This window comes from Anabrus simplex, chromosome 2 (genome assembly GCF_040414725.1).
Source record: "Anabrus simplex isolate iqAnaSimp1 chromosome 2, ASM4041472v1, whole genome shotgun sequence".
NCBI lineage: Eukaryota > Metazoa > Arthropoda > Insecta > Orthoptera > Tettigoniidae > Anabrus > Anabrus simplex.
Window position 1 is genome coordinate 966,297,881 of NC_090266.1, and position 144,179 is coordinate 966,442,059.

Consider the following 144,179-nt stretch of genomic DNA (forward strand, 5'->3'; position numbering starts at 1 on the left):
ACCAACTGTGGCAAATGGTTGACAGAGAATGGAGAACCATCCCTCAGGACACCATCCGCACTCTTATTGACTCTGTACCTCGACGTGTTTCTGCGTGCATCGCCGCTCGCGGTGGTCCTACATCCTACTGAGTCGATGCCGTGCGCATTGTGTAACCTGCATATCGGTTTGAAATAAACATCAATTATTCGTCCGTGCCGTCTCTGTTTTTTCCCCAACTTTCATCCCTTTCGAACCACTCTTTCTTGGTGTTGCATTTGCTCTGTCAGTCAGTGTAAATACGGGAGTGAACAGTACGATTTATAAAGCGTTACGCGGCGATATGCCAAAGTGCGGTTTTTGCACGGGGCTATTAACTGAATAAGACAGTATATGTTATCGGTATTACAAAGCCCGTGGACTCAGTTTGCATTCGCGTAATGCAAGAAATATAATCGGTACGCGTTCCGTGTTCGCGAAGACTGAGTGCCTTTCGTTATTTACTGATCTGTATAATTCAATATTTGGGATTCGAACCCTGAATTGATGGTGTGTGCACGGGAGCACCACATTTCAAAGACGGCGATGGCAGTAGCCAGGACCAGCAGTGTATTTTGCAACGCCATGCAGTGTGTTACAATGATGGCGTAAACTACGAGACGTAGCAGTCTGGGGACCGTTATGGAAGCTGAGATCGACACCAGATAAGTTCATCATAAATTATAAGCATAGAAGAATTAGTCAAGTTCGATCCTAACATAAAATTAATTGTAAATGTCAGTCTTGTTGTGGCTGAGCTGTGTTATTATTTAATGTAAATAATGTTTGCTGCCAGGGGATTTGCATGTTCGAACCCTGGATTTTTCTTCTTACTATTTTTCCGTTTTATTTGATGGGAAAGAGGGAAATTATTAGATATTGATGGGAGTGTGTGTGTTATGATATTACTGTGTATTCCAATATGTGCTATGAGATGAAGGATAGAGTCTTTATTGAGGAGGCATTGCAGCCTTAAGATTGAATGGGAACATATTTCTATAGTGAGTAGATTATGTTTACTTTAGTACACGAAGCATATTTTACAGGTGAATTGCATGGCAGATGTGTCTAGCATGAAAATGCATCGTTGTTGAGTTAGTGTTTTAGTTAGGCAGAGAGGACCAGCTAATTGGGGATATGGTGTGTTAGAAATTGTGAGAAAGGCAAGAATAGCCTGATAAACTGAGATTTATTACAGATGTGTTATAACAGTACTGAGTTGCCTGCAAAGTATAATAATGGAGAAATGTATTTGTGATAGTTGCGTAAATAGAGAAGGGCTTGATTTGCCTTAATTGATCATTGGTACCGCAAGAGTTGAACTCTTGTACCACGAGGTGTTGCCCGGATGTGCCGTGTGTCCTATAATGTATCTGTGTTGAATTGGAATGTGTGATTGAGGCCTTAATAATGCATAATGAAGAGCATTGAGTTGAGCAGAGCCCTAGTTATTTTACAATGAACAGAGCAGTGATTTGCGGCGTTAAATGTGTCCCCCAATATGTTAGAAAATCTCAGGCAAGCAATAAGAATCCCATTAGCTGATATCTCTTGCTAGGCCTACCTTCTTACACCTGGAGCAATTAGAAGTATTAGCAGAAATATGCCATGACGTGCAAGGTGATGTAATCTACACACGACGTGTATGTTACTAGGTCAACATTTCCCAATGGTTTCCAATTAGAAGAAGTATATCATCTCAAGTAAATGTATTTTCAGGTATGCGGATATATAGTGAGTTTCTGCTTGTTTGATTTTCTTTGCATGTAATTTACACGTTTTATATGAGTGACTTGTTTATATTTAATGGTGTCAAATTTATTTTATTGATGTTCATGTGTTATTGTCAACGTTGTTTAAATAATTGTATGTTAAATATCAGCCCGAAGCTCACTTTGATGGGATGTCGGCTTTCTAGCTGTCCAATTTGGGACAGAACGGTCTGTCTGTAAATTCAGTGTAGCTGGATTAACGTGATTTATTGATAGTTGTTGTATATATAAGTATTTATGGATCTGATTTAGAATAATTCTCTTCTATCGTGGTATGTCTTATTAAACGTTTATCAGAAATGATACCCGTGCGGGATGATATGATGAGCTTAACTGCGTCGACTCAAAGCGAAGTGTAGTAGTTTTTCCCAAGATTCTATTGTAAATATTTTGTCATTAATACGGGACATTGCCCGATTTTCTATGTAATGTGTAATTAATTTATTAACGATGTGCTCGGCACATACTTGTGTTTTTGGCACTTATTTGACCCCATTTTAAGCGCTTTGATTTGAATAATTTGTTTGTAGTATGAATAATCCATAATGTTCTTAGCTAATAAATCCATCTTGCCCCCTATTTTGCATCTTTTCACGGAATTATGTTGCTGTTTCCCGTTCATATACCTATGGTATTTATGTCCTGAGATGTTGATTTATATTTTCGCCCTGATTTTATTTTATGAACCGAGCACGCAGCTCTTAGACGGAGCCGGTAGACTTTTCTAGGACGGGAATTGTACAGTACTTCTGTCTAGTTTCCTCGACCTAAAGATTTTTTTTACCTTTATCCGTCTGCAAATTGACTTCATTTTCTCTGTCCTAGGCGCAGTGATTCTTAGTTCCGCAGATCGGATAGTGAACTGTGTCAGTGAAATGTTCCATAAATACCTTTACATTTCTAATAGGTTTTCTAAACTCAATGTCAGTTATGTTAATTTCTATTATGAATTTGGTGCACAAACAATTCTGTGCGTACTGGCGATTAGCCTTATACGTGAAGAACGAATTAGTAATTAAAAATCCTGTACTAGCTCAGAAGTCCAGCAGATGCTTACGTATGTTCCTAACATTAACCATCATCTTCTTATGAACTTCAGTTCTCGCATTCCATTTCTCATATAAAAATCTCCCATGAGCGCTTTCCTATCCTTGCTGTTGATTGCAGAATACGAAGTCACTTAGTGCGGCATAAAACATGTAAAATTAATCCTCATCTGTACCCTCACATGGTGAATACACTAAGGCAATCAACTGAGGTCGAAATTCTCCCAACCGCTAGATCACTTCTCATCATTCGCTTCTTTATGTGCCTAAAAGACAATGTGTTGCGTGCTATGGTATTTCACATGCAGAGCCCTATACCAAACTCTTCCCTCTCCATTTTACGCTTGTTAAGAACAACTTATAATCTCCTATGTTTTTCTCATTATCATCATCATCGACTCCTAACACATGCAAACGCATTCTTTCTGCTGACAGGCCAGTTCTGTTTTCTTTCTTCCATAACGCCCATTACAGGACGAGTTGGCCAAGCGGTTAGGGGCACGTGGGTTCGAGCCCCACTGTCGGCATCCCTGAAGATGGTTTTCCGTGGTTTCCCATTTTCACACCAAGCAAATGCTGAGGCTGTACCTTAATTAACGCCACGGCAGCTTCCTTCCCACTCCTAGGCCTTTCCCGTCCCATCGTCGCCATAAGACCTATCTGTGCCGGCGCGACGTAAAGCAAATTGCATAAGGGCCATTAATACGTTTAGCTCCCTACAAAATTCCATTTCGTCCACCATGTTGTAATAGTGTAATTATACGTAATTATTTAATAACACTACTGTTTTTACGTCCCACAAACTACTTATGACAGTTTTCGGAGGCACCTAGGTGACGGAATTTTGTCTCGCAGGAGTTCTTTTACGTGCCAGTAAATCTACAGACACAAGGCTGTTGTATTTGACCACCTTCAAATACCACCGGACTGAGCCAGGATTGAACCTACCAATTTTGGTCAGAAAGCCAGAGCCTCATCCGTCTGAGCCACGCAGCCCGGCAATACTCTGATGATTAAAATAATAATAATAGTACATAAAGAACATCCTTTGTTGTGCGTGAAAATGATATACGAAAATAAATACTATTACGCCTGTTTTATTAATTCTCTTCTTCTTATTATTATTCAAATTATTCTTATTTCAGGAATAACTAAAAGCGAGTCATCATCTCATATGCATTGATTTCTAATACATAATTACTTAATAATAAGAACACACGCTATTTTTTATGTAATGTAAATCATAACTCCCTGCCGTCTTACAACTGACGTGGCGAGAGGATTGATCCTCTGCCTGTGAGCACGGCTTGTGGCAATTAATGAATTTCTGCGTTACACGTCATGACGCATATCTACGTCAAAATGCTTCCTGAAATGTTCACGGCTCCACGTGCTGATGTTCGTAAAATGATTTGGACCATGTGTGCCCTTACGTGAACGATGTAGCATTATATAGAGCGTGATATATGGGTTCATTATGACTTCGAGGCATTGTAGATGAGAACATTACGTCGAATATAGGAACCACCCTATACCTCGCAGTATTTGTAGCAGTCAAACAGAGGAAGATTAATCAAATTGGAGTTGCACCCTATGATTTGTACAATATTCTGTCCTATCTGCTATCAATTCAATTACACTCCATCGTGCTGGTGTGGTAGCTCTTCAGTTGATATTTTAAACAAGTTCCAAGAAGACAGCATGATTGGATTTTTGATGGGGGCCGCTGACTTTCCTAGGAGACAGTTCGTGGGACAAAATGATGAGCTGGGCCTTAAGGAATGCAACGGAGCACATCTAAAAAGCTAAGCAGTAAGCCAAGTATGTCGTTACGCTGACCATGTACCACTCCAATATCTGCAGACTATCTGGCTGACCAGCAACTATCTTGGCAGTGAAAACACTTAATAGGCTATATTTGCCATGAGTCTGTCTTCTTCTTCTCCTCCTCCTTATTGTTGTTCTTCTGCTTCTCTTCCTCCTATTACTAGTATTCTCCTGCTTTAAGTCGCTTCTGTTTTCAGAAAGGGAATCTGCCACCTGAGCGACTGCCCTAAATGCAGATCAGTAGTGTTTGAAGATAGGAATAGTCCTAGTTAAGAATGACGGTAGGGATCTGATTTCACGATCAGAATTTCTAGGTGTCTGACTTGCCTTTTTCAGGTTTACTAAACTTGCTAGCAGGTGAAAATATTACTTCTTTTAAGTCTATATCTGAAGTTTTTTTTAATTGCAAGTTGCTTTACGTCGCACCGACACAGATAGGTTTTATGGCGACGATGGGACAGGAAAGGGCTAGGAATGGGGAAGAAGTGGCTGTGGCATTAATTAAGGTACAGCCCCAGCATTTGCCTGGTGTGAAAATGGGTAACCACGGAAAACCATCATCAGGGCTGCCGACAGTGGGGTTCGAACCCACTATCTCCCAAATACAATTTTTAGTATGTAAGCTAGTGTAGTTTATATTACTGGTAACTAGAATGAAAATAAACAAGATATGTTGAAAGAGGTTTCCACCGTTGGGACCAATTAGATTAAATGAAACACCCTCAGTAGGTTTATGAAACAGTATTTTGTGTTAATGACCTGTTTATCACAGATTAGACAAGCAGTTGGCAGTGTATACGGCAGGAACTGGGGGGAAGGGAAGTGTTGACACGGCAATTAAGGATTAACTATCATCAGCGTAGCTCACGTACTTCCAGGAAAGTGAATTACTTACTGGAAGTGAGAGAAAGCCATATGTTTCGTCCGGTGCTTAAGTTGGCAGTCAGTACAGAGCATATAATACTTCCTGAGCTGCAATGACTACTGATACACTGACCACACTGCCACGCAGCGTGCCAATAGTCTGATGATAATAATAATACTAATAATGAAATGAAATGTCGTATGGCTTTTAGTGCCGGGATATCCCAGGACGGGTTCGGCTCGCCAGGTGCAGGTCTTTCTATTTGACACCCGTAGGCGACCTGCGCGTCGTGATGAGGATGAAATGATGATGACGACAACACATACACCCAGCCCCCGTGTCATTGCTATCAACCAACTAAGGTTAAAATCACCGACCCGGCCGGGAATCGAACCCGGGACCCTCTGAACCGAAGGCCAGTACGCTGACCGTTTAGCCAATGAGTCGGACATACTAATAATAATAGAAAACGTAAACAGCATACTCTGCTGCGCGTGAAATTGATAAACAAAAATAAATATTATAACGTCTTCTTGATAATTACTGTTCTTATTTCTCTGCTTATTACGATATTGTTATTATTATTAATATTACAGGAATAGAAAAAGCGACCAACGGCTGAGTTGTCCGTGCGGTTGGGGGCGCGCAGCTGTGAGCTTGGGTTCGAACCCCTAAGACCTATCTGTGTCGATGCGACGTAAAACCAATTCTAAAACAGAGAGTCTTCATCTCATTCATCTCATATCACATTGATTTCTTCTATTTTCTATTTATTAATAACCAGGGTTAGGATTTTAGGTGCGCACCTTTTTTGTTAGGGTAAATTGAAACTGTTCGGAAAGATGTCACAGTGTGCAATTTTGTTACTAGTTGAGAAAAGAGGCATTTTTCACGCACCTTTTTCCATTTTTTTTACCTTTATCCATTTTTCCTCCAACTATGCCCATAATCAACTTCCCCTTTTTTCTTTTAAGTTTAATTCCAATTTGTTCTATAAGATTTCTAATGAATATAAAATATTTAACTTTCAATTAACATCTCCTCAGCTTGCTGTGTACTTGTAAATAGTTTCAGGAAACACCGCGCTGGAGTTGAAAGCACACCTACAACAATGGAAAATATTTGTGTGTTCGACAAAACCCCTTTTCTGCTATAATGTAGCCCGCAATAATGCAATTGACAATGAATGATTCTATCCCACAAGAATCAGTAGCCTGCTGTTCGTGAATGAGAGTTTGTAACTGTGGGAGGCGTCATATGTTCGCATGGAGGCGGAGGCTCGTGACGCAGAGATGTCAGCAACCGCACCCGCGTATTTCCGAGAACTGAGACTGGGTTCAGCTCGAAGCTACTAGAAATCGCTGAGAATGCAGTTCCAGCATGAATGAGAACATTCTGGTAACTGTCGCGGTGTTATAAGAGAGTGTGGACAGCAAGTGAGCGAGTGAGCGCAAGAGTGAGTTGTGTGATATTCGCATTGAGTTAGCAAGTGAACTGGTGTCAGCACTTTGTTACATTACTAAACGAGTGTACTACTAAATTTTACCTCGCCAATAAATAACGAAGTTGATCAAAAACGGGAGCTACCGAGAAAAAAGTGTGAATATAAATTGATCATCAAACTGCGAGTACGTTCATGTAAAGCATGAAACACCGGTAACTCGAAGAAATGGCTGATCGACGTAAAGGGAACTGGGAACTGTACTAGGTATGAGCGAAACTGGAATCCAATAGCGCACGTTAACAGAAGGTTGGATGCTGAAGCAGCATGATGACGCGTAGTTTACGACTCACCGCAATACCACACCCGCCATAGATGCTACTGTCATTATGTTGACAGAAGCAGGATTCGTCATAAAATATGATATCATGTCATTTGTACGTCGGTCTGTTCGTTTCGTTGCTGTTAGGCCTACCATTGTTAACATAGACGTCTGGGGCATGCAATCAGATATAAACAAAGGAATGGATACTTAGAGAAAGTGCTCTGATGTTGATGAAGATGTAGCTTCGTACGCTTGGAGATTGGTTCCTGTTCAACGGAGAGGAATTCACGAGATAAAATTATTGACGTGATAGTGTGATTCGTACTAACCATGTTCCCAAGATGCTTATCGTAAAATCAGTGGTTTATGGGGTTGTTCGGAGCTCAGCGATATCATTCATCTCCTTCCAAACTATTTCATACGAGCATCACTGTGGCTGCATTCCTTCCAAAAGGAGCAACAATATCTCGGAGGATCGTTCGAAGTTTCGACATGCCCCAATTCTTCCGCAAGACGCCTTCTGATACGACCCCTGTGATCTTCGTTGAGGCATACTTATGACGTCTTTGCACCTTACATATTCTTTATGATGGGTATTCAAAATTTTATCAGCCTAATATTCGCTTATCTAGCATTAAGTGATAGAGTTCACGAATATTTTCTTCTTTCGGCATGTTTGATTCTTTACTATTGGAAAAAGTTTGAAACTGTATTCCAGCAATGGAGTACACGTACACAATTTTATGGCTCCAAAATCCATTGTAATGGTTTTTTGGAAGTTAACGATAGAGCTATAAGGTACTGTAAATGCGTCGTATCATACAAATTCAAAATCACTGTCACGCTCCAGCGATATGGTTGTAGCCTACCCTCCTCTTCTGCAATCCTGGTCGTTAGATTTCCGGATTTTGCTTTTGATATTGTTCTGTTCCGTTTAATAATCTTAGGACATATTGGTCAGTATACGCGAGCACTTTGTACGTGTATGTGTGTGTGTGAAGTCTATTTGATGAAGTTGTGTTTTAGGGAATCCCATATCGGTGTTTGCGTTTATAATTGACTTGTGTTAGAAACAGAAGGCAATGGCCATGATATTGGTCTGAAAATGAACATGCTAAATAACGAATTACTTCTAAGATGACAAAGTAGGATTTTCACCCATTTCCGTTCATGCAACACTACGGTGAGTCCACCTCGTTCTAGTTCCTTAGACTGGTGTTAAATTTGTAGTTGGGGCGGGAAACTGAAGTGGACCAACCGGGCGGTAACTATCCCGCCTCTAAGTCATGGGAGTGGACACTGGTACGCATTCACGGCATAAGCGATATAATATGCAATGGGGGTTCGCACGTAGTGTAGGAGGTGTTCATTGACTGGATCCGTGAGGAATTATCTTCCTGTATACAGGGCGTTTTCTGAGGAATATTAAATGGTTGAGGAGGAAGTAGTATGGATTATTTCGAGTTGCGATTTGCAGTGTGTGTGAAATTTGAGCTGTTTGTATGGTACTCATAAGAACAGCCTTTCAATAATATTGAGGACAGTTATATGACACTTGATGCCACTTTTGAAGCTGTCGTGGCCCCTAGATCATACTGCATTAGATTTTTGTCTTTGGGGATAGATGAAAATCGGAATCTACATAGATAAATTAAGCAAATAGACGAATTGCTCCCTCGCATTATGCACAGTCCTGCAGTCATAAACTAACGTTACGTCGACCACCAATGAGCTGCACATACTACTATCAAGTGAGGTGGAGGAGAAGAAGAAGGTAACAGCAGCTCCACAGTCATGTATGACATAGCCTAACAGGGCTCACATTAGTGAAACAGATATGAATTGGCCGTAAGAAATACAATCGTAATACTATTATTTTTTATTATGTATTATTATAATCATTATTTCCCTCCAGATCTACAGTATTTCCTACCTTAGTGATCCTTAATGGAGGGAAATAACATTGCCCAACCTAGGCGAATATATTCAGCTATACTGTATATAAAATAATAATGTGATAATAATAAGCATAATAATAGATAAGAGTACTAGAATAACCAAAACAACCGTTTAGTTAACTAAAAGGTAGGTTAATGGCATAGCGGGCCCTCCCCATAGTGATCACTGAGCGGAGGGTCGTGGTATTCACCCGATATTCGATTCACAAGGCTACTCGCGAGTATGGTAGGGGTTTGGTATAGAGAGGTAATTGCTCCCCCCTGCAGCGCAAACTGCTGGCTGGAGCCTGAAGAATTGCCAAATGTTCGCAAAGCTACTCACGAAGGTAGTAGTAAATTGGCATAAAGGGATAATTGCTCCCCCTGGCAGTGCTGACTGCTGGCTGGGGCCTGAAGATTAACAACAGGATAACTGTAGAATGACTAGTAGGACCTCCCCGCCGTGATCACTGCGCGGTGGAGATTAGTCACTACCATATGCTTGGCTGTTGCCATGGAATCGCGAGGCTACTCACGACAATCGTAATACTAACACACTGTTGTAGAAAAGAATGAAGTAAAATACAGTATGGACTCGGTAATTCCTGGTGGGCGGTAGAAATACTACCTCGAATAGAAAAACGCGGACTTAGAAAACTACACGAAAAAGCATGTGTACATGAAAACATTACTTGTGTTAAATATTACAGCATATTAGCGTAGAAAAATAAAAGCACACGGATTGCCTTAACCTAAAAGGCATTTCCAATTGTCTTCTGTAAATCAAAACTACACTACCTACTTAAGTTAAACATTGTCGTGCCCATTTCAATAGTGATGAACACAAAAACACATGTTTCATTTTTAAAATGTGATGATGATATTGATGATGATATTGATGATGATTTTGATGATGATGATGATTTTGATGATGATTGTGACTGCTATCTTTAAGGTCATCGGCCCTTAAAATTTTGAAGTGAAGCATGAACTGCTGAAACAAGGTAGAACTGATGATCTACCGAAATCCGTTCAAGGTCAATGTCTAGCGTTATAACAAGCACGTTTACGGTTTGCAGTGCTGCGGGAATTGCAGAAGAGTTGTCGGCGGATGAACTGTTAGTCATGAACGGGGCACACAGGTCTTCCAAAATGACTACGATCTTTTTGCCAGGTGGCAACCGGCTTGAAAACTGGATCACTGTTATCTACGATATAAAAGAATGGCGCCTTATGATAGGGGAAGCTGATCACATTTAACAAAGACAAAGTTAGAAGGAAGAAAATTGGAATCTGTCTGCAGAGGAAGGCGTAGGTGCTTGTAACATCTGATTTATGCTCCCCCGGGACATACCATTCTGCTGTGCCTCCAAGCGTAATTCGTCTGAACTAAAACTTCTGAGACAAATTTCATGTTCGAGGATGGCAACACTCTCAAAAGAAACAGGATAGCATCTACAGCGCCGATCATAAAACCTGGAAAGCCAGCTACATGGTGTTTGTCAGTCAGTTCGAGTGACTCGACGTGATGTTCCATGACTCCTGGGCTATGAAGTTAGGATATACCGGTACTGAAAATGACTATGTAAGAAATGAGTTCATGATTTCACCTCCTTAGTGAGGGAGATATTTCTGACAAAGTGTAATTTTAAGCTCGAGATTTGTATTTAAGGTTAAATAATGTAGGATAAATTTTTCTTCCCTCCAGCTGGTACTAAGTGTATTTTTTTCAAATTTCGCCTTTACATTACATTTTCATGTGAGGCTACCTTGAGTATTAGGCTTTTATTTCTCTAAATGTCACTAGGATGTTCGATTGTGTTTCCCTCGCAATACTCATTTCAATAGTACGAGTAATTTCATTCGCTGTGGCTCTGTTTTTTCGAAACTTAAACTTGTCGTTCACTTTCGGAATTAAGCTTTCCTTCCCACCCGTCGAACTTCAGATTAGGCTTGTCTACGTTGAATTAGGCAATCGTAGCCCAATGGGACGTTGTATATTTACATATTTTTATGTTTTTTTGGCACTTCTATTTGTTGTACTTTATTCCTTTTTTATAATTATGCTACAGAATATGGACTTTTGCATATTGCATGTAACAAAAATAAGAAAACTTTACAATAAACATTATCCTCTCCGACCGTCTCCGAGATTATGGGAGATTGGTATTAACTTATCTTATTTCATCTTATTTTGCATTATGGTTATAGGATTTCCTATGATGTTGAATATCTTACTTCTTGCTATTTCGACCTTTTCTAAATTTGTCTGTGCCACTTTTGAATACATTTTCTGTTGCCCATGATCTGTCTCTGTCTTATCCTTGGCTTTGACAATATGAAAGTGACTGAGGTATGAGCGATGCTAGTAATGCCAATCCTTATGCAGCCAGTCCCTGCTATGAATGGTGTGAAAATGTTGCTCATAGGGTCGGTTGGTGTATGCATTTCAGTGGGCTTGGCAGACTGATATGTAATAGCAACTCTGGCTTGGTGAGGAAAGCAACGGGAAACTACCTCACTCCTCATTTCCCTAGTACGGCTTTTCAGTGATGCCTAGGCCATCTGTGACAGCTGATGGCAGAGCTGTTGAGGATCCCACCAGCGGCATCGCTGACTGACTGAACATACTCGTACATACATACATACATTTATGTTGAATGAGGTTATCTAACGTATTTTCTGGTGTATGAATGTCTGCTATCAGGTCCAGGATTCAATACCCGGATCTCTTAACGATACGTCCTCCCATTCTTGCCGCGAGTGGATTTAACAGTTTGGACAAGCGAATTCGAAGTTCTCGACTGTTTCCGTTTTCTGCAGTCACTCCGTGTGAACAGAATATAGACGCGGATCAGATATTGCAGTATCTTATCGTAGAAAACAAAGACTTTATATGAACTGATGTATCGTTTACCCACACTTCAAATGTCCAAGTTATATTGCCCTGTAATGAACGCACGATTTGTGATATGTTTGCTCTCGCCAAGCGTTCGATACCATCAGCAATTGAAATAAAACTAGCTTTCAAATAATTGTCAGCCTAACCGTTTGTAAATAATTCATCACTTTAACATCGTCATACATCCCTACATTGCCCTATTACATGGCTGCATCAGTTAATAACAGTGGAATAAATTCATTACTCTGCTCTGGTGATGCATTCTCTTTTGCAAGGCACATTTTTTGTAGTAAATACACGGTAGATTCATTAACATTTACATATTGCTGGAGTGTGGTATGAGAGTACACAGTGTAGAACACTTCTGACTACTTAACTGTTTGGAAAACTGTGTTGTCATTAGCACAGAGGACAGTTTTCAGGTTTAGGTGGAATTTACACATGTATAAATACACGCGGCAATTGAACAAGATGATTTTAGGTAATGCATTTTTCTGTTTTGATAATTATAATGGCTTGCGAGGTCCTAAGTGGCCTTGTGCAGGTTTCTCGAGTTGACACCCATAGCCGAGCTGAGCGTTTGTGTGAATGAAGCTGTGGATAGGAAGATGTCTTTTGTTAAAGACTACACAAACACTCAGGTCCCGAACCAGAGGAAATAAGCAATGAAGGTTAAAATCTCCGAACCGGAAGGGAATCTAACCCACAACCCTTTGGACGAAAGGTCAACATACTAATCAATTAGCAAAATAGCCGCACTCAGTTTTGATATTATGCAGCCCTTAGTGTTGACGAATTTTAACCCAACAGGGAGGAACGTCATAAAAATAATAAATGAGTATCTAGAAATTGAAATGTAGTCCGTCGAGTGAGTGGCTGCTCTGTTTGAGTCACGTAGCTGTCAACTTGAATTCGTGAGATAGTGGGTTAGATACAGATATAAAAATTCTACACATCGAAAATGGTAGGAAATCTTTGAATATTGAATAACTTGAATTTATTGCAAAAAAGCTTATCAAATGATCACGCACATTTAAAACATTCACTGCCCCACTGTCGGCAGCCCTGAAGATGGTTTTCCATTGTTTCCTATGTTCACACCAGGCATTGAAGTAATGTACTTACAAACATATTGTAAACACTGTAAGATCAACTTGTCACGTTAGTAAATGGGGAATATTAACTTGTATTGTCTGTTACATCGTCACAAACATTCTTCATTATTGTGTTGTCTGTTTTAATACAGAATGGGCTAAGAGAGCGTCATTTACTATATCTTGGTTAAGCGAGCTCTTCTTGGCATTAACAAAGTTACCAGTTTTCTTCTCCTTTCTCTACCGCTTTTCCCACACCTGTGGGGTCGCGGGTGCAAACTGCGTCGCACATGTGGATTTGGCCCTGTTTTACGGCCGGATGCCCTTCCTGACGCCAACACTATATGGAGGGATGTAATCGCTATTGCGTGTTTCTTTGGTGGTTGGTAGTCTCGTATGTTGTATGAAGAGGAAACTGTTGGGAAAACACAAACAACCAGTCCCCGGGCCACGAGAATTAATCAGAGGCGATTAAAATCCCCAACCGGGTCGGGAATCGAACCCGAGTCCCTCTGAACCGAAGGCCTGAACGCTGACCATTGAGCCGATGAGTCGGACCATTAATAAAGTTACCAGCTCAACTGAAATTTATTTCACTTGCAGCATTGGAGGTTGGAAGAGAAAAAAATTTATTTGCTAGTAGAGCAAATGTCAGATATTCTGTACTGTTATATTTCCAATATGCAAGGGAATGGTGATCAGGAAGGCTATCTTCTGTTAATAAATAAATAGTTGTAGTAAGAATATTGGCAACGTTTATTCGTTCATAGTTTGTGCCAACATTAACTCGTATTTTACATAAATCTAGAAATCTATTTCCGAAACAATCGTAAAGGAACGGAGATCTGTCTCATTTTGACGCACTTCTGTGTAAGATTTTTTGTTTGATATCATGTGGTTCTGTGTTTGATGGACGCACTTTTTTTTTGCTATTTTGCTTTACGTCGCACCGACACAGATAGGTCTTATGGCGACAATGGGATAGGAAAGGCCTAGGAAGTGGAAGGAAGCGGCCGTGGCCTTAATTAAGGTATAGCCCCGGCATTTGCCTGGTGTGAAAATGGGAAACCAAGGAAAACCATCTTCAGGGCTGCCAACAGGACGCACTTTAAACATATCTGCATTCATATGTGAGATAGTAGATGCAAACGTCAATAAGGAAGCACAACATTTACAGGGCACATACCAAGCGAGTTGGTCGGGCGGTCACGGGTGAAGTGCTGTGAGCATGCATTGGGGAAATAGTGGGTTTGTATCCCACTGTCGGAGCTCTGAAGATGGTATCCGGGATTTCCCATTTTCACACCAGGCAAAAGCTGGGGCTGTAGCTTAAGGAAGTCCAAGGTCGTTTCCTCCCCATTCTTAGCCCTATCGCTTCCTAGGTTGACCTAAGACCGCTCTGTGCAAAACAACTTGTAAATAAAAAATATATATACATGCATATATCCTGATTGTTGACCATACGCAGTTGTCACTGGCAAGAAGTATTCCCATACCTCTCTCTTCATCGCCAACGGCCGTAGCCGTGTTCAAACACCGGATCCCGTGAGATCTCCGAAGTTAAGCAACATTGGGCGTGGTCAGGAGTTGGATGGGTTGCCACGCGCTCTTGGTGGGAGGTAAGGGAATGGAGGAGCGGAAAGGAACTGGCCACCCTACCGCACGTAAACTCCGGCTCAGGAACACCTCTGCGGAGGTTCGGACCTGCCTTCGGGCAGAATAACCCTTACCTACTCTCTTCATCCTTTCTTACTTTAGTAACCAATATTGCTTCCTCTCAGGTTTTATTTTCACCCTGTGTTTGGACTCCCGTTCCATGTTCGCAACGAATGTCGTAGTGATTGCGAATGTGAATCATGGATGATGATACGGACTTACCGTACCAACATTCACTGTAATCCCTTACCTAGCTAAGTAGTCGATACTTCTATACCTTCTCGCTACATTCCGTCTATTGATAGCATATTTGCCCATTAAACATGTCACCGTCAAAAAAATATTTAAAGAACGTTGTGTGTTCAACCTGTGTGAAATGATGGCAGAAAATTTTGATTTGTTTTCAAAACATGTACATACGAAAGTTCTATACTTCTTTGAGAACGTCTTACAAACATGTCATTCCTAAATTCAAATTATTAATGGGTCAATTACTCTAAAATTCGACTTATTGCAGGATCCACGCTTCCTGGTCTGTCAGGAGTTATTTTCCTAACTTCAGTATTCCGAAGGATGCTGACAGGTGATCTGGGATATAGCAGATTCATGAGGGCGTAATATGTACTCATTCGATAAGCGTGCATTCGATTCGTGTAATAGAAGGCAGTGGCTGTTGGCTTCCAGTGTTCATTTTATTTTTGGAAATTAGGTAATTATTTCTTGTCAAAATCTTTATTTCACTCAGAACAGCAATGCTGAGTAGTGTGTTCAGGAAAGTAAAACAAAAATACAGATTTCAGAATAACAGCGTTGTGATCGCTGAGCGAAGCAACTTGGTCAGTATGCTAGTGCAAAGTTTGTGGGAAGGAAGAAAATTCCAAAAAGGCTTATCCACTGTGCTTAACTTATTTTGAATATGTGTACTAAATTTCGTTTGTCTGTGTGAAATATTATAAAAGCTATGCCTATTTAAATGTTTTACAGTCATTCGTTTATCTTCCCCACTTAAGATAATATCAGTGTGTGAGAGCTTGGTCTTCGAAAGTTCCTTTTATCGTGCCAGTAAATATACAGACATAAGTTTCTCACATGTATGCACTTCTTAATGAAAATAGACTGTAGCCGGATTCAATAGAATTACCTTGAGCATGGTCCGGCTGCATGGCTAAATGGTTAGTGTGCCTTTGATCACAGGAGACCCGGGTTCGATTCCTGGCAGCGTCGGGAATTTTGACCAACATTGGTTAATTTCGCTGACACGGGGATTGAATGTATATGTTATCTTCATCATCATTTCATCCTCATCACGACGAGCAGGTCGCCTAAGGGAGTGAAATCAAAAGACCTGCACCTGGCGAGCCGAACATGTCCTTGGACACTCCCGGCACTAAAAGCCATACGCCATCATTTCATTTACCTTGAGCATAGTATGTGAGCTTCTAAACAGCTACGATGTACAGGCAGATTACACACTGATCAGTGTATTGGCTGCATGTTTAATACTAAATGGCACGTATTGCAAATGGCTACAGCAATGCTTATGTAACACATTTTTCACACATTGTGGGTTACGTGCAATAGACGTACATGTCAACAATGATTCAACTAACTTTCATACACAATCATTTATTGCAGTGAGCACATCATCTGAAGACAACGCGACTGAAGTTATTCATGGGATATACTTTTTAAGTGGTATTCCGCTTCTACTGTAGATTTGCTTATAGTTGTAGATCGGTACTTGATACTCTGCTTAAGATACAGTGCATGTGACAGATTTCTTCTGTAGACATAGACAAAGCTCCAAACAACGGTACGACGTAACCAAACGAGTTGGGAGCACTGTTCGACTAGTGTAACTATAGACCTATGCTTGCATTCGGGAGGTAGTAGATTCGAGCCCCAGTATAGACAGCCCTGAAGAGGGTTTTCCGCGATTTACCTATCTCTTGTGGCGGGTAGGTATTGGTTTAAAAAATTAAGGTGACCGCAGAAGTGATATATTTGCAAATACTGGGAAACGAAATGTTAACCTGAATGGTACGAAGGGGAACAATAATATATAGAATGGGCACGTGTAGGGAAGAAATAATAAAGCGAGACAGGAGGATAAAACAAGAATGCCTACATCGGTTTTCCAAAAAGAAATATTCATACACAAAACACGACGAGTTACCAACAGCAAAATAGAAGATCACAACTCATATCATGACAGACAAAAGAAGAATTTTACAAAGGTTCGTGACAGATAATGGGTGGCAGTCTTTGAGAGTTACATTTGACTTTGAAACACATATGAAATAGAACAATGTTTTCCAACACTTTTACGCGAATGTAAAAATAAATACATAGTAAAATACAGGTAAAAACCGTAAAAAGGACAAAAAGGACTCAAAAATAATCCCCGAAGTATCCACAAGGTAAAATGAGCAAGCAGTAACGTAGGAACAGACCTACAGTAACAGTGCGCTGTACATTTCTTTTAATGAAGTTCTAGAAATCACTTGATGTTGCACAGATACATTGCGCCCAATTTGAATGGCACACTACACTAGTTCTAAATGAGACATCTTCACAGTAATGATACATAAACAACGTTCAAGTACAAAAGGTTTAGAAAGTATTGACAGAAAAATGTTCATATGCACATTAATTCAAGTAGCATTCCAAGTCAAAGGATTTAGAAATCCACTGGCTCTTATATCGATTATCAGATCGAGTACAATCACTCGAGAACATTGTCCGACTCGTTGGCTCGGTTCAGGGGGTCCCGGGTTCGATTCCCGGCCGGTTCGGGGATTTAACCTTAAATGGTTAATTCCCTTGGCTCGAGGACTGGGTGTTTGTGCTGTCCCCAACATCCCTGCAACTCACACACCACACATAACACTATCCTCCACCACAATAACACGCAGTTACCTACACATGGCAGATGCCACCCACTCTCATCGGAGGGTCTGCCTTACAAGGGCTGCACTCGGCTAGAAATAGCCACACGAAATTATTATACTCGAGAACATTTAGTCACATGAATGCGAAATGCACAAATTCTAAGTTTATAATACCTCATGGTGCAATTACAAAGTCCCACACAGGTGTGGACAATAACTAGGAATTTACATCAGCGTAAATCAAAGACAGTCCTCTCTCTCCCTCTCTCTCCAATAGACGAAGTACGTCTCAAATTAGGAGGCTGATAGAGCTGGCTTAAATTGGCAAGTTGGAGCAGAGGGGCAGAGGGGAAGTTATGGCACACTTACACTAGCACACGCCGGGAATGTGCTGGAAGTTACGAGTAGAGTCTAGCATCGATGACGTAGTCCGGCGGGCTGGCAAAGACGAAAGGTGGTAGTCTTGCCACACTCGAGGTGGAGTGCGGAGGCGAAATGCTGGATAAAGTGGAGGAAATTTGAATCCGTTACACTTCACATCTGGTAAATCCCTGAGCTGTACGTTGATTAAAGCGACGACAAATAACTTTCCAGACCGTTTCCTATTCCGTCGTCATTGAAATCCTGAGTTAATACGATATTATTCACAACATTATAGGTACATATTTACTGTGACAACGAATTTAATGTTAATCTACTCTTAGATTAGTGTTCAGTTTTGAAGGAATTCAAGAACTGTTTTAGCAGATACTACCACGCTGCTGGCAAGTACTTACTGTACGAACGGGAAACGTAAATATTCCCATGGACTTGTTCAAAAATATTGATCAGTAACCAACTATTACGTAAGATGTCATTTCTTATTGATGATCCACAGTATGTCCATTGATTTCTTTGTCCCAGTACGTTTATCTCATACCATAAATGTTCATGAATACCATCTAACAATGAGAATTTAGCAACATTGTTCACAGGATTTCTTCATTTCATTTCTGTTTCCTTGTAGGCTAAGAGCTTTAGATCATCTAGAACAATTTGAACTTGAATACTGACAAATTTTATTTATTACTGACCTTTCTCTAAGTTTTGGTTATATTTATAATAAGCGAGTGATGTGATATGCAGTCATTTTGTAACCCTAAAAGTAATTCCTTTGTTGTTTTTAATTATTTTAGTAATCGACTGACCGATATGTACACAATATACTCTCTGATCGCGACACATACATATATACATACATCGTATATTCTTCATCCATAGTACCTACCATAAACGTTTGTAATACACTATTCATGTTTTGCACTAAGTGTTATTCTACGCAACTCCTCGTACGCGCATGTGGTAATCTGTTTTTGAGTGGAAACCGTTTACAAATGCCACAGTACCTTGCCGTGTTTTCTGAGACTTCAGTGAGAGCTGCGACCTTGGCTCAGTCTGGAGGTATATGGAAGTGTTCAAATACGCCAGCCACGTTTTAGTTAATTTACCGGTACGTAACATTCCTGACTCTTCGGTACCTCTTAAAAACTAAAAAGCAGTTAATTGAGACGTAAAAACAATAACAACAAACACCACCACCACCACCACCACCACCACCACTGCACTCTTCTCCCTTGCAATAGGGTACTGAAGATTATATAGTCTTGGCCGTTAATGCAACCATAATCACCGCCATTTTATAAGAGCAGGAACAGTGATATGTAACATCATGTCCGGAGGGAGTTGTCACGTAGATGTGAGCTTGCATTCGGGAGATACTGGGTTCGAGCATTACTGTCGGCATTCCTGAAAGTAGTTCTCATTGGTTTCCAACTTTCACACCAGATAAATGCTAGGTATATACGTTGATTAAGGCCATGGCCGCTTCCTTCACAGTTCTAGCCCTATCCCATCGTCGCCATAAGACCTGCCAGAGTCGGTGCGACCTAAAATTAATAGAACACTAAGTAACATAATGGACAACAGTATAGTTACTGTAAATCAAATCTCACGTAGGTTTTGAAAATACTTGAAATTCTCCTGACGCTTTTCGCCGGCCAGTGTCTTAGGAAGGTGCGGTATCCAACTGATGAGCTCATGCCGCACTGGGGCGAAACACTGGTAATTTTTGACTATTGAGTTTCCTGATTTTTTTTTTATCGCATGTGATAACTTCGCTCTGCTTTATGGTCTAATACCCTTTCTGACGCTTACCCTATTTAAAGGGATGTATTCACTATTGCGTGTTTCTGTGATGTGTTGTGTGTATGTGGTGAATATATTGGAGAGTGGGGATGATACACCAGAATCATTTAAAATGATTGATCCTGCTTGGAATCAAACCCGGACCCCATGAGCCAAGGACCTCGATACTGACGATTCAGACAGGGAGTTGGATTTTGAAATGAATTGCACATAGCGTCCATTACCTTCCTTTTTAGTGTTAACACTACAAAATGAAAACTAATAAATGAGGTCATCTCCGTACAGGCCATGAAGGCTCTTGCAGAGGTGGAAGGTAAAGGCTACTACTATCCGCAACCTAGGCACTTGGTGAGGTAGAGTAGTTAGCTCTAGGCCCGGCCGCCTTTGCCCCTAGGAATTAACCTAGTACTCATTTTTCGTGTAGGCGTGGTGGACCCCGGGGCCATATGCTCTTCTGAAAATGAAAATCTCGTTTCATAAATTTTTCGACTTCTTTACAGGGAATTGCTCCGACGTCCGTCTGGGTGAACCAAGCACGCTTTTACCATCTCGGCCAGGCAGCCCCTACAGTTAGAAAGACATCTGACAACTTACGGTAGTTCATACTTATACAGCTGTAACTGGTCGGTTTACTGCTTTTCATGCCTCCTAAACTAAATTCTGAATAGCGTATTTTCGAATGCTGTAGAATTTCAAAGCAATTCCAACAGATATGTTGAAGATTCGTGGCTGAATTACAGTGTGTGAACCGGAATACCATCATACGCTCCAACACCGAGCGAGTGGCTGCGCGGTTTTAGTCACGTAGCTCTCAGCTTGCATTCGGGAGATGGTGGGTTCGAACACTAAAGTCAGTAACCCTGAAGATGTTTTTCCGTGATTTTCCATTTTCACACAAGGCTAATACTGGGCTGTACCTTAATTAAGATTATGGTCGCTGACTTCTCACTCCTAGCCCTTTCCTCTTCCATCGTCGCCAGTAGTATGAGCAATGTATGTTATAAAACAAAAAACCGTCAGCATTTTTGTGCTGAGTCAGCACCCGAGGTCACTGACCCCATGAGGTCACGGCCGCGTGCTCGTGACGTCACGGCCACGTGCCTTTGTTTACAAGCAAGGCAAGACCACGTGCACGTGACTGATGTCATCCTGACAGGTCCTAAGGCCACTTTTTGGACACCTGCACGTGTTTTGGGGCGGAATTTGAATAAGAGAACGTGGCTAACCTCACAGCTGTCATCTTGACAGGTCCTAACCTGACCTTTTGAGCACGTGCTACGTGCTTTTATACAGATGTGAACCGGAATACAGTAGACCAAAAATGCATTGTGCTGTGCCGTCTACTATGCGCAAGATAGCAACAACTTCGTGTTTAGAACATACCTAGTCTGTTGTTGTCTTACCTTACCCATAAATTACAAGTTTTGAATAAGAGAACGACCCCTAACCTCACTGCTGTCATCTCGACTGGACTTCGTGCTTTTGACAGGCATGAGGCGCGGAATTTTTAAAAAGTGAACGACTCTAACCTCACTGCTGTCATTTATCTATCCCCCGGTCTAATTTGCAAAGAATAACGGATGAGAAATTTCCATTAAATAATTTGATAAATTATCATTACATGTTAACTATACATTAATAACACCTATTACCCCGTTTTGCTTCAGATATACTTACGTTATTGTTATGATATTAAACTCGTGAGCATGCTGTAGAGTACCGTTGCCATCTTGCTCAAGGCTTTACGTCTCTATCCGACGACGTCATAGCGTGACCTACCTCCCCTTATTGAACTAAACATGTCGTCAGTGCACAAGCAATCTGTACAGGTTCAATCCTGTTACAGTAGACCGAAAATGCATTGTGTTGTGCCGTCTACTATGCGCAAGATAGCAACAATTTCGTGTTTAGAACATACCTAGTCTGTTGTTATCTTACCTTACTCATAAATTACAAATATACATGTACTTTTGTAATAAACAATTATATGCATAGATTCAAACCCTGAAACTGAACGGCAAACTACCTACCTCCTGATTTCGTGACCTCACAAATACATAGTGACCGTATCAGAATAAAAAAGTCTCTATTAGAGACATGAATTCGAACGCTGATCTCTGTATTCAATGACAGAATTTAAAAAATCTCTAAGACATGCATCACATAGTCACCGTAACAGAAAAAAAATGACTATTACAAACATGGTTTCGAACCCTGATCTCTCTCTGTTTAATGCTAGAATAACAAGTTTCTGAAATTCCCTCACTACTTATTTCGTGTGCTGTCTACACATGATTCATGACACAAACCCATAGTCAATGTGACAGAAAAAAACTACTACATGCATGGAATCGAACAATGAAACTTTATCTGGTGTGTAGTAGAAAATTAAGGGGTGTGCAATATAACAACAGACTATGCATGATAACAAACGCACTACATTTGGTGAGGAAACTTGACTACTTCTGATCTTCGCTAGTACACTTCTTCAGTGTTATACGCACACACAGTCAATTAATTCGCTAGCACTCTCTATCGTAAAACCGAACACACGCAAAATACGGAATTGATTGTTACATAGAAAAATGTTATGAAGTAGCCCTGACACACGTATATTTCATCACTACGCGCAGTAAAAATAACTTCGATATAGCAAACACACAAGTTTAATTCTCTGCACACTTCATTCACATGCAGGCAATATAAAAAACTTAGATATATCAAACACACGAGATTAATTCTTCATTCACAATTTTTAGTGTTTAATTTTGTTTTCCTGAGATACATACATGTGAAAAAACGGGGATATCAAATCATATTTTAAGATTTCTAATATGTGGTTGTGTGCTTTTCGTGAAGCCATACTGTGAGATTCTGCCTACACGTCGCTGGCATGACCGGATGTATGACTCAGCATACGCATGAACCACTTTTACTCTTACCTACAGTACCATACAGTTCTATACAGTACTGAGAATTACAATAAAACATTTTTGACATATGATTTAAAATGTTGCGTCGCGTGAGTAGGGGATGTGTTATTGAAGAAAATAATATGAAAACCAACCATTTAGCCTATAGCTACCCTTGACAGCCCCCTTGTCGGCAGCCGTAAATATATTTTTACGTGGTTTCCCATTTTCACACCAGGCAAATATGTTGAAGCTGTACCATAACATACAGCCGCTTCCTTTCTACTCCGGGCCTTTCCTATCTCATCGTCGCTATAAGACCTCTCTGTGACGGTGCGATGTAAAGCAATTTCTAAATAATAGTAATGGCATGTAGCCTCCGGAGAGGCCTGAACCCCACTGTTAGCAACTCTGAAGATAGATTTCCGTGGTTTTCTATTTTCACTTCAGTCATATCATGATAATTAAGAAGAAATTATAACGATAAGAGCAATTTCTAAATAATAATAACGGAATAGAGGGTCTGCCTTTCTAGAGAAAGACTGTACATAACTGTCACTACACCATGCCCAGCATGGGGTTTTAAAGGTGGCTCCATAAGTTGCCAGCTCTGAAGATAGTTTTCCATGGTTTCCTATTTTCACTTCAGTCGTATCATGATAATTAAGAAGCAATTATAACGATAAGGGCAATTTCTAAATGGTAATGATGGAATAGAAATTCTGCCGGGGGAATCGAAACCGGCACTCTCTGAATTAAGGACCAGCACGCTAACTATTCAGCTATAGAGCTAGACGCCTTTATATTAAAACCTAATATTTGCAGTGTACTACGTTTTCTGAGACAGCCTCCGTGGCTTAGGCGGCAGCGCGCCGGCCTCTCATCGCTGGGTTCCGTGGTTCTAATCCTGCTTATAGAATGTGCTAGACAAAAGTGGAGGCACGAAGGTTTTCCTCCGGGTACTCGGTGTTCTCTGTCATCTTTTATTCCAGCAACACTCTCCAGTATAATTTTATTTTATCTGCCAGTCATTAATCCTTGCCCAGCTAAAAGCCTGCATCCGGGGAATGGGCGTTTGAACCCTACCGTGGTTAACTCTAAAGATAGATTTCCATGTTTTCCTATTTTCAATACAGCCATATCGTGATAATTAATTAAGAAGCAATTTTTTAATAATAATAGCATGTAGCCTTCACTCGGAGAAAGCCTGTTTTATTCAACGCCTTTGTAGGTGACTTGCATGCCGTGTTGAGATTGACTCAACCAGCACACTAATAATTTCGCCATACAACCCGATGATAGCAACCGTTTTTCGACCGGGGTCAGCACTTAACCGTAGTCAGCACGACGATCGTTATTCTTTGCTTTCTAGACCGGAGTCTCCATCTCACTCTCAGAGATTAAGCTGCCCTGTAGTTGGAGGTAAAAATCCCTAACCTTGTCGGGAATCGAACCTAGGGAACTAAAAGCTAACAGGGAGATCTGACCTCCACCTCCGCAAAAATCTCACGTAGAGTAACTAGGGATTTAAACCACGGAATCCAGTGGTTTTAGAATCGATTGCAGCGGCCAAGTGCTATGGGGGGGGGGGGGGGGCGAGAAGATTCATCGCGCTGACCCCACGACACCTCGTAATTTTGCAGGCTTTCGGGGGCTTTGCAGCGGGGAAAGTGCCATGGGAGGGAGGATTTGTCATGCTGGCCACCCGACACCTCGTAATCTGCAGGCCTTCGGAGGCTGTTCAGCGGCCGCTTGGTAGGCCAAAGGCCATTCTAGGATAAAGTTTTATGGAGTTTGGTAATGGGCATTATAACGCGCAGGTCGCCTACGCGTCAGGTCTCGGGGTTTAATTCCCTGGGCAGGTCAGGAGGTGTCCGGACATTTCTGGTCACTGACATTTGCGGTCATCACAAAATCACGGACATTTGCGGTCAATGAGATAAACTTGTGCCCACTCACAGAATTTCCCCAGTAGTCACAGGACACTTGCGGTCACTGCAGCCGGGGGTGGTCCTCATTAGCTTAATCTCGGGATATCCCCGCTAACCTGCCTGAGCTCCTGCTCGCTCCTTGCAGATAAACATTTTTCTCTCGCGGGCATTATTTAGAGACTGATACCTTCAAACACAAACAAAATTCTATATCGAAACTTCCTGGTGTAAGAATTTACTGTTGTGGGCTGTAATGGATCTGACAGTTACTAATAAGGCAAATGGTTGTATGTACAGAAAGTATAGGGAAAGTCAACATAAAATCGTCACCTGGGTGTGTCTGAAGAAGAAGAAGAACAAGTCATGCCATGTCTTGGTAACGTACAATTCTGTAGATGATAAATAAATATATTCTATTTAATATCCGGCCTCTCTTCGTCAGCTCTTGTTCTCCTCCGACCCCCACGGTACGATGTTTGCCAAGTCCAGGCAGTCTTACATTTTCACAGCCTTCTGGGCTTTACCCTCTTTTTCCTTAAAAGAGAGTCGGATCTATTGGACTTTTTTGGTTACTTTTAAGGGAGGATGGTGGCACCGTTCTACTTTCTCACAAAAACTGTAATCACCACCATCACGAAAAGATCCCGTTGCTACCACGATATAAACAGTCACACAGATATACAAGCTCGTATATTTGATATTTAAACTCTAATACAGCACAAAGTGAATTTTTATATACAAACATCAGTGGCTAATTGAAAAAAATAAGTTTCCTATTTATTTATCGTGGTATAATTCAAGGTAGCCCAGGGTAAAATACTCCCTTTTATTCCGCACCAGTCCTTCATTTTTAGGTAAACAAAAGTTAATCCATCATTAATTAATGAAATTATTTATTTATTTATTTATTTATTTATTTATTTATTTATTTATGGTAATCTAACGTCATTCTAACATATTTTTTGGAGAAAATGGGATGGGAAAGAGTTAGAAATGCCGGACTCGGTGACTCACACGATTGAGGAGCTGGCTTTTTGGCCTCAACTTGGCTGGTTCGATCCTGCCAACCCACGCTCCCAACTTGTGAGCCCCGGGACCCCATTATCCCCTCTCACGACAGGCAGGGGATACTGTGGATGTATTCTTAGTGGCTGAAGGAATCAATAAATAACGCCTGCGCGAGAAAAACATTGATCTGCAGGGAGCGAGCAGGTGCTCAGGCAGGTTAGCGGGGATACCCCGAGATTAAGCTAATGAGGCCCACCCCGTGCTGCAGTGACCGCAAATGTCCTGTGACTGCTGGGGAATTTCTGTGAGTGGGCACAAGTTTATCTCAGTGACCGCAAATGTCCGGTGACCGCAAATGTCCGTGACCGCAATTTTCCGGCAACCGGTCAGGATGTCCGATAGAGAGGATTTGAAAACTGGAACGAGGGTTGGAACGGGGTCCACTCAGCCTCGGGAGGTCAACTGTGTACAGGTGGGTACGATTCGTATTTTAGCTATCCTAGAAGTAGTTTTCCATCGTGTCCCACTTCTATTCTAGGCAAATGCCGGGGATAGTAACTAACTTAACGCCACGGCCGCTTCCTTCCGTCTTCCTTGTCTATCTCTTCCAATCATCCCATTCCCATACCAAGGCGCCTGCTCAGCATAGCAGGTAAGGCCGCCTAGGCGAGGTACTAGTCATCCTCCCCAGTTGTATCCCCCGACCCAGAGTCTAAAGCTTCAGGACACTGCCGTTGGGGCGGAAGAGTTGGGGTCCCTCGCTGAGTCTGCGGGAAAACCGACTCTAGATGATAAACAGGTAAAGAAGAAGAAGAAAAGGCAACAGCGTATTCTTATTTGCCTGGTGTGAAAATAGGTGCAAACATGGAGTTGCAAGGGTAGCTCCATAAGGGCGTCAAATCGAAAGACCTGCACCAGACCTCTCCGGAGGCTACATGCTATTATTATTATTATTATTATTATTATTATTATTATTATTATTATTATTATTATTATTAAATTCTTTTACGTCGGACAGTCACAGAGCGACAATGGGATAGGAAAGGCCAGGAGTAGAAGGGAAGCTGCTGTAGTCTTAAATTAAGGTAGAGACTCAACATATTTGCCTTGTGTGAAAATGGGAAACCACGTAAAACTCTAGGGCTGCCAAAATTGGGTTTTTGAAGTGTAGCTCCATGGCAAAATAGTTGGTTTAACACATCCCCTACAACCGCGACGCAATATTTTAAAATCATATGTGATAAATATTTTATTATAATTCTCAGTACTGTATAGAACTGTAGGTAAGAGTGCCGCATGTGTACGCTGAGTCATACATCCGGTCATGCCAACGGCGTGAAGGCAGAATCTCGCAGTATTGCTTCACCAAAAGCACACATCCACATACAAGAAATCTTAAAATATGATTTAATATCCCACACCCCCCTTCTTTCACATATAAGTATTTCAGGTAAACAAAATTAAATACTAAAAATGTGAATGAAGAATTAAACTGGTGTGTTTGCAATATATAAGTTTATTACTGCGTACATCGAATGAATTGTGCAGAGAATTAAACTCGTGTGTTCGCTATATCTAAGTTATTTTTACTGCGCGTATTGATGAAATATACGTGTGACAGGGCTTGTTCATAGCATTTGCTTGTCCACAAATATATGTTTTCTATGTAACAATCAATTCCGTATTTTTCGTGTGTTCGGTTTTATTGTAGAGAGCGTTAGCAAATTAAATGACTTTGTGTGCGTATAACACCAAAGAGGATAGAATAGAATAGAGATGTAACTCAATGATAAATTTCGGTACCAAGACCCTAGGCGCTAGTAGTTTCAGTCTCCGATAAGAGATTGCGCCACAGTGTGCATTTTGTGCAATACCTTACTGCTATTATCAACAGAGAGCTCAGAGGAGTAGCATTCGGCGCAGTGAGGCACATCCGGTTATGCTTACAGCTCCCTCCTCCCTGCCCCTGCCCCTCGCCCCACCCCCGGGCCCGTCGATAATAATGCAGTTCTCCTACTTCCATTCCCAATACATTGTAATTCATATATTTTTATTTCCAAGTACTTACTACGTTATAAATAATGATCTGATACCCTTAATTCGTATGGCATACTATGTTACTGAGAACATAACCTCACGCCACAAAGCAGCTTTTAACTTCAAATGAATGATTGACACATTAACACAAAGCTGATATTATAACAAATAAGAAATCCCTTTAAAATCCATATGCAACCATATAGAAGAGAATGGGGTATCACATCCATATCCAAGTATCACATGAAAATAAAAATATCATAATTAGATGCAATGAGACAGGAAACATATGGAACTACATTAACAGAACCATTCAGCTTTCAGCCCCTGAGGTGTACTCAAACAGAAAATACAGGATTTCAGGAGGACTGGCGAAGATATATTTCTAATAAACAAGCACAAGGAAGAATGTTTTACAGCACAAGCACATGGGCACTTGGAATTCAAACAACACAAGTACTGTAGCATCATGGGAACTAACCCTTAAAATCGTTATAAGTTCGAACAAGGTTAATCGATTGGGTAAAGTCGGATTCAATGCAATCCAGCAATATTAACTCCATAATACTTGGCGTGATACGACTAATCCTTCTGTTAGAAGGGCCCACTGATTGAGGTTAGACTTGAAATACTTCATTTCGAGACAAACTGCCTTTAATTATTAATATCGCTCATTTCATGCCTACTTGCGTGCTACCTACAGAACCTGTATACAACTATCTACACGTTATGAATGACTTCCAGCGCCATCTAAAATCGGAGACGGAAACTACCTGAAGCTAGGTACAGATTGGAACCATAAGACCCATTAAACTTTTACCGGGGTGTATACCACCATAGAAGTGTACTAGCGAAAATGAGAAGTAGTGACACTTCCTCACACAATGTAGTGCGTTTGTTATCATGTATAGCCTGTTGTTATGTTACACATTTCTAATTTTCTACTACACATAAGAGAGTTTCAGTGTTCGAAGTCACGGTGATAATGTTCTGTTACGACTACAACAGAGAGTTTCAGGGTTCGATTCAATGCATGTAGTAGTAATTTTTTTCTGTGAGAGTAACTATGTGTTTGTGTCATGAATCATGTGTAGACAGCACACGAAATAAGTAGTGAGGGAATTTCAGAAATTTGTTATTCTAGCATTAAACAGAGAGAGATCAAGATTCGAAACCATGTTTGTAATAGTCATTTTGTTCTGTTACGGTGACTATATGATGCATGTCTTAGAGATTTTTTAAATTCTGGCATTGAACACAGAGATCAGGGTTCGAATTCATGTCTGTAATAGAGACTTCTTTGTTCTGTTACGGTCACTATGTATTTGCGAGGTCACAAAATCAGGAGGTAGGTAGTTTGCCGTTCAGTTTCAGGGTTTGAATCTATGCATATAATGGTTTATTACAAAAGTACATATATATTTGTAAATTATGAGTAAGGTAAGATAACAGCAGACCATGCATGTTCTAAACACGAAATTCTTGCTTTTAGTAGACGGTGCAGCACAATGCATTTTCGGTCTACTGTAACAGGATTGACCCTGTAAAAATTGCTCGTGTACTGACGACCTGTTTAGTTCGATTAGGGGAGGGAGGTCACGCTATTACGTCGTCGGATGGAGCCGTAAAGCCTTGAGCAACATGGCGACGGTACTCTACCCCATGCTTACGAGTTTAATATCATAACAATAACGTGAGTATAGCTGCAGCAAAACGGGGTGATAGGTGTTATTAATGTATAGTTAACATGTAATGATAATTTATCAAATTATTTAGTCTAATCCTCCCATCCGTTATTCTTTGAAAACTAGACCGGGGGATCGATATCAGATAGCTTTTCAATTCTATTAATAACAAAATTATGAGTTTTGTTTTGTTCGAAAACGGAAAAAGTAGATATACTTGTTCATTACATTCTTCATGTTATCTCATTACCTTCCCTGCGTTATAAAAGGCATCCGGAGGAGGAAGAGGAGGAGGGAAGACTTCTATTGACAGAAGACAGGGAGAAGGAGGGAAGGGCCAGACCTGTACAGATTTTCGACATGTTTAGTCTCGTTCAGGTCCGATAGCAGGGGGAGGTCACGCGTCGGATAGAGACATAAAGCCTAGGGCAACGCGGTGACAGGAAGGGGGAGCATCTCACAAGATGACGTTGGGAAGGGCATCTCACTATAAATCTATGCGGTGTAAGGTTAGACCTCACCAGGATGGCGTGCGGAAGGGGGGATCTGGCAAGTTGGTGTCAGGGAGGGGGATTTGGCCACCCTGTGTGGTTAGGCCCCTCCAAGATGGTGTCTGGGAAGGGGCATCCGGCATGATGATCTCGAGAAAGGCAGCTAGCCATAAGACTAGGGTCCTCTTTTGTTAGGCCACTCTAAGATATTACCGTGAATGGGCACCTGACAAGATGGTGTCGAGAAGGGGCATCTGACAAGATGGTGTCGGGAAGGGAATCTAGCCTTAAAACTAGGACCCTGTGAGGTTATACCCCTCTAAGATGGTGTCGGGAAGGGGCATCTAGCCTTAAAACAAGGACCCTGTGAGGTTTGGCCCCTCTGAGATGGTGTCGGGAAGGGGATCTGGCCAGATGGCGTTGGGAAGGGCACCTGGCCGTATAAGTAGTTTGTGTAGTTAGGTCCCAGTCGTTCTCACTTTTTAAAATTCCGCGCCACACACCTGTTAAAAAGCACACGGCTAAGTTCCGTCAAGGTGACATGTGTGAGTTTAGAGTAGTTCTCTTTTTCGAAAATTCCGCGACTCATACCTGTTAAAAGCACGTGGCTAAGTCCCGTCAAGTTGACAGCAGTGAGGATAGGATCGTTCCCTTTTTCAAAATTCCGCGCTGCACACTTGTCAAAAAGCTCGTGGCTAAGTCCCGTCAAGATGACAGCAGTGAGGTTAGAGTCGTTCAGTTTTTGAAATTCCGCGCCTCATACCTATCAGACTACGAAGTCCCGTCAAAGTGACAGCAGCGAGTATAGGGATCGTTCCCTTATTCAAATCTCTGCGCCTCACACCTGTCAAAAAGCACGTGGTTAGGACCTGTTAAGATGGCAGCAGTGAGGTTAGCCACGTTCTCTTATTTAAATTCCGCGCCAAAACATGTGCACGTGGTCAAAAAGTGGGGTTAGGACCTGGCAAAATGACAGCTGTCACGATCACGTGGTCTTGTTTGTAAACAAAAGCTCGTGGCCGTGACGTCATGGGGTCAATTACCACGGGTGCTAACTCAGCATAAAAAAAGCTGACGGCTGTTTGTATTAGAACATACATTAATTATACTACTTTCGCCGTAAGACCTGCGGGGTCGATGTGCCGTAAAGCAAATTTAATTTTTTTTAAACGTTATGAGTCATGTTTATAGACTTAGGGAGAAAACTTTACAGCACTTACTGTAATGGGGAATGTTTTGTTGTTCTTCTACCTGTTGTCAAATCTGATTATCCATTAATCGAATTTGATGGGTTTTCTACGGGAGCACGGCAACGGTATGACGGCGACAGTGCTTGCGTTTACCGACACGCGGCATTCAGGTAGGACGGCAAATCTTGCGGGATTCATCCTGTATAATTAGTTGCTAGCGACTGTGAGTGTACAGGGGCTGAAGCCTCGATGTTTGGACCCGTGAACAGAATCATCATAATAATAATCATCATCATCATTACCACCATCATCATAATCATCATCTTTATCTTTTGTTTTTGAAGTTACTTTACGTCGCACTGACACAGATAGGCCTTATGGCGATGATGGGATAGGAAAGGACTAGTTGTGGGTAGGAAGCGGCCATGGTATTAATTAAGGTACCGAGCCTGCATTTGTCTGGTGTGGATATTGAAAACAATGGAAAACCATCTTCAGGGCTGCCGACAGTGGGATTCAAACCCACTGTCTCCCGAATGCAAGATCACAGCTGCCAAATCGCTCGGTGTCATCATTGCTCAAATGACACATTTATTTTTATCAAATGTTCACTTTCTGGACGTTTCTTACTCAGTACATTACTGTTCGAACATCGCGTTGCCGTCCTTGTGTAGTCGTACATTAAACGCACTCGCTTGTGGGGAAATGGACCATTTCAACACTGCGCGAGTTGCCATTCAACAGTGTAGAGCTCAAAAATAATTAGTGTATTGATTTGGTGGCAATCGCACCAACACTCATTACCCTGACTCATTAGAAGTTTTAGCCAAACCTGTGCAGTGGAGAACAGTAACTGTTTAGTGTTCTGTGCTGAAATAATTCCTAGTAGAGTTATAGTTCTAATTGCACAAATTGTCTTCACACTCTTTTTGAGCAGTGATAACCCGTTCTTGATATATTTTGTTTAGCTTTTTGAGTTGTCAAAGACTTTTAAAATTAATAGTTCTGAGAATCCTATATGCTCAAAGATTTTTTTCGTGGACGTGTAGCAGTAAAATCTCTCGTTCTTAAACGTCCAATGACAAACTGTCTCCTGATATCCGAGAACCATATAAAGGTATTTCAATTCCAAACGCATAGTTAATATAAAAATGAATTTCAATTAAGTATTCTCCGCCTCCTTAGCTAAACTATCATCATATTAGCTTTCGGCTTCCGATCGTGGAGGGGATTTTAGCACAACATGTAGTCAGTTACCCTAGCTCGGGAACTGTGTATTTCTGTTCATCTTGATACACACCTCTTCATTTTCACACAAAATACCTACCACCATAGAAACACGCAACAGTGAAAATACACCTCGTAACGACGAGCTCACTCGATTAGCTTTACGGCACCCTGATTCAGTCTCAATTACTATATTACCATCCTGGGAGAACATACAGCGTAAATACTTAAAATTATCTACCTGTTCCAGCTTTGTATCACCAATCTGACTTTCAATTCTGTTGAATTTCTTACCTACTGACATCAATTTAGTATTCCAAATGCTAATTTGCATACCATACTCATTGCACCTGTTTTCAAGTTCCAGGCTTTCGGCACAATCTGCCATTAAGACCAAGTCGTCAGCATAGGCCGAACTGCTTACTACATTTCCACTTAACTGAATCCCTCCCTGCCACTTTGTACCTTTCAGCAGATGATCCATGTAAACTACGAACAGCAAATGTGAAAGATTACAGCCTTGTCTAACCCCTGTAAGTATCCTGAACCAGAAACTCATTATACCATCAATTGTCACTGCAGCCCAATTGTCAACATAAATGCCTTTGATTCATTTTTATAATCTACCCTTAATTCCATACTCCCCCAGTATGGCGAACATCTTTCACTAGGTACCCTGTTATAAGCTTTCTCTAGATCTGCGAAACATAAACACAACTGTGTATTCCTCTCGTAACATTTTTCAATTACCTAGCGCATGCTGAAAATATGATTCTGACAGCCTGTGGTCTGAAAGCACACTAGTTTTCATCCAACTTCCTCTCAACTACTGTTCGCACCCTTCCTTCGAGGTTTCCAGTGAATGCATTGCCTGGTATACTAATCAGTGTGATACCTCAATAGTTGTTGCAATCCTTCCGGTTCCCTTGCTTATAGATATGTGCAATTACTGCTTTTATCAAATCTGAAGGTACCTAACCTACACTTCATGCTAATCTTACTACTCTATGAAGCCATTTCATCCCTGCTTCCCACTATACTTCATAATTTCAGGTCTAATTTCATCGATACATGCTGCTTTACGATAAAGGAGTTTATTTACCATCCTCTCTACTTCCCCAAGCGTTATTTCTCAAATATCATTTTCTTCCTCCCCATGAGCTTAATTGTTCGCGGCACCACCAGGAACATTTGTTTTACGTTGAGACGATTTTCAAAACATTCCCTTCACCTGTTTAGTGTTTTCCTGGGATCTATTGTGAATTCACCTGAATTACCCAAAACACTGTTCATTTCCCTTTTCCCTCCCTTCCTAAGATTATTTATAACTGTCCAGAAAGGTTTCTTTTCTGCTTGACTTAGCCTTTTCAGGTTATTACCAAAATCTTTCCACGACTTCTTTTTGGATTCAACAACTATTTGTTTCGCTCTGTTTCTTTAATGTACGTACAATTCCCTGTCTCCATCGGTCCTTGTTTGGAGCCATTTTGATAAGCCTTCTCTTTACGTTTACAAGCTGCTCTCATTTGATCATTGCACCAAGATGTTCGCTTTTTCCGTCTAATAATAATAATAATAATAATAATAATAATAATAATAATAATAATAATAATAATAATAATAATAATAATAATAATAATAATAATAATGCGTGCGATTAACGAGACAAATGGAGTACCCCAACGCTTGTAATTTTCTGTGGGGGGGGGGGAAATTGTATTATAGGCCTATACTCTATATACAATGAGTATTTATCTTTTGGTAAAGCTAAGTTAGCTGCCAAGAATGCTCAGAATCGTTTACTGGGGAAAAGGTAGTTGCTGTGCAAGTGGATTCACTTCGTTGAAGTGTACTGTTTAACTGTATCAGAGCTTCTCCTTTAACCCCTAGCTGGATTATAAATTACCACCGTATTTTATTGGACGATAATGAAATATCACGCCCGACGTCATTATTATATCGCGGAGTTCCAGTGTTTCAAACGAAACATAGATAGCATCCTATTATCGATTCATTCCGTATGCTGTGTTCCTTCCTGCATTAAGTGAAAATATATTTATATATTTTCTAATAAAATTTACACTGTATTTTGTAGCGGTCACATTTTCCGATATCCAGGATCGCACAAGCCCCAGTTAGAATACTTTGATAATGTTAGTACTTTTATAAATAATTAATACATTTTATTTTTGATTACCCATTCTTGGATTACAGCGAGTTCACCCATTGAGTGGGCTCGAATCAAATAGCAGAGCAAAGGCACATCCACGTACTGTAATTCAATACCCGAGTTACTTCATAATTCGTGCGAAATATTAGTCAGGACACACGTACTCGACCGTGCCTCATCCAGTAAGCATAACGGTCCCTTTTGATAACAAATTTAAATTCATTTTCAAATGATACTTTCATCTCCAAAGCGTCCGGTGATAAATGGGCCACTACAACTCTGGAAGATAACGTCTGGGCATGATTTATTAAGGTGGACAACAGGCTCTAACTGTACACCGCAAATTTACATATTTCAATTTTGTTCCTGCCTACTTTGTTTACCGAGTACATAAACTCACGTTCCCTCATAGAACTAGGTAGTTGAACTTCTTGGATACAATATTTGAACATAGATTTTCATGAGCAACTATCCTAAGGCCCGTTTTCACAAGCGTTACTTACTTCTGTTATCATAGATTTCCAAACCTCGGATAATATCATTATCACGGATAATGCTCAATTTTGTTTTCACCACATAATTTTATTATTTCGGTTTACCAAAACTATGTTTTCTTTTCGATATGAAGGTGAACCGTAAAATTTTCATTCCGACGCACGAAAACAAATTACTACATGTTGCCGCTAATATCGAAATGTAAACAAGTTTTTTATTACGTTTAGTGTTAGTAAATGATGCATCACAAATTATCAATCAGTCATAACTGATCTGCATCTAGGGCAGTTACTCAGGTGGCAGATACCCAATATGTTGTTTTCCTATCCTTTTCTAAAATTATTGCAAAAAAATTGGAAATTTATTGAACATCTCCCTTGGTAAGTTATTCCAATCCCTAACTCCCCTTCCTATAAACGAATATATGCTCCAATTTGTTCTCTCGTATTCCAACTTCATCTTCATATTGTGATCGTTCCTACTTTTAAAGACACCACTCATACTTATTCGTCTACTGATGACATTCCATGCCATATCTCCTCTGACGGCTCGGAACATACCACATAGTCGAACAGCTCGTCCTCTTTGTCGGAAATCACTCAAAACAAATCGATCTGCTTTTCTTTGGATTTTTCCAGTTCTTGAATCAAGTAATCCTGGTGAGGGTCCCATACATTGGAACCATACTCTACTTGGGGTCTTACCAGAGACTTATATGCCCTCTCCTTTACATTCTTACCTAAAACCCTATATACCCACATAACCATGTGCAGAGATCTCTACCCTTTATTTACAATCATATTCATGAGATTACCCCAATGAAAGGTCTTTCCTTATATTAAGATCCGAATGGAACTTTCACGCCATCAACGCAATAATTAAAACTGAGAGGACTTTTCCTATTTGTGAAACTCACAACCTGACTTATGTCCGCTATTGATCAGAAACAAAGAAAAACCTAATGTAACGTTCTAAGAGAAGGAAATATTACATTTGGTGGCAGAAAATATTAGGATATCATAGAACATAAGAAAACAATTTATAGCCTACAGATTGTATATTTCACTAAAAGACTGGGTAATGTTTCCTAGTTATTCATTCATAAATCATAACTTATTGTATACCATACAAGATATAAACGAGAATTCATCTTAGGCCTACCTATGTGTTGGGAATTCCAGGTTATGTTCGATCATTGAGAAGACTGGCAGTGTCGAAGCTTAGATAACATGAAATGTGTTTCAAAATCAGTGTCATCGTAGTTCTTTAAGTATGTAGCGCGTTCTTGTTATCCACCAAGGACGTTTTATTGCATAATCTTTGTCATATGCTTCGTCGTGAATTTCTCTTTCAGTTACATATTCCAATCGTCTACGAGCTGGCATCTTGAAAATATATTTTCATATATTTATTATTTTGCCGGCCAACATTTCTCCAGTAAAATTTTAAACTGAGATAATACCCATTAACCGAGATAAAGTTGTTGGTGAAAACAAATGTAAATGCTATCTCGATTTTTTTAGCTTTAAGCCAAGATATCAGATTATACGGCCCTTCCTGGCCAGGGTTTCCTTCCTTCCCGGACTGTCATATTTTCTATCATTTTTCCGCACGTCTGGTAGAAATTTTGTACACAGTGATCAGGTATGCTTTACTCCGACGCGCGGTACTTTTACTATTGGTAATTGCGCGCTCGTTTGCTACGTGCGAGTAAAGGAACGTTAGCGGGAAGATAACCATACAACAGCTACAGAAACAATTCTAAGAAGTTTATTGCTTCTCAAATTATGATAGGAGGTGTTGAAACTGCACATCTTCATTCTCCATACATGTCGGAAACTTCATTAGGTAATGATTCATCAGGCGCTGTAGTTCACGTTGATGAATCCCAGCAATATCCAGACGAATATTATGTTTTAGTTCTCTACGCCGTGCAGGTTCGTCTTTCACACGGCATTTGGTGATTTGCCTCCATAAATAATAATCGCAGGCAGGTAAATCGGAGGACCATGTCGTCTTGAAAGAAATGCAAAATAACGCCCTCTGACGGTTAATTCTTTGGAAATGCTTGTTAGTAGGTTATTCACATAAATGGGAGAATTAATCATATTCTAAAGCAAAGTGATGAGACGATTCTTTCACCACAGATGGCACTCATTACACCAATTACTTTTTGCGTCATAGAGGGGCACTTTGTGGACGCAGTCAGATTTAACAGCACTTCAGTTACACACATACATAACCATTGAGGTAAAACAAGGGTGTTTCTTTATTTTTAAAGGAGATTCCATATACCACTTTTCACGTCACTCGCTTTTTCTGTTCTTTTTACCCCCTTAAGTGTATTTCCCGGAAACAAAAAATACGAATTTCTTTATTTTTAGGCGAAATTCCGTGCACCAGTTTTCATACAAATTTTCAAGTCTGTAATATCTTTAGTTTTTAAGATATAAATATCCTAATAAAAATAATTCAACCCATTTTTCACTTCTTTTTCACCCCCATTAAGTGGATTTTCCTGAAACAGAAAATTACTTGTTTCAATATTTTTAAAGGATATTCCAAATACCAATTTTACTTAAGTAAACCGTTAAGTTTTTGAGATATAGATATAGTCATTTAAGCAATTCAGCCCCCATTTCACTCTGTTAGCGGCGGATTATTCAAAAATGCTGCCTTAGCGAGTGCGCACACTGTAACATAAATGTATCCCCTAAATTTCATTTCTTTATGTCGTGTAGTTTTATCTCGTCGGTGGTGAGTCAGTCAGTCAGGACATGTTATGTTATATATACTGTATATATATATATATATATATATAGATAGATATTCTGCTTTCAGTCCCTCATTACAAAGATTACGGACTGTTTTACGACTGCACCCGGGAGTCCTTCTCGAAAACGTCTATGAACATCACTATCTGACTGAGTTAACAGCTATCACACTGTGCCGTTGAAAACGCACGAATAATAATAATAATAATAATAATAATAATAATAATAATAATAATAATAATAATAATAATAATAATAATAATAATAATAATAATAATGACTAACTGCAGAATTATGTTTGCGAAAGAGATTTAATTCACTATGTTACGTCCGTATACAGGACTGTTTTTTATTACCTTCTAGTTTTAAAATTTCCTCTAATATGTTCATATATGTGTCTAAATGTGTCTAAAACTGTGAGTAATGAAAGTCAAACTCATAAAAGGAAATTATTTGCTTCTGAGAATCTGACGCAGAGTTCTAAATTTGGGCGTAACGAATGTAATGAAAGTAAGGCAAAGTGCGATGATTTGCGATTGTTTTATAGCAGTTGGATATAAAGGTGCTGGTGTTCTTGGAAGACGTATTTATAGCGACAAACGAAAGAAACATACGGAATAGCCTTTAGGTGCAGTGCTCTAGTACACAACATTGATTTGTTTTTCGTCCCTAAATGTTCTTGTATAAACCAGAAAGTTAAGGAAACAGAGGAAAAAATAGCATATCTAGCAGTATCGCCATGAGTCCTACCGATTGCGGATCTAAATAAAACAAAGTTAAATATAAGCATAGGTGCATAATTTGTACAGTTTTTCTTTTAATCGTAAGTCTGACATTTTCTTAAAGAATATTTTACATTTTAAAATATTGACATGGCAGTCCTATTTTTTGGGTCCCTTCACACGTTTATTAATAAAAACTTCTTCCATGATTTCACTCAGGAAGCTGAAAGTTACCGGATGAGGCAACGCCAGCTCAGCCAAACAAAGTCGACGAATGGCAAACGTAACCACTTTTTCCGCCGATAATCTTGATTTTTAGGCTAGTCACGAAATACCGTGTCAAGCATCAAATATCAAATATTATTTATCAGAGCTTGCAGAGGAATGTAATAGGTAGTATCATTAACTCAGAAATTAACCAGTGAAAGTATTTTCTACTCCCGTTTTCAGATTACAGGAGTAAGGCGTTTTCTAGATTTCTGACAGCTAAGATCTTCACAGACTACCCCTAAGTATTAGCTTATTTATTCTTCTGGTTTACTCATTGACGGCTTGTCCATGCTCACCAATCTCTGTTGAGAAATTGCACAATATTACGGAAAAGAAATATCGTAATCACAATGGACATACGAACAGTAGATTAAAAATTCTGTGGTGTGACGGTCAGGTACAATAATAAGAAATAACAAAAACATAATAACTTTCGTTTTTCCTTTAAGCCTGATAGGAACCAAATCTTTCGTTTCAGTAGACTGTCTTTCCAAACAATATTATAATGACAGTTCCCTCAATACTAAAATACTTAAATGTAGCCAGTGTACTGTAGCAATAATAAAATAAATCACGGCTATAACTTCCATAATATGAATAAATTCCTGAATATAATATCCCATGTTAACTATACGTTAGCATTCAGAAGACAGTGTGCTCGAAACCCACTGTTGGCAGCCCTGAAGATGATTTTCCGAGGTTTCCCATTTTTACACACGCACGCACACTTCCTTCCCACTCCTAGCCCTTTAATATCCTGTGGTGGTCATAAGGCCTATCTGCGTCGGTGAGACGTAAAGCATGTTAAAAAATATGACTATACGAATACAAAAAGAATGTGTAAAATGCTCTAGAAAAGATAGTAACCTCAACGTAAATATAGTTACCGGAGATCAAGAAACCAAATTATTAAACAACCCAAATTCACCCATCAAATTCAACGAGGAGGGTGCTTATATATTTGATGAACTTAACAAATATCATCACATAGCCATTGAAAGCATAAAATTCATCAAATCCTTCCTCGCCAATATACTTCGTCTACCTAGATGTTCATAAATAATATTAGCTAAAGTAAATAACCCCAGGAACACAACCCAAGGGATATCTTAACAGTGTAACATCTCCTAAACCCTCAAACAGTCAACCCTCCTAAAACTATCCCTATGTGAGAAACAGAAGCCTTTAAATCTGTTTGTAATAAACAAACCAATCTAACCAATGCACCAACTGCCAATCTTATTGAAATTCAAACGTAATTATATTTCAAACTCAACAAATGTATTATTGAATAAACACGCAATAACTCTTAACACCCTAGGTTAAGCAACACTCCCGTCAAAAACATCGACTCCGACACAGGAGCCTCAACATGATAATAAATGAACTAAAATATAGCATCTTTACTGAAAGTCTAAATGTAAATCTAAATAAAACATAAAATTAAATATACTAATATATATTTACAATCTCATGTCCAAGTTCCCATACACGCTATAAACCTACAAACAAAGACAGCGAAACCAACAAATAGCCTACCGACGTTGGTGAGTGCTTATGTCTCTTATGTCTAAATCCCGATTGTATCGTGTAAATTATTTATTCACAGTATTCAGTACTTTTTATTTTACAATTTGGTTTTGTTGCACCGATACAGATAGGTCTTATGGCGACTATGGGATAGGAAAGGCCCAGGAATGGGAAGGAAGCGGCCGTCGTTTTAATTAAGGTGCAGCCTTGTGTGCCTGGTGTGGAAATGGGAAACGACGGAAAACCATCTTCAGGGCTGCGGACAGTGTGGTTCGAACCCACTATCTCCCGGATGCAAGCTCACAGCTGCGCGCCCCTAACAGTACGGTGTGACGATTTATAGCAACAACGTATTGGTTGATTAAGATTCTTTGACAAGACGTTCAAGGAGAAAAGAGCTGGGACCAATGGGAGGTTAGTGGATGTAATAATAAGAAGAAAAAAGGTTAATCAAAACAGTATATTGTTTCTACAAAGGGAATTAATTTTAAATTTTACAACTCAAAATTTTGTAACCTGACACACAAAAGAAAACACTCATCGTGAACGACGTACATTAGAATAGAATCCCTAGACCATTTACAAGTTATAATATGTGACTAATCAAATGAACATGGTAACCTATAAGCCTCGGAGAATATGGACACAGATTTCCAAAAAAAGTAAACAAAGGAAGAAGAAAGGCACGGGAAGGACCAAGGACGGGGATCACAATAATGGGAGTCGCCTGAGTATAAACATTGCCAAATGCAGGAACAGTTTTATGTGATAAGTTGTACCGTCCAGGCCACAAGTTCAATCACTCACCAACTCTTGAAATTGCATATTACTCGATGTTCATTTGTTAAGGAACAATATCACTCATATCAGGCTTAAAAGAAAACCGGCCACAGAAATGAAGATAACTCCAAAATCCATAGGAGAAGAATAATAGTGGTAATTATAAAATAAATACTCTGTTGCTCACCCAATACAGCAAATAAAAGAAGTGGAGCTTCCCAGCAAATACTGGGAAGTCCTCAGACGACCCTCCAACCACACTCGGAATCAGTGCTGGACTGAAGACCGAGTATGTGGGGGAAGCCTTTATACCGCTGCCGAAAGTTCCGGAAAAAAGTACACAAAACGTCGAGAAATATCGGACACTGACGTAGCGGATGACGTAACCCAGAGGAGACTCAGTGTGTAGTCAGCAGTTCACCAGGACGGATGCATGGCGAGGCAGCAGAGAAAGTCCAAGGCCGGTTAGTTGAATGAAGTATCGGCGAGTATATGAACATAGATGCAGTTCCAGATGACGGTAGCCGAAAATAGGTGAGTGATCGTTACATATTCCCTCGCCGGCCAGGAATCCGAAGGATTCCGGAAGTCAAGATGGACCCGACGAATGGCGACGGGCGAAGAGGAAGGAAGAAAAAGAGGAGCTGGAACAAAAGCAGACTCGGCAAGAAACAAAGTTTAAATAAACAAATAATAAAGGCACAAGGCACATAAAAATATAAAACAAAAGAAGGGGAACATTCCCTAATGTTCACCAAGATGGGAGAGTCCAGTTGACCCGGGTGGGGTTGAAGGGTCACTGGGTAGAGCAAAAGAGGAAAGAAAAAGAAAGAAATTACTGAAAATACTGTTTCAACTGCGAAACATGGGCCTTTTTAACAATGGAAGGATCATTTGCATCCTGTAATAATACAGAAACCGGAGTAGAGAAGCGAATGATTGAAAAAGGGCCTGTCCAACGAGGGCAAAGTTTAGCGGATACATGATCACTCGCGGAACCTTGAGGATGGTTCTTTAACAGTACTTTATCTAAAAGTTTAAATTTTGATGGACGGTGCCCACGGTCGTGAACCCGTCGATGGACCTCCCGTGCCTGGTGTAATTTAGTTAAGGCCCTTTTCCACTCCACTTGAGTGACTTGATTAGGGGGGCAAAGGAGCAATGAAGGTAGATCCCATGTTAAATCTAAAGGAGTTTGCAAATCTCTACCCAAAAACAATTTCGCCGGGGAAAAAGAGGTGGAGTTATTGATGGCAGAATTAAGTGCTAGCGCAAAAGCAGGTAATTCAGAATCCCAATGGCGTTGATCTTCGGAATGAAAAATGGACAATAGAACTTTCAAATTTCTATGATATCGTTCGACAAGATTGGCTTGAGGATGGTAGGGGGAGGTAAAGACCTTGTTAATACCATTCATAAAGCAAAAGTTGTAAAAGGATTGTGAGGTAAAAATGGTAGCGTTATCCGAAACTAGGTATTTCGGTAGACCAATAATAGGGAAAATTTGGTCATTCAAAAGCCGAATAATAGTCTGAGCAGAAAGCGTACGCAACGGACGCAAAATCAAAAATTTATAGAAACCATCAAGCAGAGTAAAAATATATGCATTGCCGTGGGAAGATTTAGTGATAGGTCCGACAACATCAATATAATACCTCTCAGCGGGATAAGTAGAAGGTGTGGCGGAATGAGCACCAAAGGACAATGCGTTCTGGGGTTTGTGTTTTTGGCATAAAGTACAAGATTTAACCCAAGTGAAGACATCCTTACGCATATTGGGCCAAAAGAATTGAGATGCCAACCGAGAATAAGTTTTAGCGCGCCCAAAGTGTCCCCCTGTAGGAGACCCATGATAATACTGAAACAGCATCGAACGTAAAGGGGAAGGAATGACTACTCTAGGGGTTGATTTAGGAGTTGTTTTAAAAACCAGCAATTCATTATGGATCCGAAAAGGTCCATCATAGTTAGTAGCAGAGAGAGAAATCTTAATATCTTTACAGTAAGAATCGGTAGATTGATGCTGATGACAAGAGTCAAAAGATAATGGAAAATCAATAAGAGAAGAAATCGCATTGATTTCATAAGTAGGAAGTAGATCTAAAGTTGAAGAGGGAGATTGGTCAAAAAGGCGAGAAAGAGCATCAGCGACTGAATTCTGATAACCTGAAACGAATTTTACTGAAAACTTAAAACGAGAAAGGCGGAGCAGCCATTGACCGGTCCTGCCTATTTTAGGGGCATTGTTCAGTAGCCAGGATAAGGCCTGATTATCTGTTTGAACAAGAAATTGCCGATGGTCAAAGTATTCCGAAAAATGCTCAATAGTGAGGATTAACGCTAATGCTTCCCTTTCATAAACAGAATACCTACGTTTAGTAGGCGAAAGCAAGCGACTAAAATAAGCAATAGGAAGAAGTTTACCGTCTCGGTTTTGATTTCAGACTCCTCCAACAGCAACGTCAGAGGCGTCCGTAAAAACTTCAAAGGGTAAATCAAAGTCAGGTATTTGAAGAACAGGGGCTTTGGTTAAGGCAGATTTGAGAGAAATAAATGCAGTTTGTTGCTGTTCTCCCCAGTGAAATTTCATGCCTTTGCGTTTAAGTAAATTAAGTGGCTCAGATATGTGAGAATAGTGAGGGATAAATTTACTATAAAAACCAACCATACCTAAGAATGTTCGCAAGTGCTTCAAATTTTTCGGTGGAGGAATTACGATCAACTGCAGACACCCGATCCGGATCAACAGAAATGCCATTATTGGACAGAATATGGCCCAAAAATTTAATGGAAGTCTGAGCTAAAATAATTTTAGAAGGATTGACGGTAAGATTAAAAGAACGTAAACGAGAGAGTACTTCACGAAGATGTTTAATATGAGTGTCAAAATCAGGACTATAAATCAAAAGATCATCCACATATGGAAATAGATACTGATATTTTATATCAGAAAAAAGATTGTCAACAAATCTTTGCATGATTTGTGAGCCAAGGTTTAATCCGAAAGGTACTTTAGTGAATTGATACAGCCCGGTAGGAGTAATAAAGGTAGTATACTTAGAGCTACTATCATCTAAGGGTATTTGATTATAGGCCGAATTGAAATCTAAAAGGGAAAAATACTGTGCATTGGAAAAATGTTGAAACGCAGTTTGAACTTTAGGCATGGGGTAAGCATCGTAGAGGATCTTAGAATTAATTTTACGAAAATCAACTACAAAACGAAAGGACCCATCAGGTTTATCAACAATGAACGCGGGAGAGGCATAGTCCGAAGTGGAAGGTACGATGGTATTGTCAACCAGCATTTTCTCTACAAGTTGATTAAGAATTTTCATTCTGGGCGGACTCAAATGGTACGGGGGAGATCGAACAGTGAGATCAATATGAGCTTGAAAATTGGAAACGGTTCCAAGTTTAGAGGTTACAACATCAGAAAATTCAACTAACAAATGATCAAGTTGGGCAGATTGAGAACGATTACAATACACATAGTCCTTACGAACCGAAGGAAGATGTGAAAGAGGGAAATCAGAACAATTCACTAATGGAATCCTAATATCCGAAAAGGTGATAGAGGAAGAAAAGGAATCAAGTACCAAACCAGTATGACGAAAAAAATCATATCCTAGAATTAATGGATATGATAAATTTTCTACAACATTAAAAGAATAGGTCCACGAAAAATGTTGAATTTTTAAGTTGAGCTTGACTTGGCCAAGGGTCAGAAGTAGATTATTCGATGCAGAAGTACAACGAAGGGAAGGCTGAGAAAGTTGAAGATGAGAAAAAATAGTCTGAAGAGATTGGAAAAGTTCTAAACTAATTAACGAAGTCGTTGAACCAGAATCTAAAAGTGCAATAGTAGGAATATTGTGGAGCAAGACTACAATATGTGAAGTTCTGGGTAATGAGCAAAAAAATGTGAGAATCATATTTTACGCTCGGTTTAGTGTAAGAAGATCGAAAAGGTTGCCGAGTGGTAAAGGTGTCGTGATGAAAAGCATGTATTTGATTAGGCAGATTTGCCCCTTGAACGCGTCCACTGCCTACGGACGGGGGTTGGGGGTGTTTCCCGAGATGGGGGAGGCACAAAATTTAGCTATATGTCCTGTACCTCTACAGCGGTAACAAATAATAGGTTTACTGACTGTAACAGAACGAGATATTGGTAATGATAATGACACCGGGGGAGAGGTAGTAGCAGAAGGTAAGACTGGTGGTGGTACACGAGCATAGTAGGAAATATCTGCATACGAGTAAGTCGTATGAGCTTGTGCTGCGGTATACAATTGTAGCAAAGAGGTAGGGGGAGAATGTATCTGAAGAAGTTGTCGGAAAGAAGGCACAGCATAAAATGTAACAATTGAAATTAAGTCCGATGGATTATTAGCGATATTAAGAACATCACTAAAAGTAAGAAGTGAGTCTAAATAATCATGTACAGGTTCGTCAGAACGTTGATGACGGCGGACAAATTCCAAACTCAATGTATGACGTACCTCATAAGGTAGAACATAATTATGGAGACATGTGCGAAATTGAGCCCAATCCTGAAAATGTGCCATATTTTCAAGCCAAAAATTCGTTAAATGTCCAGTAGTTTTAGACGTTAATAAACTAATGAGTTGAGAAAATGGGGCAAGGTTAATTTTAAGAAATTTACGGACAAAAAATAGCCATATAGTTAAATTTCGAGGATTTGTATCAGTTAAAGGAGGCACTTGTGTTAATGACTGTTTAATAATCTCTAAATTTAATGTGGAAATGAGTGGATTTGGAGAAATAGGCGATGAGGTGAGTGGCCTAGAAGATTCAGGATGTAAATGATAAGTGGTACTTGGAAGTTTTGGTTTTAGGTCTTGATCAAATAAGTCTGAAGTGTTAGAATGCGAAGACGAACAAATGGTGGATGAAGGTTCTGAGGGCGAAGTGTCATCAAAAGTAATTAAATCCGCACAAGGTGGATTAGGTAGAGACCGGGAAATCGGGGGTAAATATAAAGAATTACCAGAAGAATTTAATGGAAAATTATCGGGAAAAGTTGCCATGTTGAAAATGGGAGCACAGTAACAAAGAGTAAAAAAAGAGAAGAATTGAAAAAAGATAACAGTAAATAAATCAGGTGAGTTACTCTGCTACCATTTTGTGACGATTTATAGCAACAACGTATTGGTTGATAAAGATTCTTTGACAAGACGTTCAAGGAGAAAAGAGCTGGGACCAATGGGAGGTTAGTGGATGTAATAATAAGAAGAAAAAAGGTTAATCAAAACAGTATATTGTTTCTACAAAGGGAATTAATTTTAAATTTTACAACTCAAAATTTTGTAACCTGACACACAAAAGAAAACACTCATCGTGAATGACGTACTGTAACAGGAATGCCCGTACTTCAGTTTATCGGAGAGCATGAGGAACGACAAGGCGTGTACGGCCCATGCTAAGAGAGTAAGAGAGAAGGGTAGTGAAAGAAAAATTCATGATTAAGTGGATCCTTCAGTTTATTCAATAAATAGGCAAATAATTATGTCACCTTTTATAGCTGAATTGTAGATTTGTCCCTGAGGGCGTGAAGAGGACGTTGTCCCGCGGCGGCTGCGTCGTCTTGCGGTCGGCGTCGGCGTTGTCTTTTGTCGTTGGTGTTTGTATTTGTGTTGATGACTCGAACCAGAGGCAGGAACGGGGAAATGTGGAGCTTCCACATTTGACGTCATGGGGTACTGGTGTGACACTTCCCTATGGCGAAGCACGCCGAAATAGTTCCCACAGCAGCAAGGATAAAGTTAGAGTCACAGTTCGTATTTGGAATAATACGCAAATGAAACAATCTAGAACCTTCCGAGGTGCGGTGATCAAGCACTTCATAAAGAAAATTAAATTTAACGAGTACAGTCTCTGCACTGTACTCCACCAGCATAATACATTTGTTGAAATAAATGACAGTCCAAATTCCCGTACGTCGTGATTTTCAGATTAACACTGGCACTTAAGATCATAATGCAACACAGTTCAACGGACAGACATAGCCTTTAAATGAAATTGAGGCTGGCTAGAAATACTACCGCTGCTTTCACACAGTCTTTGAACGAAATCAATGCTGGCACAGTTAATGCAAGAACACAGTCTTTAAATGAAATAAAGCTGACACAATTAATGCGAGAACACAGTTTTAAACGAATTCAAAGCCGGCACCGTTTATGTGAGAACACAGTCTTTAAATGAATTCAAGCTGGCGAGAACACAGTCTTTAAACGAATTCGAAGCTGGCACAGTTTATGTGAGAACACAGTCTTTAAATGAATTCAAGCTGGCGAGAACACAGTCTTTAAACGAATTCAAAGCTGACACAATTAATGCAAGAACACAGTCTTTAAACGAATTCAAAGCTGGCACGGTTTATGTGAGAACACAGTCTTTAAATGAATTCAAGCTGGCGAGAACACAGTCTTTAAACGAATTCGAAGCTGGCACAATTAATGCAAGAACACAGTCTTTAAACGAATTCAAAGCTGGCACAGTTTATGTGAGAACACAGTCTTTAAATGAATTCAAGCTGGCGAGAACACAGTCTTTAAACGAATTCGAAGCTGGCACAGTTTATGTGAGAACACAGTCTTTAAATGGATTCAAGCTGGCGAGAACACAGTCTTTAAACGAATTCAAAGCTGACACAATTAATGCAAGAACACAGTCTTTAAACGAATTCAAAGCTGGCACAGTTTATGTGAGAACACAGTCTTTAAATGAATTCAAGCTGGCGAGAACACAGTCTTTAAACGAATTCGAAGCTGGCACAGTTTATGTGAGAACACAGTCTTTAAATGAATTCAAGCTGGCGAGAACACAGTCTTTAAACGAATTCAAAGCTGACACAATGCAAGAACACAGTCTTTAAACGAATTCAAATATACAGCCGGACCGAGAGACGAATTATGTCGCGACGTGCTTACTTGCACACACTCGCTGACTCACGGCTTACTGCCGACTCACTCCACTCTCTGCCTTCAGCACACTGCCGTCGCATACCGCACACTCTCTCTGTTTTACTGCAGGCTCTCTGCTTACATTCTGCCTTACCCCAGGCTGGCGACTCGCTTATATTTCGTTCATGCAGCAATGGAACACGAAGGAACCTTCTGCGTGACGTCGCTTGTCCTTGGCCGGTGTTCTGGAACGTCGCGAACTTGCTCGCAGTTCCCATTATGCCTGTGCGCTCGGCGCAAGTTTTAAAGGCTTACGGCCGGGTGTTAGCGAGCTTCTCTTAATAAAAGAATGAAACGTGAATGCTCGTAGGGTGTTACCGTTTCATCTCCCCCCCTGCTCGGGAAAAAGAAAATTGCTGGGCGATTTTCTTTTCGCTCATCTCTTTGTAAAGTATTTCAAAAACTTGAACAGTCTTCTCACTATAGCCAGAGGATTAATGTAAGGTGTGACGCATTTTGATATGATTCCATCATTCTCCATCTGTTTAATGATGACCCGTGCTTCTTCCAAGTACTTCATGGGTATCGGATAAGGCCGTTTCTTATAAGGTGATGTGTCAGTAACATCTAAGTGGTGCTTGAAACCCTTAATGACTCCAGGTTTCTCAAAAAATACATCTGGAAACTTCTTAAAAAGCTCTTGGATTGCCTTTATTACTTTATCATCATCGTAATCTGGGCTTTCAGCTACATTGGCGTACGGCGTGAAGTTGTAGTGGTCCTCGTTAAACTCATCATCGATAATGGACGCCATCTGGTCCTCTACGGGTCCCACTTCCTCGGGTCGCCCCTCTTCGTGGACGCTTTCTTCGACAGGCGGAGCCTCGCTCATCTTGCCTTCTACTATGCCCACCGGGGTCTCACATTCCGGATTCTTCACGTCATTATAAGTAACCAACTGTAGCCCTACAGATTCGACGTGGAAAAATTTAATCACATTAGCGGGATAATCAATGATTCCCCCATGTTGAATGAGAAAGTCTGATCCAAGAATTAAGTCAAATTTCATTTGCGTCAAGATCAAAAATAGATGTTGGAACTTAACACCACCAATTTCTAACTCAAGAAACGCCTGGAATTTGCATTTAATAGCTTTGTCAGGAACTATGCCTTTAACCTTAACTTGAGTAACCGGCAAGATGGAGATGTAGGTCGTCTCCTGCGCCACATCTATTAATTTCTGCGAAATTAGTGAGGCTTGCGATCCCGAGTCTACTAGAGAGTGGACAATCATATTGCCTAACTTAATGATAATGATCGGTAAGCCGCGTTGTATCTGAGGCTGTCGTGGTGTTGAATCCTCATATAGTAAATCTGCATCCTCTAAATACCAATGGTTAATGAGTGCGCTACATACTACTTCTCCTCCCTCCGGGTTTTCAGGCTGTCTCTTTATTGCTTCGACAAAGTTTTTTTTTTTGTACCCGTAGCTCTTGGATCCATTTCCGTTCTCTCATTTCTTCTCTGTATCTCTGCCTGGTATTCCAAAGAAGCTGCTCCAGGTAAGCCCTCTTCCCTGTTCTTATTCTTTACATATTCCGTAGTCTCTCTCCAACGTTTCTCTAATTCTTCCCGCTGGGAGTTCCTATTATCATTGGGTTGATTAGCTGCCTGCCTCCATGAAGGTCCAGGTTGAAACTTAGCCCTCCCTTCGTAGGGGCGATTCCTAGATCTTCTATGCCGAAACGGAATATCTCGGCGAGTTTCTCTTTCTTCTCGCGGTTCTGGATTTACTTGAACCGGAGTTTTCATTTCCGTAAAGTTGGTTGTAGTTTCTTTGGTTCGACCTGCTTTTGCTGCGCTCTGAGTGTGCGCAGTATCGAGTTTCCTCAGGACATCATCGAGCTGCTCCAAGTCCTGGACGTTTGCTGCCACCAATATTTCCTGAACATTTGGTGGAAATTGCAGCGTTATGACCTGAATAAGTTCTTGCTCCGGTAAAGGAGGGTCGAAAAACTGCATCTTTTTGAGCTGAGATATGAGATAATCTGAATATCGCGAGGAATTGACGGACGTGTTATACTTTCTAGAGTATAATTGAAGTTTTATCAGGTGCTGAGCCTCAGCACTCCAAAATCGTCTAAGTAAGGCTTCCTTAAATTCTTTGTAAGTGTTAATACTGAAATTAAAAGCGGTAAACCACATTAACGCCTTGCCTTCTAACAATCGAGATGCTATTCGTAAACGACGGTCGGTCTTAACGTGATTTTCTTGAAAGAATTCTTCGAGGTTGAGGAGAAACTCCTTAGCAGTATACTCCTCTTTCCCCGAAAATTTGGCTGGTTTTTCCTCAGTTATTTTAAAAATTGTGGAAACATTCATGGATTCTCCACTAGTGTTGTGAAGGCTAGATGATGAAACATCCTGTTCGATTTGCGATACTTTGCTGTTGAGAGCTTCTATACCCCCTTGGAGTTCAAGTTTTAGGGTTTTAATTTTCCCCTGTACGGAATTCTCAATTTCCTTGACCTCCTTCTCTATGTCGGTCTTGACTTCTGCTACATCGCGACAGATACGAGTAATCTGCGTGTGAGCATTATCTAACTGAGTCTTGACACGTTTATCGGCCTCCTCTTGCTGACTTTTCAGAAGAGTAATTTCGTTTCCCAACTTCATGAAATTATTTTTAACAGATTCATGAAGTTTGTCTTGAATAGACGCGATTTTAGTTTGCGCAAGAGATAATTGAGCATGGGACTCTTGAAATTCTTCCTTTAAGCTTTCTACTTCTTTAAGGACTTCCTGAGAAGAAGACGGGAAAGCAAGTTTTAAGTCCTCCGCCACTTGTGATTTTATATCTTGCTTAATGGTTTCTAAGTCACGAGTTAATCTTTCATTTATTTCCGTAAACTTAGAATCCATTCTTTTGTTAGATTCTTTAAATCTTTTTTCAATTTCGGCACCTGCACTATTGAGCCTACGTTCCAAATTATTATTAACTTCCGCAAATTTTTGATCAACAGATTCTGTCAATTTTACAATGTTGGCATCATTAGCTTCCCTTAGTTGAGTGATACTACGATTAGTTGCTTCATTAGCCTCCCTTAGTTGAGTGATACTACGATTAGTTGCTTCATTAGCCTCCCTAAGTTGAGTGATACTACGATTAGTTGCTTCATTAGCCTCCCTTAGTTGAGTGATACTACGATTAGTTGCTTCATTAGCCTCCCTAAGTTGACCTATACTAGCCTTAGTGGCTTCCAGGGTCGCGTTAGATTCTTTAAGTTGAGCTCCTAAAGTATTGTTAGATTCTTTAAGTTGAGCTCCTAAAGTGTTATTAGATTCAGCAATCCTACGCCCGAGATTAGTGTTACTTTCCGTAATCCTGTCATTTAGACTGATTTTTAAAGCCTCGATGGCAGCTAGTATATTTTCCATATTAATGTCGTTATTTTCACAAAATGCAGAAAATACAATCATTCACCTCATACGTAAAATCACCATTATTGTCCAATGGTAAAGTTCAAAATTTCACCAACACAAAATATCAAACACTTGTGCATAAAATTAAATATCACCATTATTGTCCAATGGTAAAGTTCAAAATTTCACCAACATAAATATCAAAATTTATATAAGCCTGTGCATGAATATTATGCCTGAAATGTTTTACATAGCAAGAGAAAGAGAAAAATAATCACTTGTGTCATAAACTTGATCAGAGTTCTGTGCCAAAAGTTTAAAATTTCGTCAAAGTCATTGAATTGAACTTCGTAAAATTTTAACACATTCACTGAACTGGAATTAACGTACGTACTATGCACTTTTATTTGAATTTTTAAGTTAAGATATCACTGATTTCAAAGTTAATTTTTATCACTTTACTCTCTTTAATCTGGCCCCAACGTCACGGGTGCCACTATTCACTCTCTTTAATCGGGCCCCAACGTCATGGGTGCCACTATTCACTCTCTTTAATCGGGCCCCAACGTCATGGGTGCCACTATTCACTACCTTCTCTCTGTAACAGGAATGCCCGTACTTCAGTTTATCGGAGAGCATGAGGAACGACAAGGCGTGTACGGCCCATGCTAAGAGAGTAAGAGAGAAGGGTAGTGAAAGAAAAATTCATGATTAAGTGGATCCTTCAGTTTATTCAATAAATAGGCAAATAATTATGTCACCTTTTATAGCTGAATTGTAGATTTGTCCCTGAGGGCGTGAAGAGGACGTTGTCCCGCGGCGGCTGCGTCGTCTTGCGGTCGGCGTCGGCGTTGTCTTTTGTCGTTGGTGTTTGTATTTGTGTTGATGACTCGAACCAGAGGCAGGAACGGGGAAATGTGGAGCTTCCACATTTGACGTCATGGGGTACTGGTGTGACACTTCCCTATGGCGAAGCACGCCGAAATAGTTCCCACAGCAGCAAGGATAAAGTTAGAGTCACAGTTCGTATTTGGAATAATACGCAAATGAAACAATCTAGAACCTTCCGAGGTGCGGTGATCAAGCACTTCATAAAGAAAATTAAATTTAACGAGTACAGTCTCTGCACTGTACTCCACCAGCATAATACATTTGTTGAAATAAATGACAGTCCAAATTCCCGTACGTCGTGATTTTCAGATTAACACTGGCACTTAAGATCATAATGCAACACAGTTCAACGGACAGACATAGCCTTTAAATGAAATTGAGGCTGGCTAGAAATACTACCGCTGCTTTCACACAGTCTTTGAACGAAATCAATGCTGGCACAGTTAATGCAAGAACACAGTCTTTAAATGAAATAAAGCTGACACAATTAATGCGAGAACACAGTTTTAAACGAATTCAAAGCCGGCACCGTTTATGTGAGAACACAGTCTTTAAATGAATTCAAGCTGGCGAGAACACAGTCTTTAAACGAATTCGAAGCTGGCACAGTTTATGTGAGAACACAGTCTTTAAATGAATTCAAGCTGGCGAGAACACAGTCTTTAAACGAATTCAAAGCTGACACAATTAATGCAAGAACACAGTCTTTAAACGAATTCAAAGCTGGCACGGTTTATGTGAGAACACAGTCTTTAAATGAATTCAAGCTGGCGAGAACACAGTCTTTAAACGAATTCGAAGCTGGCACAATTAATGCAAGAACACAGTCTTTAAACGAATTCAAAGCTGGCACAGTTTATGTGAGAACACAGTCTTTAAATGAATTCAAGCTGGCGAGAACACAGTCTTTAAACGAATTCGAAGCTGGCACAGTTTATGTGAGAACACAGTCTTTAAATGGATTCAAGCTGGCGAGAACACAGTCTTTAAACGAATTCAAAGCTGACACAATTAATGCAAGAACACAGTCTTTAAACGAATTCAAAGCTGGCACAGTTTATGTGAGAACACAGTCTTTAAATGAATTCAAGCTGGCGAGAACACAGTCTTTAAACGAATTCGAAGCTGGCACAGTTTATGTGAGAACACAGTCTTTAAATGAATTCAAGCTGGCGAGAACACAGTCTTTAAACGAATTCAAAGCTGACACAATTAATGCAAGAACACAGTCTTTAAACGAATTCAAATATACAGCCGGACCGAGAGACGAATTATGTCGCGACGTGCTTACTTGCACACACTCGCTGACTCACGGCTTACTGCCGACTCACTCCACTCTCTGCCTTCAGCACACTGCCGTCGCATACCGCACACTCTCTCTGCTTTACTGCAGGCTCTCTGCTTACATTCTGCCTTACCCCAGGCTGGCGACTCGCTTATATTTCGTTCATGCAGCAATGGAACACGAAGGAACCTTCTGCGTGACGTCGCTTGTCCTTGGCCGGTGTTCTGGAACGTCGCGAACTTGCTCGCAGTTCCCATTATGCCTGTGCGCTCGGCGCAAGTTTTAAAGGCTTACGGCCGGGTGTTAGCGAGCTTCTCTTAATAAAAGAATGAAACGTGAATGCTCGTAGGGTGTTACCGTTTCAGTACATTAGAATAGAATCCCAGACCATTTACAAGTTATAATATGTGACTAATCAAATGAACATGGTAACCTATAAGCCTCGGAGAATATGGACACAGATTTCCAAAAAAAGTAAACAAAGGGAGAAGAAAGGCACGGGAAGGACCAAGGACGGGGATCACAATAACGGGAGTCGCCTGAGTATAAACATTGCCAAATGCAGGAACAGTATTATGTGATAAGTTGTACCGTCCAGGCCACAAGTTCAATCACTCACAAACTCTTGAAATTGCATATTACTCGATGTTCATTTGTTAAGGAACAATATCACTCATATCAGGCTTAAAAGAAAACCGGCCACAGAAATGAAGATAACTCCAAAATCCATAGGAGAAGAATAATAGTGGTAATTATAAAATAAATACTCTGTTGCTCACCCAATACAGCAAATAAAAGAAGTGGAGCTTCCCAGCAAATACTTGGAAGTCCTCAGACGACCCTCCAACCACACTCGGAATCAGTGCTGGACTGAAGACCGAGTATGTGGGGGAAGCCTTTATACCGCTGCCGAAAGTTCCGGAAAAAAGTACACAAAACGTCGAGAAATATCGGACACTGACGTAGCGGATGACGTAACCCAGAGGAGACTCAGTGTGTAGTCAGCAGTTCACCAGGACGGATGCATGGCGAGGCAGCAGAGAAAGTCCAAGGCCGGTTAGTTGAATGAAGTATCGGCGAGTATATGAACATAGATGAAGTTCCAGATGACGGTAGCCGAAAATAGGTGAGTGATCGTTACAACGGTCAACCAATTGATTGCATAATTTGATATTACTTACGTTTAGTTACTGTAGCTTTCAGTTATGAGTATTTAATAATTGATACAATACGCAGAATAAAATAATATGTCCATGTTGTTAACTACCGCATGGAAACACAGTTCTCAAATCAGCTGATTCGACTTGGTAATGCAGCTCGGCTGTTATGCTCTAGCACCCTGCCTGTAAAGTTATTTCTTACGAATATATCAATCCTCGTTTTCTGATCACTTCATGTTCTATCTGTCGAAGTGTCCTGTATCTTGGACTCTTGGAATGTTCTTCTTAAATCTTCTTGAAATCCGTCATATATGTAAGGGATTTCTTCTCCTGGCTAATAGTGAGGTTCTATTGAAAAGTCAGTAGGCTTTCTGGAGCACTTTAACATCCGATTTGTGTGTGTGTGTGTGTGTCTGTGTGCAAGCGAGCGAGAGAAAGAAAACGAGTGGTCAGAGGGAGACACGAAGTTCTGTGGCATTTTCACAAAATCTCGACGTCAATTATTGGAAATCTGTCAAGAAAAATCTACAAATAGTGTGCTGCGTGCGTAAGCATTTCTCACTTGGTGTATCACATTTCATAATGCATCGGACTAGTTTGATGGTGTTTAATCCATTAGTATACCCTGGCGTCCGGAAATGAGCCCACTAATGCAATCGCCAAGGGTTTTGTCCTCGCACACAGCGCTACAAGGGGTGAACAAAGCATTTAGCAAGCTCCAGAGATGAAAGATATGTAGATTAATTTCCAGGGAACAGAGGTATTTGTAATTGTTACGATATGCGCAGTGTACAAATTTCAAATGATGGGATGGTACCATAATAATAATAATAATGATCTACTTGAGCACCGTCAAGTACCACCGGACTGAGCCAGGATCGAACCTGCCAAGTTGGGATCAGAAGGCCGGCGCCTCAACCGTCTGAGCCACTCAGCCCGGCAGTAAGAGCTGTTTGCCCTACCCTTTTCCTTAACTCGTTCATTTTGACCGAACACCGAGTGTGTTGGAGGTAACGGATTAGGCGTTCCGTGCAATGGTTTTATCGTTATTTCTGAATGAGCAGGGTAATGGGCGTGATTGGAATAAGTCAACATTAACGTCATTTTAATGTTTTCGCCTCCTTCGGTGAATGGTCAATGTATTGCCCTTCGATCCAGCGGGTACCGGGTTCGATTCCCGGCCGGGGTGGGGATTTCAAACACGCATGGATAATTCCTCTGACTAGGGTACTGAGAGGATTAAATTTTTTTGCCGAAATACTCTCCTTTTCACACACGCATGACACACAACACTATGAACCATCACAGAAAACAATCAACAATGTGAACTATGTCGTACGTATGGAATTGGCCCTGTGCACTACACAAGAACTATTTCCGAACATTGACAAGTTGATAGGTGCGATTTTTAACAATCAGGGAAAACCTTCTTCAGGGCTGCCGACAGTGGGGCTCGAACCTACCATCTCCCGAGTGCAAGCTCACATGTTCATGGTTTAGAGATGTGTGTGTAATAACATTCAATGTGGTCAGTGAGTTGAATATTAAGTTCTTAACTGAAATTGTGCCAGGAACATGCAACAAGTATGCTACCGCAATATACTGTTACTGTTACTACGACTAAAATATAAAATGATATTCTAATATAGTCTTCTTTCACCGGTCCGACTCTTTGGCTGAGTGGCCAGCGTTGAGGCCTTTGATTTAGAGGGTCCCGCGTTCGATTCGCGGCCGGGTCGGGAATTTTAATTGCATCTGATTAATTCTTCTGGCTCTGGGGACTGGGTGTTTGTGTTTATCCCAACACTCTTTTCTTCATATCCAGGCAACACAGCACACTACCAGGCACTACAGAAACGCCCACCCTCCAAATTGGGTTGCGTCGAGAAGGGCATCCGACCGTAAAACAGGTACATATCCGCATGTGTGACAGACTTCGCAATCGCAACCCCACAGGTGTGGGTAAATCGTTAAAAGAATAAGAAGAGAAAGAAATGTTTCTTACAGAAGGATACACTTCAGAACATTTCTAGAATACAAAACATTATAAGGAATGATGAGACTACCAAACACTAATAAATACAAGTACTAGAGTGAATTAGCATCTTCTCCATTGTTTTTGAATGAGGTTGCAATACTCGGCTTAGTGGGAACTGATTACAGCCTGTCGAAATAAATTAAGTGGGGCCTACATTTTCATCACATAAAGTTGCAATTTGTTCTCATACTGTTTAAATCATTTGGGAAGTAATATAATTTCGAAGCTAGACCTGATAGCATGTACAGCACTATTATGGACCTTGGACTGCCACGACAACTACTGCCCAGCAGGATGGCATGGATATAAAATAGTGCTGAACATGACCTGTTCTTCAGCCGTATTTCCTGATTTCATTGACCGTATTGCTAATTCCCATATGAGACAGCTCCTCATATGACCTTGCGAGGCTAGTAGAATCCCGTTGCAGTTCTTAGTCCAGAATTAAAGTCTTTGGACGAGCCGGGAATCGGACCTGAGACCTCCGGGTAAGATGCAGTTAGACCCACTACTCCTACATCACTTGACTGGCATCGTATGTTAAGTAAGCAGGATTTAACGTCACCTATATGGAATTTTACAGCAAAAAAATCACTTTCTCCATTTCCCTTTTACATTATTTTGGGAGTTCTCTACGGGCATTAATACACATCCTTCACATATTTTATTATTACGAGATTTGTCTGCGGTATTGCTACACATTCTTCAAATATGTTGCCTATCAAAATCTCCTTCTTGCATTCGGGAGATAGGGGGTTCGAACCCCACTGTGGGCAGTCCTGAAGATGGTTTCCCGTGAATTCCCATTTTCACATCAGGCAAATGCTGGGGCTGTACCTTAATTAAGCACACGGTCACTTCCTTCCCATTCATAGCCCTTCCCTATTCCATCGTCACCATAAAACCTATCTGTGCTGGTGCGACATAAAGCAACTTGTAAAAAACCTCCAATCCCCTTCTTTCTTTTTTTACAAGCTTCTTTACGTCGCACCGACACAGATAGGTCTTATATCGACGATGGGATAGGAAAGGCCTAGGAGTGGGAAGGAAGCAGCCGTAGAGCCCCAGCACTTGCCTGGTGTGAAAATGGGAAGTACGGAAAACCATCTTCAGGGCTGCCAATAATGGGGCTCGAACCCACTATCTCCCGGATACTAGCTACTGGCCGCACGTAAGCGACTGCAGCTATCGAGTTCGGTCCCTTCCCCTTTCGACTTCCGTCGAAGGTATACTGAAAGTTGAAACATTGATGGTTAACTCAACAGCAATCTACTCATGCATTATATGCCCCTCCCGAATCGCATTTTATCATGATGTAGTGCGCCTAATCCTCCAAACTAACTGGCGCATCTCCTTTGTTGCAGATTATTTGACGCACAGTACATCAATGCGAGTGTGGAACTGCTTAGTGTACCAGTGGACTGAATGCGGATAGAGAGTGGCATGTGGGCTGGGCCTTTTCGTGGTGAGTAATGTTATTTGTTTCCTTATCAAGTGCTGCATTTTAACTTGTCTGTGTTCATTAAGCAGTCTGCATGACTTATGAATCAGCAGGGAGATTGCTCACGACATTAACGTAAATGGGTGTGAAAGACAGTGAAGAATATTAAAGAAACGAAAAAGGGATACGGAGAACATGGATTAAAATAATGTGTCCTTGTAGTTCACACATAATCAGTTTCTTGGTGTAGGCGTTGCAAGCCTCGTTCTTATCCGGAGAACCCGTGTTTCGATTTCTGGCCAGTCCAGGGTTTTCAATATTCTGGTCTGAGTCTAGAACGGGGCTCACTCAGCCTCGTGACTCCAACTGAGGAGCTCTCTGACACGAAGGAAAGTGGGCCAAGTGAAGAAAGCCAAGCAATGCGTCTAAAGTTGGAGTCACGCTGACAACGTGGAATTCCACTATCTGGAGGAATTCTGCCTGCACTGCAGTCGTCTTTTGAGGCCAAGGTCTTAATGGAATGCTGAGCGACGGGTTGGTTTGTTTGTTTGTTTGCAGTTAATATATCGAGAGATTCCCCCCAGCATCAAGGCAACTAATAATTATAGTATGGCTTCAACTATCGTCTAGCAGACATTTTTATTTCACGCCTGACTGCATGTCGATCTCGATATTCCGGTTGACTGTACAAAATCGGAACTCTGTTGGACGATCTATGGCTGAGTTTTTACAGAAATTTTACTTAAATTTCACGGGTAAACACGACCCCTTTTATATTCCGACATCGTGCGACATAGTATGTGGAATGAACTTATTGCCGCTCTTCGAAAATCAGCTACTTCTGTTTGGTTTGAACGCACGATCTCTGCATCTGGTGGCCGACTATCTACCTCTGATCCAAAGAGGGAACTTGTATGAAGCACAGAGTTACCAAAGTGATCTAACAAATTCAGGAATTGTATGAATATTTGTTTAGAAAAATAAGTACTGCGCGACCTCTTGAAAAATAATCCCATGTCGAACTGAGTCGTTCTTCTCCTAAGCGCTGGCATTTAGTCGCTTCCATTTGAACTTTTATTCTTAGGACAAAGTTCCGTGAGCCTAAAATAGCACAAAGTCATTAACTTTTAAAAGGCAATACATTCTTGTCTACCGAACAAATGGCCGCTCAGCTTGAGTGACAAAGTTATCAGCTTGTACACGGGAGATAGTGGGTTCGAATCCAAATATCGGCAGCCCTGAAGATCGCTTTCCATGGTTTCCCATTTTCACACCAGGAATATGCTGGGGCTGTTCGGTCGGTGTGACATAAAGCAAATTGTTGTGAACAATTTTGTCTGTAGTAGTAGTAATATGTTTGCATGCTAATGTCTTCACTTTATTTCGAATATAATAAATTATGCATTTTCCTCGGAGTACACCCTACACACACGAAGAGTGTCCAAAGTACTGCGTAGTAAATCACCCGATACCTTCCTTTCATTCTAATGTACACTATCACGTTGCATAGACATATATTTACATATGTGATTGTACAACTCCGAAGTGGAAGTCTTATGCAATTCTTTGTCAATATGACTTCAGCGGCTATTCAGAGTGTAGCATTTCATTCACACACTCCATGCAAGTGCTGAAATAATAACTTATTTCAGCTCTCTGCCCACTTATACCTAAACCCAGCCTTATGTATTGCATTTTCAGAATTTAAGTCGCAACGCACACTTGTGATGGTACATATATCACACCTTCGTACTGTATTCACAACTGAGAGATATTATTATTATTATTATTATTATTATTATTATTATTATTATTATTATTATTATTATTATTATTATTATTATTATTATTATTATTATTATTGTTATTGTTATTATTTCAGTTGGATACTTATTCTTAATATTTTGAACTGGAAGGTCCTCATGTGTGATATGAGTAATTTTTTTGTACAAGCGGCTGGGAAGACAGTGCTATTTACAACTCAGAAAGTTTCCGTGAGTCATGTGGAACAGCCCAGAGTCCGATGACGTGGCTTCGTTTCCCATAAGTGGTTCGGGGCGTGGTTTTATAATGGCAAGAGGATCTTCAACACGTGATTGGGTGGCAATCAGGGTCAATCTAGACGTACCATGTGAGAGTAGGGGGAAGCTGAGGTCTGTATAGGTATGTGAGAAAACATCGAGAGACTGGACTAAGAACTTCTGTGGAACACGGTTGATTTATAACTTTTGTGAAACGTGGTTGACTTGAATTCTTTTTTTGGAATATAAAGTGTGGTACTGACCTACAAACTGTGGAGTGCTTTGGCACTTGGTATTACTTATATCACTTGTGGCGGCTTGGTGTCTTATATGGTGGTGAAAGCTATGGAGAACTGTATTTCAGACTTTCCGTAATTTATGGTCTGGAACAACAAGCCTGTGTTGCTCATGTGAAAGTATCTTTTTAAAAAAGTATTAGAATCTGTGAACACAGAATTATAAAGGTACAGTATCAGTGTGATATAACACGTGCTGATAGTGAGAATCTGCAAGTTGTGTTGATATACAGAGACAGTGAAGTGTATTTATCCTTATATACATGTTTTGTAATTAGTGCTCACCGGGCTAACTACAAATGGTAGCTTGGTCCTCGTTCTTGGTTTCCTACTGTTTTTGTTGTTGGATAATTGCGTAAATATGGAGTCTTCCAGTAGTATTTTGTGAGTGTATTCGATGTATATTTTTGGTGTGTTGATGAGGTGCTCATCCACGGATATTATTCAGAGTATAGTTAGTTATTTTACAATCAGTGGAGTTATTGATGAACCAAGGTGCATTTCCTACCTGTTCAGTCGTTTACAAAACGTTAGTTAAGGCCTGAAGCAGATGTAGCAGTACGCAGCTCTATTTACACACTCTGAGAGAGAGAGTATTATCATGCTCTCTTAATATTTGAGCCATCCATTTGGGTGAAACTTGGCGCCCATATAATGGATATTTCGGTTAATTATTTTTATTAGTTTATTTTACTTAAATTATTTTATTATGTTATTTGAGTTATGTCATTTATTCAGGTGTCATATGTGTTACAAATGACGCCCACGCAAAGTATTTTTTTTGCTAGTTGCTTTACGTCGCACCGACACAGATAGGTCTTATGGCGACGATGGGACACGAAAGGGCTAGGAGTGGGAAGGAAGCGGCCGTGGCCTTAATTAAGGTACAGCCCCAGCATTTGCCTGGTGTGAAAATGGGAAACCACGGAAAATCATTTTTAGGGCTGCCGACAGTGGGGTTCGAACCTACTATCTCCCGAATACTGGATACTGGCCGCACTTAAGCGACTGCAGCTATCGAGCTCGGTCGATCAAGTCTTGTATTGTTATTAATCATACTTCATATGGCTCCCAACAGTGGAGCAATGGTTATTAATTGTTATTTAGATATATTTCACACTATCTGGCCGAACGAGTTGGCTACGCAGAACGCATCTTGTAGCATTAGACTTGCATGGGTGATGATGGGTTCAAATCCTACTGCGGGAAAAATGAAGGTAGTCTTACGTGGTTTCCCATTTCATTTCAGACAAGTGTACCTTTATTAAAGTCACGGCTATTACCATGCTTGTTTGATACATTTCCTGTTCGTCTCCGAAAACTGGTATATACTAGTATGACATTAAACGCCAGCGAAATAAAATCGCATACAGTGCATATCTATAATAAGTTTCTTGGATTCTGTGTACTATAACTCAAACCTCAAACGAATGGGAAAGGTAGATGACAAGCCTATATTCGTATAAGAACTTTGAAATAAAAAGCATAGCGACAATATGCTGTATAAAATGCACAGTTTTAACTAACACTGTGACCTCTTGTGCATCTGCATCAATAATTTCTTTCGATGACGAATGTTCAGTGGATTCTCATGTATCTTATCCTTATCAGATTTTCGTTTGGCCAACCTGAGTGGTTCAAACGGTAGAGCCCAAAATGATGCGTTCAATTCCGACTCATTCCTGTAATATTTGAGTTTGTTCAAATACACCAGCCTCTTACAGGTATATAACCATTGTTCTTCTTCTTATAATTGTTATTATTCTTTGCACCATCTCCCACCTTCTTCACTGATTTACATTAATATGGATAGATTATATCGTTGCCTTTTCCCTGAAAACAAGTGTCTTGTTCACTATCTTTCATATTTGTTCTTTGAACTCTCATGTCATTTTGCTCTAGAAGGAGGGTAGAAGTCTATTCAGAGTACGGTGGTATGAAATATTATGTTCAGCACAGTTTCGTAAATTTGAGAATATAAAATTTCTTTGGACAATTCTTATCAATAATGCTTTCAGTCCTTATATTTCTTCAATGATCATATGATACAGGCCGTATTCGTCTTCATCATCATCATCGTCATCACATACACCCAGACGTGCAGGACGTCCATGGATGTCAAATAGAAATACCTTCACAGACCTTTCCGAAGGCAACACTCCCATCACATCAGATCATCCTCAGATACAATTACACAATTTTGGCTTTCAAGCTACCATATTTACACGATGGGGCTACTGACGATGCATAATGTTCACATTTGCGGTATTTTTTTTAGAGGATGTTCTGTCAAAACCTCCTAGCACGTAACTTTTCCTTTTGCAGTCCTGAATTTGATTAAACGAAGTTTTCATATATCGTTGAATGAAGGCTTGCACGTCACTATTTAATATTTTAATTATGCGCAAAGGAAAATATTAAATCGAGTGTTCCTCTCTGTGCGTGACCATGTGTATTGTACGAACATTATGGAATGGGAGACCAGATAAATGAGTCCTAAGTGTGCTCTGGATTACGCGAAGTGATTACGTAGAAGGTAATATGGTACTTATTTGGTAGCCATCACCACTTTTTTCCATCCTACCCGCGGCGAATGGTAGTGTATGACAGAAGTTGTAAAGCAGATGGACATAAAAGTATGCCCAGCAGGGAAGAATGGCATAGATATAACAAAACGTTACGCGAACAGTCTTTGTGTCTGGAAAGAGGTTGCAGAGCTACATCAGCTGCTGTCAGAATGTTTGGGCTGGCGAACGATTTTTTAAAACTTGATCAAACAATCGGATTAGCACCAGATTAATTTACCTAATATCACCATAAGCCAAACAAAGTGTCATATGACGTTAACGCTTTCTCTTTAACTTATATTGTAGTACATAAATCGATTGGATTATTTACATTTACGTTCTTCAAACATTCACGTCATGAGGAAAACAGGATCTTGATTTTATAAGTAACGTATGGTTCAACTTTCTCGACTGCATTTTGCTTACTTAGATGTTCATAGGTGTCGGTTTACGTACGTTCTAACACTAATTTACCAATTAAAGCAACGTTGAGTGGGTTCAGTCCTTGGAATAGTGTTCTGTAGTTTTGGTGAGGTGTAGAAGAATCCGAAAGTACCGGGCTCCTGAAATGCACGCATTAACCAAAACAATGGACGAGACATTAACATCATTCATAACAAAGACTGGCTACACAAGGAATGGCGTAATTAGTATTACATTCACCTCAGCCAGAGGCAAGTATGAGACTGAGGCAGGCACAGGTCATTGAAGGTAACAAATCTATTCTAGCCCATATCGAAAGATATAGTGTACTGTAAACACCATATCTCATCTGTTACGGATTTGGGCTGGCATTAGGTGTACGAGTATATTTTAGATAATGGAAATATAATGTTACATGGCGTAGATGTAGAAAGTCAATGAAGGTACTTCTAAAGTACTGTGTATTAGAAACAGAATTGTGTAATCTACAAGGCACTTGAAGAAGGAAATTGACTCCATGATACTTGCTCGCAGCTCGATAAGGTAATGTGGTAAATGTAAATGAGGTGAACTCTGGGAATTTCATTACTTTGGTAACATCTAGGAGTACAGTGATACAGTTCGTTCTCATTAACCTACGTTCCCTCAGTATTCCCCTACATAAATTACCACTTTAGGAATAATAATAATAATAATAATACAATAGAAGAAGCAGAAGAAGGAGAAATGTAGCGTACCTTCGACTGTGATAACTTAAAGACCCACCGGCATCTTAGCATGGTTTATGTTTCCTTAACGTGCCGATAAAATGACGATGAAAGTAGACAAACAAACAGAGTGGTCCACAAACACCGTAACATTTAGTTTTATGCAACCCGCAATTGATATTCAACCCAAAAATATCAGCTCGTGTTCCTACACAGAATTAGTACAACGAAATATTGTTGTCTGAGCTCGACAATGTATACAGAATTATTAGTACTACCGGTAATAGTAAGTCAATGAGTCAATGATAGAAACAGTAATGAATGCACGAAATGATCACAGCTGAAATTAAAGCTTTCGTTAGCAGAGTAAACGTAAATAATAATAATAATAATAATAATAATAATAATAATAATAATAATAATAATAATAATAATAATAATAATAATAACGTGTGGCCTCAAGAGGGGCCGGGTGTAGGTCTTTCGATATAACGCTATATAGGCAACCTGTGTGGCTGTGAGTACAGGACCCCGCCTGAAATGAATTCTAAGGTTGAAAACGGTACAAAAGCCCAGCCCTGGAGCCCGAGGAATTTTTTGAAAGTTAAAATACCCGACTCGGCCGGGAATCGAACTAGGGATCCCTTAAATCAAAGGCAATCATGGTAATCATTTAACAACGGAGCCGCACAACGTACCTTAAGCCTATGAATAGATACCGTTATCAACAGTGAACATCCTGTCATTTAATGGGCTTTGTTCTAGCTAAAGCGGCAAAAGAATGCACCTCTGTGCTTAACAAACCAGGGCCGGACTTATTCAAGAATGCAACAAGTTGACGATGAATTTCCGCCCGTGGCACGTTCTTGGCGCTCAGAAATAAAATATAACCACATACCTCGTGTTTGGACCACTTTTCTAGTAGACTCATGTTCGGGCGATTCCCCAAAATGTGCTTATGATTTCGAACAGTCTTGTCACAAATATGCAGTCGCTCAAAACTAGTGCATGTTTTCTCGGAAACAATTGAAGCTACCAAGTGAATTGTCCGTGCGGTTAGGGGCGCGCAGCTGCGAGCTTGCAATCGGAGGATAGTGAGTTCGAACCCCACTGTCGACAGCCCTGAAGATGGTTTCCGTGCTTTCCCATTTTCACAACAGGAAAATGCTGGATCTATACTTTAATTAAAGTCATGGCCGCTTTCTTTCCATTCCTATCCCAACGTCGCCATAAGACCTATCTGTGTCGGTGCGACGTAAAGCAGAGTGTAAGAAAACAAAAAAACAATACTGAACCTATAGATATACCGTTTGTTTTGGGTATCCTTTTTCTACATGAGAGGCGAATTAAAAGGTAGGGGGCCCAAATTCCGTCCCCGCACCTAATTTCGTCCCCCCCTACGGATTTCCAATTTAAACGGTTCGTACCTAATGTTTTGCCGCGCGCACACGTATAGTCTCATCCCGTTGTCTTGTGAGAGTTGATTGTGTGCACCACGTTTAGTTTCCGTGTACAAGGAGGATCATGCTGAGCTGAGTTTGTGCAGCATTCAAATTAAGAGCCTGTTATTCCTAGAGTGAGCACTGTTAAGTGTATGAAATACATTTCAGTCATGTGCTGTAGTTCCTAGCGTGTAATCGATACAGTGAGGTAGTTGGTATGAGTTACTGTAGCGACCATTGGAATAAACGTGGGAATGTTCGTAATTTCGTCCCTCCTTCATTTGTTATTTATGAAGTTAATTATTATTTTCAGATGGGAAAACGCAAGTAACAGGAGGCTATAAAAAGGCTAATAAGGCAGTGAGGGACTATGTTAAAAATGAATATAAAGAAAACATTTTTCATAAATGGCCTTCAGGTAATTCCATGGTGGGGGCGTTATTACGAACACATTTTTAGTAGTTTTTTGCTATTTGCTTTACGTCGCACCGACACAGATAGTTCTTATGGTGACGATGGGACAGGAAAGGTCTAGGAATGGGAAGGAAGCGGCCGTGGCCTTAATTAAGGTACAGCCGCAGCATTTGCTTGGAGTGAAATTGGGAACCCACGGAAAACCATCTCCAGGGCTGGCGACAGTGGGGTTCGAACCCACTGTCTCCCGAATACTTGATACTGGCCGCACTTAAGCGATTGCAGCTATCGAGCTCGGTAGTAGTTTTTTTTTTTTTGTAGTATTTATGTCAAATATTGACTACCTTACGTTGTAACAGTTTCACTGTAACTTACCCGTAAGTGAATATATTCAGTAAGATATATAACAAATTCTAGTCTTGTCCATTATATTTCTGATTTTCTACAAGTCCAAATCTGCTGCGGGGACGAAATAAGGACCTCCTACCTTATTTTGATAATAATAAAAAGTAAGTCTTGCAAGATTAAATGTCAGGAACGTACATAAGATGTCCTAATTCTATTTTTAGCGACTATACAAAAATACCTTCTATGTAATTGTACTTTTGGTACTCCCACCGTACGTTTTAACAAAATCAGAATTTTCTTTTTCTTTCATAATTGAACACCCGCCTGTCACCTTGACATGTTTAATGTTATTTTACATCAAGTGTTGTTTTCAGAAGGGTCGCTTTAGTTCAAAATGACATGATTTCCTTCATGTGACAAACTGAGTTCATTGTGTTAAGTAATGTTTTCATACAAACGAATTTGTACCTTTGCGCTGCTGCAAAGTGTCGAGTTTCATTAAATATTTTAATCACTCTGTAATGATTTGAAAGTTTAGAGCGAACAGGGGAGAAATTGACAGTATTGACAACTCAACTAATTTGCGTAACGACAGCCTTTTATACGTATTGGATTCCATGGAAATTCGTTGCTGATAAATATCGGTGGCTGCTAGCCAATACTTACAATTTAGAAATTACACCACCAACTGGCGCTCTAATACTGCATTGATTGATGATTGACGATTTTGTGTAAAAGCCATTAACAAGGAGGTTATCAGTTCCCTTGATTGATTTAGTTTGCGGATAATTATGTCGTTTGAAAAACTAAAAGGTGAGTTACGAAATTATAGTCTGTGTGTGAAATGAATTTGCGCCTGCGAAAACCGCTATGAGATAAAATTTTCGTAGAAATACTGACCCGCGGCACACATATTATGGAGAGCGAGAATTCATTGGCAATATTCACATAAAGTTGTAAGCAACAACTGCAACAACGAAGTGTAATTATGGAAAACAGGATGCTGATATATTCCTGAGGTCTCAGTGACAAAATGCCGTTGGAGTTCAAAACGAATAAGAGTTAACGAAGGCAATATGGCATGCGAGGTGACATGCCAGTCTCAATTTCAGCTTTGTGCTCATCAGAAGTTTTTGAAAATTCTGAGCCACTGAAAAGCGTTAGACCTTGACTAAAAAACGAGAATAGTTTATGTATGTCGAATTTCTTCTTCTTCTTCTTCTTCTTCTACTCGAAGTATGAAGGTATCTACTAGGGAAGTACTAAAGAAACAGAAAGGCCATGGTAGAATGTAGTTTCCATTGGTCACGCACATCACATATAGCCAAGTTCTGAAGAGTTCCATAGTGATAGGTGAGTGATATTGTGACTGGTTTCTCACAAAGCCGGCCGCAGTTCGAATCAGAGACAATGCATGTCCTATTTTGGAAATGAACATTTTATCTCTGTGATTCGCATTTCAAGTATCACTGGATGTCCTGTGTCTATGATCATGATATCAGCAGTCAAGTAAAACTACAATATGAGCCTGATTGCTTCGAGTTGTTCATGGAAGATTGAGTAGGAAAGATGAATGTTAGATGGATTAACATCAGACTCGTCAGGAGCCCACGACTAACACACACTTCTAGGCAAACTTGAGCACTTGGCGAGACATTGGTTGACTGATTGAATGATTTATTGATTTATTAGTGTTATACTCTATGTAAGACTATGTTATTTTGTGTTACTTCCTTCTGCCCATGTAAAGGCACCGATAATTATAGATACTAATTCCTAACATATAGTTGAAACTCCATAAACCCTTTTGTTGTTTCATGCTGAAGCAGCTTCTTGTCTCAGGTTTCGCTGCGCATATTCTTCATTTAAAAATGAAATAGAAACCCGAGTGATAAGATCTACTGGATCGTTGAAGAAACTCGTTTTAGATAAATATTACGGCAGTAAGATGTATTTAAGAACCGATTGGGGTTGGAGTGGACGTTAAAAATGTACCACTAGTTTCAATATGATATCAGGAGAAAACAACCCCGTGGTGTAGGGGTAGTGTGCCTATCTTTTACCAAGAGACCACGGATTTGATTCTCGGCCAGTTCAAGTATTTTATTTCTGTACAGAGGACTTGAACGGAGCTAAAATTCTAACTAAAAATCGGCCTGATAGGCAGAGTACATGGTCACGAAAGCCTAGCGGTATGGCTGACCACGTAACACTCCAATTTATACAGACCATCTGGCTTGACAGCAGTCATCTAGGCAGGCCAACGCCCTAAATGGACTGGATGTGCCAGGTTTTCTTTGCACATGACACCTCTTTGCCATTGCAGAACCCGTCGCCTGAAGTTTCCAAATTTAGGCTTGGAATATCTTTCCAAAATGATGTGCTTTATGTTACGACCATTCTGTATAGTATTTGCATTCAATTTCAAGGCATTTTTTATATTTACTGATGTGATTTTGGAATTGGAATGCAAATAATTGACTGAAAATATCATTATGTGGTTGATAATATATTCTGTTTCAATTTCAATACCTTATTTTTACTTACAAATGATGTTAGACCAATGGGGAAGTTTTTACATTCTCCTTGCTAGCATGTCGGCAGTCAGAAGTACGGCTTTCGTCAAATCAGATTAGTATGAGATATTTCAAAGGCATGAGACGTGGACAAGGAGCGGCCGCAAGACTATTTGTAAATTCTGGGCGATGGAGGGTGAAAGACTGAAGACGGAAAGACATAAATTACTTCTTTATAAGTTTTTACGTCTCACCGACGCAGATAGGTTTATGGCGATGGCGGAATAGGAAAGGGCTAACAGTGGGAAGGAAGCGGCCGTGGCCTTGATTAAGGTACATCCCCAGCATTTGCCTGGTGTGAAAATGGGAAACGATGGAAAACTATCTTCAGGGTTGCCGACTGTGGAGTTCGAACCCACTATCTCCAGAATGCAAGCTCACAGCTGCGCATCTCTAACCGCGCGGCCAATTCGCTTGGTCCGGCATAAGTTAATAATTGAAAATACGTACATACAAGTATACACTATGTATGTATGTCAGTCTTCTTTGAGTCAGCAAGGGGTGCGGATGTGCTGATTGGAGCGCGGAGCAATGCGCATCACGTTGGCACAATACAGGGTAGCGATTGGTAGCTGGAACTGTGAAATGGGAAGTAGAAAGGAGAGAAGAGTGAATTTGAAACGTGAAATAAGGGGAATGGTGGCTACTCTACTGGTGGCGGCGGTGGTCGCGGTGCTGTTGATAATAGGAGGAGCGGAAGTTAATCCTGGTTCAGGTCCAGTGAGTTCCATTGGATGGGAAGAGTTCGAAGCGATACGAGAGATTATAAGAGAGGCATGTCAGACGGAGCAAATACTAGAAATGTTTCGAGAGTTATATGAGGAGTTTAAGGACCGAAAGTTGAGTATTAAGGAAGATGTGAGGAAGATATTAGAAGAGGAGGGGTGTAATCAAGATGAACTGGATATGTTGAAGCAGAAGGTAAGAAGTTTGGAGCGTGACCTGAGAGAAACGAAGAGATTAGTAGAGAGGGGTAAGCAAGAAAGTGTGAGGAAGAATATTTTCATATATGGTGTGCAAGAAGAGGGAAAAGGGACTAAAGTGGAACTAGTGTATAAAGTGGTGGAAGTGGTTCAGAATAGGATGAAGATCAACTTTAGTGAAGTTGATATAGATGATGTGCACCGTGTGGGGCAAGTCAAGGGAAGGGGGCCATTCAGAGTGAAATTATTATCTACATTGATGGCGGACATTGTGATAAGGAATTCGAGCAATTTAAGAGGAGAGAAAGTGTGGATAAGAAGGGAGATGAGCAAGGAGGCCATCGAGGAGAACAGAATCCTAAACAGACATTTAAGGGAGGCAAAAAAGCGAGGCCTTAAAGCATATATTTGAGGGCAGCAATCGGTGATTGGAGACGGCAGATGGACACGTATATGGGTGGTGGGCCGGCTAAAGAAACTTGATGAAGAACATCAACAGCAGCAGAAAGAGACCTTGACGACAGAGGGAGAAGCGACGAAGGGCACATATCAGATGCAGGAAGTAGAGAAATGCTGAACAGCAGTGTCAGCAACCAGATGGTCGGGAATGCGGAGACCTTGAAGAGACAACACTACGCAGAGGTAGATGAAGCAAGTAATGTGTCACGAATGGTGCTGAGTGAAGTGAAAAGGGTGAATGAAGGTAATAGGAGACAGGGTAATGATTCATCCTCACCGAGTAAAAGGAACACAGAAAGTAAAATGGGGAGGAGACAGGTACTAAATAAGGAAATACCATTAAGTTTGAAAGATTTATGGGGAAAGAAAAAAGGCGTAGGTACGGAGAAAGGGAAGGAGGAGGAAAAAAGGAAGAGGAGAGAGATGGAGAAGACTTGCAAGGAAGAGTTACAAGGAGTAGGGGTGGAAGGGAGAAGCACAGAAGCAGAGAGGGGGAGGGAAAAATAACTAGATATGACGATAGTGTTGTGGAATATTGCGGGGTTGATGGGGATGTTAGGGAACAAAGAAATTGAGAAATTAGTAAAGGAGTTTGAGATAATTGCCCTAGTTGAGACTTGGTTAGGGAAAGGGGTAGAAACTGAATGGGACAGGTATAGAGTAGTCAACGTGATATGGAAAAATGGGGAAGATGGGAAGAAACCCTGGTGGGATAGCAGTTTTAATAAAAAAATGAGATAGCGGGGAGGGTAGAGAGGATACAGAATGAGGTAGAGGGGGTGGTGTGGTTTAGAATTAAAATGGGAAGTGACGCGAAGGAGGAAATTTGTCTGGCTCTATTATATAACCATCCTAAGGATTCAGTTTATGCGAATAAATTCTTTCTGAAGAACTGATTGAAGAAATAAACAAAATTAAAGGGCCTTTTGTGGAAGATTGAATGATTTTAATGGGGGATTGTAATGCAAGAGTAAGTAATAGGGTACTACATTATGGGAGTGAGGATACCGAAGTGAGAGGGTATAGAAGAAGGAGTAAAGACAAAGGTATAAATAGTTATGGTATAAGATTGTTAGAGCTATGTGCTATAGAAAAATTATATATTTTAAACGGATGGATGAGGGGAGACAATAAGGGAGAATTGACATACATAACATCGAATGGAGGGAGTGTAGCAGATATAGGAGTAAGCACGGAAACAGCGTAAAGTAAAATAATAAGCTTTGAGGTGTCAGAATGTGGGACAACAGAACGCATGCCCATTAAGATAAAAGAAGAGATGTGGATGGTGAAGTGAAGAGAGGGATAGGAAAAACGGGTGAGGTATAAGGAGAGATGGAAGTATATCTGGAATGATACTACGAGTGAGAAATTGAGATAAGAATTAAAAGAGCAGGGAGATAGTATAAGGTAGAAATTGAAAGAGCGCTGGAAGGAGATGATATGGATAAAGTTCTAAAATTAATAGAACTCCCAGTATGGAAGGTGGGAAAGAAAGTGAAGATAAGAGAAGGGAGAAAAAACAGAGTCATGGGGTGGTTTGATGAAGACTGTAAGTGAAAACGAGAGGTTGTAATGGCAGCTCTAGCGGAGTTTAAGAAGGGAGGGAAACAAGAAAAGAGAGAGAAATATTGCGAATTAAGAAGAGATTACAAGAAGTTACTGAACAAGAAAAAGAAATGCTGGAAATAGGCGGAAGATGAAAAAATAAACGGATATTGCGAAAAGAAAAGATTTGAGACGGTTTGGGAAGCGATAAGTAAGATAAAGAGAACGAGGCCAACGGGGAAGGGAATAAATATAGAGGAAAGTGAGTGGGTAGGATATTTTAGAGGTCTTTTGGTTGGGAGGGGAGATTGGCATGGGGAAATTGGCAAGATTTATATTGTAAGAGAAATAGAAGCAGGAGTACAGATACTAGATGAGGAGATAACAAGACAGGAAGTAACTAGGGTGTTAAGGAAAGCAAGACCAAATGCAGCAGGTGGGGCGAACGGTATTACAAACAGTGTATGGGGGCAAATGAACCGATGTTGAAGGTGATGGTTAAATTTTTTAACAGGATCTGGGAAACGGCGAAATTTCCTAGTGAGTGGAGAAAAGGGGTATTATGTCTAATATATAAGAATAAAGGGAGTCGAAGTGATCCTAATAATTATAGAGGAATAACACTCCTTGACTCGTTGTCGAAGGTGTATACCGGAATTCTAGCCAATAGGATTAAAATTGGGCAGAGCAGTATGGAATGATATCGGGAGTATCAAAATGGGTTTAGGAAAGAGAGAAACATGGTGGATAATGTGTGGATTTTGGATACTTTAATTTTGAAGTATGTGAAGATAGCAGGGATGAGATTATACTGTATGTAGCAGCAATAGATTTAGAGAAAGCCTTTGATGCAGTGAATTGGGAGGGGCTATTTACTAGATTAAGGGATATTGGATCATCGAAGAAAATGAGGATGGCAATAGAAGGAATATATGAGAAAGTACTGGTGATGATTAAATTATAGGGGGCTGGGTTGAGTAAGTGTATTGAGTCGAAGAGGAGTGTGGGACAAGGTTGTAAGCTGTCACCGGTATTATTTTGACTGTTTATAAATAATATATTAGACAGACATGGAGGAGACAGATGGCAATGTCCCTGGATAGGAAAGCGAGAGATACCGGACCTGCTATTTGCAGACGATTTATTGATCTTGGCACTAACAGCAAGTGGATTGCAAAGAGGGTTAGAAGAGGGTGTGGCATATAGTAGAAGATGGGCTCTTAGAGTAAATGTACGGAAGACGCAGATAATGGTATGTAGGAAAAGGAAAGCCAGGAAAGAAGAGAAATTTTGGATGCTAGAGCAGGAAGAAATCAGACCAGGGAAAATTGAGTATTTAGGTGAAATAATTAGTAGTAACGGATTCTGGAAGGATCAGGGAAGAAGGGCAGTCGGGGTATTAGAAAAAATAAATTACCGGACATAAAGTACAAAATTCAGAGAATGGTGTTCCAATCACTGGTAAAAGGAAAAATGTTATATGGGGTAGAAGTTTGGGGATTGGAGGAGGGTAGGAAGGAACTAAACCAAGTGGTGGCGAAATTTAGATTATGATGGGTGTTCGAAACTGTACTGCAAATGTGGGGGCTAGATTAGTATGTAAAGAATCGATAGAAATTGCAATAGTTAAGAGGGTGATGAAGTATTGGATGAGATTGCAAGAAGGGAAGGGAGGGGATTTAATAAAGAGGTGTATAGGTTCCAAAAAGTATGGAAAACGAAGGGTACTGGGTCAATAAGTGTAAAAATAAATTACAAAATTTAGGGTTAGTGGATCTAGGGTGTGCGGGATGGCGGGAGAGGAGAGAATGGGTATGGAAAAGGGTAAAAGGGAGATTAGCAGATATAGAAAGATTTAAATAATGGAGTGTAGGGAAAGAGACTCGCTATCAGTATTACACAAATTGGTGGAAACAAGGAACCCGAGAACCGAATTTGAGGGCAGAAGGGGTAAGAGAGGTTTATACTGGTGGGTAATGGGAGTTCAGGTAAACAGGGGATGGGTAGGTCAAGAAAATAAGGATAGATGTATTTTATGTGGGGAGGGATGGTCGGACCTGCGTATATTTAACTAGTGTAGTGCGTTAGAGGAGATTAAAAAGAAAGTGTTGAATAAGAAAGAGATAGAAAGAAAAAGTAGAAAAATGTTGTAAGATGACATCATGGCTGTGCACAGAGGGGGAAAGAGGAACAAATATATAAAAGTATTTAAATGCGGTTAGAGCTGGATTTTTAAAGAAATTAAGGGAATAACAAGTAGAATGGTGTTTCAGAGAAACGTGAAGTAAGATTTAGAGGAAAGTGTTGGTTTATATGTAATGTAGATATAATAAGAAGAGATCTGTATATACCGGTAAGAGAATATATTGTAAGAAGGAAATTGTAGATATTGGTAGAATATAGTATTAAGAGACGAATAGGCAATATCTAGATAGGGGTGAATAGGATGTAGTCGAATGTGTTATGTTACAGATAATGTAGTGATAATAAGATGAGATTTGTAGATATTGGCATTAAGAGATGAGTTTGTAATAGCCAGATGAGGATGAGGAAGAGTTAGACAAATGTGTTATATTATAGATAATGTAGACATAATAAGAAGAAGCTTGTAGATATTGGTAAAATGTTGTATTAAGGGATGAGTATGTAATTGCTAGATAAGTGTGAGGAAGGAAAACCTTGTTGTAAGGAAATTAGATAGGTGAAGGTAAGTTGAGAGAGGAACTGTAAAGAGGTGATATAATCATTGAGTTGGTAATGTTTAAAGAAGTGTGCAATTAGTGAGTGGTTTTTAGACTAAGAGACGTAAATAAGGTAGAAGAACTGTGAGAAGTAAGGAAACTGTTGAATTGTTGGCAAGTTCGGTTTTGTAAAAAGTGTTCAAATATTAACTGTAGGACATAGTGGAAGAAAATGAGCAATGAGTGTGTAAACTGTAGAGGATAAGATGCAAATAAGGTAGAGGAAAGGTAGGGTGTAAATGAGAAAGATAAGACTGAAAGATATTGGATAGGGAATGGGAGGTTTAAGAGCTGGAAGGGTGGGGTGGGTCTGACCCATCCCAAGGTGAAAAGAATAAGCATGTCCGCACGTGGTGAAACAGGAGAGCCAAGGATGGGTGCTGGAAATGTGTACAGCAGGCGGGATAGTAGATAAGAACGTGACGGGCCACATGATGGACTGGTTTCCGCCTCATGTGATTCGCCACGCAAAGAATGGGAGGGAAGCACATTGCCAACTAGGTGTAGGTGGAGGCAGACATCTGACCCTCGAGGCGTGGCTGGCAGTGGTATCACGGACTGGACGGGCATTTTCCTTACCAGGGCGATACCACGACCAGCCAGTTCTTCTTTTAATTAGATGTAGGTAGTAGAATAAATAGTTAGCACGTTAGAGTAGATGCAGGGGTGCCCTTACATGTGGATAGGTTATCCTCCCATGTTAGAGGCAGCTCAGTAGATTTAGTTAGGGGTGGTGCCGTGCATGGGTCTGGTATCCCGCCCGTGCGGGGCGCCACTAAATTAGTTAGAGTGTGATTTAGCCATAGAGACTTAGATTCAATTAGTTATAGATTAGTTGTAGTAAAGTAGTCAGTCTAGCTTTGGAATATTTCCTTTATTCCCTTATACCGATGGTGTGTAACTATGGTGGGGCAATAAAGATGTTATATCATCATATACTGATCATCATATACTGATTATCATGTATGTATGTATGTATGTATGTATGTATGTATGTATGTATGTATGTATGTATGTATGTATGTATGTGTTGTACCGGTTACGACCTGTACATGCCGTAGTTTTTGATGATAAATAGTATTCCATCAACACGCAAGACGTTCAGAGCGAACTTGGTTTGTTTACGTTCCGAGGAGCGATCAGGCGAGCCAGCGACAGCTGTGTGTTTGATGTAGCTGCAGGGACAATATAGACTACCCATCTGACGCCACGTGTAGCCTGCATGGACTGGTATGTTCTGGATATGAACGTCACGCCTTCGCGAACATTCGATTGAAAAAATTTCAGAACTTCTCTAATAAGAACCGCAGCGACTTGAGCGATACGTCATTTTAAAGTGGATAACATAAAGGTCTCAGATTGTGAATCTCAAGAAAATCCGTCGAGGGATTCGCGAGATAATCAACTTCGAAGAGATCACTTTATCTGATGTCGTAGGAACCCCAAACTGAAGATAAGCTGAGCTCACTTGACTCTGATCAGTCATAGCTGGGTGTCCAGCCTGACTCTCCGCTCTGCAGTGTTCGTCGAAGTGCTGACAGAGGCTATCTTCGAATATTCAAAGTCTTCATGTGGGACTTAAACTCTGACATTCGTGTTGAAAGTATAAATTGTGCGCGTGTGAACTCTAATGTAAAACAAAGTCTTTATAATGAACATTGAGTCTATCAGTTAAGTTGAACTTGTAATTTTTGCGTGTGATGAAGACCAAATTATTCAAAGTCTTTATATAGTAGACTCGGATTATATCCGTCTAGTTGAACTTATAAATTTTGCGTGTATTGGAACTCTGATTATGACAAGTCATGCATTGACTTAGGTGACAACAGCTGAGTTGAACTTATATTTGTGCGCTTGTAGAAACTTCTCGATATAACTTACTTTCGTTCTTGTAGAACTGAGTTTATTACCACGTTGCCTGTGTGAAACTTTGCCTCAGAACAAACATGTCATGAACTGCAATGTGACACCACTACCTTATACTATTAACTGTGACATTTTGTTAAATCTCAGTCAGCAAAATTTCATTTATAAACAAGGGTGTTTATGAAAGTGTTCGAACTTTCACATGAATGTTAATGCAAGTGATTACCATAATCGTATACTACGACACCAAGGTTTCACTCCGAACTCAAACTGTGTTCTTTATCGAATTCAAACAAAATTGTGTATTATTTCTTCTGAACAGTGTGGAAATTATTTTTGTGTGTGACTGACAGCAGTGTCTTGGATAAACTCTCGAACAGTCACCTATTTTATTTAATGTCAAGTACGCCTAACAACGAACTGTGCTTTTCATTTCAACCTTAGATCCTCGTCAAAGTGTTTAATATTATTACATGATTGACAGCAGTGTCTTTGATAAACTCTAGAGCAGTCGTACATTTCTTTCAATGTCAAGTGCTACTTCATTTAGTGGAAAATCACCTCGAAATGTGCCAAGTGCGTGAACAATATTCAGTTTCGTTATTTCTAATCATGAACTGTCCGACTCGTTGGCTGAATGGTCAGCGTACTGGCCTTCGGTTCAGAGGGTCCCGGGTTCGATTCCCGGCCGGGTCGGGGATTTTAACCTTCATTGGTTAATTTCAATGGCCCGGGGGCTGGGTATTTGTGCTGTTCCCAACATCCCTGCAACTCACACACCACACATAACACTATCCTCCATCACAATAACACGCAGTTACCTACACATGGCAGATGCCGCCCACCCTCATCGGAGGGTCTGCCTTACAAGGGCTGCACTCGGCTAGAAAAAGCCACACGAAATTAAATTAATCATGAACTGTGCTTTATTTTCTTCCAATCTCGATGCTACCCGCATCTTCATATTTAGTGAACTTATAAATTCTATCTACAATATTAAGAGTGAATTCGACTGCATATCACAACCACATTAAATGAAACTGTGCTGTTAAACCAAAGTGTCGGGGGACTGTGTAAATTTGGACACTCGTGTAAGTTATGTGACGAGTGATTACCCCGCAACATCGTCGGAGATAGTCGGAGAAAGTCGGAGATCATCCAGAACGTCGAAAGTTCGAGACTCAAACCCATATCAAACCGACCTGGTTGTTCCGGCCTTATCCCAACGTAATATTGGCAACTTCCAGAACTTGTTCCAGCCCCGTTCAGCCTGGTGAACTGGAAGCACGGGTCATCAAAAGGCTATGTTGAAGACGGCGACTATCAACAGTAAGGTGATGTGCACCTTGAAATGCATTATCTGAATAAAAAACTATTATTCAATCTCTTTAGAAATTTTCTTGTAGATAGGACCCTGCCTCCTGTACCAGGCCCTAGCTAGAAATCACCCAGTATTGCCCTGAGAACTACTTCGTGCTAACTTTAAAATTAATTCATAAAGTCGGGCTATTTTATTGGTACATTATGTATGTATGTATGTATGTATGTATGTATGTATGTATGATTGTATGTATGCGAACAAGCATGTATATATTACGTGTGTGATTTATCCATTTGCATCCCTTTTGTTAGTTCCGTCTCAATTCGAAGGCATCGGATGCTGTTATGTTGTCCAGAACGCTCGGTAACATGTGAAGCTCTCTTTGAAGTCCGCTAAACAGCGCAATTATGATGGAAGAAGTGGGATCCTGGCCAAGTATTGGCTTCTAACTCCTGGCGCATGATCGATATGTGTGACATCGCAGTAGGTGCTGCGAGTACAATGGTGCCATCTTCTAATGCATGGATTTTAAAATAAGTTTGGGAGGGGGTTCTCATTGAACGGATAATTTCACTATTGCATTATTTCTGAAAGTCTTGCGCTGAATTAGGTATTTCCCTTGGAACACTCCGATTACTAAAGAAAGAACTCGAGTCTATATTCGTCAGTATGTATAGCTGCAGATACGAAAGAATTTCTTGTAAGTGACTAAATATCAAGCTCTTCAGCGTCAACGCTGCTGAAGAGTCAGACGGTGTTACGCTAATCTATTTCTTCGAACACCATTGAAGTTGCATTGCCATTGATCTGTACTCAGATAGAAAAAACGAGTATGGAGCACTCTCGCACCGAGAAAATAAGAAGACTAAATGTGCATTGGAGAACAGATGGGAAATGTGGTTATGATGATCTAATTATATATTTTTCCAAGGTAGACAAAAGAATGCCAGCTCCATGGTGTATGGATAGCGTTCCTGCCTCTTACTTAGAAGCGTCGCGTTCGATTCCCTGTCAAGTCAGGGATTTTTTTGCTAGTTGCTTTACGTCGCACTGACACAGATAGGTCTTATGGCGACGATGGGATAGGAAAGGCCTAGGAATGGGAATGAAGTGGATGTGGCCTTAATTAAGGTACAGCCCCAGCATTTGCCTGGTGTGAAAATGGGAAACCACGAAAAACCATCTTCAGGGCTGCCACATTGGGGTTCGAATCCACTATCTCCCGGATGCGAGGTCACAGCTGGGCGCTCCTAACCGCACGGCCAACTCGCCCAGTAGTCAGGGATTTTTAACTGGATCGGAGGGCTAGTTCGAGGTCCACTGTCTGCGTTATTACAACTGAGGAGATAACTGGCGGTGAGATAGCGGTCCCGGTACAGAAAGCCAAGAATAACGGGTGAGAGGATTCGTCGAGCCGGCCTCACGACACCTAATCTGCAGGCCTTTGGGCTGAGCAGTGGTCACTTGGTAGGCCAATTTACTGAAATGTTATAATTGAACCTGCGGTACACCTAGGACCACACCACTGCAGTATTCCCGGGTGTGGTTCGAAGTAAATATGGGTGTTGAGTAGATTAAAATAATATTCGACAGGTTTAAAATGAATGATGTAGCCTATTGTATTAATGGAGAAATAATTTGATTTGAAATTCGGCTTGTAGTTTTAATGTATGTTAATAATAATAATAATAATAATTTTAGTTGTTTAATGCCTGTTGAAACAGTGTGCGGTTCCAACCGATATTAGGGTGTCGAAATGTTGTCCCGCAAGATTTACGAGTTCTTTATCATACCACATGTCAACAATATATAGACACACTCCAAATGCCAACGACCTGAGCTGGGATAAAACCAGCTACCGCGGGAACTGAAGGATAACGACTAAACTACTGAGCAACTGAGGCCAGACAAAACTGCACGTTCAAGAACACTAACTAGAAGGCCGAGCTCGATAGCTTCAGTCGCTTAAGTGCGGCCAGTATCCAGTATTCGGGAGATAGTGGGTTCGAACCCTACTTTCGGCAGTCCTGAAGATGGTTTTTCGTGGTTTCCCATTATCACACCAGGCAAACGCTGGGCCTGTACCTTAATTAAGGCCACGGCCGCTTCCTTTAAACTCCTAGCTCTTTCCTGTCCCATCGTCGCAAGACCTGTCTGTGTCGGTGCGACGTAAAACAACTTATAAAAAAAAGGAACTAAAAGGACACGCTAGGCTGCTTGCAATCTGTTCATTCCTCTCTAAGAAAAATGTATATTACCTAGATAACTAAATTAATAGAACCTGTTTATGGCTAAACGGCATTATAGGTCCAAATATTGGAGATAAATTACAAAAATTCTACAGTCATAAGTATATTCATTGCAGTTTGTTGTACTAAACATTCTATTAAGATAGAAAAGTTGGGAAATACCTTTCTCTGCCTTCCTTGTTTACATACGGTACAATTTTCCCTAAGGAATTCATTAACAGCGAAAGTTTAGAACTCACTCTCAGACATTCTACTAAGCCATTTCACCCTGCACTAAAGAAATAATTTACAGACAAGGTTACAGTCCCCCTTTCCCTTATTTGAAATTGTGAGCCTCGTCGAAAAGTTCAGGAGTTAGTGTGCCGATCTGCTGAGCTCATGTTGATGGTTCGATACCGGCTCAGTACAGTGGTATTCGAAGATGCTCAAATACGTCAGTCTTACTGGCAGATTTACTGGCACGTTGTGGAACTATTGCGGTATAATATTACGGCGCCTCGGCGTTTCCAAAGACCGCAAAGTAATTAGTGGGACGTAAAGCAAACAACATTATTATTATTATTATTATTATTATTATTATTATTATTATTATTATTATTATTATTATTATTATTATTATTATTATGAGTGTTGCAAAATTAATTTCAGCTGTATTCATGTAATGTAATGAACAAAACAAAATGCGATTGAACCAATTTTCGACTCTTGTCTACCTAATCAGGCCTTTGCTGGCAAGATGTAGTGTTTACAGTGCGCTATGCCTTCTGGTATGGGCTAGAATAATATTGTCTCAGTCTTATCCTTGGCTTTGACAATATGAAAGTGGCTGAGGTATGAGTGACGCTAGTAATGCCATTCCTTATGCCGCCAGTCCCGGCCATGCATGGTGTGAAAATGTCGCTCATAGGGTCGGTTGGTACACGCATTTCAGTGGGCTTGGCAGACTGATGTGCAATAGCAACGTCTGGATCAGTGAGGAAAGCAACGGGAAACTACTTCACTCCTCATTTCCCTAGTACGCCTCTTCAGTGACACCTAGGCCATCTATGACAGCTAACGGTGAACCTGTTGAGGATCCAACCAGCCTTCGGGCTGAATATCCAACATACATACATCTACCTAATCGGAGATAAAAACGAAGTATGAAGAAAATAATCCGCACATAGCAGATTAAATGCCTACTGATGCTGATTTAAATGAGCAGTCTTCTGTATTTTATGCTATTAAAGAAAATGATATCGTTGCTAATTTGGCAATACTCAATACTTTTGCTCTGTCTAAATAATCATCTCCTTGTCCTGTCGGTAATTTTATCGGGTAAGCTGGTATGGGGAAGCGTCACGAGAAATTACTCCTCCTCCTCCTCCTCCTCCTCCTCCTCCTACTACTACTACTACTACTACTACTACTACTACTACTACCACAGTAGCCTACTTCTTTTATGATGTGTGAACGGAAAAACCTGCAAGGCCCTGAAGAAAAACCCCTGGCGCAATAGCCCCGAAGGGCCATAGCCTACCAAGCGACCGCTGCACAGCCCGAAGGCCTGCAGATTATGGGGCACCACATGGTCAGCACGACGAATCCTCTTGGTTGTAATTCTTGGCTTTCTAGACTGGGGCCGTAAGATATCTCCTCATATGTAATCACGTAGGCTCAGTGGACCTCGAACCAGCCCTCAGATCCAGGTAAAGATCCTTGACCTGGCCGGGAATCGAACCCGGGGCCTCTGGGTAAGGGGAAAACACGCTACCCCTACACCGCGGGGCTGGCCAGGGCCCTGAAACCATAAATAAGAAAATATTTAACATTCCTTCAACTATTATCTTCAACATGACTATAAACTAATGCCACGCTCTCAATCATTTGGGCGCTGTTAAATTCCACCCGACTGGGCTAAGGGACAAAGCTACAAATTTTAGCATGAGTGGGGAAAGCATAACCACGTCCAGTAGTCGAATGATAAGGGGAGTAGGGTCGAAATTGGCCAGGTTTGTTTAGAAGCATTCATTTTAAATCTAATTATAAAAATGAGGGTGCATTCGGGAGATAGTGGGTTTGAATCACCCTGTCGGCAGTCCTGAAGAGGTTTTCCGTTGTTTCCCATTTTCACACCAGGAAAATGCCGGGGCTGTACCTTAATTAAGGCCACGGCCCCTTCCTTCCACTTCCTAGGCCTTTCCTATCACATCGTCGCCAAAAGACTTATCTGTGTCGGTGCGACGTAAAACAAATAGCAGTAGGAAAATGCTGGGGCTGTGCCTTAATTAAGGACACGGTTGCTCCCGTCCCACTCTTAGTCTTTTCCTAACCATGGTCGACATAAGACCTATCTGTGTGGGTGCGATGTAAAGCAATATTTAAAAAAAAGGAAAATGAAACTGAGTTTTTCAGTCAGTCAATACGTGATAAATTAGGGAGATTGATCAAATTAAACAACAGTGGAAACATTCTTACTATAAAGGCACTAGTTTAAGTACAACAAGAAGATAAAATGAAAGGTATAAGGAAAATAAGTAACACAATGGGAACCCCCACCCGCTTAACATACGATTGGAGTGTTCATCCTCTAACATACAGTTCGACTTTCTTTATCTTCCAAACAATTACCATGTTCATTTTAAGCATTTCCTTCTCCTTCAGCTTGAATCTCTTATTTGACCTTTTCTTTCTCCTTCAGCTTGAAACTCTTATTTGACCTTTTTCGGTTGTTTATGACGTACAATCGCATTCATTACATTTTTGTTTTATTTATATCAATTATAACATTGCTTTATTTATCAGCTCTCTTGATTAGTATGAACCTTTATGGAGTGTTAACCGATTGAAATGTACACGCTGTTATTTTAAGTTGGAATAGAACATAATTCGGTAATGGCAGGTCTATAAGGAAGTATGAAAGATAAGATGCACCTAAGATAAACAGTTACAGTACGATGAAGTATTTCCAGATTCAGTGGATGAGTGTGTCCGACTTCATGATCCCAGGCTCGTGGATTTGACCCTGACTAAGGAGGTAACTGTTTTTTTAAAGGGATCAAGAATCTTGGCACTCCAAGTCATAGTTGAGGGCATTTTAAAGATCTCTAGTGACGCGCTCAGTGTCACCTGACAAATTAAATTAACTGAGCCATAATATCCGTCCGGAAAATTTCGCTTTCGTTGCTAGACAGCAGAACAACAGCCGCCAAGATTACACCACTTCACCGTGCGGCTTTTCGGTTGAAAGGTCAGCGTGCTGGAATTTGGTTCAGAGGGCCCCCGGTTCGATTCTCAGCCGACTCCGGGTTTTAATCTTAAATGGACGGGGTATTTTCCCATCATTCCTGCAGCTCACAAAATTACGAAAGCTAGCAATAGCCACATGCAATTCTTTCTTTGTTGTTGTTGTCGAACTCTGTCGGAAATCCAAAATTCAAGTAATATTTCAAACAACTTACGACACCATAGGTCCTATAGAACTTAAGTTTTCTAATGAACTGACTGAGGAAGCAAACTAGTGGATACATCTTTTAGGCGGTGACTAACGTAGTATCATTGCATTTAATTATATACGAACTTTGATCTTTAGGAAGGAATATTTTCTAACCCCTATTATCGTCACTGCTGTATATGATATTATGTGGTTTCTCCTTTATACACCAGGCAAACGCCAAGGCTGATACATAATCAATACCACGGCCGTTACCCTACGGTGTTTTCAGAAATCAACCTGTGTTAGTACGGAGTTAAACAGGCTGAAGATTGAATATATCTAATACGGACATTTTGTTATGTAAATCACTTTGAAATTAGATTTCCACTTCTGCAGATGCACATGAATTTTTTGCTTACTCAGTCTACTTAACTTACATCGAAAACGAGTAAGAGGTTATTTCCTGGAGGCAAAGGTGGTCAGTGATAGCCTTTACCTTCCACTTCTCCAAGGTCCTTCATTGCCTATATGGAGACGGCTTTGCCTTATAGTGAGCGTATCACACAGAAATTGTAACTTGATTAGAATGACGATTCACTTATTTGTTATAAAACTTTCAATATTTTCTGTCACAGTGTTAGCTGATCTGAAGGTTAATTTTAACCTTTTTTTAGTAGCACAACACACTTTTTCGGAAGCGGATAAGGTCCTTTGCAAGACCTTCCATAAAACACGTACCCGGTCGTGTTTAGACCAGAATTGGTGCATTTTACCTTTCTGACTTAACGTGACATCATTATACAGCAGATTTAACACAGTCAGAAGTATCAGTCTTGAATTAAAGTTGTATAAGGAACACGTAAGCATTCTATCGGTTTGTGTCAGGTCAGGAAATTGAACACATACGTGGCTGGGAGGAGTGAAAGCGGGAGTAGTACGGAAGGCGAAGTACGAAGCAGGAAGCGAAAGAGCAAAGACAATAAGTCGAAGAGGAGCTATTAGCTGCGCTCCTGGAATGAGTATTCCTCCTGAATAGAAATGGCACGAATTTATTACTGCTTGAGCATGCTAAATTCAGTTCCTAACGGAATAGCACGTTTTGGAATTTAAGATGGAAGTGGGAGACGTATGCTGCACCTGCTCTTATTCTAGTCTCAGTAGAAAACAATTTCTTTTTTCTTTTACAATTTGCTTTACGTCGCACCGACACGGATAGGTCTTACGGTGACGATGGGATTGGGAAGGGATAGGAGTGGGATGGAAGCGATCGTGGCCTTAATTAAGGTACAGCCCCAGCTTTTGCTTGGTGTGAAAATGTGAAACCACGGTAAACTATCTTCAGGACTGCCGACAGTGGAGTTCGAACCCACTATCTCCCGAATGCGAGATGATAGCTACGTGGCTCAAACCGTGTGGCCAATTGCTCGGCGAAAACTATTTCGGTGTTACGATCGATTTGTGTGAATCGTTTGCGATGTATAGTGTACATTGCGTAGGCGTAAATGTTAAACACCACATATCTAATATATTCCCGCGTACTTCGCAGAAAATAATTAAGTATTACTTGTTGCAACCAGTTTCCCAGCTGCTGCGCCACCTAGAAATGATGCCAGAAATTAGCATACATTTCATATTGGCTTAAAACAAGTATCTCCGAATCGGTCAATAATTCAACATACGAGGTGTCTCCAAGAAAATGAGAAAGAAACGAGGAATTAAAGGAGGAAATGAAAATAATAGATAAACTTTCATGTCGAAATCAGAACAGAAAGAATGTAACTGATTTGAGGTAACTCATTGGTCTGCAGTCTAAAAGTGGATGTATGCGAGTGATCACTGAATTTTGACCATGTACCGGTAGCTAATACCCGTTCCCTGTTGCAGTTCCTTGATGGGTATAGATTATTTTACATCTGTGCAGTGGCACTGTCCATAGCAATATATAGCTTCCATTGGTGTCCCATATTTACTTATAGATATGATAATGGACACTGCTAAAAGAACTCATAGCGGTGGGTTATGGCGATTTGGGAAGGTGTTACTTACCGGGCTAATGGTAATGCCATAGTACTTTATGACTCCATGAGGAAAGCAATAAGCAAGTGAGTTGGGCGTACAGTACGGGTCGTATAGCTGTAAGCCTGCATTCAGGAGTCGATGGATTCGAATCACACCGCCGGCAGCCCCTGAAGGTGGTTTTTCAGTTTTCACACCGAGGCTCTACTATAACGATCGCAGCTGTCTAATTCATTCTGTTGTACATCTTACCCATACTGCCATCACCGTAAACATTTGTTATATTGAAGCATTGGATTAAGAAACACAAACAATTTCCAACCGCTCCTTTCGCAGTGTTGTATGAACCATCACAATGTTTTCTTTGAACGTATCATAAGACTTGAAAACATTTCCCCAAAATAAAGCCTGTGCCTGAGAAGTTGTTAGTCTCTCAAGGAAGATGGATGACAGGCTTCCGAGCAGTAAGACTAAACACGACTCGGAGTACGTCTCAAGAGACACTTAACTCGTTGTTACAACTCTTCCTTTTTCTTAATGATCATTACACTGTACTATAGCTTTCCTTGCTGTACAGTGATGACGCGGAGGAGCAATTAGTAGGGTAGCTCAGAGAGTAGCGTGACAGGCCAGGAAGCTGTTCCTTCCACATGTCCTGGGATTTATCCCGAAATTGATATTGGTAGCACTACATGTGCTTCATTTCCAATTAAATCTTCTTCCTCCATTCTCTACACAGATAACATATCTCTAATCACAATAAAACATCGGGGAATAGTTTCAAACGGAACCATTCACCCCTGAATTCCTGGACTAGTCAGGAATCGAACCCGGGACCTGCACGTTACGGGTAGGCATACTAACCATATATATCACAGAATCGGTCCTACTGTCTCATTGGAGTATGAAAATTAAGTGTAAATGTGTGATAATGGCACTTATAAATTTATGGAATTAAAGTTTTCGATTCAGAATTTAACATGCGCGATTAATTAAGATTTGCTTATGATATTAAGTAAATTTCACTTCAACTCCCCTCATGGCGTAACAGCTCCAATGGGCCATGGCCTACCAAGTGACTGCTGCCCAGCACGAAGGACTGCAGATTATGAGGTGTCATGTGGTCAGCACGATGAATCCTCTCGGTCGTTATTCTTGGCTTTTGTGACCGGGGCCGCCATCTCACCGTCAGATAGCTCCTCAGTTGTAATCACGTAGGCTGAGTGAACCTCAAACTAGCCCTCAGATCGAGGGAAAAATCCGTGACCTGGCTGGGAATGGAATCCGGGGCCTCCGGTTAAGAGGCAGGCACGCTACCCCTACACCATGGGGCCGGCACACATTTCACTTCAGGAAGTGTTTAATTCAAGTACATACGTGTTAAGTGCAATTATTTAATATTTGACATTGATGGCATGATGATTTTCATAACTTTCAACTTGAAGTTGATTTCGTAATTATATTGCGACAGTCATAACATCCAAGGAACCAGCTAAATGTTTGGCTGTCAGAACATGGAAATCTTGTCCATTCCCGGTATTTTGGCGCATGTCATGTAATATGTATTACGCGTACACTGGCAAGGATGCCACACATGAAGTAGTCAAACAAACGCAAAGGGAATTTCATGCACGAGTTGCATCTCAGTCCTAAGAATATGAAAGCAGAGGCACTGCATTCCCGTAGAGCCAACTTGATAGCATAAACATTTCCCTACCAATGTAGGAAAAAGGAAATATCCTTTATTCCAATGAAAACTTTTGAAGTAGGGGAAACTGGGGTCATTTGTAACAAATTACACATTTTTCTCGACCTCTGCTTCACACGGCCCAAATCAATATAAGCAAAGACTGGAAGGAAATCTCTAAACATCTGGCAACAAATACATTACGGTATTGTTCCAAAATAACTAAATACACATTCACAATTATTTGCATTAGTGTACACTGTTACAATTTTCCCCGCTTTTGGGTCAATCGTAACTGACTCAAGGGTAAGTAGTAACATATAAATTATTTCAGAAAGCAATGTGATTACAATAAAATAACATAAAAAGAAACCATGGAAGCATTTTTGCACGATAAGCATGTGCATGAACCAATCCGTTGTATTCTTGAAATATTCTGAGTTTTAAGCAGACACACACGAAAAAAAGGTAAAGAAATAAAATACTTGTAAAGAGGAAATGAAATAGCGTATGGATTTTAGTGCCGGAGCTGTCCGAGGAGGTGTTCGGCTCGCCAGGTACAGGTCTTTTGATTTGATGCCCATAGGTGACCTACGCTTCGTGATGAGTTTGAAATGATGATGAAGACGATACATAATACCCCGTCCCAACGGAATTAAACACTGATGGTTAAAATTACTGACCCTGCCGGGAATTGAACCTGGAACCCTGTCACCAAAGGCCAGCACGCTAACCATTTAGCCATGGGATCGGCCAAGGAGGAAAATGTATACGTATTAGTCGGAGAGACAGTTTTGGCTTTCATATGACAGTTCATGTTAATTTACTAATGTTCTTATTTTAAACATTTTGCATATGTAGTCAGTCCTGTTTAAGTTTGAAACAATCTCATTTTGTTTTCATATTGGGCTAATTTCATTTTTGATTAATTTTCTATACATTTGCGTTAAACTTTCTCTATGTACGAGCCTTATCTCATACTGATAACGATTTTATCTTCTTATTCGTATGTGTGTTTTCTGAATTAATTATCAATTATATATTTACCCCTTGATAAGTTACGGGGTCGGGAATGACATGAGATCAATTTATATGGCATGCTTTTACGGCTGGATGCCCTTTCTGACGTCAAACTCAGTTGAAGAGCTAATGAAGATGAAATAAATTATGGTAAACTTGGTTATGAGGGGGACGGAATCGGCTGTGGCCTATGAATAGGAGATATCCAGGTATTTGCCTGGAAGCGAAGATGGGAAACCATAGAAAACCATTCTTAGGACAGCCGACGGTGGTTCTCGAACCCACGCGCCTTCTGAATGCACAGCTTGGCTCCAGAGCCGTAACGCGTTAACACGCTACGCCACTCCGCTTGGTAATGAATTAATTATCAGTAAATTTATACAATGAATTAATAAAAATGAAATTTTCCCCGTAACGGATTCAGTGGCCTAAAGCACAAGGACAGACGGAGAGAAGAACAAAATTCATGCTGTGCATGGGGTGAAATATAACGTATTCGGGTGATAGTAGGTTCGAACCCCACTGTCGGCAGCCCTGAAGATGGTTTTCTGTGGTTTCCCATTTCTACACCAGGCAAATGCTGGGCCTTACCTTAATTAAGGCCGCTTCCTTCCCACTCCTAGCCCTTTCCTGTCCATTCGTCGCCATAAGACCTATCTGTGTCGGTGCGACGTAAAATCAACTAGCAAAAAAAGAAAAGAAATATAAACCGTACGTGAAATGTTACAATTGACGCGCATCGCCAACACGCGATAACGTCAAAAATACGAGCAGTGAATGTCTGACGCTATACAGAATGACATATTGATAAATGTTCTACACCCCAATTGGTCTGGTATACTCTATTATAGTTCCTTATCTGACATTTACTAGTTAAAGCATTCAAACGAAGTGGCATTTTACTTTAGAGCAACAAACATGCCTCCCTCCCTGTAGCACGGACAAAGCTCAAGTGGTTCCTTCCTGCTTTCTCATTTCGGTACCATTGAGAGTGTTGATGCCTTCCGCCACACATCGCTCATGGTAGGAATTATATTTTGCGTCAAATTTGAAATGTTAAAATTGACCCGTGTTTTCTTTACCCCAGGCTCCCCTACCCCACTGCACCGGAATTAAACCAGCACCACTGTGTATTCGTGTGTAAATAGACCTAAATCAACATCAGTTTTAATTAATTATTGGAAAATCTTATTATAATCTACATTCAGGATAGCCCCTACCACCATAGAAATTCATTGTAAGACTTCTGAACGTTGCAGCAATTCCGATGTATTATTGAGTGGAAGTTAACCATGTTCGGTCATGAAACAGAGTGATGTTTGACTATTTAGCACTGAAATAATACCTAGTGTCGTCGTGACTGGTACGTGCAGAGAACTTTGTAACAAGACAGACTGGTGAAAACTCAATCCAAATCACGTGATCCCTGCGGGTTTAGTAGAGAGTTTGGGTATAGGAAAGACCGGTGGAATGTAAATTAATTTTATTTTTCTGGGACGATTACTCTCACTTTGAGAGTAAATGAGTGAAGTGCTGTAGGGCGTGTGTTCCCGTTTAAGTTGGAGCGTGTGTATCTCCCTCAAGTTTAATTGCGTGTATCTCTGATATAACGTAGCTAATTTAAAGCACAGAATTCAAAGTTAAATTATAGGTTCCCTTTTGGAATTGTTCTCGAACAAGTTCGCCTGTTTATTGTTCGAGTTCCTTACAGCACATATACCTAGTTATGGTTACAATGTCCGACTACACGGTGTAGGGGGCAACGCTTCCGCTTGTCACCCGGCGGCCTCGGGTTCGATTCCCGACCGGGTCAGTTGTTTTTAATTCTAATGATTAATATCCCTGGCCTGGGGACAGGGTGTTTGTGACGTCCTTAATATTCCCTTCCTCACACACAACATTCCACATCACCACCATTACACGCAGGTTCATGCCATATGGTGCCAGTAGGGGGCAAAAGATCCACATGGGTTGAGCCCCGAACAAATAGCATTGAAAAAGGTAACAATGAAATATTAACGTTACGAAAAAATTAGATGAATTGAGTGAAGGCGTCCGATTATCGTGAGAGGAGGTGATAATAATAATCGTATAACTTCACCTATCGCGTGCAGGCATTTTCATCTGACGACATTTAGGCTACCTGCGCGTCAATTTTGTCGTTTTGTTTTACTTTAACAGATGGCAGAGTAAGTCGGATTTTTGTTGTGTAATCTATCGGTGAATTTTAAATAACTTTTTCAGGTAAACACCAAATGCGTCACCAGAGATCTCTTACATGCCGACATCGTACGACATGGAGTGTCTAAGAGACTTTCTTGTCCTTCACAAATCCGATTTCCTCTGCCAGGTTTGAACCCACAACACTCTAGCACGTAACCACAGAGGGAGCGGATATTCAACGCTGGGCTTTTGAAATTGCGTCTGATGTTAATTACAAATAATTCAAGTGTGGGCTCAAATGACACCCTCTCTTCAAGGGCATGTTTTTAATTTGATCTCGAAAGATAACAGTACTAAATACAAATCTGTACCTACTGGACGAAGAAATATTCGAAGAGAAGGTCAAACCATTTATGACAATAATTAAACCCATTATGCCCAATAATCACGCGCCATATGCGTTTAACACAATTCGAAGTTGAGTTGAACAAGAGAAACGTAAAATGGGGACTCCAGTAATAAGTCTGGATGGAAAATTATGAGTTACACTTATTGTTATTATTATTAAATGATGTTTGCAGTACAAAAAAAAAATGAAATGGCGTATGGCTTTTAGTGCCGGGAGTGTCCGAGGATATGTTCGGCTCGCCAGGTGCAGGTCTTTCGATATGACTCTCGTAGGCGACCTGCGCGTCGTGATGAGGATGAAATGATGATGAAGACAACACACACACCCAGCCCCCGTGCCCGCGAAATTAACCAATTGTGGTTAAAATTCCCGACCCTGCCGGGAATCGAACCCGGGACCCCTGTGACCAAAGGCCAGCATGCTAACCATTTAGCAATGGAGCCGGAATTTGCAGTACAGTGTACTGTGTATGCAATACGGTAGTTGGAAAAATCACATGAGAAATATGGCACTGCTTCAATGTCAGCTTTCTTCCCCGTCTTGTCAAAGGGGCCGATGACCTTCGATGTTAGGCCCCTTAAAACAACAAGCATCATCATCAGCAAGCAGCATCGTCTTGTCAAATAATTAATCTTTTTCTTGCCGACTCGTGGCGTGGCTATAAAAATAACTACGCTTTGAACAACAAACAGGTCCTTAGGTCTGCATGGCAGATACTGAAATCATATCAGCATGAACACGCAAAATTAAACCTCTGTATGTAGTTTTCTTGCATCCATATACACATTATTTCATAACTGTGTCAGATTTTTGATTCGCATAACAATAACTTTGAAAATCCCTTATGTAGGAGGCTTATCTGCCTGCTGTCATTTCTTGATGGATACAGTACTTTTGCATCCATCTCTTGGCACAGGCCAGAGCAAAGTGTAGCTTCCACTGAAGTCCCAGTCTCATCCATGTCTGTGACAATATGGAAGCTACTGGGGTATGGGTGGTGCTGATTAATGACATTCAGAGGACAACCAGTGTGTCTGAATGTCATGAAAGGTGTTGCTCATAGGGTTAGTTGTGCTACAACAGCACTGTCTGGCCCAGTGAGGAAAGCAATGGCAAACTACCTCACTCCTCATCTTGCCTAGTACGCCTCATTTTGGTACTGCCATTGGTTTTTGTAGTTTCCCTATAACTGCATAGCCTTTGGTGATGCTATTTGAGGATCCAACCAGCCTCTGGGCTGATGACCTAACAGACAGACAGGAGGCTTACAATAATGAAATTGAACATATATATATATTTATAATTTGTTCAGGAATCCACAGTTTGGAAATGCCGTTAATTAATCATTTTATTAGTTAGGATTTTTTGCCGCAAGATGGGGGCTTCATCATTCCATTCCTGACCCGGTCGAATGACTAGAAGCAGGCTGTGGATTTTTATTAGATAAGATTTTCTCATAGCTCCACCTGACTGGATTAATAATTCTTTCCCTATTCCGATTTTTACTGTTGAAATAATTAATCACTAAGGACGGCTGTACCCATATTTCTTTAATTTCATTCATGGTGGCAACACATATTTTATTTTTATCATTTCCTAAATTTACCGGACCGTCATATTGATAATTACAATATCTCTATTGCTATGAATGAAATATTTCTAGTAAGGATACTTCCTTCATTAGTGTTTTCTTACCCTATGATTTCATTAGGATTTCTAGTGTTATAGAATTGTACTTAGGTGAAAGTGTTATATTAATTATGTGTAATACACTGTAATATAACACTGCATATTATGGTTGTTAAATGATTAAATTTGGCTAGTCAACACATATTCGATACTCAAAAGAATCATAAGACAATAAATTGTGTTGTACTTTTACGTCTTTTTTTGCTTATTATGATCACGTTGTCCTTCCTCTTGGTGTTCCGAAACTATTCCTCACGCCCAGTTGAAATTATTCATGGAATATGTTAATAAACCGCACTTCTTGTCCATCCAGGCTCATTCCGATATCTTGGGTATGGATTGTGAAGTGTTTCTTGTTAATTTGTATGCAGGAAGGCAGCAACAATATTTCAAAAGAAAACCATACTATTATTCACCTTAAGTGTGAATTGTGAAATCAGTGAATCAATCATTTCCCAGCCCGGACTCATTTTCCCAGATTGTAACACTAGAGGATTTACCAGTACGTAAAAAGTAGTTCGATGAGACACATTTTCTGGCATCTCGCTGTCTCCGAAAGTCGTTGAAGTGGGACGTCAAAAAATGGCCTTTATTATTATTAATATTATTATTATTATTATTATTATTATTATTATTATTATTATTATTATTATTATTATTATTATTATTATTATTATAGCTATTACAAAAAGAGCTGACTCTGGGATTGAGCCTACGTTTCTCACAAGTGTGAATATCCTCGTAAATGAATTGTGAGCTATACCAGTTATTGATATCAGTATCAGGAATATAGACTTTATATACTCCCCCACTCCCGAAATCAACTTATATATTTAATTGCAATCATTTAGCATTTGGAAGATCCGTTTCTATATAGTTAACGAAATGCGAAAAAAAATTGACGTTATTACACTCACAAAAATTGTGCACATAACATCAGTTACACGGTATTTCATCATATTCGTTTACAAATTAGATTCTTCGCTCTATTAGTCCATCTGTCTGAAACAAATACTCGTGCTATCATTTTTATGGATTACAAATTATTACGTGCCTGTTGTGTATGGAGTTACTAACTTAAATTGAGAATTCTTGTTCATCACACGTCTGTCAAGAGGGAATATGTGCTGTATTGCTTTCAAATTAATATAATGTGCTGTATGTACAACCAGTACTGAGCTCTAGAAACACTATGATTCATGGACTTAACCTTGAGTTCGATATTGCATTCTCACAGGACAACTGTATGGCTTGGACTAGGCAGATTTCAATGACATTTCAGTGAATATTCAGTTACTACATGCCAAATTCAATGGTAACAACAATTTTGCTGCAACATTATCGGTAGTGTTATAATAAATTAATTGCTTAAGAATATCTGGATGGCCCGGAGCAGATAGCTGATGATACCTTATAACCCCTTGCGTATGCACTGTAAAAGCATGGCGATACTTCTATTTTGTACCGATAAATTCCACCTGATTTTGCCGGGACTCCATTCTGCAATTTAGATTGCAGAAGGCCAGCGTCTGAACAACTGTGCCTCTGTCTGTCTATTCCAATGTGATCCCCAAGTTAATACTGTCATATGCAATGCCATGGACGTCAACAAAAGCAACAGCTGCAGCAAAAACAACAACAACAATGACACTGGTTACGTGGTACGGTTCCTGTACCTATACGCTTGAGTTCAGGAGATGGTGGTTACGAAGCTCGCGGTGGAGGGACATACGGATGGATCACCGTGGTTCCCGAATTTCCTGTCAGGCATTGTCGGGGCATATCTCAATAAAATTCACAGTCCCTTCCTTCCTAGTCATAGGCCGTATTCCAGAGTTGCCCGAAACCTGCCTACGTTAGCGCTACCTTAAAGAGAAAGAAAATCCAGCTTCTGCACTGAGAGGTATACAAACAGGCCAATTCTGGAAGAAATTCAATATCAGTGCTTGAAGGATTTCATGCCATTTTAGTATAGGTGAGTATAGAAGTGAGACCTACTGTACATTCACACTTCACGCACAGATTCGTGTGGTTAGCGTGACGCTCCTTCGCATGTCCTCCTTGCTCTTGTTGCTGACCAAAACGGAATACATTATCATAATGTCGGCGAACAAGGACATGCCAGACTTAAATTTGAACAGAAAAGATGAGATTGCTCCCTGAGAACAGAAGGGATAGCGAAGAATTATCAGGTGTGTACATTTCGAAAAGATTCTACTCAGTATAGACAGGGTCCTATTAGTTGATAAAATGTGATTTCAGTGAACAAAAAATACTGTCTTCAATTTGATGTGCGAATGGGTGTGGATGCCAATTTTTTTCCTAGAAAAGTGTCTGTATGTTCATGGAGTTTTCTCCTACAGGGAGAAATACGGTTTAAAAATGGGTCCGCATCTTGACGTCAACAATTCTAGAAATCATTGTCGATACTTTCATGCCTGTTACTTCTAACTTATGAATAACATATCTTGAGTCCATCCAGCTTTCGCTGCCGTAAAGCAAAGTTGGTCTGAAAACAAACCGATAAAGTAAAGTCGTGTCCTCATCCCGAGGTGGTGCAGCTCTTTTAAGGCACACCCCCAATCGAGGTGAGCTGCTTGTACCATATCAATCACACACCAGCCCTCCTGCCATTCTTAAATTTCTGGCAGTACCGGGAATCGAACCCGGGTCCCCGAGGATGGCAGCTAATGACACTAAACGTTACGCTACCAAGGCGGACCAACAGACCGATGTAAAGACAGTTTCGTCCGGAGCTGACTTCCTTCTTACACAATACTGTTCATCGCAAATGTGAGCTCACTGCTTTGGCTTTACTGCACCTTGATTCAATCTCAATTACTATATTACCATCCTAGGAGAACACACATCCTAAATACTTGAAATTATCTACCTGTTCCAGCTTTGTATCACCAATCTAACATTCAAAAATCTTGGATTTCTTACCTACTGACATCAATTTAGTCTTCGAAAGGCTAATTTTCATACCATACTCATTGCAACTATTTTCAAGTTCCAAGATAATAGACTGCAAGCTTCAGAAGCAACATTATTTATTTATTTATTTATTTATTTATTTATTTATTTATTTATTTATTTATTTATTTATTTATTTATTTATTTATTTATTTATTCATTTATTTATGTAAAGGCATTTATGTTGACAATTGGGCTTCAGTAAGAATTGATGGTAGAATGAGTTCTTGGCTCTGGGTACTTACAGGGGTTAGACAGGGCTGTAATATTTCACCTTTGCTGTTCGTAGTTTACATGGATCATCTGCTGAAAGGTATAAAATGGCAGGGAGGGATTCAGTTAGGTGGAAATGTAGTAAGTAGTCTGGCTTATGCTGACGACTTGCTCTTAATGGCAGATTCTTTAAAGTTAGCGTATAGAATAGAAAGCGTGATCACTTCTCCGCGCTCTTGTACACTTGCCATTGTCTGTGGCAGGCACCACGGCGCCTGGCGGAAACTGCGGCGTGGTTGTTGCTACCTGATTTAGTTGTTAATGCAGTACCTACCTCGTATTGCCCACCAAAGTTCAGTTTATTTTAACCTTAGTGAATCTGTGAATGTTGATGTGTCATTCTTGATTGAAAATAACGCAATCCGAAGGTCATTCCTTACTTGTATGCATTTTGAAGGGCTGAATGTATTACAAACGCTAGATCACCACTCAGAAACCTACATATTTTTCCATAATAACGATGATGAATGAAGTTTCTTCTACGACCCTCTTCAAAAATGCTACGCACTTTCACAATATTAGGTATAGCGCTTTGGCATCATAATGATTCCGTGCAGTTTGTTCTTTCGTTCTTTTTTTTTGCTAGGGGCTTTACGTCGCACCGACACAGACAGGTCTTATGGCGACGATGGGATAGGAAAGGCCTAGGAGTTGGAAGGAAGCGGCCGTGGCCTTAAATAAGGTACAGCCCCAGCATTTGCCTCGTGTGAAAATGGGAAACCACGGAAAACCATCTTCAGGTCTGCCGATAGTGGGATTCGAACCTACTATCTCCCGGATGCAAGCTCACAGCCGCGCGCCTCTACGCGCACGGCCAACTCGCCCGGTCTCTTTCGTTCTTAAACAGACCGCATACTTGTCTGCATATCGCACACTGCATGCCAGTGGTATGACAGCAGGAAGCTATCACCATGGTAACATACAGCCAGGTGAAACGTCAATGTTGCCATTGATATGTATGTGGTACTACAGATCACCAGGCGACATCTAGCTTTTTACAATCGCTACAGAGCAACAGAAGCACTGAAGCAGCCAAGTTGTCAGTTTACTTCAACTGAAAATGAGAAACAATCTTGAATTTAACATCAGACTAGTGCAGTTCGAAGAAGAGCAAATTGATCATTACAATAATTCACCAAGTAATTACTCAAATATAAGAAAACAGGAGTAACTCCGGAAAGTAGCGTGAGAGGCATTATATGAGGAAGGTTACTACAGATATTCAATATAACTATTTGTAGAGTGTAGTGCACACTTTAATATTTACGAACTTTATGACATAATCTTCTTACTATTTAGAAAAAAGCCGTGTTAAAATTACCTGTAGGTAAGTTTGTATAATATTTTTTGAAAACTAATCTCAATATTACTTCCGCTGTAAATCTTTTATGTTTTGAAACTCCCGCGGATAATATGCATGCACACGAGGGTCGAGTCATAAGTCATGGCAACTATTTTTTGTCTCCCGAACAGGAGATAACACGGAAAATCTAAGATATGCATTTGGAAAGATAGGGCATGTACTTATGCGTAGTGCCTGAAGACTAATTCTGACTTCAGGAGATTCTCGTAGGAAAGTGATAGAACGCAGGCCATTGGTAAACATTGTTTTATCATGGTATAGGCAGTAAATACACAAGACTACGTACAAAGTACAGGTCTCCACTGGTTACAGACCTTTGAAATAATCACCCAAGGTTTCCATTTTGCGTTGCCAGCGGTGGGGCAGGCGCTGAATATCATTCGCTGCACGTGTATCGCTAACGTGTGACACCTCTCCCCGAAATGCTCTTACGATGACCTCTTTGTTAGCAAAACGTTGTCCACGTAATACAATGCACACCTATTGCTTCCCGCAGCTTTGCATGGCATTGGCGTGCATTTCTGCCGCGGAGAACTGCTATTTGAATATACGATCGTTGCTGCTGCTTGTTGACTTCCATTTTGTGACGCTCTCACTCACACACTGAACTTGGGGGCATGCTTAGACGCACACAGTTGTTTACATACACCATCTAGTGGCATCATACGCAAGTACATACCGTACGTTTCCAAATGCATATCTTAGATTTTCCGTGTTGTCTCGTGTTCGCGAGAGAAAGAAATAGTTGCCATGACTTATGACTCGACCTACGTATGATGAAGTGTCTGCAGTACACCGTAATATGTGTAGATTTTAGTTGTAGGCCTACATAGAATGAAATAATTGTTTAATGTAAATTACAAACATTTCATAAGTTGTGTTCACTATTAGCATTATAATGTCCTCTCTGAGGAGAACATTCCCTAATATTTACTGAAGATTTCGAAATAATCATGAGTATTTTGTTGACTATCAGCTGTCTTATATGGCAACATACAGATATGTGTCCGGTTTTGGGCTCTCTCGCTCAGATGGCATACCAGGTGGGCTACAAAAATGTACGAAACTTGCGCAAAACAGATATGTGTACGGCCTGCTATAGTTAACATGGCAAGTTTATATATTATGTGAATACATTCCTATTGCTGTGACGGAAAAATGCCTTGTCGCTTATAAACGGGGCCATGTGTCGGTTTAGAACAGTAATAATGAACAGTGACTGGAAGGGTACAATAAAATGTAACTGGGCTGTATTACAGTTAACTGAGAAATATTGTACTCAATTACATATTACTTTTTCAACAAGTAATCAGTAAAATAACTATTACAATTATTTTACAGAACGCCATTCTTAAGGAAATCACTGACTACATTTTTACATGGGAATGTAACAACTCCAAAGCTTACAAACAATATTGTCGTTACCGGGATAAAACCTCCTATGCGATAATATATTTGGAGATTTACTGACCCGCAGCATATACATAATGAAGAGCGAGAATGCCTTGACAATATTCACACAATATTGCACCTTAGATGACAGAACCCTACCGGCCAATGTTCTAAGCTAAAACATTTCACATAGGAGGTTTTGTCCCGGCAGCGACGATGTATTAATTTTGCGTGTTTTGTTTTCAGTATTGAGACATTACGTGACTGTCCTCACCCGGTGAGAATAAACACAACAGCTTCGAACATTCGAAATGATCTTTTCCTACCACTTCGGTTTTATTTATTGACTTGAGTCATTTCAAATATTATGCCATTTACTTTACAAATAAAATAATAAAATTCTCATCGCTAAGCTTTGACATGTTTTGGGGGATACATCTTTGCATTTAGTGAAGATACGTCCGACAACAGCGTTTTAAGGATACGTAGGTTTATATTTAAGAACATCGCTGGTATATATGTGATGTAGTATATCGATGGCTTTACTTCTAAAACCTCGTATGTACCAATGCTCTTCCTATCCATTATATTCCTTAAGACTGGTCACGATTCCCAGCCACATGTGGATATGCAACCCATCAGAACAATTTTCCTTGTGTTCATTTTCCTTATTATTCTGAGGGACTGCATGTAAATATGTGGCTGGGAGGGGTGACTTGTCTTAAAGAATATGATGGGTAGGAAGAACATTGGGATATACGAGGTTTTAAAAGTAAGCCATTGATATTTGGAAGCACTAGAGAGGTAGGAACGTACCCCATGCAGAACTTGTAAAGCTGGTGCTGCTGTAACAGAACTGAAAATCTTATTTACATAATCATTTTTCTGTTTTCCATTTCTGCTTCCGTGCAATGTGTATCAGTTACTAGAGTGTAACGATTGCAGTTCCATTTCAAGGAGTAAATTGCATGTAGAAACTAATTTTTAAAGTAACAATTTCAAGTAAAAATTAATAAGAATGCTATCAACACAAGTAATCCGATTACTTTTAGTGAATTATTTCCCAACTCTGATAACGATGTAAGGCACATACCACTCAAAAGTCCGGCTCCATGGCTAAATAGTTAGCTTGCTGGCCATTTGGTCACAGGGATCCCGGGTTCGATTCCCGGCAGGGTCGGAAATTTTAACCATAGTTGGTTAATTCCCCTGGCACGGGGACTGGGTGTATGTTTCGTCTTCATCATCATTTCATCCTCATCACGACGCGCAGTTCGCCTACAGGCGTTAAATCAAAAGACCTGCACCAGGTCTCTCCGGAGGCTTCACGCCATTATTGTTACCACACAAAAGGAGCGATATTTTTTGAAGTGGACAAACTCCATTCTCCGTAAGGACAGGAATCTCATTGCAAAGCTTTGAGTGTGATATTAAGTTTCATGACAAGCACATTATTAAGTCTGATAAAGTCTTGATTAACAGCAAAGAGTGCGGAACTTACGCGGACTGAGACTGCTGCCATGGACCATAAGGATGAGGAACGGGATAAAATTTAACGACTAACATTTGGTTGGGTTGAGTACCAAGATTGAATCAAGAGTAATAATATGTGTATACAATCATGCTATCTACGCAGTAGGGGCAGAAGTAGGGCTATAGCAGAAATTCGTGAAGAGATGCGAATATCTCGGACATTTTTCACAACACTTTCAATGGATTTGGCTTTAAAATGTAATTTAAATTTAAATGAACCTCTTAAATCTATTAAAACTCTAGGTCATAGTTAAAAAAATATTTGTTGGTCCGTCTCTGATCATCGCCGAAATAATACTGTACTATGCATGCTGTATTTTTATTTTCTGTGTCTATGTCTGAATGTAACATGTTGGAATGTGTTTGCGTGTAATTACATCGGTAAGGAAACTGCCTAGGGTGGCGATTAAGAAAGGACGTATGTTTGTACAAACATTGCTCGCAAATATAACTTCTTTTTCGTAGCATCTAACATTGCAGTGCGCAATACTGAAATTGTGCAGCGCAGCTAGCGCCGCTCTGTGGCAGAACCAGTGAAACAGGTGAAGTGAGTGTACTTTCTAATCTGTACACTATGCCCGTGGTTCTTATATTGGGGGCAGGAGAGAGAGAGAGAGAGAGAGAGAGAGCGAAAGAAGAAACAGTTCTCCAGATGAATTAAGCAGACGCGGTTAAAATTTCTGGGAAACGAACTCGGTTCCCTCTGAACTGAAGGCTCTAACGTTGACTACAACTCCAATTGAAATGCAGCCTACGATTTAAGTTCGTTATTCCGTCTACAGGTCCGACTACACGCAAAATGTGGTTATGTTTACGAACTACGTGATGGTAGGTTTTTTCGTCTGCACAAGAAAATTCAACTTAGCAACAGACTGGTAATTCTTACGTCAATGATATAAGACTTTCTTATGATGTGTGTAAAATAAATGAAACATTCTAGTATACGTTTTTTACTGAGTGGCTGCACGGTTTTTGTCACGTAGCTTTCAGCATACATTCAGGAGATAGTGGGTTCGAATCCCACTGTCGGCAGACCTCAGGAGGGTTTTTCGTGGTTTCCCATTTTCACAACAGGCGAATGCTGGTGCTGTATTTTAATTAAGGCCACGCCGCCCCCTTCCCATTCCTGTCTCATCTTCACCATAAATCCTATCTGTGTCGGTGCGACGTAAAGCAATAAAGAAAATAGATATATATATCATTCTATATTTAAACTAATTCCTACAATTTATGAAGTGAAAATTTTTGCCGCAACGTGGTTTGTAAAATATAAATGGAAGAAATAGGTAAATATAATAAGTAAATGCATAATTCCATGTTATGTGCAGTGTACATGACATGATATGCCAAAATTCATTCATAATGCATAATTACCGCCGTTCTACGTAGTCTTGAGTGGTTAGCTGTAAGCCCAGCTGCATATACTCCTAGGAATTAACATGTTATCTGGTGTAGCATGGGTGAACCGCAGAGCCACGCGCGTCTCCATAAAGGGATGCTTTGTGACGATTAGTCGAACTTACAACCTTCTGGATGAACTGAGTTGGCCTTTACCGCCTCGAAAGGGCAGCTTTCCTGAATATATTGAACCCATGACCTTATCTTAAAGGGTTCAGTAAACGTATTATTCTAATAACTCCTCTATCATGAGTTAGTTTTAATCTCAATAATTAGTGTAATAAAATTTAAATTACAAAGTTACAAGGTAAACTATTCAGGAATGGGCTCTAGAGTGTACAGAAACGTTTGACGGTGTTCGGTAGTTGAGCTGCTCCAATTCTACCAATAAACTGCTACCACCGAAACTGTGTCCTTCAAAACAATAAATACTCTGAATAAGGTTATGGAATATCATGTTCTGCAAAAATAAAGGCAGGAGGTTACAAAAAAAAACCGTTTTGGACCATTTACGAAAAGTGATAGAAATAAATTTTATGGGTGGTCGGGCTAACATTAGAATTTGAACTCACATGTTTCTGGGGTGTGAATAGCTACGCAAGTTATCAGAAGTTCAATATATTGAACTAAATCAATCGGTAGCTATCATAGGGTATTTTATCATTGGAAGCAGCAAGAAATCTTCAAGGAATCTTCTCGCAGAAATCTTTGGCTTTTCAAAGTCTGTTAGATGCATAACGTTTCTTTGGCTATCTTGTCTGAACTTCACTTTGATGTCTAGCTTTATATTCCATAATTACTTGGGATTTATTCAGAATTACTTCTCAAAGGACCCTAAGAAGGTAATGAAGTGGAAACATTGCAATCAGGCTCGTATCATACTCTACTACAGTATATTGTACTTCTTTAAAACCAAGTCGGGACGCTTTCTTCATATCGTCCTCATTTGATTAAGACATCTTTATTAGAATGTCTTGTGCCTGGGCAGAATCTATTGATTCTATTTATTCAACATGCCAAGAAATGGTTGACGTCCATAGTGGAAGTTAGGTTCGTAATATATTCGGGGTTGTTTAGGTTGATAATAATAATAATGTTATTGGCTAGACGTCCCACTATTACTTTTGCGGTTTTCGGAGACACCGAGGTTCCGGAATTTAGTCCCGCAGGAGTTATTTAACGTGCTAGTATATCTACCGACACGAGGCTGACCTATTTGAGCACCTTAAAATAAAACTGGACTGAGCCAGGATCGAACCTGACAAGTTGGGGTCAGAAGGCTAGCGCCTCAAAATTGTGAGCCACTCAGCCCGGCTATTATTTAGTTTTACCTGAAGTAAGATTGTGACTCAGGGAAACGTGATATAGCCTATTAGTATAAACACTATGCGAGCAACTTTCAAATTCCCTATAGTAGAAAACTTTAGTGCGACCATTGCCTTTAAATGTTATTATACTACCCTAACCTTCATAACTTTTAGCGATTTTCCGAGTGGATTATAGTGGAGTAATGCTCTTGCCCAACATAAGTTTCACAATAGTTATTTACGTTACAAGGGCTGAACGTCAGGTTTTAGGTGTTTTCAAAATTTCGAAAGGAATACGTGAAACAATTTCGCTTTGGTAACGTAAAATATTTTTTTAAAATTATGTATAGCATATCTTTATTTTAATTTATTAATTTAATATTAATTTAATATTAATTTAATTTATTTTTTGATTTCCGATAGGTGGCAGCGCTATAACTAACCTTCAAAATGGCGTCGGTAAGGGAGATGCGTACCAAGCAGAGAACAGTCATTGAGTTTATTTTGGCGGATAACCAGGGATTCACAGATGTTCATAGGCGCTTGCAGAATGTCTACGGAGACCTGGCAGTGGACAAAAGCACGGTGAGCCTTCTACATGACAACGCAAGACCTAACACAAATCTGCGCGCCCGACAGGAGCTCGCAAAACTTCAGTGGACAGTTCTTCCTCATCCGTCCTACAGCCCGGATCTCGCACCTTCTGACTTCCGTTTCTTTGGCTCAATGAAGGATGAACTCCGCGGGAAGCACTACGTGGATGATGGAGAAATAATTGATGCAGCCCGACGTCGGCTTCGACATCGACCAGTCGAGTGGTACCATGCAGACAGACAGGCCCTCACATTACGGCGGCTTAAGGCCGTAGCATCTAATGGAGATCATATGAAACATAGGAAATTGTAGCAAAAGGATTGGGGAATAACATGGTGTATTTGAATCCGCAATAAAACTAACCTGCTTTTAGAAAAAAATGTGTTGCATTGCTTATTGAACTCCCTTCGTAGTATCATGCTCAGTTTAGGGCGCTCCATTCATAGAGTCGACGCAATCATTGAAAGAATCGATACCAGACACCGAGCGAGTTTGTCGTGCGGTTAGCTGCAGGCTTGCATTCTGGAGATGGTAGGTTCGGATCCCACCGTCAGAAGACCTTAAGATGGTTTTCCGGGGTTCCCCATTTTCTTATTAGGCTAATGCTTGGGCTATACAGTAATTAAGTGGAGGCTAGTGTTGTGTTCGACGTGTTAGTTGGAAGGATGTTGGGGACATTGCAAAGACCCAGTGCGCGAGCCAGGGAAATTAACCATTTTTTATTAAAATATCCGACCCGGCCGGGAATCGAACCCAGGACCCTCTGAACGGAAGGCTATTACGCTGACCATTCAGTGAAGGAACCGGGATATTCTGCAGTTTAGAGAACACCATGATTACACGGCGTAATTGTCCAGTTATTACATTACCTCACTGAGTAGTAAGCAGTGTGTGTGGCAGTTAACCACCTTAATCATTAGAGGTCCTTAGGTTCATGTAGTTTAGGTGATAGATTGCCATTCGGACTAGAAAGATCCGATTATCGTTGACTGTAAAGTGGAACTTGCATTACGAAATTTCGTGTTGTCAGGAAAGATATCAATCCAAAATTGAATTAAACTCCGTGGCGGCTTTTCTGGTAATGGCTGAGATAATTTGTAGTAACGAATGATGGATAGACGGCCAACAAACCCATATTTCCTTCTTTATTTGCCAACTAGCAAGATACCCGTGCTTCGCTACGGTATTATACTGAAATTTACAATTGAATGCTTATTGTTTTATATATAATCCGCCGAACTTCGCGATCTGACTGCTTATCTGAGAGAATCCGCCAAAATTCGCGATCTGACTCGTTTTCTAATAGATTACGGCAAGTTTCCTCCCATTTTTCAATCTTTCTTTCCAGCAATCGATTTCGTACTTCTCGGGCTAGGTCCAGGTATTCCACCCACTCAGTTGGGTCCCTAAATCTTTGCCATCTTTTCCTATAAGAATTTTTAATATTGATCAAATCCTTGAGGAGATCCGGCGTGGTGTCCTCTTGGGTGCCTTGGCGGTACTGAACCCGCGGCTGGACTGCATTCTTAGTCATTACCCGCCCAGGACCCGTTTCCAGCGCGGTCTGCACATTTGACGACGGTCCAGAACATTACTATTATTATTATTATTATTATTATTATTATTATTATTATTATTATTATTATTATTATTATTATTATTATTATTATAGATGTTCTGGACCCCACAGCAAGATGCAAGACCGCTACTTGGCGGTAAATTACATCTGCTGCCACTGTCATTGTTAACAATGTGACCAGCACCATTGTCGCGCGTAGCCATGTGTGCGGGATTTCTGCCGACACCAATGACATACTTCCGTGCATTATTGACCTTATTATAGAGGTGAACAATTTGACGGTCCATCTCATTCCTATCGTTAATTTCAAATGTGTTTAAATTTATATGCCAGGAGAATCTACTGTAATCTAAGAACGTTCTCCGAATGAAAAGATGGCTGTTGAAAACGAACCCAGGAAAGATTAAAAAATGATCGGTTTATGATCAGAATAAGTACATCGAAACTATATAGCCTGTTTCCAGTCATTCGACAGGGTAAGAAATGGAATGAATAAAGCCCCATCTAACGGCGACAATAGGAATTGTGCCGGCTGCCGAAGCACACCTCTGGGGCAATGATCGATGAATGACAAATGAAATGAAATTTGGACAGTGTTTCTGGAATGAATGATGACAGGGAAAATCGGAGTATCCGGAGAAAAACCTGTCCCGCCTCCGTTTTGTCCAGCACGAATATCACATGGAGTGACCGGGATTTGAACCACGGAACCCAGCTGCGAGAGGCCGGCCCGCTGCCGCCTGAGCAACGGAGGCTCCCTATAAGTACATTATGAACAGTAAAATCAATTGGTCTCACCTCCTTTTACACCCCACCGCCGTTAAATTAATTTACCCCCCACCAAAAAATAAATAATAGAAGGCGTGTTTCTTTATGTTGAAAGGAGATTCCAAACACCATTGTTCACGTCTGTTACCTTCAGTTTTGAGATCTAAGTATTCCCATAAAAATAATTCACTTTCTTTCACTTATTTTCACACTCTCCCCCACCCGTAAGTGAATTTTCCGGCAAAATATACTTGTTTCTTTAATAGTAAAGGATCTTCTAAATAGGAATTATCCCGACTCTAGCTTCTTCAGTTTTTGATTAACATGTATTCATGAAAGGAATTCAACTCCTTTTCACTCTCGCTCCCCAAGATGGTCCGCCCCCAAACGCGTTCTTCTTTGTTTAAGGAGATTCAAATACCAATTTTCACGTCCGTAACAACTTCAGTTTTTATTAGATGTATGTATTCTCATACAATTAAGTCAATTAATTTTTCAATTCTTTCATCCCCCCCCCCACCTTCATTGTATTTTCCGATAATACGTGTTTCTATACTTTTAAAGCAGATTCCAAATGTCTAATTTCACGTCTGTAATATCTTAATTTTTGAGATATCAGTAGCCTAATTAAAAGAATTCAACACCATTTTCAGTCACTTTTACTCCCCCACCCTTACACCCAAGTGGTATTTCCGAAAGCTAAAAATACACGTTTCTTTATTTTTAATAGAGATAAACAATACAATTTTGCACTTGTTAACATGTTAAGTTTTTGAGATATACTGTAGAAATTCTCTTTTTAAAATTTCACCCCTTTTTAGTTCCCCTTAAGTGGAGTTTCCAAAAACAAATCACCTATCTTTCATTACATTTACAGAGATTCCAAATACCCAGTTTTTACGTCTGTAACATTTTACGTTTCTCAGATATTCTGTAGATATAGTCTTTCAAAAAATTCACACCAGTTTGTCACTCCTGTTTAACCGCCATTAAATGGATTTTCCAAAAACAAAAAAATACGTGTTTCTTTATTTTTAAAGGAGCTCCCATATACAAATTTTCAGTTCTGTAATATCTTCAGTTTCTGAGATATACGTATCCTCATTAAAGGCATTCAACCAATTATTCACCCTTTTACACCCCTCCTATTAGGATTTACAGAAAACAAAAAAAAATACGTGTTCCTTTATTTTTAGAGGAGATTCTAACTACCAATTTTTACATCTGTAGATTTTAAAGTTTTAAGATGTAGACACACTCATTTTAAAAAATTCACCCCCCTTTTCACCCCCCAATATTTGGATTTTCCAAAAACGAAAAAATACGTGTTTCTTTACTTTTAAAGTAGATCCAAAATACCAATTTTCAGGTCTGTAATAACTTCAGGTTCTGTAATATAAGTAGCCTCATGAAAGGCATTCACCCTTTTATACCCTTCCTATTGGGATTTTCCGAAAACAAAAGAATACGTGTTTCTTTATTTTTAAAGGCGATTCTAAATACCAATTTTTACATCTATAAACTTAAAAAGTTTTGGAATATGGACACTCATTTTAAAAAATCACCCCATTTTCACCCCCCCCCCATTAATTGGATTTTCCACAAAAAGAAAAATATGTGTTTCTTTATTTTAAAGGAGATCCCAAACACCAATTTTCAGGTCTGTAATATCTTCAGGTTCTGAAATATAAGTAGACTCATGAAAAGGATTCGACCCCTTTTTCAAACTTTACCACCCTTCCTATTATGATTTTCCGAAAACAAAATATACGTATTTCTTTATTTTTAATGGAGATTCTAAATACTAATTTTTACATCTATAACCTTTAAAAGTTTTGAGACATAGATACAGTCATTTTAAAATATTACCCCCTTTTCACCCCCCTTAATTGGGTTTTCCAGAAAAACAAAAAATTACGTGTTTCTTTATTTTTAAAAGAGATCCCAAACACCAATTTTCAGGTCTATAATATCTTTAGTTTCTGAGATATAAGTAGCCTCATTAAAGGCATTCAACCCATTTTTCACCCCTTTTCACTCCTCCTATATCGATTTTCCGAAAACAAAGAAATGCGTGTTTCTTTATTTTTAATGAAGAGTCTAAATACCAATTTTTACATCTGCAAACTTTAAAAGTTTGGAGATATAGATTCACTCATTTTAAAAATTCACCCCCTTTTCACCCTCCCATTAATTGGATTTTACAGAAACAAAAAAATACGTGCTTCTTTATTTTTAAAAGAGATCAAAAGTACCAATTTTCAGGTCTGTAATATCTTCAGTTTCTGAGATATAAGTACCGGTATCCTGATTAAAGGCATTCAATCCATTTTCCCCCATTTTCACCCTTTTTCATCCCTCATATTGGGATTTTCTGAAAACAAAAAATACGTGTTTCCTTATTTTTAAAGAAGATTCTAAATACCAATTTTTACATCTGTAAACTTTTAGAGTTTCGAGATATAGATACACTCATTTTAAAATTTCACCCCCATTTTCACCCCCTTAGCGACAGAATATCCAAAAATCCTCTCTCAGCGAGCACCTACATCTTAATATGAATGTATCCCCAAAATTTCTTTTCTTTATGTCCAGTAGTTTTGGCTCGGCGATGATGAATCAGTCAGTCAGTCAGTCAGTCAGGACAAGTTATTTTATATATATAGATAATACATCCTGTTTAAGCACTTCTCAGGATGATACTTCGCGCGTCATCGGGTGATAATTTTGTGACAGAAAGTGGCATTAGCGAAATGTCGATTGACAGGTTAATATTTTGGCGAATGGGATAAAGAGAATTTTTAGAATAGGCAGCGCAGGATGTGTGTTCTCTAAACATTTTTGTTTGTGAAGTAGAAGGAGCTTCAAATATAGGATTTGTTCTGGGATCCGAAATATAATCCCCTGATTTCTGGACGGGTGCGTTGGCAGTAGATGCTCGAGAGAACCACAATGGACTCACTTTTGTTGATATTGAAAAATTAGTCGAAGGAAAATCTACCGAGCAAGAAGTGAATTGTTGTGAATTAACTTGGAGATGCATTAGTGTACTGTCAGCCATATCAGAAACGGGATAACGTTCTAGGAACTTAGAAATGATCGATAAGATTCAGTACTACAGTCAATAAATTCGTGGACTAGCGCCTGTAGTTCAGGCAACACGGCTTACCCTCACGTAGTACAGACAATAACTTCTTGGACTGGCGTTCAGAGCAACGCAATGTACGCCTGTGTGCGTACTACAGTCAATATGTTCGTAGACTGGCGCTAGCAGAATAAGGATCACATAGTCTTTTGACCTGTCTCGTCGCGTCTTTTTCCCGTCGTGGTGATCCAGGCGATTTCGACTTGATCATATCAAACGTTCGCTAACGGATTTGCCTAATTTTTGGCAGAACATGAAATGTGCATGATACTCAGACGACGACATTCTGATGTTCCACCGCTGACATTCAACTGCCATTCATAACAGAGACCGTCGTTCTGCTTTTACTGTATACATGCAACTGCCTCTTGCTGGGACTGTCGAAGAACTGTCACGGTGACACCTTGCGGTGCAAAATCTCCGCTGTAGTGCACCATAACGACACTAGACGGCTAGTCCACGAACTTAATGACTTTACTACGTGGTACTTTTACCTTCAATAACGGTGGGCTGCCTATAATGGCGTATTACGTTCACCCGAAAGAACGTGGGTGGATTTCCTTTCAGGAAGTCTAGAAAATTGGAAACGAAGTTTAATTTCCACCTCTGTGGAGACACACAACCCTGAGATGCACTCAGATTGCACCGGATATACCTATAAGTTTACTTCCAGGGTGCAAGACGTTGATCGGCTTTGGAAATTAGACCTAACCGTTTTATCCCTCAATTGCTAAAAGAAGTTACTAATTTCTGTGAAATTAGTTTCTGAAAGAGCTGACCAAGCGTGCTGGTGTACCGGAAATTTGATTCATAGTAATTCAGTCGTTACCCAGAGGATCGCTCCATAGGCAGTTATTTCAACATCTGCAAAGTAGAGCTGGGTACGATGCTGTCGTGGTTGGACCGTCCTGGTAGACTTGTTTAACGCATCTGTTCGGAGAGCAGGTTATTGAATCCCAAAGGATGTCAAATTCTCGTTTGTGACAAATAAACCTTTAATTATATTACAATGCACAAAATGTTATTGGTCGTATCTACAGGGTTATTCGGCTAAGATATCCACCTGGAATAGCTGCTGACTCTCGGCATTTTGACATAAAAGTGACTAAGTAATGAGCAATGTCGGTAACGCAATATACCTTACACCTAGTTCCTGAGATTAATGGTGCTAATATATGGCTTGCAGAGTCGATTGGTGTGTACGTTTCATTGGGCTTGGCAGTCTAATATGAAATAACATATTCTGGCTCTTCAGGAAAGCAACAGAATTCTACCTCATTTCTGATTTCCACAGTACGCCTTTTCAGTAACACCACGGCTTTCTATGGTACCTAGTTGATGATGGCACTGCTGAGGGTCTAATAATCCTTCTGGCTGTAGTATTAGATGCATACATGCATACATGCATACAATAAATGCATCTGTAACGAGAACGAAAGAAGCGTTTGCCTGGATTAGAAATACGAGGGGTGTAAGTAAAGTAGTGGCAACGTAGTTGAGACACTCGCAGGAGATCGGGCATGCACAAATAGGATATGGGAGCGCTCAGGTGGCGCTGTTGTCGATGTGTGGCGTGTATTTGCTGGGCATTCAGTTGGGAGCGTTATTGCTGTGTGGCGATGAAGTGAGGAGCATAGATTTCACCGCTAAAAAGCATATTTTCAAAAGGTGATCAGCATTCGTGGATTAAAATCGAGGTTGGCCGTGGCAAAATACATCAGAATATTATCAAAGATTATATAAAGCCTGTAGCATTACCGTATAGGTCGGTTGCACGATGGGTGAAGGCGTATCGTGCGGGTCGGGATGAGACTGCGAATTTGCACCGCACAGGTCGGCCGTCCATTCCTCAAGATCAGATTGACATCGTGAGTGGCCTCGTTTCCGCAGACCATCGATGGACTGTCCGAGAATTATCTGTAGAGGCTGGTCTCAGTCTTCAAACGAAGTGACACATACTGACAAAATGTCAACATGAGGAAACTTGCTTCCCGTTGGGTTCCACACCAACTCACCGGCAGCGGTGTGCACTGCCTGGCATCCATCTGGACAGATACCGCAACGAAGGAGAAGCATTTCTGCAGCGTATTGTCGCCATTGATGGGACGTGGACACGAGCCTACGAGCCTGAATTAAAGCGTCAATCGAATAAATGGCGTCAACCAGGTTCGCCACGTCCACATACATTTCTACAGGAACCCAGTTGGGTGAAGCTTATGCTGACTGTGGGACACGACTATGAGGGTTTATCATTATGCATGTTGTGCCTGAGGAACAAACCATCAACAGTGACTATTATTGCCGATTTCTGGAAGGACATCTGCATCCGGCTATGCGGTACAAACGTACACGTTTATTGTGAGACGATCGCTCTGTTGTGTTGCATGACAACGCACGTTGTCATGTCGCAAACAATGTCAAGCTCTGATTTCAACGTTGGCATTTGTAGGTCTTTGAACGCCCTCCATACTCACCAGACATGAGTCCTTCTGACTTCAACCTGTTTCCGATGTCGAAGGAATCCCTTCCAGACCGCCGATTTCCTGACGAGGTATCTGTACTCCGCGCAGTAGGGAGCCCCGTCGCTGTCATCAACAGAGAACGCGTTTCCAATGGTACCCAACGGCTTCCCGACATTTGGCAAGAGGTACATAATAGAATTTACGGGTGACTACATTGAAGAAATGTAATGCAATTGTACTTGTTAGTTCATTAAAGATTGCGTTCTGATAATATTGCCACTACTTTACTTACAACCCTCGTAGGTGAACATGAGGAATAATAATACTAAGGGTGAATCCCCGAGGTTGCTTGCCCATCCAACTAAGCATCACCTTTCTTAGACGAACGTGATAAAACACATTCCATAGGAGGCCTGAAGTGTAAAATGGGAAAGGCGACCCGACACATGGAGATATTTGAAGGCTATTTTCCAGAATGTCTCTATACTCACTCAGGGATCAGGACCCATATTGAGCCAGGGTGGCTTCAGCGACCCTAGAAGATTCGATGTAACTGTAATAAACTGAAAATTTATTATTATTATTATTATTATTATTATTATTATTATTATTTCCGGCTCCATTGCTAAATGGTTAGCGTGCTGGCCTTCGGTAAGAGGGGACCCGGGTTCAATTCCCGGCAGGCTCGCGAATTTTAACCATAATTGATTAATTCTCCTGGCACGGGGACTGGGTGTATGTGCCGTCTTCATCATTTTATCCTCACTACGACACGCAGGTCGCCTACGGGAGTCAAATGAAAAGACCTGCACCAGGCTTCTCTGGAGGGCACACGGCATTTCATTATTATTATTATTATTATTATTGCCAGGGAGTATATATTTACAATCGAGTATTTGCCATTGTTTATCTCTTGTGGTCTTCCCGTGACCGTAAATGAATAATCGAACCTACTTTCTTAGCAAGGAGTTTCTGATCGGCTGTTCAGCTCTTTATTTACTGTTTGTACAAACATTGTACGTTGCATATATCCAGAGTTTTTCCTTCTATATTCCATGTATTGCCATCCTAGTTTCTCCATAGTTCTTCTTACACTACTTGTAGTATTGAATTCGCTTAACATGAACCTTGTTACCTTTCTCTGCACCATTCTTACTTAACTGATACGCATGTTTTATATGGCTCCCATACGACTGCTCCATATTCCAGGATTGGTCTTAAATGTGCTCTATAATCCAGTCTGTTCGCCCTGGTTTTGCTGTTCTTTAGCACCTTAATCACAAAATGCAATTATTTGTTCACTTTTGTAATTACGCTTCCGACATGGATGTCTTCCTTTTTAGTCATTTTCATTCTGTGTCTGAATTAATAGAGTATTGAAGCACATCCGTTCTTCCTGTCCTGTCTATTTTTAATGAACTATGTTTTGTGTATATTTCTTCATTTTGCAGCCAAGTGCCTGCTGTTTCAATATATTTAAGTTGATCTGTAACAGCATTTTTTTTACGTTACACCGACACAGAGAGGTCTAATGGCGACGGTGGGATAGGAAAGGGCGACGACTGGGAGAGAAGCAGCCATAGCCTTAATTAATGTACATCTCCAGCATTTTTCTAGTATGAATATGGGAAACCACGGAGAACCATCTTCAGGGCTGCCGACAGTGATGCTCGAACCCACTATCTCCCGGATGTAAGCTCACAGTTGCGCGCCTCATTTCTTATATTCAGAGCAATGTGTTCATTCTGTTTTCATACAATCATCTACAACTAATTCGTAGCTACTTAGGATATCACTCGGCAATCCTTGATCAAATGCCGTAAACGAAAGTGGCCTAATAACATTTCTCTGAATGATTCCGAATATTAAGGTAACTTCTCCCAAGGATTTACTTTCTACTCATGACCTGACAAAGATTCTTGAATCCACAAAACTATTCCCTTATCCACATTTTTTCCTGCTAAGTTTTCGGATCGCAATATCAAGGGATTTAGTCGAAGTCTACCGTCAATATCAGCTCGGATCTCCGGAAAGTGTACCATTTAGTACCTCGTAACCAATTTACTCAGACGTAAAAGTGTGTGCAATTATCATTGCCAGGATGTCCGACTCGCTGGCTGAACGGTCAGCGTTCTGGCCTTCTGTTCAGAGGTCCTGGGTTCGATTCCCGGCCGGGTCGGGGATTTTAACTTTAATTGGTTAATTCCAATGGCACGGGGGCTGGGTGTATGTGTTGTCTTCATCATCATTTCATCCTACGCCTACTCCATATTCCAGGATTGGTCTCAAATGTGCTCTATAATCCAGTCCGTTCGCCTCGCCTACGGGAGTCAAATAGAAAGACTTGCACTTTGGTGAGCCGAACCCGTGCTGGGATATCCCGGCACTGAAAGCCATACGACATTTCATTTCATTGCCAGGATACGAATTTCAGACTGTCAGCCTGAGCAGCCTTCTTATCGGGAAACAAAACTATGCAATCCTCTCTGTCTGTTCATTTAACTTGTGTGTCCAGTTGGCATTCATTGATTAGGTTAAATCAAGATACCGATGACGTATTGGTTATGCTGGCGCAGTCTTAAATTTCACGTCTTGCCTTGGCTGGTGGGTGTGAGTTTATCTGATTATATCCCAGTCTTGGTGCCGTTTCAAGATAAAGAATTCCAATCATTGTTTAAGTCAACGTGATCAATACTCCCGACCCAGGTCACGGTCTGTGGTTCTCGCGATGAAGAATGAATTAAAGTAGACGTGTTAGGACGTCATCAGTTTCCAGTCAGTGTGCCAACGAGAATCAAGATCTTTAAAGTAATAGGACATGACGAAACTAAAGTCGTGTGACACACGTGTATTCCGACAATATTTCCATTTATAAATACATTTAAGAGCATTAATGGAAGAAAATTATTCACCCGTGCAGGGATTGAAACACGACCTCCGAGCTGACAGGATCGCTACGGTGACATAGGCTGAAACCCACAGTGTGTGTGTGTTTGATGCTGAGTTCTCGTCATGGATCTCAAGCCGGTCTTAAGTCTCGTGCAGATTTGGCAACATCGCCTCACAAAGCCCATCTGAATTTCCCCGCGAAGCGACCTGATTGGCTAACTTCAGAAGCTAAGAAAATAACAAGGGCGCGCGAGATATCGAATTGGCTTTACGTCCCACTAACTACAATTACGGTTTTCGAAGACGTCAAGATGCTGAAATTTTGTCCCGTAGGAGTTCAATCACGTGCCTACTAACTTGGTGTCAGAAGGTTAGCGCGATTCCTTCTGGGCTACTCGACCCGCCCGAGGAATTGATATGGTACTCATTTGTGTTGTAGGCTGAGTGAACCTCAAACGTTTGTGCGCTTCTAGAAGAAGTCTCCCTTCTAATAATATTATATGTATTGCTTCTTCTAAAACTTATCCCCACACACTGGTGGGACCTGTGACGCACGTGGGGTGTTGGTTTTGTTTTATGTCTAGATGCCCTTCTTGACACCAACTCCGCTTGCAGGGGATATATTGTGGTGGTTGATAGTATTTTGTGTTGTGTGAATATGAAGAGGACTGTGTTGGGATGAACAAAAACACCCGATCTTCGAGCCATAGCTTGTAATTGCACTTGGTTAAAATCCACGGCTCAGCTGGGAACCTAACCCGGGGTTCTCAGTACCGAAGGCTAGTACGCTGACCATTCAGTTAAGAAACCGGACATATATATTCATTCCAACCTGCAAATAAGGTTTTTAAAGTCCTGCTGACATACTTAGTTGTTCATACTTTTCATGTCGGAATGCAGGGTTTGATAGCCGAGTGGTATTTTCACTGACTTGTCGACAAGGTGGCCGTGGTTCGAATCGCAGTCAATACATATAGGATATTTGAAATTAAAATCACGTCCCTATGGTTCGGATTTCACGTAAAACTCGAATCCTGCGACTATGATTACGATATCATTTCACATAAAACTAAATGCTTGCTTGCATTTTACGTTGTATGTAGTATTTACTTTCCATTGTGCACTAATTTCTCGTGTTTGAAGAATTAAAGGAAAGAAAATCAGTCGGCTCAAAATGGATAAATGCTTTGATCATTTATGAGTACTCTTACCAGACTCTAGAATCCACTCAATACTGAGGAGTACGTTGCCTTCAGGTGTTATTAGGAATTCTCTGTTCTCCTTGTCCTTTTCTGCACTACGATTTTAACATGTGTGAACAATAACAGTTCTGACGAAGGATGACAGAAGCAATCGACGCTCCCACAATGGAACGGCGGGCTTACATGGGACAAATACAATTTCCCATTATAACAAGCTATGATTTCTTTTCAAATTTTTTGTGCCAAGCTCTTACTTTATTTCTACCTGAAGATAACTCGAATTAAAGTGTGTCGCAACAGCCTATTATTTCTCTTATATAAGTTGATGGGATATTTTATCGACCAGCTGACTATTCTGGTTACGTATGACGCAAGAAGTATTTGAGCCTTATTGAAAGCTTTCAGATGCTTCCTTTTCCGAGAATACCTTTGATTATGCAAACGCGCGAATACACTTTAGAACTTCATGCATTGTTAATCAGTTAACAGTTCAGGATGTAGTTTTATGACTTACTGCTTATTCTAATTTACTTAACGCTTTAAGTTACAGCTGTAGGTAACGTGGGAGTCCATTGTTGAAGAGTAAAGAAATTTAATCACTTAAGACTTAAAAAAACGCGATCCATTGGACGACAGCATGAAATGAGTGGTTCCTTACAGAGGGAAAGTCATCTTTAAGTGAATATCCTGTATGTAGGTTTTCTTATAAAATTTCTATACTCTCTGCAAGTGAATCATATTTTAGTTGCTAAATATATGAACATCATCATCATCATCATCTAACTACGAAGGAAAAGCAGTTGACAGGGAAATATTCTGTCTATTGAAGACTTGATTGTGTATATCGTTGTGAAGTTAGGGGCTGGTACCGCGGTGTAGGGGTAGCGTGCCTGCCTATTGCCTGGAGGACCCCAGGTTCGATGCTCGGCCCTGACAATTATATGTTGCCTGCATCTGAGGGCCGATTCGAGGTCCACTCATCCTACGTGATTACAATTGAAGATCTGCCTGACGGTGAGATGGCGGCTCCGGTCTCTGAAGGATTCTTAGTGCTGACCATACGACACCTCATAATTTTCAGGCCTTCGTTCTGAGTAGTGGTCGCTTGGTAGGTCATGGCTCTTCGAGGCTCTTGCGCCATGGGATATGTTTTGCGATGTTTGAGAGAACAAATCTTTATTTCTTAGTGTTAAATTGGACCATTAGATATCCCAGGACGGATTCGGCTCGCCAGATGCAGGTCTTTCTATTTGACTCCCGTAGGCGACCTGCGCGTCGTGATGAGTATGAAATGATGATGAAGACAACACATACACCCAGCCCCCGTGCCATTGGAATTAACCAATTAAGGTTAAAATCCCCGGCCCGGCCGGGAATCGAACCCGGGACCCTCTGAACCAAAGGCCAGTACGCTGACCGTTTAGCCAACGAGTCAGACTCTTTTTACATTAACCATTGTTTAAGAACCTTTCACTAAACGATAATATCAAAAGCTGGCCACACCGAATGTTTGCAGTGCACCATGTCTTCTGGTGTGGGCTAGAACTATTTTGTTACATTCATTGTCCAGTCTCATTGTCATCCTTGGCTTTGACATTATGGCAGTAATGGAGGTGTGAGTGATGCTAGTAATGCCATTCCGTATGCAGCCAGTACCTGTTACGAATGGTGTGGAAATGTCACTCATAGGGTCGGTTGGTATGGGCATTTCAGTGGGCTTGGTAGACTGAGCTGTAGTAGCAACATCTGGCTCAGTGAGGAAACAAACGGTAAACTAGCTAACTCCTCAGTTCCCTAGCACTCCTCTTCTGTGATGCCTGGGCCACCTATGACGGCAGATGGCGGAGCTGTTGAGGTCCAAGCCAGCCTCTGGGCTGAGTATTGAACGTATATACACATGAAGAAGGTGCATTCTGTTATAGTTTCTAACCCTCTCCTCCACGTAAAATAAAATTTAAAGCCCAATTTAAGTTTCATGGCGTATTAATTTATTTATTTTTTGTTATTTATTTATTTATTTATTTATTTATTTATTTATTTATTTATTTATTTATTTATTTATTTATTTATTTATTGTGAGACAGCAGATGTTTCACCCAGAGTGTTAAACAAAGAGGAAAAAAGAAGAAATATAACAAAATCGTATATTAACATTTAGTTTGTCAATCACCGAGCAAGTGGCCGCGTGGGTTGGGTCATGTAGCTTTCAGTTTAATTCGGGAGATAGTGGGTTCGAACTCCACTGACGGCAGCCGTGAAGATGGTATTCCGTGGTTTCTCATTTTCACATCAGGCAAATGCTGGAACTGTACCTTACTTAAGGCCACGGTCGCTTCATTCTCACTCCTTGTCCTTTCCTATCCCATCGTTGCCGTAAGATCTATCTGCGTCCGTGCGATGTAAAGCAAATTATAAAAAAGAAAGGTTAGTCAAGTCAGTTGCTTCTGGAGGCAACACCATGAAGTTCTTCACAGAACGAGCTGGCTGCGCGTTCTAGCCACGTGACGCTTAACTTGCATTCGGGAGGTGATGGGTTCGAATCCCACTATCGTCAGGACTAAGGATGATTTTCCATTTTCTCACATTTTCACACCAGGCAAATACTGGGGCTGTATCTTAATTAAAGCCATAATGGCTTCTTTCCCAGTCGTAGTCCCTTCCTATCCCATTGTCGCCAAAAGACCTGACTGTGTTGGTGTGACGCTAAATCGCTAGCACAACAGATGTCCTTCATGTCACCCGGGTGACCTATGTTGCTGTACTCTTGTATGATATGCATGGCGGCCTGACGTAGGCTATCACCTGCCAACTGAATAATGAATTAGTCACCTGGTTGCACTTGTAAAGAAAGTCCTTGCACACACCATGATTTGTTCGTATTTTTTTGGCAATAATTCATATTTGTAGCCGAAAACCATCTATGTGTTACTGTGACGCTAAACCATTAGCAAAAGAAACTTACGATGTTCCTTTGCTTTTCTTATTATTCACCTAATTTGTTAAGAATTCTATTAAGAACGAAGCCATAGTTTTTAGTGTTGACTCAGTTAATGTAACTTCAAAGCTCTTCAGTCTGTCGAAAACACTAATTATAATATTATAAAATATTATCAAATAATAATACACATTAAAACACAGAATGACATGTTTCGTTCTACAAGAACATCCCCAGATTCCATCAAATCAATATATATATATATATATATATCACGCGTGTATACATACAATATTGTTTACTTTCCGCACACTTTTCAATGAATTGTGAATTGGTGAAGTTGTGTACAAGTGAGACAAACAAGCTACTGATCTACCGTTACGTCCAGCAACTAAGTTTGGACTGAAGCCAGTTCCCTTATTCCGTTCGTGGCTGATATGTGTGGGGATGAGGGGAATACTATAGTCAATAGCTATGTTCAGTGGAGAGGGGAAGGGTAGTAAGGGGTGAAGGGGATGCTGACTTTCACGGTTGCTAGATAAGGGCACATGTATCAATTTGAGGAAAGAAATCTTCGTCGAAAGACGACTCAGTCGCCGAATTTTGGACATTTTTTGAATACCTATGCATGTAGGACAAAAGAACCCTTACAAATACTTTTGTGGAGATGTAGTACCTTTATTTACCTGATACAATACCTTTGCTTACCTGTACTACCTACACATGCTACGGAGATATTTACAACGTCTGACCAAAATGATGGTCTGAACACTATTACATCAGACCTACCCACATCCGATACACATAACTATTTGTATTGCATTACTCAAATTTACGGCCCACATCATCTGCGGTCCAACGTCACGTGACTTTACCAATCCCTCTCATGATGCACGCCTACAAGTTGGAAGGTGCCTACCTGCTCCTACTTCTGCACCCTTCGATAAATATCTTGCGTGTGACTGAGGTGTTTCTAAACCGCGGACCCCAATCTCAAATTGATACATGTGTCCTTCTCCAGCGTTCCTCAAAGACTGCCTCATCATCACGGAAAACTCTGTACATTAGAGCAGACATCACAATAAGATATGCGTCTGGCTCGTTGGCCGAGAGATCAGCGTAGTGGCTTTCGGTTCAAGACACCTTGGGTTCGAGTCCCGGTCGGGCCGGGAATTTTGACAGCGATTGGTTAACTTTCCTACATTGGGAACTTTGGTTTGTGATCGTATTAATTGGGAAAAGGCCAGGGAAGTAAAATCTCAAATATCTTATTCCAAAAAGTCATAAATGCTCGTTGCGCTTATGGTGGAAGAGATACAAGGTGCTAAACGTTAGTCTCGTCCGAGACTGGAAATCAAGCTATTGCAGAAATACAGCATAGGATCCTGCTAGGTTTTGAAGCTTCTAGAACTATTCTGTGGTTAGGTGTTCTGGTAACGATATGTCATTTTGCACCTCAAATGTTCTCTATGTTAAGGAAATGTACTCAGTTAAGCCAAAAGTTTTAATTTTTCAATCCCTTCTCAGTGAACATAAGGTATTTCATTCAGTGTCCAGTTTATAGCATGTTTAGAAATGAAAAAAGTTACTTGCACTGATTTCTCTATACACATCTTAGTAGTGAGTGCTATTGTTGGAAAGGAATCTGTATGGAGGCCAGAAATAATAATAATAATAATAATAATAATAATAATAATAATAATAATAATAACGATATCATTGGTTCTACGCCCTACTAACTACTTTTACAGTTCTCGGAGACACCGTGGTATCGGAATTTTGTCCTGAACGAATTCTTCTCTCCAGGACACTGCCCTTGAGGCGGTAGAGGTGGGATCCCTCGCTGAGTCCGAGGGAAAAGCCGAACCTGGAGGATAAACAGATGATAATGATCATCATCATCTGTTTACCCTCCAGGTTCGGCTTTTCCCTCGGACTCGGCGAGGGATCCCACCTCTACCGCCTCAAGGGCAGTGTCCTGGAGCTTCAGACTTTTGGTCGGGGGATACAACTGGGGAGAATGACCAGTACCTCGCCCAGGCGGCCTCACCTGCTAAGCTGAACAGGGGCCTTGTGGAGGGATGGGAAGATTGGAAGGGATAGGCAAGGAGGAGGGAAGGAAGCGGCCGTGGCCTTAAGTTAGGTACCATCCCGGCATTCGCCTGGAGGAGAAGTGGGAAACCACGGAAAACCACTTCCAGGATGGCTGAGGTGGGAATCGAACCCACCTCTACTCAGTTGACCTCACGAGGCTGAGTGGACCCCGTTCCAGCCCTCGTACCACTTTTCAAAATTCGTGGCAGAGCCGGGAATCGAACCCGGACCTCCGGGGGTGGCAGCTAATCACGCTAACCACTACACCACAGAGGCGGACTGAATTCTTCTATTACCGATAAATATACCCACTCGAGTTTAGTGTATTTGAGCACTGTCAAATACTGTCGTACTGAACCAGGATCGAAGGTACCAACTTGGTCTAAGAAATACTACATACAAGGCGAGTTGGCCGTGCGGTTACTGGCGCGCAGCTGTGAGCTTGCATCCAGGAGATAGTGGGTTCGATCCCCACTGCCGGCAGCCCATTTTTGCACCAGGCAAACGCTGGGGCTGTACCTTAGTGAAGGCCACGGCCACTTCCTTCCCATTCCTAGGCCTTTCCTATCCCAACGTCGCCGTAAAACCTATCTGTGTTGGTGATGTACAGCAAATAGCAAAAAAAGAAAAAAGAAAGTGTTACTACATGGACAGGTGCACTTTTAATGAATGATAACTATGGTATCATTGTGGTGACTGGTGTTTTAGGAGCCAAATTACGGGTTTATGAAGCCGTTCAAGGAGCAGTACGACGGTAATGAGTAAAAAAGGGGAAGAATCACGTTAAGCTACTTCGACTTCTCAATCTTTACTCAATCGGAGGCAAAAGTTGACCCAAGGTGGGTTGGCAAGACAGATAAAAGAGAGAAGCCTGGCACAAGTAAGCCTGTGTGGTAGCAATACCATGCTCATGGGGAGCCATGCTTGCCATGTTATGAGTCATTTTTGGAACCCTTGGGGGGTTAGTGTGCGATAGAATGGGCTACTGTTACTTATCTTACTATTACTACTGCTTCATGAAGGGGCTGCCTGGCCGAGGCGGTATAGACGTGCTCGGTTCGCCGGGAAGGACGTGGGTTCGAATCTCCGTCAGGAAGTCGTAAAATTTAAGAAACGAGATTTCCACTTCCGGAGGGGCACAAGGCCCTAAGGTTCACTCAGCCTACACCAAAAATGAGTACCAGGTTAATTCCTGGGGACAAAGGTGGCTGGGCGTAGAGCTAACCATTGTACCCACTCACGTGCCAAGGTTACGGATAGTGGAAGCCTTTACGTTCAACCCCTCCAAGGGCCTTCGTGGCCTGTACGGAGTTGACTTTGCTTTTTTGCTCTTTTTACTACTTCATGAGGACTAGCAGGGGATTCCATTTCGAGTCCCGTGAGCGATCATGTATATAACTTTGTTATTATTATTATTATTATTATTATTATTATTAATCCGTTTACCCTTTAGGGTTGGATTTCCCATCAGACTGAGTGATGGGTCCCACCTCTACCACCTCAAGGACAGTGTCCTGAAGCGTGATACAACTGGGGTAGTGGAGTAGTATCTCTTCTTGGGGTGGGGGTGGGGGATCGGAAGGGACAGTCGAGGAAGACGGAAGGAAGTGGCCGTTGCCTTAAGTTAGGTACCATCCCGACATTTGCCTGGAGGAGAAGCGGGAAACCACGGAAATCCACTTCGAGGTGGGAGGGAATCGAATTCCCTTCTATCCAGTTGATCTCCCGAGGCTAAGTGGACCAGGTTCCAGCCCTCGTACCACTTTTAAAATTTCTTGGCAGAGCCGCGAATCGAACCCCGGCCTGCGGTAGTGCCAGGAAGTCACATTAACTACCACACCACATAGGCGGGCTATTAATATTCCCGTTAACATCGGGCAGGTTTAATTATATCCGTTCAAGGTTTCAATTTGGTACTTGTTGGACGATTATAATATAGAAGATACATATCGTGACTATTGACATGAAGAAGGCTGTTTCCATTTGAAGAATTATGACAAAGAATATGAACCCAGAAGCAAGGAAGAAACTGCACTTGAATTAAACATTTTCGTACAGACAACGTTTCTGTAAATACTTTTTTCATTTTAGTAGTATATAACCGAGTTCCTCATTTTGTTACAGGAAAGTGTTCAACTTTTCTTTTGAACTTCGTTCTGATGTTCTGGTGAGCGCAATGTATAGCGGTTCGTCGGAAAATACGTGCTCTCGGATGAACACACCCACGTTGTTTAAGGATTTCTCCTGTGCTTTGTTGATGATAACAACTAATAACAAAGGCTGGCATGATGGGGAACTGCTATCTTTTGAGCATGAAGGGCAAGTCAGTGCAAAAGTGGAATTTTTTCAATTGCAGATTTTGTCTGAAACCCACTTTTTATTCGAATCCTGTGGAAATTTCCAGTCGCTAATTATTCCTGCACACTTACAGTTTAAGGGCTTCCGTCATGCAAACTGTGGCTTCCTAACTCTCCTGGTCATTAAGAATATTACAATTTCAAACTTTTGGAATCCTATCCCATTTGTTTAGACACGCGTGGGGATTCTCAGTGACTTGGTATTACTGCATCTTTACGGGTTACGAACTACGTGCCTGCAAACTTGCCAGCGTTCCTGTATTTGGTCTAGACAGAGGTAGAGGGACTAGCTATATAAGTCATTTGCAATACAGGGCATTGGAAATCTAACCTTACAGCCTGATAAATGAGACAGAGAACACCTAGACGAACATATTTTTTATGGTTATGTACGTCCACTGATGTCAGCAGTAGTGGTAGCGAGGAAATGTGCAGGAAATTATTCCTTCGGGTCTATCTAAGTGGATTATCATTCGATTGAGTACCGATATGTCGTCTGCATTCATATAGCAACCATTTACAGTGAACATCAGTTCTTAGGTGATTATCTGGTAGCTAAGTCTGTAACCGATGGGTAGGTCGGGATGAGCCATCATCTGGCTACCGACATCGCCTAACCTCATATGCTTCGATTTCTTCCTCCAGGGATATAATAATTAAGCCACTCGTGAATGAGACACCTACTGAGTTAGAAGAAGGACTCACATAAGACTAATGTCACTGGAACTGCTCATGGCATGTCGGGAGTGTCTGATGTAATACGACAATCTGTGTTCTGACAGCTGTTTCTAGCTTTCTCCGCCAGCAACATTGTGAACGACTCCTAGCACTACCAAATGACTTCAACGAGCATTCGTTCTTTCGCAAAATACGTTTTCTTGGCGTGGTCTGTTTCCCATATCACTTTGTAGAGGTAATATTGCAACAACATGTACGGCATATGGGATTCTTCATCATCATCTTATTATTATTGTTATTGTTATTATTTTTGGAATTTTTTCAATTGCAGATTTTATTTGAAACCCATTTGTATTCTAATCCTATGGAAATTTTCAGTCGCTAATTATTCCTGCACCCTTACAGTTTAAGGGCTACCGTCATACAAACTGCGTCTTCCTAAGTCTCCTGCCAAGTGATGTTGTTCTTGTGTCTAGAAAGTAAGAAGTGGAACATGTATCTCTATCTCGGTCTCTGTTATGGCGATATACACGCCAAGAATATCAATTATTATTATTATTATTATTATTATTATTATTATTATTACTATTATTATTATTATCATCACTATTTATTGGGGCAGCAGATTCATAGCTTATAGCACTTGTTTCAGTTTGCCTGACGTCTAGCCAGTATTGCGTTACACATGCTAACTCCTTGTTGTCCGGCTGTATAATTATTGGCGACAAGAAGTTGGCCTATTGCGACCCACAAACACAACGTACAATGTCTCTGACAACAGGGAGCTGTCAGTACGTGATCGGAATGAACGTGCCTCCGCGGTTTAGTGAGGTCGATTCTGCCAAGTGATGCTGTTCTTGTGTCTAGAAAATAAGAAGTGGAACATGTATCTTCATCTCGGTCTCTCTTCTGACGATATGCACGCCAAGAATATGAATTAAACCGAGTACGGTTTGAAGAATTGAAAACTATACATCACAGCTCTTGTTTGGCAGGCGAGAATCTAAATTATTGTCCTTTAATTAAAGCAGGGCTTTAACAAGCGAGCTGGCTGCGCGTTGAGAGCTACGTAGCTGTTAGTTTGCTTTGGGGAGATTGTGGGTTCGAGTTCGAAATTCAATGTCGGCAGCCCCGAAGATGATTTTCTTTGGTTTTCCATATTTTTACACCAAAAAATGTTCGGGCTGTACCTTAAATAAGGTCAGGGTCATTTTCTTCCCAATACTAGCGCTTTCCTATCTCATCGTCACCACCCCTCCTCTGCTCGGTTGGCCCGTGGGAGTGCAGAGCTGTCCAACCACGGACACCGTGGCCACTTGTGGGCCGGGATCCACTCTGCATCTGCCGACCAACACAGGCCAATTCAGCGACTCGAGGTTATTCCAGAAACTGGATACGTCCAGAACACACTCTGTCCAAACTTTTTGAGGTTTCTATACCTGTAATATCTAAAGTTGGAATCTGATATTTCTTAGAGGGAGGTCCGTTTACTGGCTGCCGGGGCGGGATAAAGGTGGTAGGGGCTATGGTTGCCATGGAAACGAGGGTGGGGCGACTGCGGTTGCCATGGAGATAAATCTTCTGGCCAGCTCGTCTTGCTTGGAGTTGCCAAACCTCTCACTTCTGAGTTAGATCTTGTCGCAAGGAGTTCAGTGTGAGTGGCATTCTATTTCTGTTTCTGTTTTGTGGCCGTTAGTAGTATCTAACGGTATTTTAAATACCAATTCCCTGCAATCATTGTATTTCAATATACAGGTTGTTAGGGATATACGTGCAGATATTTCTTGTAGCAATAGAGTACGATGTGACGAACCACTATATATCAAACTTTTAGTAATCCTCGGAAGTTATTTTCGAGAGCAAAATACGATGTTTTCAGAATAGGTAGTATGCCTTGTTCCATTGAATGAATAGCTTTCCTTTGATAACAGGCAAGTCACGCGCCATCCGTGCCAGACTTGTTTCTGTTTTTGATTAAGAGCAAATGAACTACTGTAACAGCTGAACGCTACTTATGCAATGCCACGAGATGTTACGTAATATACTTGACAAACTGGATTTATGTTTACGAGCAACTGAACTACGATAACAGCTGAAGGCTGCTACCAGTGAATACCCTGTTACGTTACATTCTCGTCAGACTGGTCTTGTTGTTGTTAGTATTTAGTTTACGTCTTAGGGACTTCAGACAACCCTAGTCATCGGTTTCGGACCCTGGATATGTATGGAATTGTCAGCGTTAATACTGGTTCATTTGCTGTTACGTCCTTCAGGGGATTGGGATATCTGTGTTCGTCAGCCCCGTGGTCTAGTGAGTGTGGAAATGACCTGAAAACCTGTGTCGGTGCGGGACCTGTACGAGCGTGTGATATAATTATTGGTTGGGATATGCACGCCGGGATGTGAAATACTGTACGATCCCCGTTGAGCATTGCGTAAAAGTAGAAGAAAGATGGCAGTTCCTTACGCCAACGAAAGCATGCGTGGGATATGATGTTCAAATGAGTAGCATCGGAATTGAATTATCGAAGCACATCGAACATTTTTTCAAACGAATAATGGACATGTTATACAACTAAATAAATTAAACGTACATAAATTTCGTGCTTCCTTCCGGGCTGAGTAGCTCAGATGGTTGAGGTGCCAGCATTTTGACTTCAACCTCGCAGGTTCGAACCTGGCCCAGTCCGGTGGTATTTGAAGGTGCTCAAATACGTCAGCCTCGTGTCGGTAGATTTACTGGTAAAGAACTCCTTCGGGAATAAATTCTGGCACCTCAGTTTCTCCGAAAACTGTAAAAGTAGTTAGTGGGACGTAAAGCAATTATTATTATTATTATTATTATTATTATTATTATTATTATTATTATTATTATTATTAATATTAATATTATTATTAGATCATTAAGAGCTGAAAGACGTGGAAGAAAATAGTAAATTATGCGTCATTTAGGAGGAAACAAGATGAAATGTACGTCACGTGAGGCAATATCGGTCGCAGTAGTTAACTACGGATTACTATGCGTAAGTCGAGAACCAGGTACAGCTCTTGGGGATGAGTCAGCTGTAACCTGGTATTGTGGTTAGCACGAGAGGACAAAGTGTGACAAAACAGGTTTTGTGTACGAACATCAAACATACTCATCAACAAATCTGATAAACTTAAACAAGGTTACACGTGGGAAACATGTAGCTATTAACCTTAACGCCAGGCCGACGGTAGCTTTCATGAGTACAAGATGAGTTATCAAATTATACACAATTCACAGATGTCAAACGTATCTAAGAGGATTCCGCCACAGCTACATCCTACATTTTACTATGACGGTGCTAATAAAAGATCGCAGCAGATTACGCTACTGCGTGTTAAGATGATGCTAGTGGAATACATCTGTTAAGACATAAGGCTTCAGTAGAAGAAGAAGAAGAAGAAGAAGAAGATGGTAACGAGAGCCACATAGTCAAGCAGGACATAGCCGAACAAGGCTCACATTAGTGACACAGACATGAATGGCGTGGTCGTAGGAACTACAGTGGTAATAGTAACACTCTGTTGTAGAAAGGAATGAACTAACGGTACTCGTACAGTAGGAGCTCCGTGATTCCAGGTGGACGGTAACAAGACTACTTCGAATAGAAAAGCACGGATTTACGATCGTACACGAAAACGCCTGTGTACACGAAAAATTTACCTATGTTCAACATTACAACACAACAGTTTCGAAAACAAAAACATACAGATTGCCTTACACTAAGAGAAATTTTATATTGTCTTTTGTAAATAAAAAAAAACGCTCTGGGCAACCTTCTTCAGTTAAATGTTAACTTATAGTTCCTATTTCAGTAGCGTTGAATATAAAACAAGCATTTTATTGAATTTTTAAGTGTGATAATGATTATGATGATGGTGACGATGATGATGATGATGATTGCTGTTTTTAGATCATCGGCCCTTAAAAACGCAAAGTGTCTTCTGTTCCTTTTTCCTTTATACATTAGCAAAGGAAAATGAACACAACGAAAATTGTTCTTAAGGCTGCATACCCACATGTCGCTGGGAGGCGTGACCAGTCTTAAGGAATATAATGGAAGGAAGAGCACTGGGGCATACGAGGTTTTAGAAGTAAACCATCGATATATTTAATCATGTAAAGTAAGTTATTTCCATTTCAGATTCGTATACAAACATTTTAGCCCTAAGAGTAAAAATCAGTACACCCATAAGTTTACTCTTGTGTTAAACTAGACCTATACATGTCAGGTTCTCAACCCGAAGGCTGATTGTAACCTCAAAAGATTCAGCATCAGCTGCCATAAATAAACAAGGTGTCACTGAGGAGGTGTACAAGGAAAATAAGGAATGATGTAGTTTCCAGTTGCTTTCCTCACGATCCAGAAGGTTCTGTCCGATATCAATCTGCCAGTCCCATTGAAATGCACACACCAGGCGACTCTATGTTCAGCACGTTTTCACCATTCATCACAGGGACTCACTGCACTGGAAACATTAATATTTTTTATTACAATTCGATTTACGTCACACCGGCACAGATAGGTCTTATGACAACGATGGGACAGGAAAAGGCTAGGGCGGGGAAAGAAGCGGCCGTGGCCTTAATTAAGGTACAGCCCCAGCATTTGCCTGGTGTGAAAATGGGACACCACTGAAAACGGTATTACTAACATTGCTGATACCGCAGTGAATTCCATGTTGTCAAAGCCAAGGATGAGATTGAGAAAGAAAAATGAAAGTAAGGTAACAAACTCGATTACACCCATACCAGAAGGTAGAGTGCCCTGTGTGTTACGTATCTCACCACACATGGATTTGAGCAGACGCGTAGAACCTACTATTACCGGAAAGTTAATACTTAAATCTTATTCGACTGATAAGTGTTTATTGTATGACCTTTCTCTACCCTCACATCTCGTATGTAATTCTGAATTCAAAGCATCCCATGCTCTCTTCACTTAATTATGAAGAATGCACAACATTGCATTGCTAGTTTGAGACTTAATCTGATTCCGACTTATTTGAACTACGTGAACAAGTGAATTTTTTACGTACTTCTCTTCAAGTTGCTTTTTCTCCCCGTCAGTTTCAACAACAATAAAGAAAGGAGCACCTGAAGCCATATAAAATGGGACACGGATTCTCTTTGTGGGCTGCAGAATGCCTCACCCACGTAGACGAGCTCATTCACTCGGATATTGCAACTTTGTTAGTTCAGTGCTGCTATCAAGGAATTCTTCAAGGAGTTACAACACTCCATATAAAAGTGATTGGCGAATTGCTTAGTCTTGTGTAGTGATAGTTAACTTAAAACTCCGCGTATGATCAAATCGTGTGTGCAGGTTAAATTCCTGTCCTCGCTGCCACGTGATGCAGTGCAGCTCATATCAGGCTATGAGCTGTACATACCGTCTTGCCGCTGTACGAGCCGCTTCTGCTAACAGTAAATCTCTCTATATAAAAGAACATGTCCTGACTGACTGACTGACTGACTGACTGACTGACTGATTCATCATCGCCGAGACAAAACTACTGGACATAAAGGAATGAAATTTTGAGGATACATTTTTATTGCAATGTAGGTGCTCGCTAAGTAGGATTTTTGGATATTCCGTAGCTAAGGGGGTGAAAAGGGGATGAATATTTAAAATGAATGTATCTACGTCTCAAAACTTTAAAAGTTTACAGATGTAAAAATTGGTATTTAGAATCTCCTTTAAAAATAAAGAAACACGTATATGTTGTTTTCGGAAAATCCCACTAGGAGGGGTATAAAAGGGTGAAGAATGGGTTGAATGCCTTTAATGAAGATATTTATATCTCAGAAACTGAAGATATTACAGACCTGAACATTGGTATTTGGAATCTCCTTTCAAAATAAAGAAACATGGTTTTTTTTTTTTTTTGGAAAGTCCAATTAATGGGGGTTAAACAGGAGTGACAAATGGGGTGAAACTTTAGAAATATTTAAAATGAGTGTAACTATATCTCAAAACTTTAACTCGTTGGCTGAATGGTCCGCGTACTGGCCTTCGGATCAGAGGTTCCCGGGTTCGATTCGTGCCCGGGTCTGGGATTTTAACCTTCATTGGTTAATTCCAATGGCCCGAGGGCTGGGTGTTTGTGCTGTCCCCAACATCCCTGCAACTCATACACCACACACAACACTATCCTCCACCACAATAGTACGCAGTTACATACACACGGCAGATGCCGCCCACCCTCATCGGAGGGTCTGTCTTACAAGGGCTGCCTCGGCTAGAAATAGCCACACGAAATTATATTATCAAAACTTTAAAGGCTTACAGATGTAAAAATTGGTATTTAGAATTTCCTTTAAAAGGAAACAAACAAGTATTTTTTTGTTTTCTGAAAATCCCACTATGAGGGATGAAAGGGTGAAGAAAGGGTTGAATGCTTTTTATGAGGATACTTATATCTAAAAAAGTTAAGATATTACAGACCTGAAAATTGGCATTTGGAATCTCCCTTAAAATAAAGAAACATAATTTTTTTGTTTTCGGATAAACAACTTGGCTGGCGGGTAAAAATGACTGAAATTTGGGTTGAATTATTTTTATTAAGGTGCTGATATCTCAAAAACTGAAGATGTTACAGACGTGAAAATTTGTATTTGGTATTTGGAATCTCCTTTAAAAATAAAGAAATACGTTTTTTTTCGGAAATCCACTTAAGGTGATGGAGAATTGAAAATTGAAAAATTAGTTGAATTATTTGTATGGAGATACTATTATCTCAAAAACGAAAGATGTTGCAGACGTGAAAATTGGTATTTGGAATCTGCTTTAAAAGTAAAGAAACACGTATTCCTTTGATTTCAGAAAATCCTATGGAGGAGGTGGGGTGAAAGAATTGAATCTTTTTTTGCTAGTTGCTTTACGTCGCACCGACAACAGATAGGTCTTATGGTGACGATGGGACAGGGAAGGACTAGGAGTGGGAAGGAATCAGCCGTGGCCTTAATTAAGGTACAGCCCCAGCATTTGCCTGGTGTGAAAATGGGAAACCATAGAAAACCATTTTCAGGGTTGCCGACAGTGGGGTTCGAACCTACTATCTCCCGAATACTGGATACTGGTCGCACTTACGCGACTGCAGCTATCGAGCTCGGTAATTGAAAAATTAATTGAATTAATTGTATGAGGATACTTACATATCGTCGCTTCACCGGTAAAACGTTGTATTCCTCAAATCTCTTCCTATCGATAATTCTCCTTAAGACTGGTCACGCCTCCCAATCACGTATGGATATGCAGTCCATCAGAACAAATTTCGTTGTGTTCATTTTCCTATGCCCATGTGTAAAGGAAAATGATCCTTACTGTACCGTACTGTAGGAATGTTTGCATTACGTATTTACGCACTCCTAGTGTATACTGCATTTAAGGTTCATTTTCGTTTACTCGTCGGCATAGGAAAACGAGCACAACGGACATTGTTCTGATGGACTGCGTATCCATATGTGGCTGGGAGGCGTAACCAGTCTTAAGGAGAATAATGGATCGGAAGAGCATTGTAGAATATAACGTTTTACCGGTGAATCGACGATATGATAAAATCTAAAGTTGTTACAGACGTGAAAATTGGTATTTAGATCCTCTTTAAAAACCAAGAAGAACGCATTTTAGGGGGAAAATCATCTTGGGGTGGGGGTGAATATGAGTTGAATCCCTTTTTTAATAATAATAATAATAATAATAATAATAATAATAATAATAATGTACTTGACCGTCTTCAAAATGTGCGGACCGCGCTGGAAACGGGTCCTAGCCGGGTAATAACTACGAATGCAGTCCGGCCGTTGGTTTAGTACCGCCAAGGCACTCAAGACGACATCATGCCGGATCTTCTCAAGGATTTGATCCATATTAAAAATGCTTGTAGGTAAAGATGGCAAAGGTTTAAGGACCCAACTGACCGGGCGGAATGCGTGGACCTAGCCCGGAAGTACGAAATCGATTGCTGGAAAGATTGAAAAATGGGAGGAACTTTGCCGTAATCTTTCAGAAAACGAGTCGGATCGTGAATTTTGGCGGATTCTCTCAGGAAACGAGTCAGATCGCGAATTTCGGCGGATTATATATTAAACGTTAATCGTTCAATTATTAATGTCAGTATAATACCGTAGCGAAGCATGGGTATCTTGCTAGTGTTTGATATAATCAGGAATCGAAAACTGGCCTTTAAGGACCGAAACTATTAACGGTATACGTTAGGTCATGGAAAATGACATTTTTAGTACGATTCTTCTTCCATCGCCTTTACCTCACACTGGACGGGGCGCGGATGCGAACATTTGTGTCACACATCTGGACTTGGCCCTGTTTTACGACCGGATGTCGTGTCTGAATCCAACCCTACATTGAGGAAGGCATTCACTGTCGCCTGTTTCTGTAACGGTTGGTAGTGTGGCGTGTTGTGTGTATATGAAGAGCAGTGGATTTGGACAAACATAAAACACCCAATTTCCTAGTCAGGGAAGTTAACCAGATGCAGTTAAAATTCTCGACAGGACCAGGAATCGAATCCAGTAGCCTCTGAAACGAACCCGACGACGTTGACCATTCAGCCAATAGAGGGACATTTTCAGTATGATTATACATGGAAATACAGGTTGCATGGAACGTCATATACGAATGGCATTGTCACTTGCTTCTCATCACAGTGGTCGCAGTTCGAATCCCGGTCAATGTGCATGAATATTTTGACATGAAAACGTCACGACCGTGTGGTTTGGACTCCACGTAAAACTGTATGTCCTGTGACTATGATCATTAAACAGTGACTAAAAATGTTGCTAAGGTCGGTGACATTTGAGGGCGTTTTGAATGCAACAACTCTGTCGATGGCCCCTGCCATGTTTAAAGACCTCCTGCAGGACGAAATTCTGATACTGGCGTCTCCAAGATATAAATGAAAGCTATGGTAAACAAATAATATTAATCCCATCAACTCAGCGTAAAATGTTATTGCTTTTACGTTGCACTAATTACGTTTACGGTTTTCGAAGACACCTATGTGGTGAACATTTTTTTCCCGCAAGAATTCTCTTACATACCGGTAAATCTACCGGCACAAGGCTGACGTATTTGAGCACATTGAAATTCCACCGGATTGAGCTCGGACCAAATCCAACATCCTGGGCTCCGAAAGTTAGCAATATACAAGCATGTCGTGCGTATAGACTGTTAAGTATACATCGATCAACATACTCTACTTGGATCGATTACTGTAGTTGTTATTGCTTGATCGATATTCCCCTATATTTTGTGTATAATGTTGCTTAATATATTTGTATTTGCTTTACATCGCACCGACACAGATAGGTCTTATGGTGAACATGGAATATGGAGAGGGCTACGAGTGGGAATGAAGCGGTCGCCGTCTTTATTAAAGTACAGCCTCAGCATTTGCCTGGTGTGAAAATGGGAAACCACAAAAGAACCATCATCAGTGTTGGCGACAGTGAGGTTCGAACCCACTATCTTCCGAATGTATTGCCTAATTATCTGTGACGACGCCATCGCTCTGACCACGTGACAATCGAGTATTGGCAGGCCATGTGGCTGGGCAGAATTTGCTTTAATGGGCTGTTATATGGGTTCATTTGTTTCAGAATTAGGAAGGGAGTGCCTGCAGCGTCTCTTACTTAACATGGGTGCGTGAAGTACCAACTATGGTATTCCAACTGAGTATGGTATTCGTTTCACTTGTGCTAGACTCCTTATTTTCATTTTACAAATCAGAACGCTATTGATCAACTCACATTCTCTTCCGACCTCCATTGTATTAGGTTTTCGAGAACGAGGAAGGTTCTCATTTGAATTCTTTTCCCGGTTCTTCTTTTCCTTTAGCGAATACCTTCATTTCTTCTAACGGTCGAACATCTTTCTCCTATTATTGTAGTTTAGCGGTATAGTTGTTACGTTCTCTTACCTTTTGAAACATTAAACTACTCTAAAAGGCTTATGATTGACGGAGAGTAAAATTTTAATCCATTTCTTCTATTCAATTAAATGCATTATTTATCCTGACATATTACTGGCAAATGGGAACTACAGACATCGCAATGATCAAGTTGCAAAAATAATCTTCTAGGATCCGGCTTATCAGTAACCGACGTATTCACAAATCAGTCCTTGAAAATGATTGGTCTGTCCTTCACTGGGAAAAATTCATCACATCTGACAAGGCATTAGGCCAGTTATCGTGTTAACCGACACGAGCAATGATTTGGAGACAGGTACTCTGTTAGACATACCTACCTATAATAACGAAACCTCCAAAGGTCAGAACATCAGGATGTCCAGACACGGGATTATAGTACCAGCTCTGAGAAAGAGACTCAGTAATTGGTCGAGAAAAGGGATATCATGAACATGCGAACTGTTTTCTCGCAAATGACAGATAGAAAGCTTAGTACTGAATTAAATATTCTTTCAACCCTCAATCGGATTTCTTTATTTTGATTTCTTAACGTTATTTTCTGGATCTTTTATCGAACGAGGAAGAAAATAGTTAAAGAAACTCATATCAGTATAGCAAACATATTTTATTTCACATTGTTACATCATGAATAAATATACTCTTACGTCACACCGACACAGGTAGGTCTTACGGCGATGATTTCTGTTCCACTTTAACTTTCAGCAATTAAAATCAATGCCTAGCGTCAGCTCACTGTTAGCCTCGTCCAGGTCACTTAACGTGCCTTAACCAACTCTGGGTATAAGATATTGTTATGTGCCAGGCCCCTTTCGGTGCTTTCTAGAAGGGAGTATTTAATCAGCCGGACGGGGAGGGCATGTCTGGTATTTCCGTGTATTGTTCTCGTAGGCTGGCATACCTGTGAGTTTCTTTGAGACTCAACGGGAATGTTCCGCCTCTAGCCACCTCGCGAATCTTCTGGTTCCCATCACCCGAGCTATAAAAGGGAAGGCTAACCGCGGACAGTCAGTCAGTGTTGGGCTCTGTGGTGGAGTCACAGACCGTGTTGGTGCTGGGATCGAAGTCATTGTGAGACTCCGTGTTTTAGGGTTCGGTGGCTGGGCTGAGGGAGTCAGAGGTGTTGGATGTCGCTAGTGTTCCACCGATGTATGAACGAGGAGTTGTTGTTGTGGTGTCGGAGAGTCCAGTGAGTGGGAGAGCTGGAGACGATAGAACGGGAGACTGTGTACTACCTGAGAGTACTGTGTGTTTGTGTATTTCTGTGTACTGAGGATCACCGTGAGTCAGCGAGAGAAGCCACTGTCGTGAATGTGAAAATAAGTGGACCTCTGTTAATGTTCGCTGTTGTGGATATCGTCCCGCTGTTGACTGTTTAATGGCTCACTGCATGTGACAGTGAGTTGATGGCCTGTCTTTATGGTCGAGCCTGGGAGTGGTCTTCGCGTGTTGTGTAGCCCGTAGCCCTGTGTTCAAATTCAGCAGTCTACACACAGCTGCTGTATGACGTGACTGGTCTTGAGGAAGTGAAAGTAAAGATTAACAGTCGCCAGGTATAGCAACGGGCCGGACCGCCTGCTGTGCCGCAAGGAAGAGAGATAATTGTAAATAGACAGCACTTAGTAAGTGTGGCCATTCATAGCTGTTTAAAATAGTGTATGTATATGTGTGTGTGCATTTATTGGGCCATCCTGAATTAAATTAGGAGTAAGAAAAGGGACGGAGTTTTATTCTTAACAGTATTACATAAATATTTTGTGACACATTTGCTCGTGAATTCCATCCGGTCGCACGTAGATCAAAATGTTATTTGCTTTACGTCCCACTAACTACTTTTTAAGGTCTTCGGAGACGCCGAGGTGCCGGAATTTAGTCCCGCAGGAGTTCTTTATCGTGCCAGTAAATCTACCGACACGGGGCTGTCGTATTTGAGCACCTTCAAATACCACCGGTCTGAGCCAGGATCGAACCTTCCAAGTTAGGGTTAGAAGGCCAGCGCCTAAACCGTCTGAGCCACTCAGCCCGGCCGCACTTAGATCAACTATATTACTGACTAGCGAATGTACCCGTGCTTCGCTACGGTATTCTACATTGTATTCGAATATCGAAGTAAATAGTGTACATGCAGTAAATAAGATTGTTTTAAAATTGCATGTCTCTTAGCGTTATCCGAGAAAGAGCATGGGTAGGTCCCCGTACGTTTTCTTCAATGTAAAGTGCTTGTTACGGATGTGTGATATAACGGCAGGCTCACTTGCCTACTGCCACTCACAATCGAGTTGGGAAGTTTACATTATAATTGCAGGCCTCGATGCCTATTACGCGGACAGAATCGATTTGGGGAGTTTTCGTTAAAATGGCAGCCCCCCTTTCCTACCTCCAGACAGATTACAGTTGAGGAGTTTCTATTATAATGGTAGGCAATTACCCTACTATCACTCGAAATTGAGTTGCGCAGTTATCATTATAATACCAGGCCCATTTTCCTACTGCCAGCCAGCTTACTGCCAGTCACACCAAGTTGGTGAGTTTCCATCAAAATAGCAAGCCACTATGCCTAATGCCAGTCACATTTTAGATGAGGACATTTCTTTATAATGATAGGCACCCTTGCATTCTGCCAAACACAATCGGGTTTTAAACAAAACTTCATGCTCACTTGCCTTCTGCAAGTCAAATCGAGAAGGGAACTATTCATTACAATTGTAGGCCTTCCTTACTAATGACAGTTACACAGGAGTTGGAGAAGGAATCCTTTCCTACTGCCAGTCAAAGTCGATGTGGGGAGTACTGATTACAATAGCAGACCCACCCTTTCGCGATCGCTACAAATCGACATCAGTGAATATATATAGATGGACATTCGAAAGTATATGCATGTTTACAATATTGAAGACCTTCATTTACAGATTAACTGCTACTAAACGTACGTCATATCGACAAAGGATTATACCGTAAGACACGCCGAATTTAGTGGCCTAAATGGCTGGTCCTATGATATGTCGTCTATTCTTGGGTCAGATTGAGTTAGAAACGTGGAACAACCGGCGAGTTGGCCGTGCGCGTAGAGGCGCGCGACTGTGAGCTTGCATCCGGGAGATAGTAGGTTCGAATCCCACTATCGGCAGCCCTGAAAATGGTTTTCCGTGGTTTCCCATTTTCACACCAGGCAAATGCTGGGGCTGTACCTTAATTAAGGCCACGGCCGCTTCCTTCCAACTCCTAGGCCTTTCCTATCCCATCGTCGTCATAAGACCTATCTGTATCGGTGCGACGTAAAGCCCATAGCAAAAAAAGAAAACGTGGAACAGGGTAAAGGTTTTGTAAGATTATCTCACATTACATTACTTTTCGGATAATTATGTGACAGGTACATACGTAGCATTTGGCTCACATATGGCTACTGGGTGGGCCAATTTTCGTGAAGTGTTTGATGAATCTGTATTTGATATAAGTACTTGAAAGTATGAATTATACATTTAAAAATTCCAAATTGACTTAACATCGATTAATAGAGAAAAATCAAACGTAAAAGGGATACAGATACGGCTAAAGTCATAAGACCAAGGTTGTAGATCATTCCAAATTGAACGGAGATTGTGGAATCCGTTATGTGATAGGAATTTCCGAAGGTGTGCACCATCATTCAAATTGCCTGCATATTTCGATATTCTTGGGGGATAAAAAGTGAAAAATTTAATGATCTTGGATGTTTTCCGTTCGTTACAGGCTAAAACGTATAATTTTGTCAAATTTCAATTATCTTCTTTTTCTTTTGGCAGATTATGCCGCAATCTGTATTTTGGGCGAGGCGGGTAAAAATTAGGACTTTCAGGAAACTAAACCAAAAATTATGGAGATGGTCATTATTACCCCTTAAACGTCCGACTCGTTGGCTGAATGGTCAGCGTACTGGCCTTCGGTTCAGAGGGACCCGGGTTCGATTCCCGGCCGGGTCGGGGATTTTAACCTTCATTGGTTAATTCCAATGGCCCGGGGGCTGGGTGTTTGTGCTGTCCCCAACATCCCTGCAACTCACACACCACACCACTATCCTCCACCACAATAACACGCAGTTACCTACACATGGCAGATGCCGCAACCCTCATCGGAGGGTCTGCCTTACAAGGGCTGCACTCGGCTAGAAATAGCCACACGAAATTAAAAATTAAACCCCTTAAACTGAAAGCTGTACGAACATTTCGCCAAAATAGTCAGTGTAGAGACACACAGTCGTTACGATTTGATTTATATAGATACGGAATCTGCTCCATGTAAAACACCTTTTGGGCTATGTTCGCTGGACTTAACCTGCAAAAGTGACCATTCATGACATCTCCCTTATTAATCCTCCTGACGAAAAAATGCACATGGAAAAAAGGTTTAGGGGTGGAATTCCATCACGTTCGGTCGATTTCCAGTCAGGTTGGTCTTGTTCTGTATATATTGTGGAAGAGTAAAATCACCATTTCGGTTCCCTATAAACCGCCAGTCCATTCCGGAACATGAAATGTTATTTATGTTTAAAACCTACCTTTGGACAGGTGGATGCTAAATATAAATTTTGGTGCAAATGTCTTCAGTAGTTTTCAAGTTGTAAGGAATAGGCTTTACACACAACCGCTCGTGAGTTAAGTCTCCCTTATTAATCCTCGTATCGAAATGATGCACATGAGAAAAAAGGTTTAGAAATTAATTTCTACCAAGGTAGGTAGATTTCCATTAAGTTTGGTTGTGTATATTTTGTGGAAGTGCAAAATCACTGTTTCGGTTTCGTATAAACCCCCAGTCAGTTCAGGGATTTAGAAACAATATTTGCCCTAAAACCTATCAAGGACAGGTGTATTCTAAATATGAGTCTTGGTGGAAATACATCCAGTAGTTTCTAGCACTCGTGTACATACGGCGTAATTATGGAAGAAATAATACAGTTAAGAAAGTTGAAAGTAATAGAAAATGGATTATAACTGAGGACAGCCGGATAACGACAAATATGTAAATGCCAAGTGAATGTATTGGAAAATCAAATGCCCCTCAATAAATTATGCAATTTAGGTCCAGTGATTCTTAGGTAAACAAACAATAAGAAGATGACTAATGGTGTTATTACTTAATCTATTCGAGGGCGGTTATAACATCCAACGATATTCCGCCAATATCACGCAGATTGGTCGATTGACGCCTCTCTTGCCTTCTACCCAAGGAACAACCACGAATTTAAAAGCATGATGAGGAAAATGGCACTACGTTACTTCCCTGCTGACATGCAGTCAGAGACGTTGCCATGGTAACCTGTAGGTTCGTTATCGGTCTGTCGGTCACTCAATGCAGAGCATGATACCAGCGGAAAATTGTAAATTTCTCCGTCATGTGAAGAGTAAGTTAAATTATAAACATCACGCAAGTTGTTTATAATGAAGAGACGTTTCACGTACAGTAAACGAAGTTTACAGAAAATCAATAGTATAAGAGAAAATGGAGGAAAACCATTCTGGTTTTCCTATAAACCCCCTGTCTATTCAAAGATTTTAAAATGATATGCATATCGAAACCTCCCCGGGATGAGTATACTCTAAATATGAAGTTTGGTTGAGATCTATCCAGCCGTTTGAAGTGATGGTGGAAAAACCATTCTGGTTTTCCTATAACCCCCCGGTCTATTCAAGGATTTTAAAATAATATGCATATCGAAACCTTCCCCGGGATGAGTGTACTCGAAATATGAAGTTTAGTTGAGATCTATCCAGCCGTTTCGACGTGATGGTGGAAAAAACCATTCAGGTTTTCCTATAAACCCCTCGTCTATTCAAAGATTTTAAAATGATATGCATATCGAAACCTTCCCCGGGATGAGTATACTCTAAATATGAAGTTTGGTTGAGATCTATCCAGCCGTTTCGACGTGATGGTGGAAAAACCATTCTGGTTTTCCTATAAACCCCCGAGCATTCAAAGATTTTAAAACGTTATTCATATCGAAACCTTCCCCGGGATGAGTATACTCTAAATATGAAGTTTGGTTGAGATCTATCCAGCCGTTTCGACGTAATGGTGGAACAGACAGACAGACAGACAGACAGACAGACAGACAGACACGAAACGTAAAAACCACCGATTCGGTCTTGAGTTGACCTAAAACTGATAAATATCTGAAAAATTGGCAAAACAAAAGAAATTACAGACAGCGGACCCCCTACAATTTTTTTTTATTTATAATGTACCCGTAAAAATGTGTTCATATCTTTAAGGCGCTTGACATTAAATTAACGAGCATGATTCTTAACCTAGGGAGTGGCTTTATCATTGGAGCTGGTACAGGGAGAGGTATAGTTATCAATTTGAGAGATTTTTTTGATAAATTGAGTTTATTGATCATCAAAAGCAAGTACATATCACCTTCGTACAGCAGCGTGGAAGTGTCGTGGCTGGTTGGTACCTGCAAGTCCTGGAATGGTGCTGGACATCGACTGGGCAGGGACCACACCTGCTCGGATGAGGAGTTCTGGAATGTCTGGAGGTTCTGGAAATGTCTCGACGTTCTGGAAGTCTCGACGTTCTAGAATGTCCCGACGTTCCGGAATGTTTCGAAGATTGGCACACGTTCCTGGGTTCGATTCGAGACGTAATTCACACTTGAATTTCCTGCACGGCACTCCACACATTCAGGGCACTGTCTGAACAGATATGACCTTTTAATTATGGTTACTGCACTCTAGATATTAAATCAAAACGTTCTGGAATAATCACTCGAAGAACAAGTACTGGTAGAAATGCAGTTCATAATGCAAGCTCACTGTAAGTCAGAATGTTCTAGAGGATTACTGTCACTGCAGTCCTAAATGCATAGTTCTGAAGATTTAAAACATATTGGCAATGAACTGAATAAGTAGCACTCGGAGACTGTCCTGTTCCGTCAATAGGCGAAGTGAATAGCCATTAAAGAAAATAATATTTGAAAGAAAAAGTCTGACTTCATAAATTATGGATCACTCAAAATACTGGAAAGTTCTAGGCTTTGTGGGAACGCGATATGCGTATTCTGAATTGTCACAGTCTTTAAGAATCAAAACATAAGTCCCTGTGCAGCACTTGGAAAGTATTGCATATTTCACAATTAAACGTAATGTTGAATGTCCCTTAAGTTTCATAGTCTTTACAAGGCGTGAATTCAACGAGGCACTTGAGAAAACAAGTCACATCGTTTACACGTAAGTTTATGTTGGTAGGGCACAAGTTCATCCTACACGCTCGGAAAGTTTCAATGTTCCAGAAATTGATTTAAAAAAATAAGTTCGAATAAGTTCGAAACGTAAGTTCAATGCGGTACACAACACTCGTGAAAATTCAAAGTCCTTTCAATCGTTGTCGAATAAGTAAGTCCCTATGTGGCACTTCAAAAAAAAGTTCCAATTTGTAGAAATAACAAAGTTCCAATGTGCCAAAATATTAAAGTCCCAACACGACACTCGAAGAAAATAAAGTTCCGTAGTGTTAAAATATTAAAGTCCCAACACGACACTCGAAGAAAATAAAGTTCCGATGACAATGTTCCAGTATGTCACCTTAGGAAAATAATAAAGTCTTATCGCGACACTTGGCGAAATAACTAATTTCCAATGAGACGCTTCAGAAAAATAACAGAGTTCTTATATGGCACTTTAAGAAAATATCAAAGTTTAATCACGACACACGAAAAAAAAAAAAAAACTAAGTTCCAATGTGTCAGTATGACAAAGTTCCAATACGGTGCTCGCAGGAAACAAAGTCCCATTCAGGCACTTCAAGAATATGATAAAGTCCCGATACAACACTTAGAGAAAATACCGAAATACTTGTATTTCGCAGACTGTCAACTAGAAGTTCGACACACACAATACTTCTCTTGTCACCCGTGTCACAGAGACGGCGGAGTGATGGACACTGAATTCGTAGGTCGGGTGGTCCTCCTTTTATACACGTTCGCATGGAAGTGTCTAGAACTCGGGTACTATCTACCCTTATAACTTCTATAATACTCGGTGGATTTTCTTGAAATCTTAACAGATGATGTCCATTGTAAAGGCTTTTAAGACGGCAGTGTCAAAATAGCGATAAAGTAGCTCAAAATGTACTTTTGAGGATGAGCTGGAACATTACCATATATGATAGCGGATAGCTGGCTTACGGCGACCACGTCACTCGCTGGGTACGTCACTATGTTCGGCGGGCTGCCTACCTTCCATCTCGCGCGAAGTTCAACAAACATACTTCGGACTTCTCTCGTAGCGGCGTTCCCGGTACAATATAGATATGCTAAAATCCCAGTTCTACCTCCTGTGAAGAATAATGTTAACAGTGTATTATATCTTCTGGTATGGACTGAAACAAATTTAAATTTATGTTACCAGCAGAATTCTATAATTTAATTGCGCTGATTGAGAATATCATATCAACAAACATTGAAAGTACTCAGTCTTCTTCAATCGTGAAGTAACGAACGTTTCGTCCCATTGCGGCAGCGGGAATATCAGTTGGAATGCCACATCTTTCCAAGACGCTGTCCAACTAGTGCATAGGTTATGAAGTCGTTGCTGTAGAGAGCAGGCAGTACTTGCTCCACTTGTGACGGCTGACTACATAGGGCGAACGGAGCAGCGTTCATGGGACTTGCAGTAACCGCACGGAGATAATGCAACCATACAAATTCGTTTCTACATGATTATTATAATTAATAATAGCCTAATGTTATTGGTTTTACGTTCCACTAACTACTTTTACGGTTTTCGGAGACACCGATTTTCCGGAATTTAGTCCCGCAGGAGTTCTTAAGTGCTAGTAAATCTACCGACACGAGACTGTCGTATTTGAGAACCTTCAAACACCACCGGGCTGAGACAGGATCGAACCTGCCGAGTTGGAGTCAGAAGGTCAGCGCCTCAACCGTCTGTGCCACTCATTATTATTATTATTATTATTATTATTATTATTATTATTATTATTATTATTATTATTATTATTGTATAGATCATGTGGAATGTAGAGCCTCCGTAACCCAGGCGATACCGCGCCGGCCTCACGTCGTTGTGTTCCGTGGTTCAAATCCCGGTCACTCCACGTGAGGTTTGTACTGGACAAAGCGGAGGCGGCGCAGGGTTTTCTCCGGGTACTGCGCTTTTCCCTGTTATCTTTCATCCTAGCAATACTCTCCTACATCATTTCATTTCATCTGTCAGTCATTATCAATTATCCCATAGGAATGCGACAGGCTTCGGCAGCCGGTACAATATTTCTGTCCTCGCCGCTAGATGGGTGCGCCATTCATTACGTTCCTGACCCGTCGAGTGACTGGGAACAGGCTGTGGATTTTCAATTTCATCACGCGGAACAAGCCTGATACCAATTATGAACACGGCAAGAAATGTATTCAATACGAAATAAAAATATAGCATCATACAATGTTTTGTGGCATTGAATCACAATACATTGAGAGTGTACTAAGGGAAATGTGTACCTTTACTTGTATAAATGCCTGTCTTTGCGAACGTAATTCAATTTCAACGATTTATAATATCCAGTCATATGAAACGTGTTTGTTACTCCCATTGACCTGTCTGAGTATCCAGGGAATTGTTATCCAGTTTTACTTTCACTTAAAACAATAATCTCCAGCTCCATCACCATCAATCTGATCGCAGTACGAAAGCAACTGAAGGCGATACATTTTTTGAAATAGTCTGCTTTACGTCTCACAGACACAGAGAGTCTTACGGCGACGATGAGATAGGTAAGGTCTAGGAGGGGGAAGGAAGCGGCCGTGGCCTTAATTATGGTACAGCCCCAAAATTTAGCTTGTGTGTAAATAGGAAACCACCGGGCGAGTTGGCCGTGCGCGTAGAGGCGCGCGGCTGTGAGCTTGCATCCGGGAGATAGTAGGTTCGAATCCCACTATCGGCAGCCCTGAAAATGGTTTTCCGTGGTTTCCCATTTTCACACCAGGCAAATGCTGGGGCTGTACCTTAATTAAGTCCACGGCCGCTTCCTTCCAACTCCTAGGCCTATCCTATCCCATCGTCGCCATAAGACCTATCTGTGTCGGCGCGACGTAAAGCCCCTAGCAAAAAAAATAGGAAACCACGGAAAACCATCTTCAATGCTGCCGGCAGTGGGGTTCGAACCAACTATATCCCAGATGCAAGCTCACAGTCGCGCGCCCCTAACTGCACGGCCAACTCGCCCGGTGGAGGCGATGTCAGTAACGCGATTCTTTATAGAGCCACTCCATGTGATGATTGATGTATAAGAACGGCTTGTTAAGTCGGTCGATGTATACACTTCTAGACTTCATAGATTGATGTGAAATAATGACCTCTGGCTCATTCAGGAAAGCAACGGAAAAACACTTCACTCCTACTTTCCCTAGTATACCCCTTCATCTGGACTTTCTATTACAGCTGATGGCAATGCCATGTACGAGGGTGAGTCAATAAATAAGCCGCAAAACTGAATTGAGGCAAAAATAATCAAAGTAACTTTCTGATATTTATTTCACTTTTCCACATATTCACCCTGTACATTTAGGCACTTAAACCATCTATTTAAAAGTCCTTGAAAGCCAGAAGCAAAGAAGTCCTTT

General features: G+C 40.6%; 1 long non-coding RNA gene across 1 annotated transcript; it reads left to right on the top strand.

Annotated features, from left to right (window-relative positions):
* Positions 1-54,709: 54,709 nt before the first annotated feature.
* Positions 54,710-103,733, top strand: LOC136863224 (uncharacterized). The gene is made up of 3 exons (XR_010859176.2): positions 54,710-54,831; positions 58,268-58,368; positions 103,310-103,733. It is a non-coding gene; the product is annotated as an uncharacterized lncRNA (long non-coding RNA).
* Positions 103,734-144,179: the final 40,446 nt, after the last annotated feature.